At 38.4% G+C, this 144,179-nt stretch overlaps 7 protein-coding genes and 1 long non-coding RNA gene across 8 annotated transcripts; 3 read left to right on the top strand and 5 right to left on the bottom strand.

Moving 5' to 3' along the window:
- The first annotated feature begins 43,564 nt into the window (after positions 1-43,564).
- LOC125490619 lies at positions 43,565-45,717 on the top strand. The gene is made up of 3 exons (XR_007267796.1): positions 43,565-43,852; positions 44,303-44,383; positions 45,013-45,717. It is a non-coding gene; the product is annotated as an uncharacterized LOC125490619 (long non-coding RNA).
- Positions 45,718-72,773: 27,056 nt separating this feature from the next.
- LOC105393871 lies at positions 72,774-73,914 on the top strand. The gene is made up of 2 exons (XM_011565689.3): positions 72,774-73,138; positions 73,635-73,914. Exons 1-2 carry the CDS (start codon positions 73,074-73,076, stop codon positions 73,888-73,890), a joined length of 321 nt encoding a protein of 106 aa, XP_011563991.1. The 5' UTR covers positions 72,774-73,073; the 3' UTR covers positions 73,891-73,914.
- A 2,290-nt stretch (positions 73,915-76,204) lies between these two features.
- On the bottom strand, positions 76,205-83,453 carry LOC119691012. The gene is made up of 8 exons (XM_048630382.1): positions 83,359-83,453; positions 82,860-83,004; positions 82,223-82,356; positions 81,736-81,825; positions 81,481-81,566; positions 80,952-81,085; positions 80,405-80,583; positions 76,205-76,636 (listed from the first exon to the last, which is right to left on the bottom strand). The coding sequence occupies exons 1-8, from the start codon at positions 83,430-83,432 to the stop codon at positions 76,486-76,488; spliced, it is 993 nt and encodes a 330-aa protein (XP_048486339.1). The 5' UTR covers positions 83,433-83,453; the 3' UTR covers positions 76,205-76,485.
- Positions 83,454-88,399: 4,946 nt separating this feature from the next.
- Positions 88,400-91,078, top strand: LOC125490615. The gene is made up of 3 exons (XM_048630430.1): positions 88,400-88,612; positions 88,718-88,834; positions 88,927-91,078. The coding sequence occupies exons 1-3, from the start codon at positions 88,577-88,579 to the stop codon at positions 91,036-91,038; spliced, it is 2,265 nt and encodes a 754-aa protein (XP_048486387.1). The 5' UTR covers positions 88,400-88,576; the 3' UTR covers positions 91,039-91,078.
- Positions 91,079-91,968: 890 nt separating this feature from the next.
- LOC119691391 (eIF-2-alpha kinase GCN2-like) lies at positions 91,969-111,540 on the bottom strand. The gene is made up of 6 exons (XM_048630381.1): positions 111,425-111,540; positions 93,859-93,992; positions 93,271-93,450; positions 92,966-93,060; positions 92,490-92,618; positions 91,969-92,154 (listed from the first exon to the last, which is right to left on the bottom strand). The coding sequence occupies exons 1-6, from the start codon at positions 111,529-111,531 to the stop codon at positions 91,969-91,971; spliced, it is 831 nt and encodes a 276-aa protein (XP_048486338.1). The 5' UTR covers positions 111,532-111,540.
- Positions 111,541-114,637: 3,097 nt separating this feature from the next.
- LOC125490600 (eIF-2-alpha kinase GCN2-like) lies at positions 114,638-116,040 on the bottom strand. Its single transcript, XM_048630380.1, has 4 exons — positions 115,835-116,040; positions 115,365-115,517; positions 114,949-115,015; positions 114,638-114,793 (listed from the first exon to the last, which is right to left on the bottom strand). Exons 1-4 carry the CDS (start codon positions 116,038-116,040, stop codon positions 114,638-114,640), a joined length of 582 nt encoding a protein of 193 aa, XP_048486337.1.
- A 1,815-nt stretch (positions 116,041-117,855) lies between these two features.
- LOC125490599 (eIF-2-alpha kinase GCN2-like) lies at positions 117,856-119,553 on the bottom strand. The gene is made up of 3 exons (XM_048630379.1): positions 119,365-119,553; positions 118,562-118,647; positions 117,856-118,108 (listed from the first exon to the last, which is right to left on the bottom strand). The coding sequence occupies exons 1-3, from the start codon at positions 119,551-119,553 to the stop codon at positions 117,856-117,858; spliced, it is 528 nt and encodes a 175-aa protein (XP_048486336.1).
- Positions 119,554-120,073: 520 nt separating this feature from the next.
- Positions 120,074-138,337, bottom strand: LOC105395510 (eIF-2-alpha kinase GCN2). Its single transcript, XM_048630378.1, has 16 exons — positions 138,121-138,337; positions 137,613-137,779; positions 137,226-137,361; positions 136,444-136,560; positions 135,777-135,907; positions 131,473-131,618; positions 130,583-131,102; positions 130,207-130,329; positions 129,560-129,686; positions 123,739-123,864; positions 122,351-122,570; positions 121,423-121,615; positions 120,887-121,134; positions 120,505-120,645; positions 120,353-120,399; positions 120,074-120,091 (listed from the first exon to the last, which is right to left on the bottom strand). Exons 1-16 carry the CDS (start codon positions 138,172-138,174, stop codon positions 120,074-120,076), a joined length of 2,514 nt encoding a protein of 837 aa, XP_048486335.1. The 5' UTR covers positions 138,175-138,337.
- Positions 138,338-144,179: the final 5,842 nt, after the last annotated feature.

The raw sequence follows: 144,179 nt of genomic DNA, 5'->3' as shown, positions 1-144,179 counted from the left end.
TACATGGTATAATAGAACGATTTAGTATGTCTGCACTGAACTGTCTGTAGGTAAAAAATCATTCAAAATATCAGTTTCTATCCACAGTTACGGTGATGCGTAGTTATATACAATACATACCTACATATTTGTAGCAGGCTGAATAGCTAAAGAGCTCTTCTCATTAATTCGTTGTTCCGCAACGTTCCGGGTAACAAACGAGCGCCTGCTAGCGTTTTCTGAGCAATTTTGCAGTTCAAAAGATTTGCCTACTCCAACGCTTAAGGAGAATCAAAGGCACAAAGCAGCCGGGCGGGACCTTTGTGAATTTTTCTCCAGCACGCCTTAACTATTTTATAGTGCGGATGCTGTGACTTTAGATGAGGCCTAGAAGGGTTATTAATTAAATAATAGTTTTTATAATGGTAACAACATCTAATAAATCATGGTTGATTCTCATAATGATAATAGTTAACTCAATCTAATAAAATTTATGATTGATTCTTGAACCTCTCGTTGATAGACTTACTATATGCGATTTTGCTAACTTAATAACGTGCCGCTAAAAAGCCTGAATTTGCATGATTATTATGTAAAAGATGAACTTGAATTATGGTCACATAGTGGCGAATCTGATCCACTATGTTTAATCGTGTAAATAATATACGGGTGTAGGTACTTACATAAAAACTACATCAAACACGGTCATTTCCTAATATACTAACTAACTTGCGTAATAGTTCGTGTGATCTGAAACGCCGACGTCCACAGTTTCAGTGGTCTCCTCATACGAAACTGTGTTAGCGTGTCTAATGATTTCGTCGGTAGGTTTCTCCTTTGTAAAGGAAATCTGTGTATTTTGACAACTGATACCCAAGGGATAGGGTGTGCAGGGGACTCTATATTGACGAAAAACCAACGAACGGGAGTCTGGAATGTCACTATTTGGGGGAAATAGAAATTTCAAGAACCAAGCATGTAAACACCCGTTTTTCACACAGATCATACTTTGATGGTATATAATAATATATAACCAACAAAAGAGAAGCATTCACCACAGCCAACAGTTTAAAACTAAGATACAATCAGATTTCGAATTCACCCGAAATAAACAACCCGAAAATTAAATTAAAAAAAAACAAATTTACATTGGCGCAACACTTGGCTGCTAGGGTTGTACCCCATTCCCATGGGACCGAAAAGACAATAAGCTGAAAGTACTTAGGGACAAATGCAGTGATTGCCGGCACGTTAACGGACCCTTTTGTTGGCACCCCTAGCAGAAGGGTTGCGAATAGGTTATTGCCACTACCTATATAGGTAGAGATAGCACATATGTATAGGTTGACTTTGTAGTAGGAATCGGATCCATTGAACTTAAATAATGGAAGAACTTTTTGGCGTCTCCTCGGATGTTTGAGTTATAAAAATCTTCTACTATGCATCGATGATATCTATAGGTACCATATTTTTTAATCTACTTGACCAAAAATTTAAATCCCTTTAAATCAGGAGCCGTCTAGCATTCAAACAATAATATTACCTAATGGGATGGTTAACGAATTAAGTAACGATATTCTGCGAACATCGGGCATCACGGCAACTTCCTAATTCTAAACCCAGCACAAAAAGAGGTACTGGTCATAATTGGCTCACATTTCATCCCAGTTTTCACCAGTTCGAATGGCCTAGATAGGCAAATACCGGCTAAAGCTAATCCTAGTGCAAATAGCACAGTATCAGCCTACAGTTTGGTGAGTTTTACATAATTTTCCCGTTTGCATGCCTATAGAGTCGCTTGCAAATTTACCGTGTGATTTTGTAGCAAAACCTAACTGTGAGTATGATGCATTGAGATGAGTTGGTTATCTTACGAGGGTAATAATATAGCTTCAAGCCAACAACGAACGGCAGCAGAGCTGTCATATTTATACACATGTCACATTTATAATTTTTTGATGATTTGATTATTGAATAAGTTTATATAGAATTGTTGATATTTTAATGTTTGCTGCATGACATTGTATACATTATCTAGGTACCTTTATTTATTTATTTTCTTTGAATTTTAACTGACATTGATTTTTACTTTAAATTTTATAATAGAATTGTGTAATTAAATTAATTATTATCTGCATGCAAATATGAAAATTTGTACACCCTTAAGGGTAGAATATAGCTGACCTCTATTGTAACGAACATCATTGTAATTACCTATATTCAAGCAAATAAATATCTTTTATCTTTTATCTTTATACACTCATGAGATGAAAGTTTCACTAACAAAATGCGCACACCAATTTAATAACCATAGTGAGAGTATTATAACGAGGTAAAGATGTCATGGTCAACGTGTAAGCGTTATTAGTGTTTTTACGCATTTAGGTATTAATTAAATATACTGAACTCATTAAAATGTATGTATGTATGATGAATATTGGAATAATTGGTTAAGTGTTTCTATTAAACGGAAGTTCGAATCAAATTGTAAACAAGGAAGTAAACTTACTTTTAAGAACAGTAATGTTTTCATTTCTCTATTGATTTAAAATTGTTATTAATATTAGTAAATACTGAGAAGATTTTAGAATGAATAATATTTATTAAGATTTAATAATAGCGGGGTTTGACTTTATAGGAAGTAAGTCTAGTGTCGCCACCTGTAGTCAAACCCCGTTACTAAAGACTTGTCATGAGTATCATCACTCACAGAGTGAAGTAGTCAGTAGTCAGTCTATCGACAGACGTTGAAGCGTGAGGTGTTGTGATCGGTTGTGGTTTCTGTGTAACGTGTACCTATATTTAAAGTGATAAGTGAATAAAGTGCTTTAACTGTGATTGAAGTGTTATTTATCACTCCTGACTAGGGCTAGGCCTTTAGTTCAGAAGTTGGATGAACGAGAATTTAACACTAAATCTCTCGCCACGCCCAAACAAAAAACGTAAGTAAATTTTTTTTTGTGTTTTTATGAACTACTTCATTTTATTTTTGACTGTACAATATATAATTATTATAGTATGAATGTACTCAGACGCTGAAACGTGCCATATAGGCAATATTAGATTTACAATACTACTTGCATATTTTGCCTCGGATACATAATATATGTTTATAAGTATATTATTATGTAACATGATACTCTTTATTATTGAAATATTTATACTTTTCTAGATAAAATTAATTACCTACACTGATGATTACTTACAAAATAAATGTTTTGAGGAATTTAGTGATCCTAACAATGAAGTTTTATATGCACATTTTTTTTTAATTGTCGTTACTCCCACAATGAATAAATCCATTTTATTTTATTTTAAATGGTTATAACAACAATTTTTCAAGCTTTATTTTATTATTTCTTTTTTTAATACCTTTTTACAGTGCTCCAAAGTTGATAATGCGCATAGAAATCTTTGACAGATCGGTTGTTTTCGATTATGTGACACATTTTTTCGAACAAGGTGCAAAATGCAAGCGTTTTTTTTAAGGCTCTTACGATTTAATGATTCAGGTGTGAAGATCTGCATGTGCATTATTAATTTTGGACAAGTGTACTACTAGATTGAATGAGGATAATAATTAGGTTATCAATACAAACGATTCCGAGTGTTAAATGAACATTGTTATTCCAAGAATAACACACGCCTATTTTGTTTGTATTCTTCACTTTTTGTTCATAATTGCCACACATGTTGGATGTTCTGACATGGCGTTAAGTGGTAATAATATGCTTTCTTTATGACCTACACATATATTTACGTAACGCGGCATGATGGACCAACCGTTATAGTGCATTTTTATATTTACTATGATGAACTCACACTTGATGTCGAAGTTTCAGATGGAAGATGAGCATGTCCATGAGCCACCCATGCAACATGAGGCAGCTGGACCGTCCAAGCGAAGGTCACGGACGCGGAGCAGGAGCAGCGGCCGTGAACGTCGTCGACGGCGTGTCCTAAGGTCACCAAGTATACGCCGCAGCAGTGGACGAGAATGCAGCGAACGGTCAAGAAGTAAGAGCATTGTTTTGAATAATTCTTACCATACTGAGAATCGAGTATTACAGCGGCAAGATCCCAAAGACCAAAGGCATCGCGGTTTGAACGATGAGCTTGAGCGACGTTCATCCCGCAAATCGATACATCCTTCAGACGAAGAGCGTGAGCAGCGTCTGCTGGATTTACATAACCGACGTCTCCGCAATAAGGGCGGTGAGCTTGAGCGACGTTCTTATTGTCGAGACCGGAGACGTGCTGGTAGTGAAAGTGACGGTGAGCTTGAGCGACGTCCTTCCACTACTCGCAAACTATTAAGAGATGACTACGACGATGAGCCTGAGCGACGTCGTAAGCGGAGTAGCAGACGGGATAGATCACGATCAACACAGCAAAGACAACCACTTAGCGATGATAGAAAGGAAGAGACAACCCTACGAGGAAACCGGGCGACTCCATTACGAAGTTTAACTAGTCCTGTGCAAATGCATGCATCTAATGACACTCCTAGTAATATGTTTATACAATTTGTTGAGGCGCTTAAAAGTTTGAAGTCTGGTAATAATAAAATATCATCTGTCGCAAACGTTGTCCCCGAGTTTGACCCACTGACGAAAACTCAAACTATTCTGAACTGGCTAACAAAAGTAGAAGAGTGTGCTGATATATACGAATGGGATGAGCGTGAGACTATACATTATGCCCTGCCCAAACTCTCGGGAATGGCTAAATCCTGGTACCAGAGTCTCTCAACGGTGAAATACACATGGGCAGAGTGGAAGACCAAGCTGGTCGAAGCTTTTCCATGTAATGAGAACTACGCTGAACTTTTAACTGAGATGCTAAGTTTAAAAGTCAGATATGCTGACCCGCTTGAGCAATACTACTATGCCAAGTTGAATTTACTAAACAGGTGTCAGATTTCCGGCAAAAAGGCCGTAGATTGCATATTGTATGGCATCGATGATAGAGCTATTAAGTTAGGCGCTCAAGCAGCTTCGTATGACCGACCCGAACAAGTCCTCAAGTACTTAAAAACCGTAAAGGTTGGGCATGTAAAGGAGGCGGTTAACACTAACAAAAATAGGGCACAATTAAATGTGAAACCTTACACCGCTGTGAATGCCAAACCTCCCATCAAATGTTTCAACTGTGGGGTTGAAGGACATCCCAGCTTCAGATGCCCAAAACCACTGGAGAAATGTCACACTTGTCACAAGTTAGGCCACCGTACTACGTCATGCCCAAATATTACAGTGTCTAAACCTCCAGAAACTGTTAAAGGGACGAACGGTGAAAAACAAATATTGAAATTAAACTTGGTTGATGATCACGAGTTTAAAAAAGACAAGTATCACATGACAGTGACAGTTAACGATACGCCGGTCTCGTGCTACGTGGATTTGGGGAGCGAATGCACTATCATTCGTCACTCGGATGCAGAAAGGTTAAACCTTAGACTGAGTACAGATGCCTTACCTTTAATGAGAGGATTGGGTGGCCAACTGGTCAAGCCAATTGCGAAAACAATAGCAACGATTAGTGTACAAGACGTAACAGAAACTGTGGAGATAATTGTCGTGCATGACGATATATTAAAATGCTCCATACTTCTCGGTCACACCTTCACCGAACGGCCGGGTATTCTCATCTCCAAAACGCCCTCACTTCTCGTGTTTGAAAGGATTACGGAGGATATATACCAAGTTACTTCTAATGGCCCGTCAAGACATTGAAATAGGACATGGGGACATGAAACCCATACCTGTAGTTTGTGATCGCGCTTACACTGGACGGGTTTATATAGACGGATCGGTGAGGGGTAGATCTGGAAACGAGTTCTATCTTGTCCCCGGGGAGTATGATCTCGCTGACGGAAAAGGCAACTTATTAGTTCAAAATATTTCGGGATCTAACGTTCACTTCTCCAAAAATTCGCTCATCACCCGTGGACTGCCTTTAATCTATACTCGCGCAGTAAACAATCTAACCTCTGACACAAATGAGGCCCACAAGTCAGACATTATCAACCATGGTATGGATTTGAGTTCCTAACAGATATCTACGTTGAAACTGTTATTGGACGAATACAAAGATTGTTTTTCTAAAGGCCTAAATGACCTTGGGTTCACCACAGCTGGTGAAATGGAGATCAAATTGAAAGACTCTGAACCTGTAGTTTATCGTCCATACCGGATGTCACACACTGAACGCGCGTTAGTTCAAGAAATGGTGCAGGAGATGTTGGATGCTGATATTGTGAGAGAGTCCTCATCACCGTATGCTAGTCCGATAGTTTTGGTTAAAAAGAAAACCGGAGAGAAGCGCCTTTGCGTCGATTATAGAGCCTTGAATCGAAAAACCGTAAAAGAGCACTTCCCATTACCTTTAGTGGAGGATCAGCTTGACCAACTTGCAGGGCACAATTTTTTTATCACCCTGGATTTGGCTTCCGGGTATTATCAAATACCAATCTCGGAAGAGTCCAGGCCTAAGACTTCCTTCGTTACACCAGATGGGCAATTTGAATATTTAAGAATGCCCTTCGGGCTTGTCAATGCGCCTGCGGTGTTTCAAAGGACGGTAAACAAAATTTTGGCAGACGCTAAAGTGAAATTTGCAGTCGTTTATATGGATGACATTCTCATCCCAGCACATGACTTTGAGGAAGGTATTGCCCGCTTACGAGAAGTTTTAAGTTTGCTCAGGAATGGTGGGCTTACTCTCAAGCTCAGCAAGTGCCACTTCTTTTATAGCAACATAGACTTTTTGGGCTTTGAAGTGAGCGCAGATGGCATCAGACCAGGCGGTCGTAAAACAGAGGCAGTAGGTAGATTTCCCGCCCCGAAAAACCAGCACGAAGTGCGACAGTTTATTGGCCTTGCGAGTTTCTTCCGGCGGTTTGTCAAAGACTTTGCTCTCATAGCTAGGCCTTTGACCGATCTCTTGAGGAAGAATTGTGACTGGAAGTGGGGAGAAACTGAAAATAAGGCATTTGAAACTCTTAAGGGAGCCCTGATTCAGCGACCAGTTATTGCTCTGTACGACCCCCTTGCTATCACAGAATTACATACAGACGCATGCAAAAATGGTTTGGCTGGCATTCTTATGCAGAGAGACTCATCAGGTCTATTACGACCTGTCTCCTATTTCAGCAGAAAAACGACTGATGATGAAAAAAAGCTGCATTCCTTCGAATTGGAGACGTTAGCAGTGATTGCATCCCTAAACAGATTCAGAGTATATTTGGTGGGCATAAACTTTAAAATATATACAGACTGCAACGCTCTAAGGACTACTCTCACAAAACGGGATTTAGTGCCGCGTATAGCCCGTTGGTGGATACAGTTGCAAGAGTTTGACTGTTCCATCGAGTATCGACCGGGTAGTAAAATGGCTCATGCGGATGCACTCAGTCGGAACCCAGTCCAACCTGCGGTAACAGAATCACATATTCTAGATGTGCTTAATATTGAGACCGACAACTGGCTTAGTACCGCTCAAACCATAGATGATGAGGTATCATCCATTAAGTCCACACTGCTTAGTCCCGACGCGGAAAAAGCAGTGGATGTTCTTAAGAACTTCAAACTGAAGAACGGTCGTGTTTACCGCATTACAGAAGCCGGACTCCGCTGGGTTGTTCCCAAAGCCGTTCGATGGCAGGTCTTAAAACGCAATCATGATGACATTGGGCATTTTGGCTTTGATAAAACGTTAAGTCGTATCAAAGATATGTACTGGTTCCCAAAAATGCGCCGCTTTGTCAAAAAATACGTCGGAGCCTGCCTGGAATGTGCGCACCACAAGGCAGCAGGAGGACCAAAGGAGGGTTTCCTTCACCCAATCCCTAAAGTGGAAAGGCCATTCCACACTATACATGCTGACCACCTCGGGCCCTTTGTACGCAGCAAACGAGGCAATTGCTACTTACTCGTAATAGTGGATGGATTCACGAAATACGTGAATATAACAGCCGTCCGCAATACCAAAACACTGACCACAATCCGAGTGATTCGTGAACACATCAGTTATTTTTGAGCACCTTCCAGGCTAATTACAGATCGTGGCTCTTGTTTTACGAGCACCGCTTTCCAAAACTTTATAAAAGGGACGGGGATTAAACACATCCTCAATGCGGTAGCCACGCCAAGGGCAAATGGGCAAGTGGAGCGGTTTAATAGAACCATCGTGGACGCTTTGTCAACAAAAAGCCATGGCCAAGACGATAGAGCATGGGATGAACATGTACCCGAAATACAGATTGGACTGAACACCACAGTTAACAAAACAACCAAAAAGAGCCCATCCGAGCTTGTGTTTGGATATAGGTCGACAAACACCTCAGAGTCTATCATGAACGACGTTATTGATGACACAATTAACGTCGTTCCCCCAGAGAAAATAACTGAGATGAGACAAGAGGTTGGGCAACTCATTCAAACACAACAAGAAAAAGATAGGGAAAGATTTAATTCAAAGAGAAAGGAGCCAAGTCATTATAAAGAAGGAGATCTCGTTCGCGTTGAAAGAGATGTAGGGTCTAACGATGGCAAATCCAAAAAACTCATGGCCAAATACCAAGGCCCATACAGGGTGACGAAAATTCTTCCTAATGACAGGTTTGTAATAGAAGACACACCTATCACAAGGAAACGTAATCAACGATACGAAGCAATAGTATCTATCGATAAATTACGCCCCTGGCTAAATCTCACTACTGACTTAGACAGTTCTTCAGATGATGGGATTAATGGCAGTGATGTTGAAAATCTAGCCTAGTAAACAGTTGGTTATTAACAATATTGAAATTAAAATAATCCAATTACTAAAGTTTAATAGGAATCGGTAGTTTCAGTTTATATGAAAAAGAAAAATCAAATACCAATGTTAGCAGCATTTAAAAAAAATATTGTATATTGCATGTAATTGAAAATTTGAAAACATAATAATAGAAATTGCCTCTATGTCAAATTTAATTTCGTGTGAATGTTAGTAGTTAAGATAATGCAGAATTATATACTTAAACAAGTAAACTATATTAATAATATTTTTCGTCATTAGTAGCTATACCTAGTATTAAATTTATGGCATAGATTAAAATAAAATAATATAGTTAAGTCTAAATTATATTATGATTTATGATTAGTGTTGTTGATAAATAATGTTTGGGTGAATATCATTAAAATCGATAGATATGAATATATTTTGTTTGGAAATCTTTATTACTGTATAATTACATACTCATATTAGAGGTAAATTCATCCAAGCAATTGTACGAGGACGTACCAGAAAGTCAGATGGCCGAGCTGTAAGCGTTATTAGTGTTTTTACGCATTTAGGTATTAATTAAATATACTGAACTCATTAAAATGTATGTATGTATGATGAATATTGGAATAATTGGTTAAGTGTTTCTATTAAACGGAAGTTCGAATCAAATTGTAAACAAGGAAGTAAACTTACTTTTAAGAACAGTAATGTTTTCATTTCTCTATTGATTTAAAATTGTTATTAATATTAGTAAATACTGAGAAGATTTTAGAATGAATAATATTTATTAAGATTTAATAATAGCGGGGTTTGACTTTATAGGAAGTAAGTCTAGTGTCGCCACCTGTAGTCAAACCCCGTTACTAAAGACTTGTCATGAGTATCATCACTCACAGAGTGAAGTAGTCAGTAGTCAGTCTATCGACAGACGTTGAAGCGTGAGGTGTTGTGATCGGTTGTGGTTTCTGTGTAACGTGTACCTATATTTAAAGTGATAAGTGAATAAAGTGCTTTAACTGTGATTGAAGTGTTATTTATCACTCCTGACTAGGGCTAGGCCTTTAAACGCAGCAGCCATGATAAAGTTATATTTTCGTAAGATAGGATGACCCCTTCCTTATTTTTTTCCCTTTATTTCCCATGTTATGAGCGACAATCCCTACAGGGACTATGCTGTTTTGTAATCATTTTATTACGGAACTTAAATGAAAATTCTTTCAAACATTTACTGGAGCCGCGACGCAAGTGCGACTTTTCATAACATTTGAAAGGAACCACTGAAACTTATGTTCTTGTGTCACACGAAAAGGCAATTTAAGCTGTTCACAATGCCTTGTTTCTTTACAATATATTTAGGGTCAGGAATGCTACAATAATCTAATGCCCATACAAAAAAACGTAAAAGGTATGGAGAAGTAAAAAACATGAAACTTTGAAAAGTCGTAGAACCATATTATTTTTTCCTTCAGAAGCCACTTCACGGGTATGTTATCGACGTAGATAAACTTCACTATATCATGATTTGCCATAAATACGGCGCTGTGATTGGTGGAACGCGCATTTAACGAGTTTATCGACGTCGGTATCAGACCCGTGCTGCGGACGCTGTTTCGATTGATCCATAGTTACGGACATCCTATCTGTTCAAGCTACGGACATTCAGTAAAAATGATTGTTCGTAGATTCAGAGGTGATGAAGTTACGCTGACAGTCTGAGCTGAGTGATACTGAACAGCACCCAGCACACAGTCTCCAGGGCACAGCATGTAATAGCCAGATGGTCCACTCCACCGCTGGGTGTTCAACTCAGAGTTTACACTTTGTTTATTGTACAAGTGTGTTCATTGTTACGATACTCGCGCGAATGGCTCGTTTGTTTTGTTGCTGTGTAAATTATTCACTGGTGATAGTAATTGTGAAGTGGTGTAGGAAGTTGGAAGTTCTTTATTTGCTCTCATAGATTTTTTTGGGAATATATGTATAAGTAAGTACTAGCCTTTGTCTTGTAAGGGCGCTTGTAGCTCAGTCGGGTAAGCGTCCGCTACTCACGAGTCACGCCAGAGTTCGAAACCCGCCGCAGACATGGACCAATGAGTTCTTTGCAATTAAAGTAAAATGTATACCGAAAATGTGTAAGTACTGAAGGAAAACATCGTGAGGAAACTTTCATACCTTTATCTAGATTACCACATCTAAATAACTACAACATAACTACTCGTAGGTAGGGTAACGTAACGTACCTAGGGACATTTTCGACTACCCCAACTTTGAATGAAGCTATCGCAGCGTACAACTAAGATATTAATGTGAAATTTTCTTTATTCGGTAGGATATATAATCTATTATCACTAGTATTTGTGCTAAAGCTTTAGTGTGGCCAGATTTTATTAAATTAAGATAAAAGTAAAAATGCTTGTTTTGACCCAAGGTACGTTACACGTTTGTACCTTGGGACACTGTTTCCTATAGCTTTGTACTATGGAAAATACAAACTTCTAAATAACGCCTTATATCTCTGTTCTCATTGATTTACTGCATCTCTCTTCTGTCTAGTTTCACTCTGGCACTAATAAGAACATAGATATAAGGCGTTATTTAGATGTTTGCATTTTCCATAGTACAAAGCCATAGGAAACAGTGTCCCAAGGTACAAATTTAATCGTGTCCCAAGGTACAAAAAAGCAATATTTAACCAAAATTTAAATATCTTTATTTTTAATTTAGGAATCTTTCAGATAATTGCCATGTCTTTATTTTGAGCATGCCTCAATGAGATAAAGCAACAGAAAAAACTATACAAAAGCAACTTTTGACTCCAAAAAACTTCATAATATTGTCTTCACCACACACTCGATGCTGGTATGATCACGAGACTCACTAGTTATGCCAAGCGAGTAAAATACTATGCCTAGGGTAGAATTTTAATGTGTTTATTTAGCCGGTTTTTAAAATACAATCAATGTCCCGAGGTACAAGCGTCCCAAGGTACGTTACGTTACCCTACCTACCTAACTAAGTAGATTTGGTCCCACAGCTATTGAGGAATCAGGGTGGAATTACATATCTACGCTTTCAACAAGGGCACCTGAATACCCAATATACAATTAATTAATACACAACATAATATACTTAGTAACAGGAGCTATACAGGATGTAGCAAAATTTCAGTGGTATTATATATTTATTGTAGTGGTATTATGTATTATTAGTGGTATATACAGGTAAATAATTGCTGAATAAACCAAAAGCTGAGTAGAGATCGTCATTATGGACAACTTATACTATAAGTTGTAAATAAATAAAATGTTATAAATAAACCCTGCAAATTCACTCCTTCTTCTTGACTTGCTTGTATTTCCTCGCGCCTATCATTAATCTTTAAAAATAATACAACGTCTACTCATATTTTTAAAGATTTTTCAAGTACTAAAACTACCCATTGAGGACCCAGCTTTATAATTCATTATTATGCATTTTCTTTATTTACTGAGCCACTACAAACATAAAGCAATAACTAGATATCTGGATACTTCGCTTTGGATGAAAATGCAATGATAACACTCCCCGAGTCCGAGTAAAATCAATTAGGGCTGCCACTTCGCCGCGAAGCGTTTTAAATTCAGTTAACTTTAATTTAAAAACTACTCACGGCAAAACTAACTCGCATATTACACGGATTCAGGGCTGAGATGCGTTACAAAGTATGCTTTATAAAAAAAAAGCTTGTTTTAAAATTAAACAAGAAATATAAACTAAAACGCGTACTTGATGCTTATAGCAATCTCTGCCATACAAGCTATAGATCGAAGAGAGTGAGTTTAAAAATATTTTAAGGTGCAAAGATATTAATAATAATAATAATAAATCATTTATTTCAGACCATAGATCCATATGTGGTTAGTAACAATGGTACTTACAAACTAAGGCCGGGTCTCCTATTTACGACGTATGTCGCGCCCAGCGTCACGCCGTAGGCCGCGTCATGATGCTTTGCTCACTATAGAAATGTACTGATGCGGTCTCCCTCACACGCCGACGTTGGCGCGTAGACATAATGAGCATCGTGACGCGGCCTACGGCGTGACGCTGGACGCGATCTACGGCGTAAATAGGAGACCCAGGCCTAAGTTAATTAAACACGGCACGCTTAGCGTAGCTGTGAAAAACACTTGAGGATCTAAATATGGACTATAACTTCTTTACATTATACACTCGCATTCAATGAAAATGTTCCATTGACATGCCTAGCTTTGAAGTTTCAATTAGAATTGAAATTAAGTACAAAATTTAACAGTGCATCAGAATAGTACCAACTAAAAAAATACTAGTTGTTTATAAGTGGGACTTTGACATCGCTTGTGAATCTGTACAATAAAATCTTTGTCTACGCATTTTCAGTCAAACATCTCTGGGCTCAGAGTAAACGAATTATAAAGCGCTTGCTTTTTCCTAGACCTATTTAATGAACTTATCGTTTTATGGTGCTAATAGCATTTGTGTCTAAAAGCAAGGCTATAATAAACCTAATTGAAGCTTAACTCTTGACTATGCTGACAACATTAGTACAGCTGAACCGAATTTGATGAAACAATGGCTCGATTCGAATCAAAGCACCGGGGTGACCGAGTCAAACTGTGCAACTGATTCTCCGGAAAAAAATTACTATGACGGGTATCCATACGTTTGGTTTGTCGAGATTACTGTACTAAACGTGCGATATACAGGGTGTCCCAAATGGTTAAGTAGCTGGGAAGGGGAATAATAGAAGTAAGAAGAGTCGCCAGAAAGAAAATTAAAAGAAAATGGCATTCTGAAATAAACAAAAAAAAAATACGCTAAAACTTTAGAGGCTATTTTTTCACTGTACTATAAGGACACCTTTATGTAATTACTTATATAAGATATTCAATAAAGAAATGTTTATGTTATGTTTATGTTTATTATATATCTCTCAAACCCAGCATCGGGTAGTATTAAAATCAAACCCCCCGCACACAGGGTTGAAGTATAATTCGGCTGCGGTAAACACCGGAATACAGAGTTCGGTGGAGTTTCTATAATTTAAGCGACACTCGCTGAAGTTTGTCTCGCATCGACATAAGGTGCTAGTTATGGAATTGGCCCAAGTTGTGAACGACTGCCTTACTAAATAATTACAAATATAATTTAGTAAAATTAAAAATACCTATGTAGAATTCAGACTCATAGGAACACGGGGGTTAATTTTATTAAAAAACAGTAGGTACGTCAAATCAAAATCAAATCAAATAATATTTATTGCAATAAATAACATGTAACAGTAAGATGTTACGTACACAGCACATTATGGACACAATGTCATTTTACCCATGGGTGTAGCAATATAATTGTTTTTAAAATTAATTTTAATATTTACATTATTTACAATAGACCAATGATAAAAATTAATAACATTACATTTACAATTCAATTAGATAATTCAATTCAAAACAGATTTAACAATTTATAATTATATACTAATGGAATTATTTATTATTATTAGTTATGTAGGTACCTATTCACATTTAAATTGCAGAAATTCATTGAGGCTGTAGGGACTTATCAGTAATAAAAATTGTTTTACTCTATTTAAAAATTTATTGCCTTTTAACATTTTTATGTCATCTGGCAGTTTGTTAAAGACTTTGATGGCAGCCATGTTTGTGGTCATAAGATTTCGTTCTACTTTTAGGTATTTCTAAGTTATACTTATATCTTTCATTAAGTCTGCTGCTTTCACCTTCAGGTCTTAAGGGAAACTTGCCTGGGTACCGCATAATTATTTTGCACAACTCAATAACATAGAGAGCTGTTAATGTGTGAATTTTTAGATTTTATAAATGAGTCCCTACAAGATATTCTGTTTGACTCTAGATTGTCTAGAATACGCACACATCTTTTCTGTAAGATAAATATTTTGCTTACATCCGTGTAAGATGTAAGTAGATGTGTTCTTAAAAGTACAATACATTTTTGTTTCTAGGTATGGCCTATGGACGGATAGGAAGACAGAAATAGTATAAGTAACTAAATATATTTCAAACGATTAATGAAAACAATAAAATACCTAATAGTATAGAAAGGCGGACTTGTAGCCAGAAAGCAATTCGGTCAAACTTTGAAATTAAATTTAATAGTAAGGGTCTGTTTCACAATGTCTGGTTAGTGGCTACCTGACGGATAAAATACATGCTGTCACTCTCTGTTATTATTTTTTAGACAGTGACAGCATGTATTTTATCCGACAGGTAGCGACTAACCAGACATTGTGAAACAGGGGCTAAGTATAATAATATTTTACAAATCCGCTATCGGCCATACTTTGCTACCCAGCCACCCAGTGAGTCGGGTGCTAAACACATCCCCCTGTATAACGCACGCGTGCTGTTCCAAACTGCGCTAAGTTTGGGCGATGATGGCGTGGAATTAGGGTGTTCTCGCCTAGGCTAGGCGCGGAATTAGGCGGTTGGTGCAATGGTTGGATTTTGGGGACAGGATTTGAAATGGTTTTGTGTATTAGGCTGGATTTTCGTTGTTATTGAGACTGTAGTTTTAATGATTAGGGGTCTAGGATATCCTCGAAATATGTCATAGAACCAGTGCCGGTTTTAGTACTACCAGCGCCCTGGGCGAGATTTCTACGGCGCCCCCTAACCGCAATTTAAACCCATACCACAGAATAATAACTAGTACCAGGTACAGAAGTCCATCTTCGCAATGGCTTGCAAAGAAATATGACTCCATCCCATAAGCATAAGCAATAAGATCTAATTTAGATCGCGTTCCAGCCGCACACGTTTTTATTTACTTACCTACCAATTAATTTTTGAGGGAATATGCGCCTTATTTCATTGGACTACGGTGCATAATAAGTTATACTTGGTTATACGCATTGAAAAAGAAACCACCTTAGGGTTGCCTCAGCACCACAGACTACAACGTTTACTAAGCAACGGACTGACTTTGTAAAAAGAATGTCATGTTTTAAAACAAAATTAATTTGAATTTAGAATACAAAGCTATTCCAAACTTTTTTTCTATTGGAAATAACCAGTAAAAACAATAACAATTTCATAGTTAAGATATTTTGAAGTACATAAAATATGTATGAATCTAAGTACCTAAAACATTTAATTTTGTGAAAACATGTTTTTTTTTCGTTATAATTTATATTATGGATATAATTTATATTATGATACAGAACGTGTTAGTTTCGTTAAGCACTAATCCCACTCAGCGCACATTTTATAATCGATTCATTAATACATTTTGAAGGTAGTTGTGTCTGTAAATTTAATACTTTAACGAAAACAAAATTGGAATAGACTTTGTTCAACATGGAGAAAAAAAGGGTTTGTAGTTCGGATTAATTTCATTTCAAATAAGGAACGTAGAAGAAATCAATAAAATACTTAGATTAGTTTTACCTGTCAGCAACTTTTGGTAATCTAAGAAAAAAAAAAAATTGGATCACGATCCGTATTTAAGCAATTAAATACGGCACAGTATTTTTTTGCTGCTTTTTTTCTTTTTATGTCTATTTTTCTATTCATAAATTTTAATAAATACCTAAATACGACATTTTTATAAACTAGTACGAAATAGGAACAAATAGCGCGCGCGTGTATCGTCTTCCGCTTGCGGCAGCCGACTAGATTCGCCCCCTCGAGGCGCCTGCGCCGCCCACGCGCGGAGTGACACAGGCCTGCCCATACGAAAAAAGGCGAAGGATAATAACGAAATAACCATTTTTATTAAAAAAAACTAACTTGTATCGGCGAACTCTTTTATTAAGTTATCTAAGTCGATGTTTTCAGCAATTTCATTTACGATTGACAAAGTTGCCAAGTTTGTCAATCTAGATTGAGATATTGTCGATCGCAGATGGGTTTTTATCAGCTTAAGCTTAGAAAAACTCCTCTCTCCACAAGCAACCGTTACGGGAATAGTTAATAATATTCGTAAATTCAAACATTTGGATATAGTTCTTGTAAGTTGCGGTCTTTGATAAAATTGTTCTATTGTTTGTTCTATATTACTAATGTCCGGAGTACAGTCATATAATAGAATAATATTTCGATTTCTTTGCACGTGATATGATTTCTGACTTCACTTTTTCACCCATCAGCTCTATTAATTCATTTTGAATGTCTTTTCCGCAGTAGTGGTCAGAAACATCACCCTTTACAGCTAATCGCAAGTGCTCGTAGTTTGTCGTATACAGGGTTATTGGTAAGTAGACCTGATCCTTTCAGGAGGTGATAGAGGAAGGCATTTCCAGTCGATTGAACTAAATAATACATTATCCGAAACTTAACCATTTCTAAGATATTTAATATTTATGGTTTTTTTAAATGTTTTTGCCAAAATTTTATATGCTTAAAACCAAAAATTAAAAAAAACTAGCCATATTACTATATTGTTTTTGGTTGTTTTGCATTAGTAACACCTTAATAAACTTATTAATATAATCAAATGTGCATTATTCGACTTAAATTAGACAAATATAGGGTTCAATCGACTGGAAATGCCTTCCTCTATCACCTCCTGAAAGGATCAGGTCTACTCTTACCAATAACCCTGTATAGTTTGTAGGGCGCCGCTTAACGGCGCCCCTTGAAGTCCGGCGCCCCTGGGCGGTCGCCCAACCGCGCCCTACCCTAACGCCGGTACTGCATAGAACTGTATCAGCGAAAACTGATAATTGGCTTTTAGTTATACTTTTATAGTGTTTGGGAGTTTATAAATGATAACTCAATCGCGTTAGCTGTTACAGTCTTTTAATTAGCAATCAACTGACATGGCGCTTACGGATATTCATGTACCCTCTATATACAATACACTACATCCCTCCACCCTTAGTTTAAAAATATCAACATATATCAATATATTTATGCATAAATAGATCTATACTTAACTAAATCTACAACTAGGTAATTCTACATACTAGGCACTTAAAATCAAATACATGTGTACTTACATTATTACCATGTAACAACTTAAACTACATTGAATTTTAAAGTTTATAATTGGCATCCAGATTTCTAGTCGTTCTAATTGGATAACGTCTAGTATCAGGTTGGCAAGGATTTTCGCATTCATTATCTAAGCTTGAAGTCTGAACATGCGTCTCATCATGATCGGAGGCTATTCCTTGCGAGCCTGGTACCGGAGCCATGCTGGGGCCTCCTTCAGCCAACACCTGCCGTGGAGGAGAACCTACTGAAGAAGTTATACTAGTGAAGGAACTGTCAGTTAGATCTTCATCTACGTTATTAGTCGGTAACAATTGCTGATCACCCGTTTTTTTCTAAAGATACACTATCGTAACTAATATCTTCACAACTGTTGCCATTCTTAATAGACCCTCTGTACAATAATAATTGATCCACATGTTTCTTAACATCAAGTTGCTTACTGGGAATATGAACCATAAACATTCTTGAACAGATACTTTTATCTATTATGCCCTTCATCCAAGTATACTTTGTCCCATTATTATAAAAAGTCTTAACTAAAACACAATCACCCTTCTTAAAGGCTACTTTCCTCTTCCCTCCGCGCTGATCACATTGTGAGATCTGTTTAAACAAAACGTTATCATTAGCACGCGATGCCGTTGAAGGTGCGCTCAGCTGTTCAGTACAGATATCCCCACGCAACAAATCTAATCGATTACGCAATGGACGACCCATTAACAATTGCGCCGGCGAAAAACCGGTTGTACAGTGGGTAGTATTTCTATAATCAAATAGATATTTACTTAACCTGTGGTTAAAATCATTTTGAGACAAATTTTCTGCTAAAATAGATTTTATGCCCTTCTTTACTGTTTTAACACTATTTTCGGCCTGCCCGTTGGACTCAGGGTGATAAGGAGCTATTGTGATGTGTTTTATGCCATTAATAATGCAATAATTTTCGAACTGTGATGAGCAAAAATTGGTCGCATTGTCCGTTACTAATGTTTGTACCAAACCAAATCTGCTGAACATTTCCGATAATTTTAGCAAAATATTGGTAGTGTCTGTGCGAGACAACAAAAAACATTCGACCCACTTAGAGTGCGCATCTATCGCTATGAGGAACTGCTTCCCGTCGACCGCGCACATATCGAGGTGCAGGCGCTGCCACGGCCGCGCCGGGTTCGGCCACGGGGCCAGCGGCGCGCGCGGCGGCGAGGGCCGCAGTGTGTTACATATGCTACATGAACCTATCTTTTCCTCGATATGTTTATCTATATTGGGCCACCACATGCGTTCTCGCGCCTCGCTTTTAGTTTTAACAACACCCCTGTGTGAATTATGCAGCTCATTTAACAGTTGTTCACGGAAAATTTTAGGTATCACTACTTTATGCCCCCTTAATAAACAACCGTCTTCAAAACACAACTCATAACGACAATTGTAATAAGGTTTCAATTCTGCTTCCGATATTTTTCGTGGCCATCCGTTATCTAGGTATGACCGCACTTTCTGTAACTCGGGATCTTTTTCAGTTTCTAGCCTCATATCATTAAGGGAAACCGGTTTTACAGAACTCGATACAAAATTTATATACATTGTTTTATTTTGGTTACTGGCCGGCTCGAGATACGGTTCATTTTGAGTTACCCTTATAGCTCGCGATAAGAAATCCGCTACGTTATCTTCGCTTTTTATGTATTCTATCTTAAAGTTATATGCTGAAAGAAATAACGCATATCTTTGTAGTCTATTAGCGGCCATCTCAGGTACGCCCTTTTTACTACCAAAAATAGCTAATAGCGGCTTATGATCGGTCCTTAGAATGAACGGCGTCGACCTACCGTACAAATAATGGTGGAATTTTTTAATTCCGAATACAATAGCTGCCGCTTCTTTTTGTATTTGAGCGTAGTTACACTCACTGGTCGAGAGGGAGCGCGAGGCGTAGGCCACGGCGCGCTCCCCGCCGCCCGGCTGCACCTGCGCCAGCACGGCGCCCAGCCCGCGCGGGCCCGCGTCCACCGTCAGCACCGTGGGCAGCTCCGGGTTGTAGTGGGCTAGCACGCGCTCTGACGCTAGCTCCTGTTTTATCAAATCGAATGCTATATCTTGTTCCTTTCCCCAGTCCCACTTACAATCTTTTTTTAATAGATTATTCAGTGGGCTAAGTATGCTAGATGCGTTGGGCACGAAAGATCTATAATAATTTAGCATACCCAAAAATGATTTTAATTCGGTGACTTTTGTTGGTTTTTTTAAACTCAATATTGCCTCAACTTTTTTCATAGACTTATGTAGGCCATTTTTGTCAATAACAAAACCTAAATATTCTACGGATTCTTGGAATAATTCGCATTTCTCAGGTTTCACCCGCAAGCCTGCATCTTGAAGTCGTCTTAAAACTTTAGATAACCTTTCCATGTGTACCTGCCTATTAGGGCCCGTTACAAGCACATCGTCCAAGAATATGCAAGTTCCCTCAATATCTACAAGTAATTTTTCCATTATTTGTTGAAAAATGCAAGGCGCACTTGATAGACCAAACACTAATCTCGTATAACGAAACAAACCCTTATGAGTATTTATGCAAGTTAGGTTTTTAGATGCATCATCTAATTCGAGTTGTTGATATGCCCTAGAGAGATCTAATTTCGAAAATTCCTCCCCCCCGTGTAGTTTTGAAAACAGGTCTTCTATACGCGGTAATGGGTAATTATCAATAAATAACTCTTTATTCAGAGTTACCGAATAATCACCGCATATTCTAACTTTTCCGTCTGGCCGCAACACTGGGACAATCGGGGTAGCTACTTCTGAATGCTCCACTTTTTCTAAGATACCTAAGTCCACTAATCTTTTTAATTCTTCTTCTACTTTAGGTTTTAAGGCTAACGGAACGGTGCGTGGCCTAAAAAAGTTAAATTTGGCATTTTCATTCACTTTTAAATGGATCTTATACGGTTTGAAACGGCCTAATTCGTCAGTAAATACTTCCGAAAATTCATTTTTCAACTGCGATATAACCTCCATACTATCACTGTCATTTAAATTATTACAGTTAAGGTTGCAGAGATGCAAATTAAACACCGTTATAAAATCACGTCCTAATAGTGCTGGTTGTGAAATTATTGTTTTGATAACAAAGAATTTTATGCATTCCGTTCTGTCTTCAAACACTATTGGCAATGAAATAAAACCTAACGGTATAATTTTACTACCATTATAGCAATTTAAACTTAATTGACTTTTCTTTAATGGATATTTTTGCTCAAATAGCTTATGATAAATTTCAGCAGGCAAGACAGAGACGGCACTACCGCTATCTACCTCGCACTGAACCTGTTCCCCGCCTATCGACACGAGTTGTTGCATGGGTTTTCCGTTATCACATTTAATTGTAAACGAATCGGCCATAACTTCTAAAATGTCGTCAGCATCCTGAGCTAAGAAATTGTTGCGCTTTATTTTAGATTTACACATTCTACTCAAATGTCCCTTTTGATTACACTTTTTACACGGATACTCAGCGTATCGACACTCATTTTTCGTATGATTTTTGTACCCGCACACAACACACTTTCGCGATATCGGATTCGTAGCCGGCGAGGCTGCGCGCGGGCCGCCGGCGCCTCCGGGGGCGGCCGCGGCGCGCAGCGCAAACACGTCGCTCCCGGCCGCTGCCACCGCGGCGCTAGTGACGCTCGTAGACTGCAATGCCAACCGGGCACATCTTACGCTTTGCGCCAGCTCCAATGCTTTGCTGAACGTTAATGTGTCCATGCTTTCAGAGAACAATTTTTCTTTTTCCTTGGCGTTCTCCAGTCCAAGAACAAAACGATCCCGTAATGCAGTGTCCAGTTCTGTGTTGAACCCGCAAAACTGCGCTAAACTCCGAACTCGCGCCGCCCATTCCGCCAGGTCTTCTCCAGGTCGTTGCTCGGCTTTGTAAAAATTGTAACGCTCGGCAAATGAACACTTTTTTGACTGAAAATGTTGATTCAGTTTATCAACTAAAGTCAGCAAAACGATTTTATCTAATGACTCTGGGAACACTAGATCCCTCGCGACACGGTAGGTATCTTCCACCAGGGCTGTGAGTAGTATAGCACATCTTCTTTTACCAGCCTTGTCGGTGTCATCCGTAAGGTCGTTCGCCAGACAATACTGATTGAAACGGCTAATGAATATACTCCAGTCTTGAGTTCGGTGGTCAAAAGTGAGGTTATTGCCATACTGTCCAAATCCACTGTTCGCCATCACGATCACACTATTTTATTAACACTTATTTTAATGTTTTACACACGTAGGTAACGTTCTCGTCGCCAATATATAGTGTTTGGGAGTTTATAAATGATAACTCAATCGCGTTAGCTGTTACAGTCTTTTAATTAGCAATCAACTGACATGGCGCTTACGGATATTCATGTACCCTCTATATACAATACACTACAACTTTACATTGCTATCCAACTATCAATGGTGTAAGTTTTCCTCAAATATAAAATAATATAAAATAAAAGCTATATAATAGGTTTATAGTAAAAAAATATGTTAATTTAAATTTTCAATCCCGCTTCCTTTCTTGTTTTCCATATAAATAAGTATACATTTTACAAACGTCTCTACAAAGCCACCATTCATCGAAAATCCATTATTTCAGTACTACAATAATTCACGACGAGCTAATACCTCCCATATTACCTACTTCAGGAACATGTCCAGGGTCGCACAAAGGGCTATTCGTTCTGCGATCTTTCGGGAAGATCTCAGTATAAAAATGTTGGATTAATGGAGAATAGCCTTGAGGGCCAACGGGGTTACTTTACCTTAACAAGAACCTAACCAACGTTAAAAACCCCGACATTCAACACTAAGGGATAGTTTCACACTGTGTCTGGTTAGTGGCTAACTGTGGCATAAAAGTCATGTTTTCACTGTCTAAAAAAATATTACAGAAAGCGACAGCATGTCTTTTATTCCACTGACCATATATTGTGAAACAGGCCCTAAAAGTCCCAAAACATTTGAATGGATTATTCGATGATGATAAAATATAGATAAGGGTATTACCAATGACCCTCAAAAAACAAAACGGAAATCGGTTCAACCGTTCGGAAGCTACACTACCACAGACAGCTACACACACAGACACATAAAACACCCCTATTTTCCCTCAGGGGTTAAAAAGCAATTGATATTATGTAGAGTCGTGGTGATGTTAACACAGTAGCGCTCTGAAACTTTGATCGCAAGTTAAAGTGACCCCCGACGCAGGGTCATCGCGAGGATGTCGGGACGTTATAAAATAAGTCTCTTACGGTAAAATCGTAGTTGTCTGGAAAACTGTTTTGGAAATACATATAAACCTAACGGACCGACCTTAGGAACGCCATGAAAAACATACATTTTAAACGGCTGAAAAACTTATTTCATTGTCTAATGGTTGGTCGGTTCTTGAGCAACAGTTCTTTCTTTTTCAGTTACTGCAATATCATATTTTTTTCGGCAAACCCGCAAAATATATCTACAAAACCGTCAATACTTTAGTAGCTATAAGCCATAATATTGATAAAACTATCCACAGTTAGTATACCTATAAGCCATTCCGACCAACAGAATTTCAGCGACCAACCACGTACACGCTCAAACTATATCTGCTCATACTTCGTACTTTGTAATCGAACAAGTGCATCCGAAGTTAAGCATCTGATCGTAAAGTTCTGTTTTACAGTACCACCCGTTCACATTACCCTGTCCCCTCACCACTAGGGCCTACACCTCTATAGTGACCACTATAGGGTTCGTTTTTGTAGCACATACGGGTCAGGAAGAGGGTGAATGGGGAATACTCTAAAATGTTTTAAACTGCCCGGGGTCAGTCAGCGCCGGTTTATGCCTCGGGTCAAGGAAATTGCATTGTTTTTCAACGTTACGGACTTTCGGTGGGAAATTGAATTTGAAGTGGCTGGTCTTCGTAGCGGAGTGATTCTGGAACTTTGATCGCTTAAAACGTGTTTACGTAGATTTATCAGAGGTACAAAGTTGGCTCTGATAAAATGTATCCTTAGCTCGCTTATCGATTATGTAGAAAATCGAGTTATGATATACATATGATATGCATGAATACAAAACTCCATAAAAAAACTAGTGCCTAAACAAGTATTAACATTCGTCTCATGCATCTCCAATCTATTAGTTGCGGCAAACACCCGCACTGCCACAAGCCTATCCCGTGGAAAGTGACAGTTTTGCCCCTAGGGGGGAAAACACCATAATTCAGATACCCGTCAGGACATGCCTAGTTGGAAATGGTGATGTCATCGTCCTTCCAATATCGATAATATAGATTAATCAAAACAAAATCTATAAACTGTATGATATAAATAAATATATTATGGTAATAGGAGCGGTGGTAGCTCAGTCGGGTAAGCGCCTGCTTCTCACGGCAAAGATGTGGGTACGAATCAATGTATACCGTCACTCCTACGATAAAAGAAAACATCGTGAGGAAACCTGCATAATTATCTAGATTTAGCACATCTAAATATGTGAACCCACCAACCCGCAGTGGACCAGCGTGGAGGGAAATGGCCCAAGCTTAGGAAGGCAGTTTAGACCTTTTGGATATGCACTAAGTTCCCAATCGAGAAAGCCAGGTGCAGGTTCTTACACCAGCACAGATAATAAATGAATAAATTTGTGGGGACATCTCACAAAGCTACAGGCCCCAAGCTTCGGAAGCTGTAGGTGCCATCTATAGAATTTAATAACTTTCGATAACCAATCCATCGACATGATACAAACACATCACTAAATCCGCCTCAGCAGTGGGACTCACATTTAGGAGTTAGGACGAATCAGATTAGGTTAGGAGCTAGGGGTATTGCTTCTGTCTGCAACTGTCAAACGGCTATTTGTATACTATGGCGTATCGTCTTGCACGCCACGGTTGCACTGGGATGGTATTGGTACTATTTGATTGGCTTTGTCCTAATCTTAGGGTCACTTTTACCAAACGCTAAACATATTTAAAATTGTATTTAAATCAAAATTTAAATAAATTTTGTACCAACTGACAAACGTTTGACAGGTTACTAAATACGTTTAGAGTTTCGTGAAATTTCACCTTAGATTAACAATATACGAACAAGATGAAACTTCTCGTCAAATAACATCCCACATCTACCATTGAGCTCTCACTTTGAGATTAGTTCGGTTAGAAAAATTAAATTTGTGACTTTATATTTTTTCGAGTATTTGCGTGACAGACTTCACGTAACACACAATGTTGACTAGTATACTAACTAAAAAACTTTATTATTTAACTAACTGCTAATGAAACAGGTTTCCCGCATTTCCTCACTTTAAAAGCTGCCATTAAATTAGCAAAATTAACGCAACAAATAAACAGTTTTCCGTTTACTGGAGGGTTACTCTATACTGACGAAAAACGAACGAACGAGAGTTGTAATGCAATCTGCACGTTTAACGCAACGAAAAACAGGATGTTGCAAAAAGGGTATACCAAGCCGAACCAACATGTGCAGCATGTTATATCTAAGCCCGAAACTGAAATCAAAATTTCAAAATTCGTGAAAAAAATATAATTTTCCATAGAAACTTGGTCACGTGACTTTTTACTATAGAGAATGTTTTTTACTAGTACTTACCCTTTTTGCAACACCCTGTAGAGTAGTGGCTCGCGCGGCAGCGTTGCGAAACTTCGTTTTTGGTCATGTAGATTGACCCTCCTGTACACATATTCCGTTTATTGCCTGCAGCATCCAGATGTTTCACATATAAACGGAAAACACTTCCTTCAATATGGCTTTTGAAATTTTGCTCAGTTACTTACATTGTAGAGGTGTAGAGAGGAAAAGTGCATGTTGGTAAAAACGCTTTCAAATTGTTGCTAGTTGGCTTTACACTTCACGTTGAAATAAAATATGGCTTTCAGTCAGACATATTGACTAGCAAAGTGCGCTAACATAGACAGATTAACGAGTGATAAAAAACCAGTTAAGTACATCTACTTTTTCCGTTTTCGCACACATAAAAGTCAATATCAAAACACACAAAACTTGCCATGCAATTTTCGCACAAAACCCTTGTCTGGCCTGCGACATTGAGTAACAAATTCCCTTCACCCTTTACATATTTCAAAAGAAATCCTCTGCCATGTTACGGGTCACGTTTAAAACTATTTGGCTGCTGAACATGTAGATGGGGTGATAAATCTCGCAGGTTCGATTCCCGGGTGCGACATCGCGATAGTGTCCGACCCGCGTTATTCATGGCTGTGAGTCTTAGATTAAGAATATACGAACAAGGTGGAGTGTCAGTGCAAAAGAAACGTCTTGACAATTAAGACATCCCTTCTACCACTGAGCTTTTATTTTGGATGAGTTTGGTTAGAAGATTTGTTACTTTATTCATTTGTACAATGGTTGTCATCAGGTTGAACTTGAAACGGTTTGACAGTAAATAATATGATTACAGTACTTTGCATTTTTTTTTGTGTGTGACACTCTATCTTGTTGTATATTGTTAATCTCAGGTACGGTACTGCCAAGGTACGGTCAGCTTCAGAAGGCATCGTTTACTTGTCACAGTTTTTTTAGGTCATCGAAGTAGTATGCCAAGTACCAACCTACTGTGAAAGAAACCCCGTAGGTTTACTTTTGTACCTATATTTTTTTCGTCAAAATATACCTTTATACTTACCTGAAAGTTACTACTTTTATGTTTTTTTATAATATACTAGGTAGTTTAATTAGACTAAAATGAGTGTACCTTCCTAATGTACCTATTTGAAAATACTACTAACTAAAAGCAAAGTATAATAAGTAGTACATTTGAAAGTACTAATACAACGTATTGGCAACAAAGAGTAATAAAAATACATGGAAAAGTTGCAGTTTTCCACGTATCTAACAGCCACTCAAGCTTATTGCGGTCATAAATAAAAGTGAACACCTACGCGGAGTGACTGCACCATGCGACAATAATAGTTGCAACACGGAACCTAGCAGACAAATTAAAAAAGTTCTGCACGTGCCGAGTAACAAAACTTTTTTTTTATTCAAATAGGTAAATAAATAAAAATAAAGAAAGCGATAAGACTTTTATTTTTGTACATATGTGTTAGTTTTTAAGTTATGTAAGGTTATTTTATATGGTGTTTACAAATAAATATTCTATCTATCTCTCTAAATAAAATTAAAAATTAAAAACCTTAATTACAGCAAGGACTTTTTCGTTGCCAGTACCCTATACATATTATTATACTTATATGGATATTGTTAATTTAAATGAACCTTACTTCTGTGTTGTTCTAAATCAATCATAATATTAATATTATAATAATAAGTTTAGGATCCAAATTAATTATTTTAATATTCAACCGTTTCTGGGAAGATTCGCTTCTCTGTGACCTTTTAAGCGAACACTTTCTTCCTAACTGATATCATCTAAAATATTGTTTGCACATCGTATCCACTACACTGATTAAATTAACTGTAAGGAGAACAAAACATATTTACGTGAAGTTAAAAATCTACCTGACAGTGATAAATTGATAACCAATGAACTTCTACATTCTTGATGCCTAGATGACATGCACTCACGACTGTAATCCCCGAAGGGGTAGTCAGAGGAGGATCACAAGCGAGCCACCCACTTTTCGCAGCACATATTGGTACTGACGTGATAGGTTGCGAACCATATCGCCGTTTTGGAATAAGTACAATGCCTGTTAAGTTGTTAAGTATCTAGTTTTTAAATATAGGCAACGTTATCCGTTGCCTAGTAGTAGTAGTCAGGGTCACTAACCACTACGCCATTCGGTCGTCTAAAGTAAATAAAACCCTTAGTGCATTTAATAAGCTCCCATACAAACCTATTGAAAAAAAAGGAAACTCTTTATTGTTGTTACTTAGAATAGTGAATGTTATTACAGAGTTACAGACCCACAAGGTCGCTTCTTGTAAATAAAAAAAAAAACTGTAGAAGAAGAGCACCTCCTTCTTGAATGTGATCCGTTATTCTATTCTATTCTGAGAGGGGACGAAGTTCCTATACGTGGCTCTCTCTTGTACGTGGCTCTCTCTTGTACGTATAGTAGTTTGCAATAGAATCCAACAATCATGTAAACAAACCATATTGTCACGATTACTCCGTAATCACATACATTTGACGATCAATTATGAACATAGTCTGATTTCAACGAACGCACCATTGTTTTCACATTATCTTCAACACGATTTAACTTGTATTTATAAGTTAAATTTGTTAAAACATTTGCAACGTAAAAATTTCGAAGTATTTGACAAGCTGTCATCTTAGTTTTTTACTCATCGAACTCTATAAGTCATTGTAAAGTTAGTGTTGTTCGTAATCTGAAGTTATCTTTTATTTTTAATTTAATATTATTTGAATACAATAATATATTTTTTTCAAGAGCTTAATGTAAATAGCCAAAACGAAAAAAGGAAGAGGAAGAAATGAAAAAGGTAGACGGCATTTTAGACACGGCAAGCGATGACACAGTGGTTCCATTTATAATTACGGTCACCGGCGACACTTCTGATAGTGATGATGACGAAGACGAAGATTTAAATTTGTTTTACACTTTTTTTTATATATATAATCAGTTTTATTTTATAGTCTATGGCTTATATATTTAATCTAATTAGAACACTATGACATCACTATGGGCATAAACAATACGCTGTCAATGTCAGTCCACCATATTTGTTTACATGATTGTTGGATTCTATTGCATACGACTATAGCTCTCTCTGGAATGTGATCCGTTATGCAGGCTGTCCTGTGTGATCACTGATCAGATGCAACTCGCAGGCGCCGGGAAAGACACGGAAATTGTTTTAAACGCCGCTGTCGGTTGCGAAGAGCAGTTATTATCATAAAATCTAATCGAGGCCGTTGTAGGCCTACTTTCCTTATTAAGCCCCAACCAAGATTGTAAGGTTTCATAAGTTGACTTGTATTTGTCTGTCTACGAAAAAAGTTATGACACTTATGAATTTCTTAAGTACTTACTGTAGTACCTGTGCTTGGCGTTTTAATCCGACTTGTTAACACAAATCCTGAGTGTAATAACACAGAATAAATGTTATCTTAAAGATCTTTAACGAAATCATCGTGAGGAAACCTGCACATCTAGATTCTATACAGCGTAATAGAGTTAAATTTTTAAATAATACTTTTAAAAAATGGCGTGTGTAACATAATATCAGTATAGCAAAAGCGCTACTCTCTGTCCCGGAATCTAACGGATTTTTAATTTTTTTAAATTTCCGATTGCACCACCCGTTTGGCAACCCCCTGTAGACACCAATGACACAATCACCCACTCAATCCCCGTTCCCAACATCGTAAAAGTAACTTTTAATCATAATTAATAGATTTTAAAAGAAAACTTTAAAGTCTTATTTAATTAAGACGGGGAACCTGCGGATGACAAGTTTAATTTCTTCCGTGGTAGGTCATTAGTGATGGCTAGATGCTTGCTGTTGCGACCTTTATAGTTACCCCGTGGGGGTTCACTCTATGTCATATACAGGGTGTTGCAAAAAGGGTATACTAAGCCGAAACCAGCATGTTTTATCTACGCCCGAAACTGAAATCAGAATTTCAAAATTCGTGAAAAAAAAATATCCATACAAATTTAGTTGGTCACGTGACTTTTTTATTATGGAGAATGTTGAATTTTTTTTCGCGTATTTTGAAATTCTGATTTTAGATTTGGGCTTAGAAATTCCTAACATACTGCACATGTGCACATGCTGGTTTCGGCTTAGTATACCCTTTTTGCAACAACCTGTATATGACGAGAAGCTCTTGCGCGAGCCACGACTCTATGTTTTGACGTGCCGATTGCAGGACAGCTCTCGTTCGATCGTTTTTCGTCAAAGATGTAACCCTCTTGTACACTTGTCCAAAATTAATAATGCACATGCAGATCTTCACACCCGAATCATTAAATCGTAAGAGCCTTAAAACCAACACTTGCATTTTGCACCTTACTTGAAAGAAATAGGAGTCAATATCATGTGTCACATAATCGAAAACAACCGATCTGTCAAAGATTTCTATGCGCATTATCAATTTTGGAGCGCTGTACAATGTGTTGTAAAAGTGGTGTAGTACGCCCAGGAGGAAAATCAGGAGGTCATTCCATTTTTTTACTCTTTTGAATATTTGTGAATAAAAACTACCCCGGTAATCTACGTTTAACGTTAATCATCCAGTTGTAAGTAAGTTTATTGATGCTTTATTTACTTAAACAACAAAGCTTTTAAAAAAACTAACTGGGCCGAATAAGTTTACAAGAATGTTTAAACCATCAAGACTTCACAGAACGCTCAGAAAATGGCTGAAGAGCTCCTCGAGAGTGCGAAAAGGATTCATTTCTTTGGACAGTCCATACGAAAGTGCGCTACATACGACTCGGGGCTCTTGGGAAATAAGGTGGCTATTTGCTTAGAGCGCCCGCGACGTCGTCGGAATAATCTTAGACACCTCAGCATCGCCCTTTCAACTGAATGAAAGTGCCGCGGTGACCTGGAACGGGTGAATGAATGAATGAGTGAAAACGGCTCAAAGGAATATCCTTTGGTCAGAATGCGAGTGTGACTCTGAAATGTTCGCGCCTTGACTCGTAAGTGGACTTTTGTTTATGTAGTTTGTTCATTGTTTTATTCAAATTGTTAAAAATAAAACATAGCCAGTGCACAATGGCACCACCAATAATGCAATATTTTATTACATAGGTATTGATACTTAGTTGTTGCTTTGATTTAGCAGTGGCCATGGAAACATTGAGAACATTTCTACGGTAGTCTCAAAGACTTAAGAGTCACGAAACCACAAGCCTTGCTACCTAAAGGACCTTTACCTAAAAATATTATATTGAAACCCCATTTAACACTAAGTACCTAATTGCTTCAAAAACCTAAAACAACCAAAAGAGTGAAGAAAATTGCGTGAAGCCATTACGAGAATCAAATAAAATATTCCGCAAGAAAAAGTGCGGAAACGAGAGTCGAGCGAGGTAGAAAGAATAAACAAATAGCTAATTAATACACAAACTAAGATAAAATAGATATTTTCCATATCTCAGAATAAAACGTAGAGTATGGGGCAAAAGTCTGAGGTGAGGTGTAATTTTCTATGTTATGTGATGGGAAAATAAAGGGAAGACATTAAAAGGAAAAAAAGGGTGGATGATTATGGATGGTTTTTATGAGAACTCACAATTATTGAATCATGATTAAATTGTAGGTCCTATGCTTATGCTTACTGTTAATTTATTAGTAGGCCCTTTTACCTCCTCACTCACGAATTGTATTTCAAATGCTGGAACAACTGCATACTTTCTTGCACAATTTAGCAGAAACAGTCCCCAGTTCAGGTGTGTTTAATATCTTACGGTTGGCACTCCTGTATTTGCCGCGAGTTTTAATTTTAGAACGTGTCGCCACCGGAAACGGAAGGACGGTTTCTTCGTTTTATGCGTTTTAAAGTTTCGCGAGATATGAAAGTTATAATCTAGGGAATGCTGGCTGGAAGTGGCGCGTTTTATTTATGGGGGAACAAGCTTTCGCCATTTGCATGGATGAAGACGGAAATGGAAGCACATAAATAGTATTTAAATATATAATATATTGTGTACCAACAGAGACATTACGAAAGTAGGATAAGAATATGCATGTTGTTTATAATATTCGTCATAACGAAACCCATAACAGTTATACATAACCCATACTCCTGGATTACAGCTTACAAAAGGCTTTGCGTCTTACACGAATTTTGCCTCTCTGTTTAACACAAAGGGTCGAACTTCGACGATCACGATGACGCTTACAAGCACCTTACAAGCCTGTTATAAACTGACAGTTCGTTATACAAATTCGGGGGTAAGTACTTAAAAACATCAACACATTAAGCACTGGAAAAGGTAGAGTAAATATATTCCATTCAGTGATTTCAGCGTCACCGGTGGCCGGCATAAATCACTCTCTCCTCGCGCCTTGGTCAGCTTTCAGAACGTAATGTACACTTCCGTGCACGAAAACAGAGGCACCTTACATCTATCTATATATTTGTGTAGATATATCAGTTGTCCGATACCCATAACACAGGCTCTGCCTAGCTTGGGGTCGGATGGCCGTGTGTGAGATGTGCCCACATATTTATTTATTTATTATCTGCTCAGCTACGGTGTGTGCTTTCATGTCCACAGCATATAATTACTGAGTTGGTGCATTTTTGACGCTCTCAGCAGCAACCGTTTAGGTAAATTGTTATCTGTTTTCCGCAGTATTGTTGTCAGAGTAAAGAGTTTTTCATTAAGTATTTTATCAAGCTATGCTCTAACGTAATATGCATACAGTTGATGCATACTTTTTCTATGCTATGCTATACTAGCCAGTGTTAGTTTTGTGACAACGTCCACCGTCGGTTGAGCGTATCGCTCGGCCAAATTCAAGAAAACAATTAGCCCTGGCTAGAAATCAAACCCTGACCTCGTTCACTATTCAGCAAACTACCAAACTTTTGTTTATCAAATATATTTAAAAAAGTAAATGAACTGGCTTATTTATTTATAATTTAATCATTAATTTCATGATTATCTTTCACCCTGCACAAATGTTAAACAAAAAATTTTTAGGTGTCCCTAATTTCCTGTCCGCAAGTGTAGCTCGATCCATCGGAACCCGCCGACGGGGACGGTGCATTATGCAGAGTGCCTTTTAAAATGTTGAGAATATTCGTATATTTCCGCTCCAGCACTGGAAATGGACATTTGACTTGTGAGTAAGTTTTCGCAGTCGATACAGGGTTACTCTATACTGACGAAAACTACTCCGAAATTTACTCTATACTGCTCGCGCAGTAGCGCTCCGAATCTTAGTTTTTCGTCATATAAAGTGACCCTTCAGTGGACGGCACGGAAAGCGTAACCGCTTTGCAATTTAATCGATATTTTAAGTCTTCGTTTAAATTAAAAGTACTATACGTAGGCCTATGGCGTTTAAACTTGTATTGTATTGTTGTAACTAACATTTAGGTAGGTTATTTATAATCAAAGATTAAATTAGTACATTACAAATTTGGAAGATAAGCACTTGATAAGGCATCTTAATAAACTAAGGTGATGGTAAGGGTAGGGGGATGATGATAAAATGAACCTAAAAATTGCAAATACAACTAAATGCAGAGGGGAAGTCCCTTGCCTTGTTTGGAGGTGTCAGTCACACTCGTCCTTGTCGATTTTGTTACATTTGGATTCACACAGCCATCCTTAAAAAAATCATTCAGGTTTTCAATAATACTGCAACGCATTCGAGGAGGATCCTTAAATAAAAAGGGTGAAAAAAATATAGTTTTTTTATAAATAGGCTCAGTTTTACTTTATATATAAGTACATTTATTTTTCTGCGTTTATTCCAATGAATAAATTCACAATTCTTCTATCCGAACTAATTAAAAATACACGTTCTTACTTGGAAAGTGATGATGATTACGAGGCTCTGACAAAAATACCAAAACAAATGTATTCATTCTACCCTCCTTCGAGTTCTGCGCACATCTTCCAAGGTGTCAAATTGACAGCTGTCAATTTATAGGTGTGAGAAGCACTCGAAGAGAGAAGCGACAACGTACCGTCCGAAGGGGTATTAGGTAGATAGGTAGGTATGTTGAGAGTGTTGAGGTGCGCACGGTTGTAAAGTTTTGCTTGGCGCTCACTCACATTGCTCCCCATGCTAGGCTTTCAGGAAAGGTTTTTTTTTTAATTTTCTGTTTGTAATTGTTGAACTAACAACCTAATATTGTGTAAATTTGTTCTACATACCTAAGTAGTAAGTACCTACCTGTCTTTTGATTGCATTTCAACAATATTTAATTTTTATCATAACTATGAGAAATATGTTGGATGCAGAAATATGTTTTTTCTAAGTTTGTATGCCGTTTCACTAAAACGGTGACTAGGTAGGGTACGTTGGAAGCAATATTATGAAACAGTATCCAAGTAATTCTCATAGACCATGTTCCAATACTTGTACGAGTCTTAGAAAAGGTGGTTTCCCTTCTCCTGTGTAGTAGTAATGAGTAAATAACTCGCTTTCTCTTGTGAATATTCGTGGTTCGAAGTCAATCAGCAGGATTTCGTATGCCGTCGGGTCTCTGCAAAGGTATGAAATATAGATCCGTGGTTTCATTGAACCAAATGTTCTGAAATAAATACATAGTGAGCCTACAATGATTTTTTACAGAATTACCTAGGAAATAACCGGTTTTTGTTGTTGATTGTTTTAATATCAGCTGTCCAATACCCATATATTACAGGCTCTGCCTAGTTAGAAAACTAATATGGGCCTTTAGTCAATTTAGAAGTCCGCAACTAGGACTGTTTTGTTGAAAAAAAAAATCTTGGTCTTGTATCAGTTATTTAGCTGGTTTCAAAATATTACCCTTAAACAGTAGCTAACCAGTATTTGAATACAAAATGTGTAATTAATTTAATTTCAAAATCACCCAGTTTACACCCCAAAAACTCCTTACATCAAAATTGGAGCGTAGGGGGCTCATTAAAGTGAAATTACAGAAATAATTAACACTCGTACACCATTTAGAATATAATTAAGTCAAAATTACTCGATACATCTCCCTCAGGTACAATCAACGATATTTTAAATACGACTAGATGGAGTGTCGGTGCAAAAGAAACTTCTCGACCAATAAAATAAAAAGTCGCTCAGCGTGCTATGGAGAGAGCTATGCTTGGGGTTTCTCTGATGGATCGTATCAGAAATGAGGTTATCCGTCATAGGACTAAGGTTACCGACATAGCTGTCAAAATATGCAAGCTGAAGTGGCAGTGTTCTGGTCATATCTGCCGAAGAACCGATAACCGTTGGGGTAGACGAGTTCTCGAGTGGAGACCATGAACAGGCAAACGCAGCGTGGGACGCCCTCCTGCCCGCTGGACTGACGACCTTAGGCGGGTGGCGGGTAGTGGTTGAATGAGGAAGGCCGAGGACCGAGTGTTGTGGCGCTCCTTGGGAGAGGCCTATGTCCAGCAGTGGATGACAATTGCCTGATGATGATGATGAGATGGAGTGTCGGTGCAAAAGAAACTTCTCGACCAATAAAACCCCACTTCTACCAGTGAGCTCTTATTTTGAATTAGTTAGGTACAATGGTTGTCATTAGGTTGAACTTAAAACAGTTTGACTGTAAATTAAATGGGGACAGTTCTTTGCTTTGTTTTTGTATGTGACAGACCATCTTTTTCGTATATTGTTAATATTGTACCCTTAGAGTACAATATACCGAATATCTGTAGGTACCTCTAATTAACGAGTTTGGAAATTCTGTAGGTATCAAAAGAATAATGTAAAACACGAAATGTATTTTTAATGGAAAGGGTTCCCTGAAGCTCCTCATTATGAATATCTCACATAAATTTTGGAAGAGCGAAAGATTAATGAGTGATTTTGGAATCCGAAAATGTAGGTAGGTAGGTATTATTGGTTATTTAGAAACTCTGTAAGCTATCCTACTTTTTCTAAAATACGCACTGAATAGCATTTAGATTTTCATACCATGGTAACAAGCATAATATTAGCCATAGAAACTAGAAGCTACTAAATGGGGTGTCCATGTCCATGTGCATCCATAGTCTATAAGTTATAATAATATAATATATACTTATAGGTAAGTAAACGATCCTAATATTATTGTAGGTACGCAATGCAAACAATACCTAATATCCCAATATTATTGCACATAATGTACTACGAGTATATACCTACCTACAGTCCTACACCTACATTATTTAGTTAAGGCTCTCGTAGCGTGAGTCCGTTAATAAAGGCGGGTTTACACGAAGCTGTTCGTGAGGTCGGCTCACACCTGCGGTGGAGCGTTCAACTTGTGACACAGGGACAGGGGGGCGTCCCACGGGGACACGCGAGGCATTCGCGGTATGGCTGTTGCAGTTGATGCTGTTAATCAATTGACGTTATTGACGAATGCATTTCTCAGTGCTTAGCTCACATGACATAAAGAAATAGAATATTTTATTTTGGTAAACCCCCAACCGCAAAAAGAGGGTTTATAAATTATAAGTGATTTGTAAGTAATGAAAATGAAATGGGTCATGCAGTGGAATGTCGAAGTTTTTTGTAACTTCAGAAGGTCAGGTCAAACCTATACTCTTATTTTCAGCGAATAAATGTTTTGAGCCGCAGTTTCATTGAAGAATAATTACCTATAATTCAAGAATTACTCATGTAAGCAACTTAGGGTTAGTTTATTCGAGAATAAGCCACTTCATACTAGCTTACTCTCAAGTAAATATACGACTGTTTCCGATATAGCCGGATAAGCCATATTCTTTACAGGTAAAATCGGGCCTAATACGAATACAACACCTGCAACACGAGTACTTATAAAGCTGAAACTAACTGAAAGTTATTTAATTGGCAGTGCTGGCCTCTAGCGGTCGTATTAGGAGACTAAGTTTAGGATGTTATTTTATTAATTTCGTTATTGAATTTGGGAACGTGTTTGCGTTGTTCGGCTAATAGAGTTAATAACTAATAGTTGGTTATTGGTTTTGCCAAAATAGATAATTGTCTTGGGGCTAAGCATTCGATTAGGTATTATGTTTAAGTAATAATATAGCTAATGTGTATTTATGGGAAGTCGCGAGAAATATTTCAACGAAAGTAAGGGAACTTATTTATTTAAATCAAAGTTTCAAAACACGAAATAAAGAAGTACTTATGGAATATTTTGCTTATTTCATGTGATGATGATTGCTCATTCCCACTGTAAATTCCATGGTGGCTTGCTCAAAAATATCTATGAAATATTCTACGCAAGCATGTTTAGTAACAATTACTTTAATAAGTACTTAAGGGTCAAAATCAGAGAGGTGAGCATTTTAGGTTTTCAAATATCTGAGAAATTAAGTTTTATTTTGAAGAAAACTAACAAGTGGAGTCTGTTGTGGCATTTGTCATGAACATAGCCTGTGATGAGGCACGCACAAAATTATATATTTTAGAAATTATACCTGTTAATAAGAATAATGACAGGGTCAAGAGTCATTTCGGGAACACTTTTAATTATTTTTTAAATAATAATATAACGAACACGTTTAAGAATCCCCTTCAAGAAATAGTAATTAACCTTTTCCTAAATCAGAAAATATTATTATTTTGATTTTTTTCATAATAAAACCACTTATTTTTCAAATTACTCTCCATAAATTTCCAATTTGTGCAAATTTCGTTCCATAATTTCAATTTATTGTATACATTTTTGCACTACGTTATATATTAATAATATTAATACAAAGGTTTCAAGGTAATTTAATGCTGTATATGCAAGATTTAATTATAGCATTACATAATAGTGACTTATTTGCCGTTTTCGTGATGTTCCCGAAAATGATGGGAGTGTTCCCAAAATGACAACGAAGTTCCCTAAATGACGTTGACCTTCCCTAAATGAACGCAAAGCCAGGTTTTTGGTACATTTGGTGTATGAAAATAATATAATCATCATCATCATCATCTCAGCCATAGGACGTGCACTGCTGAACATAGGCCTCCCCCAATGATTTCCACCTTGTCCGATCGGAGGCGGCCCGCATCCAGTGCTTCCCCGCGGACTTGACTATATCGACCGTTCATATCGCGGGGGGCCGCCCAACAGTGCGCTTGCCAGTACGTGGTCTCCACTCGAGGACTCTTCTGCTCCACCGACCATCAGTCCTTCGAGCAATGTGTCCGGCCCACTGCCATTTCAGCTTACTGACTCGATAAGCTATGTCTGTTACTTTGGTTCATCTACGGATCTCTTCATTTCTGATTCGATCACGTAGAGACACGCCGAGCATAGCCCTTTCCATAGCTCGATGGGTGACTCCGAGCCTATTCAAGAGGCCTAATGTTAGAGACCACGTCTCGGCACCGTAGGTCATCACTGGCAACACGCACTGTTCGAAGACTGAGAGTACTTGAGGCACTGGGGAATTTCGGACGTGAAGACGCTTCGTAACTTCCCAAACGCTGCCCAGCCAAGTTGGATTCGCCGAGTGACCTCTTTCTCGAAGTTGGATCTTCCTAGTTGGACTGTTTGTCCAAGGTAGACGTAATTTTCCACCAATAATCGAGTTCCCTATAGATATTGAGGTGGGCGCTACCTGAGAATTGGCCATGACTTTCAACTTGTCCATATTCATCTTGAGGCCTACCTGTTGGGAAACGCGATTGAGGTCAGCATTTTGCTGAGGTCTTCCAACGATTCTGCCATAACCACGATATCGTCGGCAAACCGAAGGTGAGAGATGTATTCGCCGTTGATTGCCGAGTTCTTTTCAGTCTAGGAGCTTGAAGACATCTTCCATCGCATTAGTGAAGAGCTTCGGAGATACTTATAACATCTCCTTGTCTCACACCTCTCTGCTATGGAATTGCTTCCGTAGTCTGGTCCTGTACTCAAACTGACATGGTGGCGTTTCTATACAATCACTTCAACACTTCAATATACCCGTAGTCAATGTGACACGGTTGTAATTGTAAGGCGTTTAGCACCGCCCACGTCTCGATCGAATCAAAGGCCTTCTGAAAGTCCACAAACGCTAAGGTTCTATTCTATTCTCTGTGGGGTTGCAAGTATCTACACCTGGCTCTCTCGAGTGGAACCTTTGCGCATATCCCCAAGGTCTAAACTGCCTTCCTAAGCTTGGACCATTTCCCAGCACGCTGGTCCACTGCGGGTTGGTGGGTTTACATATCTAGATGTGCTAAATCTAGATATGCAGGTTTCCTCACGATGTTTTCCTTCACCGTAAGAGCGATGGTATACATTGTACTTAAGTTAAAATAACTCATTGGTACATGTCAGCACCGAGATTTAATCCCGCATCTCTTGCGTGAGAAGCGGGCGCTTACCCGAATGAGCTACCAACGCTAAGGTTTTTTCGGACGCCTTTTTTGACTTCCTTTTCTCTTCATTTTCATCGTTCTCCATCTTACTCGTACTAAATGGATACCTAAAACCAAGATTTTGCATGTTTTCGGTTTTATAAGCATTAAAGCATCATTTTGCCCAAAAAAATGCCCATTTCAGGAACGTAGGCGTCATTTCGTGAACATCTGTCATATACCAGAACGTTCCCGAAATGACCGTTCCCGAAATGATTATTCGTTAAGTATTTTCATGTCTCGCTTGACGCCGCCATGTTAAATATTGGTTTTAGAGATTATGAACAAGTGAGCAACAATATTTATAAGAATTTTGCTAAAAGTACGCAAATTTTCTAAAAACTACTTTCTAAAGAGCGTTCCCGTAGTGACAGGGAATAAAAGTACGCTTCACACATATGAAATTAAAAGGTACTTACCAACAAAATCTAGTATTTTTTTTTCGAAAGCACAACACACGCCTTTTGCTTTGAATTGTGAACTTTACACTGCTGCTCGCTAACGCCACCTGGCGTGTGTTGTTTTATTTACATCGACCGATATCCACCACGTTCACGGAATGATTTGATAAACGACGGACAGCATTTGAATAGCCAAAATATGAAGAAGTTTTACTTGTAATAATGTAATTTATACGTGTATTCTTAATTTAATTACACTAAAAGCCAATGACATAATATGACAGTTTTAAGTGGTAATTTAAAAAAAAATACTTGTCTGAACTATGAAACATGGTAGGTATAAGGACGCATTCCCGGAATGACGATTGAGACCTTTTTTGTTTAAAATCAAATAAAACTTACTATAGCGAAATAAATATGCTGAGTGTGCTGTAATTATATGCACAGAACCTTTATTTTGAAATAAGTATTTTAGTAATGTCATGTAATAAAATGAGGAAAAACTTTGTCGGAAGCATAATGCTCACCTCTCTGATTTTGACCCTTAAGCAACTATTGACTTTGGTGTCCCTTTCCACCTTATGGAACTTTAACAGTAGAAAACTAACCGTAAAATGCGAATACCTTGAAACTGTAACGTCATATATATGACATTGTTAAAGTGGACCCTGGATAGCATTATCTTTCGAATTGACGATGTAAAAGCTAAAATGGTTCTTTTTTTCCTTTTTTGTGGAACGTACGGGACCCTAGACAGTGACGAATAAAGGGAAAAATCTTTGGAACGGGAAGCGCTTAAATAAAGGTTAGGCACCTTAAGTATTTACAGCACATCTCTTTTTATTTTATTATTTTCTTTTCAAAACATGCATTTGATAAATTGTTGGATGAGGCAACTTTTTTTACTTGTAAAGCCTGAAAAATAAACTACGTATTGAAATCTATTCTTGGTCTCATAATAAAAGCTTATCATTATGCCGAGTTCATTGTCTACGGGGAATTCACAGATAATAATCTTCCACCCTGTGCATAGCACAAACAAATAAAATATTTTAAAATTTAAGATAGTTTCTCCTGAAATTCCTGTGGGTTGACTGGTAGAAAATACTTTTAGCATTAAGTCCACCCTTTGAACACTTATTTATATATTATTTGTGCAATAAAGGATTAAATATTAATAATAATAATATTTTCATTTCATTTCTTTATTAAAGAACAATCCATTGAATGGGCCATTATTTTATTTTAGGTACCATTATCGGTCCCCTACAAAGAAACATTTAAAAAAAATTAAATCATGAAATTCAGGAATAAAGCTACCGTCTGTAGCAATCAAATAAGACACCGGTCACAGAAAATATAATGAATTTATATAAAATACTTTATTTATTTACAAATTACGGTAACTCTGTTGTTGTTTTTGGTAACGCAATTGTTTTTCATACAAAAATTGACTGTCCCTCGGAGCGAATCATATGAAACAAGCACAACGTGTGTAAAAAATTATAATGGAAACAATTTTTTTGAATATTATAACGAATATGTCATTATTTAAACTTTACTTCACGGTAATAATCATGATTTTGTATGTACATATTATGGGACAATTAATATTCCTGGCCGAGTCCCCAAGCCTAAGCAAAAAATACACCTACACTAGGTTACCCTAGGAAATTCAGTCATAAATTAACTTTTTTTCACTTTCTTACACCTAAGATAATTTGAATGGCTGTGTATTTGTATCGGAGTGCAGGAAGGAGAGCGGGACGGATAAAATGACCAAGTCTTTCGGATGGGAGTCCTGGAAAGAAGAGCGTGTATTTATTGAGACGCCACTGAGTTACCGGCGACATACGGTGAGTTTTCTAGATATTTATTATTTTGTTTCATGCAATATATGTAATAATAAGTAACAATTATGAGGGCATTTTGATATCCTATGTATGTGTATTCATTTAAGTACTAACTTCAAATAGGTTATTGTTTTACAACTGCGTTACCGCTACACTTCGTTACTTTTTCAGTAACGCAGTTGTAGCTATAGTAACTCAGGGGTTTTTCTTACAGTTTTCAGATATCTGTTACTCAATTGATGGTACAAATATAACATTTGAGCATATTATATTGTTACAGTATAACATTTCAGACTCAATGGCGTAAACAGCGGCTGAAAAACAACGGTTTTATAGGCAAAAAAGAAGTGAAATATTTCTTAGTATTAAGTTGTTATATTTTCAGCGATTTTAATGTTTGTTATTAAACGAAGAGTTCTGTTAATTTTTGTTTGAGGGTTTTTTTCACATTATGATTAGTTACAATTGAAGAAAGTATAAAGATTGTGATTGAGATACCACTGTGTTACCAATTAACCACTGCGTTATCTATTTGTCCCTCGTTTCCTGAGAGTATTCACAAACATATTAGTTATTCTATATTAGAAAGAATGTTAAACTACCTAAATATAATAATTATAATTCACCTTATTTAGAGTTATTTTTAAAACTTTGAGCAAAAAATTATGATTATTTTGTCCTTTTTTCGAAAAGTATTGCATTAAAATTTATTGATTGGTAACGCAGTGGGAAACTTTATTATAGAATGAATAACAAAACTGAGAATATTTTGTAATTTAAACTAAAATATATGTTCCTAACAATAAAACATAAATTTGTATGAAAGTAACGCAGTAGTATTATTTCCTTATCGTTCCTCGATTAAACGTCAATAACTTTAAGAAATAGCAAGAAAACATCGCTGCAAATGTATTTAATGAATAATATAAATGTCAATTAACATAAATAAACATTGAAAGGTTAATTAATAATAAGTTTATTTTTGAAAAAAATATCGGTAAACGTATGCCAAATTGTACCCAAAATAAAATAATTGCCCGAATACTAAATTAACTACCTAATTAATTTTATTATAATAGCGCAAGAGTAGCATTATAAGGGTCTAATGCCACCTCCATACTTCATATTAGCACGTGAGCATTTTCACGCTGAAACCCTTACAAAATTCACGCCCAATTTAAGTCTCGAAGGGACGCAAAAACTTGAATGTTTTCAAGTCAGCTTCGACAAAGTACTTTAAAAGATTTGGAGAAAATCGTTCACACGTTATGTTTCGCGCCGATGCTACTGGATCGTGATATTTTGATGAACGGCAGAGTTGGTTACTGAAAATGGTAAGTGTTAAGTACTTTTATGTTTTATGTTACTTCATGCAAGTGTGAGCTATAATAAGTTTCTAATTTTAAGTTGAATTTAACTCTGTTAGCATGAATAAAGTTTATTACAGTGCTCCAAAATTGATAATGCGCATAGAAATCTTTGACAGATCGGTTGTTTTCGATTATGTGACACATGATATTGACTCCTATTTCTTTTAAACAAGGTGCAAAATGCAAATGTTTTTTTTAAGGCTCTTACGATTTAATGATTCTGGTGTGACGATCTGCATGTGCATTATTAATTTACGTCCCTCGAGCTATAATCCTCCAAAATTTAAACTCAATAGAAACTACTTCTGATGATGCCAAAAAATAGTCGTGAAATAGTCATAAATAGTCGTGTTTTCCAAAAAAATAGTCGTATCATACTTTCGGAGTTAGAGCTATACTTTATGGAGGATTATAGCTGGAGGTCTCCAGCTATAATCCTCCAGCCTCTGCAGAACAAACGGTAAGGCCTATCGACTTGGTTAAGGTCTCAAAAAATAGTCGTGAAATAGTCGTAATGACATGCCAAATTTCAGAAATAGTCGTCAAAAGATAGCAGAGATATAAAGGTACTTTGCTGCAGCCCTGGTGGAGGATTATAGCTGGAGGTTTTGAAAATATCGAATATCTTTGGAACTACTATGACTATCGGTTTGAATTATGTCTCAAAAAATAGTCGTGAAATAGTCGCTTCTATTTATTATAATTTTAAGCTTGATAAAAGCTGTTAAATAATGATATCAAATTCTTCATACAAATCAATGTGGACGAGAATGCCAAAGCAAGCCAGTACATAAAAATAATAGCACCGTAGCATTGAAGTACTCATATCGAATTTATCTATAAATCATTTATATCGTCATATTTTGCAACAATAGTATCTAAACAAATCTTTGGTATGACATTTTATTGCTTTTGCTCTTAGCCTTTACCTTACTGTGTACAGAGGAAACGTATGCCTATACACGCACACATTGATCTGTTATCTTGACAAACGATAGCGATGACGACTACGGCGATGTAGTACCTAGGTTAGTTATTGTCATCCCTTACTATCCCGTGATCAGACAAATATTGCTATCCTTGTCTCCTTTCTAACCGGCATGCATCACACGCATAGAACGCGTGAGCAACCGCGTCACCGGTAACATCTTGAAAAGCGATAGAAGCAAACCGGTATTTATTACGTCCCTTACTATCCCAGGATCACACAAATAGTGCTATCCTTGTTTATGTGACCGCCGCCGCGCGCCGCCGCCGGTGAAGTTGGGATTAGTTTTTTGCATGTTTTGTTTGTTCATTTGTTTACAGTTTAGTGCAAACCATGGCCACGATCGGTGTTATTGTTGTTTGTTAAAATATTGTGAGTGCTCTAAAAGCAAATGAATATTCAAGATCTTATATTCTAAAAGATATTAGTGGATGCAGATAAGAGTGTTTAGTGAGTGCTATGTTTGAATATTGCAAGTAAGTAATAAAGTAACCTTTTGAATACTCAACATCAAAGCAAGCCATCCACAGGCTACTACAATATAATTTTGTTATGCTCATCTGATTTATTAACATGATTTTTTATTGAAGTAACGTTTTACGTAGTAAGTTTTAGTCCAAAATCTTTTTTAATATCTATGCTTAATATGTATGGGGATTGTTATTCAATTAGCAATTTTACACTATGAGCGAGTAAATTGTGCATACATGCAATCAAGGCATTCATGTACATCTTAGTAGATACGAAATATGTGGGTATCATCGATTACCTGCTTATGGTAGACCTAGTTAAATGTGGATATTTACCCCTCAATAGCAAAAAAGGCGTTATTGTTTGTATTTCTGAATGAAACTAGGCAAATAAATATATGTATAAAAAATAATTTATGTGTAACCTACCTATAAACCTACCCATTATTATTTCAGGTGAAAACACAGCCCATCAATGTAATGCGCTAAAAAACTGCAATGGCTCCGAACACATGATTACCAGATAACAAATCCTGGGTAAGAATTTATCACTATTTTCATATGATATGGTGCTTATACTAGGCCTGAACAGTGTTGTGGTGCTGTGGTGGAGGCTGTTGATAAAGTTATAACAGCCAATTTACTAATCAAAACTCATTTGTACCTATCAGTTACAATCGACAAAAACGTGTTTCTGAACTCAATGTCAATACCTATGTAAGTAATTCACACCCTGTGAAATTTCATACAAGTTTCAAACGCACCGTCCGACCAAACCGGTTTTGGACAAAAGCCAAATCGTTTTCTCAGCTATCTCTTTCGCTCAAAAACAATAGAGGTCGGTTATGGGACATAAATATTGAAAAAAGCGAATACATTAATGAACAGTATTTCTACTCTACCTTTATCGCACAAAAGTTCGCAGTTACAAGTTATTGTTGCAATAAGTTACTGATAAGAAATTTTACTCTACTGTTTGCTGCCATGTGGTCTCCAAATGACAAAGCCCTTAGCGGGATTTAGCACAAATAATTACCAAACAAATAGTTTAGGTGAAATAACGTTGTTACTATCTACCTACTCGTATATCATATAAATATGTATATATATTAAAAAAACAAATATTTTTATTAATAAGACGTTAATTTGCCTTATTTTTTTTTCAGCGCAGCTTACGTGTGTGCTTCTATAACGTCGCAAGCTACAGTGGCTGTTCATAATTTCTGCAAGCTCTACACCTACAGGATTCAGTTATCTGGGCATTATAGATACCCTATACCTAAGAAGTTATTTAGGTATATTTATTAAAACCATTAAATAGAGGTGAGTGATTGAGTTAATTAGTATATATATGTTTTATGATTTTTACATCTTATTTAAAAATAGAAAAGTGTATCTGCCATTCTTGGAAAAGTTAAAATAAATAACATATAATTTAGGTAATAGGTATAGAATAGGTTATTTTTGATTATTTTTTTTCTATCAAATAAAGATGTTTAATTATACCTAAGTATCTTTATGAACAAAAAATATTACTTTGGGAAACGTGAGTTTCAACTATGATGTTTAAACTATTGCTGCTGTATCTGATCTCGTTAATTTTATTCTTAAATTGTAATTATTTGTCTCACAATATGAAACGGGGACCAAAAGCAAAAGTATCATTAGAAGCCCAAAAGGATGTGTTTGTGAAGTTTAGAGACACTTTTCGAGAAGGTTTACCTCATTTCCGCCATGAAGTGTAAAGTCAAATACAATCTGAGTTTAATTATGTAATGTCAATCAGAGCTATACAACTCAGCTTAAAAAAGAATTATACGTTCTTTTTCGGGCATGATGTGAACTTTTTCAATAGCCTTCCAGCATTCGAAAATGACTTACATTCAACATTTTATGATTCCTCAGATAGCAAGACTCATATTTTTTTAGTAGATACAATCACATGGAATGAAATCCGACCAAAAAACTATTATTATAAAAGAAATGATCGACCAAAAAATCAATACAATATTAAAAAAAGATTACCTATTAATAAATGGTCAAATTTAATACAGTTGCAGCTTTGGAAAGCATTGCGTCTGCTTTGCACTTGGTGCTTTCAAAATAACTGGGCCAGTAATGAGTATGATATTAAGTGCAATGGTTACTGTAACCAATGTCGCGCCAACATTTCCCTTTCTTCTCATTTAAAAACAGAAAATTTTATAGAAGTTAAATGTACAATAACTAACTGGAAACAAAATTACAAACATTCATCTAACGTAAAAAATCAAATCAGACCCGAGTACAGAAAAAAAATGGCTCAAAATTTACAGCAAGAATCAGCGGCTTCTATACGTTACAAAATGGCTTCCGAATTAATGTTGGAAGACGATCCTGAACCCTCAGTCTTGCCAAAATTAGAACAGTTACATCAGATTAGATACGAACATAAAAAAGCAGACCATTTTCATGAGAATCCCATCTTATCCCTGGCAGCGATGAGCGAAACACCACCATTTGACACATGTTTAAAATATATATCTGCCAAACCATTTAATACCTTTTATTGGACAGAAGACCAAATAAAATATTATAAAAAATGCCAAAAAGATTATGGTTACATTAGGGTTTCAATAGACGCAACCGGTTCAATTTTTGATAAAAACCTTCGACCAATAGTTAATGAATATACGCAGGTAGCATTTAAAAACCAAGGGCCAATATTTTTATACGTTATAATGACAGACACGACTGTTGAAAGTAGCGTACCAATTTCGCAAGCAATATCGGAAAGTCATAATATGGCTACAATTTCTCACTGGCTTCGCATGTGGTTGGCAGATAATAAACCCCCAAATGAAGTTGTCACTGACGATTCTGCGGGATTACTTGGGGCAGTGATTAAAGTTTTTTGTCGATTAAAATCTACCAACCAATATTTACAGCGTTGTTTTGAAATATTAGAATCAAAAACGACACACTTGCCAAACTGCTACGTCCGTCTCGATACTTCGCATTTTATTAAGACGCTGTATAATCAAACAATATTTAAAAATGTAGATAAGAGAGTAGCAAATTTTTATATTAATTGTTTACGAACCATAAAAAAATCTACATCATATGATGAAATTAAATCAGTAATTAACCATATATTTATCGTTGCTAATAAAAAATACCGAGGCTCGAACGTTAAAGGACAGGAAACACGTTGTGAGATGTCAATTAAAATATTAAAACAAATATTTTTAACTACCACTCCAATTTCTGACTCAACTTCTGATTCCATGCAGTTTCAATTCTCGACTAATGAAGGTGATCATCGACCTACCTTTTGGGTTAGCGAAGAATTTAATCATGATGCAGATAATCCACTGTCTGCTTATTACGAAGAGTTAGAAAGTGCTGAGAAAAAAACACAAGTTACTGATGAGGAAATATCGGACATTGAAAATTTATATTATTTGCCAAACTTGAAAGACACACTACTTAGACTTCTAAAAAAATTACCTCTATGGGGAAATGTGATGAATATTTTTTTCGGAACGAAAGATAACGCGCCTAGCAGTTCAAATGTAGAAAATTATTTTAAAGATATAAAAAAGTTGTTTTTTAAGACCAGTCTTATTAAATAACGTGTAGATGAGTTTGTAATAAAGCACCACCCCTTAATAACCGGAGCTCTTCGAATAGCCACAAGCAAGTTAAATGAGAAAGACGAAAACGTTGATCCAAGAACCGTAGACTCACAACTCACAGAAGATTTTGATAACACATTTTATAACAATTCCATATATAGAAAACAGCCATTATACATAGAAAACTGGAGGGGTTTAGTAACAGATAAAAAAAACACAAAAAAAATTAACCGTAGATTAAATTTACATATTTTAAAAAACGGCAGCCTTTCTACTTCAGGTTCATCTAAGATCACATTTACAAACACTTGTGCATTTGATTCACTTGTTCAAAGTTTATCAATAGCTTTCTTAGATCGATGGACAATAAAGAGGTACATACTTGAACTGAAAAACGACTTGTCACAATTAATTAAAAGTTTAATAACGTATAAAGATAAAAAACGCAGAGGAACTACATTGATCCGAACCAAATCTAAAATCTATAAACAAAAACCAAAAGAGATTTATTCCATTCGGTCGAAAATATTAACACATATTTATAGGACGGAAATTTCTAAAAATGAAACATCGGTTAATTGCGAATGTAACATCACTCATATTGTAGACAATTTAGGTACATACGGAATTTACAGCGCGAACCGCTACTTGAAATGTTCAAATGTTGAATGTCAAGTCAATGACAATGTAGCTAAAAGGTGTACTTACATACCACTTGACATTGACTTGATTAAGTCTAAAGGTTTCGAGGTGCTAAGCGAAGCAGCGTTAATCTATGATGAAGAAAGAACTTGTAAACTTCCAACATGTACGGGTAAAAATGCTTACCATTATGAGGTATCCAATTTCATATTTTTTGAAATTAACGATAGTGATCCTTGTAATGTTGAAGATATACCCAAAGATTTAACATTACAAGGAATCAATTATAAAATACTATCGATTATTAACTATTCGGGAGGCTCCGGAAGCATGGGACACTATACCTGCAACTGCTATCGTCAAATAAAAAATAAATGGAATTGTTTTGATGATTTGAGAAATAAAAGTAGCAACATTTCATCAAAAGTTTTGCCCCATTGCCTAGTTTACACAAAAATATAGTGACAAATAATGATAGTAGGTATCTGTAGGTAAGTTTATAGATATTTTAAGAATCTGTGCTATAAAATTCAGCCTAGTCTAGTAGTTAAGTAATAATTTGGTTAGTGATATAACTTTACTAAAAGAAAATTAAGTTAACTGAATGTGATATTATTACTTTTTATTCACATTCAAAAACCTGCCAATGAACCAGCTGTGATTATTTATTTTAAATAAAGCTAAATTTAATCATGCTAAGGAACATCATTTATATTTAAACTTGCTTATAATAATGAATGTTTATAATAGTTAAATAATAATTTAACCAAATACAGGGACCTCTAAATTGAAGACTTGGTGCCTTTAGAATAGCTAATGATTATACTTACCTAAACCTATCAATGAACAAACTGTGATTACTCTAATTATAGCTTATTATGATAAGGCTAGTAAATAGTTTATTTTTGAATAGTTAAATAACTATTTAAGTTCATACCATATTTCTTTTTCAATTGAGCTACGTCAATAATTTATTTAGCAATTAACCAACTGTGATTATTGTAAAATAAGCTAATTATTCTAACGCTAAGGAATAATAATATATATAAATTTGTATATAAAGTTGTTGGGGAAAAATATGTTTATAATAGATAAATAATAATATTACCAAATATTATCTCTGAATTATGACTTGGTGCCTTTAGAATAGCTGCCATTAAGTTTCTTTTCAATTGAGATACATGAAAATTATATTATGATAATAACCGTGATTACCTAAACCTACCAATGAACAATCTGTGATTACTTAAAATTAAGCTTATTATTATACATATAAGGCTAGAAAATAATTATGTTTTAAATAGTGAAATAAATATTCATATTTTACATTTTCATACCATGTTTCTTTTTTAATTGAACTACGTCAATATTATATTATTACTTAGAAATAAACCAACTGTGATTATTTTAAATTAAACTAAATATGTTTATAAAACTGAAATAATACTGAGATAATTGTATGAAACCGACCTAATAATTGTTTAATGAATAATTTTAGTATAAATAAAAGTACTTTCGGCCTGTGATTGTAATTAAATGAGTTATATTTCAAACACCGTATTTTATTCTTATTGCTTGAGTGCTACCCTGTACTGCTTCACACACACACATAAACAAGGATAGGACTATTTGTGTGATCTTGGGATAGTAAGGGACGTAATAAATACCGGTTTGCTATCGCTTGTCAAGATGTTACCGGTGACGCGGTTGCTCACGCGTTCTATGCGTGTGATGCATGCCGGTTAGAAAGGAGACAAGGATAGCAATATTTGTCTGATCACGGGATAGTAAGGGATGACAATAACTAACCTAGGTACTACATCGCCGTAGTCGTCATCGCTATCGTTTGTCAAGATAACAGATCAATGTGTGCGTGTATAGGCATACGTTTCCTCTGTACACAGTAAGGTAAAGGCTAAGAGCAAAAGCAATAAAATGTCATACCAAAGATTTGTTTAGATACTATTGTTGCAAAATATGACGATATAAATGATTTATAGATAAATTCGATATGAGTACTTCAATGCTACGGTGCTATTATTTTTATGTACTGGCTTGCTTTGGCATTCTCGTCCACATTGATTTGTATGAAGAATTTGATATCATTATTTAACAGCTTTTATCAAGCTTAAAATTATAATAAATAGAAGCGACTATTTCACGACTATTTTTTGAGACATAATTCAAACCGATAGTCAAAGTAGTTCCAAAGATATTCGATATTTTCAAAACCTCCAGCTATAATCCTCCACCAGGGCTGCAGCAAAGTACCTTTATATCTCTGCTATCTTTTGACGACTATTTCTGAAATTTGGCATGTCATTACGACTATTTCACGACTATTTTTTGAGACCTTAACCAAGTCGATAGGCCTTACCGTTTGTTCTACAGAGGCTGGAGGATTATAGCTGGAGACCTCCAGCTATAATCCTCCATAAAGTATAGCTCTAACTCCGAAAGTATGATACGACTATTTTTTTGGAAAACACGACTATTTATGACTATTTCACGACTATTTTTTGGCATCATCAGAAGTAGTTTCTATTGAGTTTAAATTTTGGAGGATTATAGCTGGAGGCACGTATTAATTTTGGACAAGTGTATATTATTATATAAATTCATGTTAATTGTAGTTTATAATTATGGATGTGACTACAACACTTGCCGATGCCTATTAGATCCAGATTTTAAATTATAAAAATCATATTTTTATAAAGGCTTAGCTTCTCTATATTTTCACTATTAAATGGGAAATAAATATGTGTATTCACTTTTACTTAATATTTGTACTCGGGTCTTGGGTTTCAATATGTGTATAATATGTATCTGTGTATATGTATACTATATAAGCTTTCCGATTTCTATAGGCTTTGCCAACCTTGGAGTCTGATGGCCGTGTGTGAGATGTGTCCCCACATAATAATAATGATTATTAAATCAAAATACTATGCATTATTTTATGCTTATCATAAATTCACAATATTGTAGCAAAAAGTGAACACGCGAATAAATCTGAGTAACATAAGTAGATTGCTATGGTAAGTGCAAATAATGTCAATAAGAAGATTTCATGAATGTAACTTTTCCATTCGCCTCCACTCCAATGAAAGGAATAGAAAAAGCTTTGTGGAGTTCTCGTTTTGATAAGTTGTTGGTCGGGATGAAAGCTTGAAGATGTTTTTTTGAACTTGCAACATAATAAATAATTATACATGGTGTTCGGTATTTTTTTAGTGATAGAGGAGGTCATGATACGTATTTTGCTCTATGAAACTTATGATAAAAACCCAAAAGTGTGGAAAAATTATATTGAAGGTCCATGTGCCAAACACCCTGTATAAAAACCTGTAAACGCCATTTTAACAGTTACTTGATCCGTTATCTGGCAGATAGGTACATTTGGTTCACAAGCGTCTATTATAATATGAAGGTACTTATCGCGTTTTAAATCAAATAGAAGTATTCTCAAATTGTTCTTATAACAGCCGAACAGTTCACACCCAAATTAGCTGTGCAAATTTTGTTCAGTAGTAACTATAATAATGAATGAACACAAACACCCAGCCTCACCCAATCAGAGAGAATGAGAGAATTGACAATTTAAAATTCGGCGAATCATTTTGCTCTTTTTGGAGTCTTGAATTTTTTTTATCTATTTAATTGCTATGTATTATATACATCTTATCGTAAAAAAGTCTAGTGTTACAAACTATATCGTTTTTACCACGTGCTTCACTTCGCCTTCATAAATTTGGCAGAATTTAAGTAAATAATATTATTATTTTAAAAATTGCGATAAAGAGTCACTGTGGGCGCCCTCGTCCTCATAACTTATTAGTGAACTAAAAAGTACGAATTTATACTTTAAAGTCATTACCGTGCACTAATAACCTTCAAAAAGCATATTACCTAGTTATGAATAAAAAGTTATTCGACCCATTTCAAAAGGAGCCCGAGCCCAACATTCATCTGGCATCTATTCATTCTTTATCAAAAGTCGTTTAATTTTATCGCGGAATGACGCTGCTCTGCCTGAAAAAGGTTTTGGTGTACATTTTAATGCACGTCTTAAGCGCCTCTTCTATAACAAAAGGAAACACTTTGAAGGCTGTTGCTGCTGGTTTTTTAACCCTTGCGCAAAAAAGAGGTGTGACAATTTGATATGTCTGTGTGCTTATGTAATTGTCTGCGGTAGCGTAGCACAGAAACGACTCAAACGATTTTTGTTAAAACAAATCGGGTCATAGATAATAATGTTTCCCTCAGTGTTTTTATCGATATTTTGTTGAATATCAGCGAGTTTTTAACGTTGGTTAAGTTATTGAATCTTTGAAAACTTTGTAGGATAAAAGTGTAAGTCCAGTTAAAATTCACTGTGAAATACCTACGTAAGTAGGTGTCCTAGGTTACAATTTTATATTTAAATATACCTACATTCAGCTTTATCTTCTTTCATCATCACGACCCATTACGTCCCCACTGCTGGGGCACGGGTCTCCTTCCAATGAAGGAAGGTTTTAGGCCTAGTCCACCACGCTGGCCAAGTGCGGGTTGGTGGACATCAGTTGGTATCTTCTTTACTTATATATTATTTAATAATCATGATCGAAATGCCAACATAGATGTAGCGAAGCATTCAAAACTTTCCTCTAAAGGACCCAATTTTACTGTCGACCTTTTTATCCCTCTTAGGTACCACCTATACAGCCTATTTCGTATTGTTAGGCCAGTTTACGACATGGCCCGTTTTACCTCCGCCATTTTATGGTACTTTTATGTAAACTCTTTTATGCATCCCCGATTTTATTTTCGTCTGTTAAGTGTACTGATGTGAATATTTCATTTTACATTAAACTTCAATGGACTTAAAATGTATATAAAGGTAGGTCAGGTAAGTAAATAATAATAATTATAGCCCTGAATTTTATGATGTGACACATTGATGACAATACCGGCCGTGAACTTACCGTACTTTTTTATCATTTAAAAAAACTACATAAAAGCATAAAATTTGAATTTTATTTCCAAACATTAAAATTCAAACGTTGGATTTCAATTAAGAATTGATATTTAATTGCATTGGGATAGTAAAATTGAACGGTGCAGTTACATTAATCGGTTTTCAGACGGTGATTCTCATCAATATGCAGGAATATCCGGCCCCAACATTATGCTAACTAGACTCGGTTATACGTGCACAGCCGAACCATATCCATACTAAGATCCGCCTGTACCTAATTACAGGTTAGTTGGGAGTTGATCAAAGAAGTTAACCTATGTTATTCCGTTTACCCTTATTTTTATTCCGATGACTGTACAAAAGATCCTGCCACCTTAACACTCCTTATATGATAGAGTAAAATCCTAAAAGTATTCACAAAATTTTGCATTTATTAGGATAAAAGACAAACATTTTTTGATATTCCACTCACTTAGTTTTCTCTCAATTATCGTCGAAGCTCGAGTTCGATTTGAACAAAAACATCGACGAACAATAATTATTCAGAAATATAACAATAGGGAAAAAAAACAAAGAGCATTGGGGAGCTGCAAATCTCAAAGGAAATAAATATAAATAGTTTTATCTTTGTACATTCGCCTTTGAATGCGAAGCAAAGAAGTATTTCCATATTGTTCAGCCTATCTTATCTGTATGGCGTGGCTATTTATAGAGAGCAAAGAAACCTTTGTTCTGAAAGCGAAGGAAGAATACTGAAAGAACACTTCAGCTTTGTCGCGAAGCCTTGAGAGTTGGATATAACCTCTATATTTTTAAATATATTTTATGGTGAATGAGTAATTAGACTGTAAATGAAACTGTAATCATTCTGGGCATTGATTATTCGTGCTTATAATGATTTATTTTAATGCAACAAAAAAACTTTATTTATCTTATTTAGGTAAACCTACTTGTAATTACGATTTTGCAAGAAATATAGCACACTCTCGATCAACCAAAATATTATTTATTTTATTTATGAACAGAAAGAGACTATACGACTGTTTTTCTTTTTTTTTAAGTAAGTGTAGAATCGCTGAACTGGCAACTTTTTATGCCAGGGCTGAGGCCCCTCTTCAGGTCGCTAAACCAGTTGAATAAGTAAGGTGTAAAATACAACGTAGGTAGGTAGAAAAAAATTACATCTATTGAAAGCTTTTATAAAGCTCCCGTGTAAAAGGCACTTGTTTCCAGTTATAAAATGCGGTTTTATAAGAAGTGTCACCGCCAGAGCCCCTGCTGTAGCCGAAGACAAGGGACTTTACACCTTGAGAAATAATATCTCCTACAAACTCCACTTTATAGGAAAGCTAAAATATTATAGAGGTTATAAAATTGTGGGGTAACGCTGCAGCGCCGCTGTAGCTAGTCTTACGGAGATCTTTACAAAGTAGATTCAATTATACTTAGGTCCAAAGGTTGTCTGGCAGAGATCGCTTTTAGTGATAAGACCGCCTTTTGTACCCTAATTAAGTTACATTTTGTTAATTTTATTATTCTGTTTTGGTGTACAAATAAAGTGTATTCCCTCCCATTATATTTAGGTGAAAAGTGTATGCAAATTTTGTCAGCTTAGACAGGGATTTGAATCACGCACGCCTTTGAATTTGCCTGTCAGTGGCAGGTCATAAGTCTCAGTGCAAGAACAATAGTGCCGACTGTGCAATGATAAAAAAACAAAATGGTAAAATAAACAGTCACTCAAATGAAGCCAGGGAATAAATCGCATGTTAAACTGACGAAACCTTAAACAGTGCGGTGCTTTAGTACGCATATGTTAGAAGCTAGATCGCTGCGGGATTGCTAATAAATGAATTAAACCACACTTTACTGTAGCACCAATATTAGCGCATTAAAATAGTTAATCTATGAATATTAGTCTCGCTACATTTAATAACTGCAACAAACAGTTGGAGTTAAAAGTCGAGGTTCACTTTCAAGCTCCTGCACCGGTCACCGCGCTCTGAGAAGCGTAATCTTGCGATCCAGGGGGGTCACTCTACATGACGAAAAACTAAGTTTCTAAGCGCTGCTGCGCGAACTACGACTCTATGTTGTTGTAACAAATATCGACGATGACGACAGTTCTCGTTCGTGAGTTTTCCGTCAGTATAGAGTAACCCTGCTGTGCAAGCAATTATTCTAGAATTTAATTACATTTCAGCTCGTAAATATCTCACCGTCAGAAACGTTCGGCAAACTTATTCCAGGGTAAGAAAATTGTTCGCTTAACTTGTATTTGTTGCGTTAAATCAAGTTAGATAAGTCTGGGGGATCCGTGGCGGGCTTTCGTTGAGTTTTTCAGTTATTTAGATTTGTATTGTATACTTAGCAGCAGAAAAAATATCAGTTATTTATGAATTCAATTATAGGTACACAGTGCAATAGGTTTTAAAAAATACTTAATTTTTACCATTTAAGTGTCTTACAGTATACATATAACAAAAATGAGATTAAAAAGATTACCTTATAATATAGCATTGAATATCATACCATATAATACATTTATTAATATGCTTTTAGCATTAAGTGCACCCTTTGAACACTTCAAATTCAAATTCAAATTTATTTATTTCATATAACATAACATAACAACAAAACAGAACATAAAATTAGAAATAAAATAAGTAAGTAGGTACGGTACACAAACAAAATACTTATATATGTGGTTATACAATTACAGTTTTGTTATGTCAAGTGCGTTCTTGTACAAATGATGACAATTAGTTTGATCCTCACACTAGGCGTACCCGTATCGTGAGGATCAGGTACACGAGGTAACAGTTTTGGTCGGAACACGCGCTTAAACTGAAGTTAATACTAAATTATATAATAATACATACATTTACAATTATACATGAAATGTGATGATTTATGTGTGTTAAGGAACTAGGTACTTATTAGAAACTGTGTTTGTAGTTATAATACTTTAAATTATAGATTTTCTGACTAATACGTAAAATTAAGATTTTTCTATTGGAGCCGTAAAAACAATTCTTCAGTCTGACTGTAGGTAAGGTTTAGGAGCCAGTTACTTAGTTTCTTTTTAGCATCTCTTAAAGTACAGGATTTTATATCGCAGAGCTTACTAATTTTATTGTACAAAAATGCGGAAATAAAAGGATCAAAGCGTTGTGCGAAATAAGTTTTAACCAACGGTACCGCTATTTTGAAATTTCTGCTATTCATCATGTGATGGTACTTATCTGATCGAAGTACGGTCCCATGTGTGGATACTGTGCTTTTCAGGATAAAAAGTTTACGTATGCTAAGGACGCTCGCTTCTCTGTACAGATCAGTGGTTGGATACCTATGTGGCTTCCTGAACATTGTTTTGAGGACAGCTCTCTGCGCTCTTTCAACTTGAATCATAGTTGTCTTGGCTGCGTTACCCCAACACGAAATGCAATATGTCAGCAAGGAATGGCATAATGCATAATACACCATTTTCATCACATCATTGGAAGCCGCATTACGAAGGTTACGGAAGATGTAAATGCATTTGCGAACTTGACCAGACAGTTTAGCTATGTGGTGTTTGAATGTGAGTTTACTGTCGATCATTACGCCTAAGTATCGAATGACATCACACCGGGCTATTGCAGAGCAGTCACATTCAGAGGCACTATTAGAACATGTGTGGATCTTGATGCTTGCCAATTCGGGAGCTGGTGCAGATGCGTCGGAAATGTGAAAAAAAATGAATTTGGTTTTCTTAACATTTAGTGTTAATAGGTTCCTTTGAAGCCACGATGCCACTTCAACCATTCCCGCTTCGGCTGCCAAGTGAACCTGTTCCCAGCTGTTTGCATGATAAAGCAAGACTGTATCATCAGCAACTTATTTATATATTTGTGCAATAAAGGATTAAATAAATAAATATCACTGGGAAATAGGCTGTCACTGAATTATAATTATATTATCTACTTATTAAAATAGAGTTGTGACAGAAAGTACAGCAGTTGTCGTGAATAAATACGACGGTGGTAACTAATCTTTAGCTTTAAACTTGTGCGTTCATCGCCCTCTGAAAACCAAACTTAATAGCATAACTAATAAAGAGAGGCTACTAAATCCTAACTAATATTATAAATGCGAATGTAACTGTGTCTGTCTGTCTGTCTGTCTGTCTGTCTGTCTGTTACTATTTCACGCCAAAACTACTGAACGGATTTGAATGAAATTTGGTATACATAAGGTCAAGACACTGGGAAAGAACATTGGCTACTTTTTAACCGACTTCGAAAAAAGGAGGAGGTTTTCAATTCGTCTGTATATATTTTTTATCCCGGAATTCCCACCGAGAAACTTTTTAAGGGGAAGCAAAGCGCGCGGGAACAGCTAGTTTAATATAAGTCTTTTTTATTATTGGTGTCATTTTATCTGACGATGAGAAAATGGAATATGCGATAGTCAATTTGCCTTATTAATATTAACTTTCATTTGAATATTAAATTGTGTATAAAATTTTAGTTTTTGTGATGTTCTAAAACAAAAGATGACTAAACTTCATCGATTCGCTTTTTGCAATACCGACCACGTGAATTTAACTTTATTTTTTACTTATACATTTACTTCTACATACATAATTATGCACTCACGACTGTAATCCCCGAAAGGGTAGTCAGAGGTGGCTCACAAGCGAGCCACCCACTTTTCGCAGCACATTTGTACTCACGTGATATGATGCGAACCATATCGCAATTTTTGGAATAGGTACAATGCACTTTGGATACACATCTAGAATCTAGATGTGCAGGTTTCCTCACGATGTTTTCCATCACCTACTAAATGGTTATTAACCGTTATTAAGTTTCAAAACGTATCGCAGCCTCTGGCTTACTCAACTTGGTGTTTCTTGCTAAGGGTCTACTGAACAACACACCGCCTTCCTTCCTGCAAGTTATCTTAAGCTATTGTAACATGCAGAGGAAACTTGAGGACAGGAAACTCTTTGTGCTATAACTTGGTTAGTTCCGACATTGACTTGCGAGCAAATTATGTAGATAATGCCGGCACACAAGGGGTTAACTTGTCAGTTAGAAACAGAGGTTTTAGGGGTAAAATAAAGGGGTCTTATAAGTTTTCTTCGCTTCGCTGTTTTTTCGCTGTCGGTGTTTATATAAAATATGTTATTTTCGGTTAATTCCGTATTAAAATCGGTATTTTCTATAATATCTTATACTTTGTACTAAACAGTTCCCCATAAGTATTAAAAAGTTACGAGACCAACAAAGATTTTTTCATTTTTTTTTTCGTGAATTTCCAAAAGTTTTAACGTAAATAACTGAAGTTGTTCAGAATGACTTCCTAGTCACCCCCTGTTCGGCTTAGAATACCACTCTTGCGACAGCCTGTACAAGCAAACAACTTAACACCAAACTTACTACAAACAGACAGTACTAAGACGGAAGATAGACATCGCTGAAACTTTCAGGACCAGCTGCGGAATCCGATTAGTCATAAATATTCATGCGGAACCCTAATTCGGGGCTGATTTGTGATTTACTAGCGCTACAACATATGGTTGTTGGACCCTGCTGCTGCGATGTGACGTCACCGTCAACTGTATACAGGGTGTTAATTAAAGGATATGACGGACATAAGTCAAAAAGTCACGAACTTTTAAAAAAACTCTATTGACTCTTGCGTGATATTTTTTTCGCACATGCTGTATAAATAGTTTTGCTTGAATAAAATCTTTCATCGGAATATATTGATATATTCCGATGAATCACGGTTGACCGTGCCCACACAGTGACAGTCAGTCTCTCTATTTTCAATTCTATACGGGAATTCAAGCCTTCGTGTGCACACATACTCTGTCGCCATTCAAAAATAACTAAAACAACTTTTTGTCACCAAATGGAATGAATAAATCCGCAACGGGCTTATAAATATTTATCAAAAATCCGTAACGTATCACGGCAGGTGAGAATTCAAATTTATTCGGGCACATTGACTTGCTAACTTATAGAACTGTACACGACTCTGCATACACGATGTTTATCAAATATTGAAATTAAGTTACTTTCAAATTGAAAAAATAATGTTTTTATTGTTTATACGTTGTTTTTTTACCGTTGATTCTTAACGAATTCATGTACTTTGCAGTTTTTTATATAATGTGCGTGTAATGTTACGTAAATTAGAGCTAAAACTGCTACGCTGGCTACGACGCTACGAATACTACGCTGACTGGATGCTACGGTCTTACGACGCTAGCATTCGGCTACGCTGGCTGGCTCGTAGGCAGTCGTAGCCCACCATAATATAACCATACTACCAGCTAAGTAAAGTATTCTACCCTGCGCCTGAGCTCTCTAAAGGTTTATATTTATCGTCCATTCCATATAAGACACAATATTAACCACAGCCTATAAATGCCCTATGAGTATAGGCCGCCATAGTCTAAATAATAAAAGTACCTACATAAACTACGTTTTTTCTTACGTAATGCTTTTAAAATTCGATGTACAAATTTTCGGCCATATCTACGCGTTTATAGTCCGCAGTTTATCACTCGCCGTCGACTCCGTCAGTTTTCAATTAAAAGTCTCGCGACTATGTGAATATTTATTAGCGATTGTTCTACAGGCTTTCGACTGCCACTTCCATTCCCGTCGCTTTATTTGACACTCTGTTTTATTGTTGGCGCGTTTTACTAGTTTTGGCCTACGAAGTTTAAGTAATAATGGATAATGAGAACCTACCAGCTCTATCACCAATAAACCTCCAAGTTTTTATGAGCGACGAATGTCAACTGATGATGACTGGATCGTAAAGTTATGGATAAAATCTTTGAGTATTGTCTGTACACTACATTCGCTTTTTTTTTTGCTCGTATAGGTTTCTTTGAGAATTGACTGCAAGCTATGGAACACCTGTTCTTCGTTTTAGCCGGTCGCCAAGCACACGCTAACCCTATCGAATGTGTAAACAAAGCTCCTTCCACTAAGACTGGGGGGACTACAGCTTACGAAAAACGAAGTTACTGAGAGCTGTCGTCGAGGTAGCACCATTTCAACTATATCTCGTTGCATTATACAGGTTGAAGCAAAAAGGGTATACATACATACATACATCCATCCTGACGTCCATCAGCAGGGACAAAGGGCTTTGAGAAGATTTCTCCATCTTATTCGATCTTGGGCAGCGGCTTCCCACTCCATCCCCAGAACCTTTGCCTCACTCTCCGGACAGGGCATAAATATTACATGCTGCACAACATGTAGGTTTCAGCTTAGTATATACCGTTTTTGCAAATTCTGTATATAAACATACCGATGGCATGTCAGTATGCGAATCACGAATATTGTCGCTTATAGTCGATAGTTATTTGATAGGCGGTTCACTGGAGTTTTTATGCGTTTTAGTAGTTTCTAACTTTACCGTAGGGGTGCTCATCAAGATGTCATCCAATTTGATATCGAATTACCTATCGACTAGAGTCAACAAGACTCGTGATTGGCACACAGCTCTCTTTCACTCGATTCTTATCAAGCTAGTGTGGCCCTATCAGGTCTTAAGAATTAAATGGTGCACTGCAACGTCGCAAATTGTACCGTAATTAGATAGCAGGAGAGCACACACAGCACCGAGTGCCGGCCGCGCCGCCAGATGGCACTGTTTGCTGTTTCTAAACAACGTGAATTGCCCACTTGTTTCAGTGCTCTACTTAGAAAATATGTTGTTCTTTTCTTTTTGGTACGGGAAGAACGTTGTGTCAAGATTGGGATTAAAAATTAAAACGAACGTTATTAAGGCTTACCATAGACTAATACACTAATTAGTGTATTGGCTTGCCTATGTTAAGAACCGTAGTTATTTGTTGTGAAAGAAAAGACTTATTATGATGGATCTAAACAGCCAGATGATAAACCCTTATTTTTCGATGTATAGTTCAATATTTTATACCTACGTGCTAGGTGTTCAATATTTAAATATATCCAAATGTACCTACTAATAAATTGATAAATGCGAATGCAAATGCAGTATCTCGACTACCACCACCAGATGGCGTTGCATCGCGACGTCTAGACGATTGAAGATAACAAAAACTTACGCGAAAACTGCCTGCAAGTTTTGTGAATTCTTATGAGGGACTTAATACTTTAAACCATTTCCGTATTTATTTGCATTTTAAACTTCACTTTGTGATTGCTGAAGATTATGGATGACGTTCCGGATTCTGCTATCTCAAGTTACTTGTGCGTTTCGTTCAGAAGTCTGGTTATGAAATAAAGATGCTCCTCCTTTTTGTGAAGTCGGTTAAAAAAAAATCCCAACATTATTATATATACTAAGTGAATTATTGACTGATGATAGAAACCACTGTTACTATTATTGTCGTTTATTATCCAAAAATACATACTGATTACACTTAGATGTCAGCCAAACTGTGAAAACAGTTTATTGGCAGGTAACTCTCATTTCTAATTAAGAATTTACTAGGTAACGTCGGTAAGTTAACTAGTCAAGTCTGTTTTTTAATCTCACATAGGTACTAAATTGACAGATTCTGAACGGTTCATCAACAGTGATTAAGTCAAAACAGTCGGGACAATCGACAAAAGAAAAGCAGAATTTAGGTACCTACTTGTTTCAGAATCCCACCCAAAAACTAAAAACCTGACTATTTAAACACAGTAAAAGACACGCTAAAATAAAAACATATAAATAAATGCTTTGCCTTTTCAAAGTAAGGAAATTATGCTTCCTTTTAAATGATAACATGTCGCTAGCGCTTTTACTGCGTCGTTGCCTCTCAAAGAACGGAATACTTTACAACACTAAAGAATGCTTTCCTTTTGAAGTTAATAAGCTGAAAAACCTGAAAAAAGCAAAAGTACGGCACATAATTGACTCTCGGTCTCCATGCTTGCGTTTTTTGCATACATGTGAATATTAAACTTTGAAAAAACGTGTTTCAAACATTCTGCGGTCTTTTGATCTTTAGATAAAGCGCTGGCTCGAGTTGCAGAGATCCCGATTTTTTCAACGACCGTTAAGATTGGTCTCGTGTCTAAAATATTTACCCCCTTAATAAAAAAGTTACTGGACGCTTTATCTATTGAACTGTTTTGTCCCTCTCTGACACAGCAAAAATTGTTTTTTTGACAGAGAGACAAAACAGTTCAATAACTAAAGCGTCCAGTAACTTTCTTATGAATAAGGGGGTTAGTGTGTGTCTTTTTTACGATTCCGTAACTAAATGTCAAAAACGACTTGAAAATAAATCTTTTCGAATGTCTATAAATAATACTCACTTACATCAGCTTTCCTTAATTAAATTAACGTAAGAAGCGTAATAACAAAACTTTTGTGAAACATCATCCTGTTCTGAAATCAAAATTTATTTAATAAGAATTTCGGGTGTTTTCCAGGTGTAGGTATAATTAATAATTATAATTTCATTATAAGATTTTGTATGACTGTGTATCATACCTAAATTAAAATTAAATATAACTTGTGTGCGAGTTTCTTTCGCCATTTCTTCGCCTTAGTGACCGAGCCTTGGTAACAGACTGACATTTTGATAATCAACAAATCATTATTGTATAATTTTATGTTACAATATATTATTATGAGATAGAACTAAAGCCTAATAATAAAGAATGTTACATTTTATGTTGAATAAAAATATTTAGTTATGTAAACGCCTTGATCATAAAACTACAAAAATTCGGGTAGACATTTCAAAATTATCCGTTTCTTTTTTTTCAAAGTTGAAAAGCAGAGTCCACGAGCAACAACTAGTGTTCAATACAAATTTAATCAAGGCTCCATGTCGCCACTTTATTAGTTGGAATTAATTTTATTATTTTAATTAAAACACACCTGTTGAATGTGACATGGAATTTCCCCAAGGAGCCGCCCCAATAAAGAAGGCACCATTCTACCGAAGTGTGTACTGCTGGAAATACTTGGCCTACTTGTTTATTTAATTTATTAGTTTTAATTTCTAATAGGAGTAAGATTTAGTGAGTGAGCTAGTTTAATACTTATTTACATAAACTTAAGTACCCATAATTTATGATAAGTACAGCTAAAGAAATAGATACTATAACTTGTATACCTAACGAATATTACTTATGAGTCAGGATCAATGTGTTTGAGCGGGCTGTTACCCTGATTACCTTTATTGTTGACTGTATAATTTTGTTATGATGTAAATTTAAATTTTTCGTGCATTTTAATATTGTTTAGTTCTGACGTTTTTGTGACTAGGTACCTCTTTCAGAAAATAATCGTAAGCACAGCCCTCGCATTAACACCGTCCCCTGAAATCACATTCCACCATCCGAAGCTCCTACACACATACATTTCCCGAAACCATTAACCGGACAAAAAAACCCGGTAACCGCCTAATAGACTACCGGATACACCCCAGCATTTGATCCGGGCGAATGCAGCGACGGTGGTGTGTTGTCCCGGAAAATTCCTATTTGATACCCATAAATCAGATTTCCGCTTATTAAAAGGGCCCCCTTTGAGCTGTTCACCTACGGCTGCGAGCTTGTCATGCGGGCCGGGATGAACTGGGCTGTAGGGTTGGCGCTATTTGTATTTTTATGGGGTTTGTATTAGCAAGTATAAATAATATCTAAATTGTATACTAATCTATGTATACTACAAGAAGAAAAAAGTTAAAAATATGTTTTTTCGCCATTTGTTCATAGAACACTCATGACCTCATGAGCAATGAAAAAATTCCAGTGTCATAATGAAACGGCAATGGCAGCTGGCATATTTTTAATTGCTCGTGAGTGTATTTTGAAAGTCTAATTTTATTATAAAAAAAATTACGGCGAATAAAGAATACTTGTCCTATGTTTTCTAGTGGTTTTTTTATTCGCTATTTGGTTATCATGAAACATTTCCATGTTTACTTAACGGCTGTGTAGACCCGAATTTAACATATTTTTAAAGTCTTTGACAGCCTCTCGACAGTGTCTATACCCTGTGTCTATCTGGTATTACCTATAGCTGAACATAAAAGAGTAGAGAATAATTGAGGGCGTGGCAATCTAAGAAAGTGGCCACACTATTATAGTATAGAAAACGGACAAAAGTATCACGATACTTTAGCAGAAAAAATCAAAACGAGAAATGTTTCAAATATTTACTAATTATAAAATGCCACTTTTTGGGGAGGTTTATGTTAAGAGAAGAAATTAGTAGGGGAGAGGGGGGCAGTCTTGAATGAATTTCATTAAATCAAATCAACTGTAACTTTTATTTAATTGTGTATTTCATAATGTTTTTTTGCACTGAAACACGTGTTGGTTATCCCATTATGTAATTACTATAGGAGAAAAGTGATAGTATCACACATCGATATTTTATTACAGTTTTTTCTTCCTCAGGAAAAAGTTCAAATGTGCCCCGGCAATTCTTCTAAAACTGTGTTTACCGATTTTCCTGCAACAAATTATTTAATTGGTCAGAAAAGCAGTGACTTGCAAATTATTATGTCTGGGGAATTTATACCGACTCTTACACTGAGTTGCAGAAAGGATCTTTAAGTTAATGTCGGCATTGAATGTATTGTTGCCTTGCTTTGACAGTATACGGACAGAAAGAGACAGACATAGATTTAATGTCCACATTAGCTTAAAGTCCCTTTCTGCAACTCGGCATTACATATTCTTACACATATTTTTACAATAGGTACTCTAACACGGAGAGACCGATACACAAAGACACCTACAGCTGTAAAACTTATCGATACCCTTTTTGAGTCGGGGGTTAGTAAAAAAGTATCTAGACCTGATGTTTTAACAACATTAGCATCCAGATCCTGATGTCATGTAACGTTTGACACTAGTATTTTCTAACCTCTATAAGAATAACAAATACACATTGAAAGGCATTCTATTACATCAAAATAGTACTTTTTTACAAGAAATATAAGCAATGTATGTTAATGGTTAGAAATTAAGTACCTACTCACCAGTATAAAATGCTGCTCTTTCATAAACATCGTATATATTGACTAATACTTCTCCAGCCTCATTCTCCGCCAAACATCGTAGGTAAACGCTGTAAATCAACTGTCTAGCTTCGCTGCGAATGGTTTTATTCATTTTCACTTCGTGAACAAACTCAACAATCAACAAAACTCCAAAATTAAGCAAAATTCGATTTGTTTATACAGGAACAGGGCGAGTTTGACATTCAAACCATAGAAACAGACCACAAATCACAAGTTTTTTTTTATTGCCAGGTTTAAATCTGTTTAGTTCCAAAAACATTAATCTCTACTCTTTTGTGTTCAGCTATACCCTATTTGTTTAAATAAAAAGTTTCTTAAAGGGCCCAACAGAAAGGTCCTACATAGAACCCGCTGCTCCATCCCTCTACAGAGGGTGTCGCTGTTTTCTCTTTTTAATCTTTACCCTCCTTCAGGCGTAATCTTTGGTCTGCACGACAATTTTACATCTACCGTAGCTCCACCCGAAAATAGTTCTTATTACTTTTAATTACGGACTAAACTTTACCAGATAACTGTTCGATATAATATTGCACTTATAAAGTTCCCTTTTGTGTTGCCATCGAAAGATAAAGTTCATGTAATGGCGTTATTTTAAAATGGTTACACAGTGAGGGAGCAGGGAAGTTATTTATTACTTTGATTTTTCTGATATCAGGGTGGAAAGCAATTTCAAGAGATGTAAAGTTAGAGATTGCATCGCCGTTGAAAGAAAAAGCCTCAGAATGTATTGGTAACTGAGAATAAGGTTTTTTGTGTAAAATGGTATCTAGAACGTAAATCAGAATGACGTGAGGTGAAGGTTTCATGCGTGGCTGTTTAAGTTTTCCAAAGAAGTAAGCCTGGCTGGATTGAATTAGCTTGTACCTTGGTACCTAGGTATGCATAGGTGAAGTGAATCACTGCCAGAGGCTATCGGAATAATATTATAGCGTATAGAAATATTAGTTCAATGTAAGGTAAAGTTTTTTTTTTACTTTTTACCTTTACCATACTGTAATACGCTAATTATTAGGCTATGTATCTATACTTACACGCTTTAAAACGTTTAAAAATATATTATTAAATGGCACTGTTTGTTGTCCCACCAGGGGCGTATTTAAAGATTGCGCGCCCTGGGCTCCTGTAGTTTTCCGCCCCATCAAGGAATGAAAGAAAACAAAAAGAGCAGTCAGTGTATAGTACCTATCGACCTACATATGTATAAGAACATTGTGGTGATAGATTTGCATAGATAATGATATCTTCCGAACCAAAAAAAAAAGATTTTTCTGGATAGACGAGTACATTTTAGAACGTTTAGAAATGGCGACTGAGTGAGGCAATTTTTTTTTCTTTAGATTTCCTTAAAGAATACAGAGGCGGAAAAAAATTTACTATTCCACCGGTTCAAAAAAGAACAAAGGCCGGCTTTCATACTTAAAAAATCCAGCACTGCTCGTCACCAAAATACCTCGGAGTGACCCTGGATAGATCCCTTACGAACAAAATCCACTGCCAAAACACCAAGAAGAAAGTCAGCTCCCGAAACAAACTTCTGTGACGAATTTTTTCTACCAGCTGGGACGCCTCTCCGCAAGTTCTACGAAGAAGTAACCTAGCACTCTGCTTCTCAGCCGAATTTGCCTGCCCCATATGGGCAAGATTCCCATTCCTACCAGTGATGACGTACGGTGCAGAGACGTGGACACTGACGGTAGGACTGGTCCACCGATTTAAAGTCGCTTAGCGTGCTATGGAGAGAGCTATGCTTGGGGTTTCTCTGATGGATCGTATCAGAAATTAGGTTATCCGTCAGAGGATTAAGATTACCGACATAGCTGTCAAAATATGCAAGCTGAAGTGTTAGTGGGCTGGTCATATCTGCCGAAGAACCGATAACCGTCGGGGTAGACGAGTTCTCAAGTGGAGACCACAAACAGGCAAACGCAGCGTGGGACGCCCTCCTGCCCGCTGGACTGACGACCTTAGGCGGGTAGAGCCGGTAGTGGTTGGATGAGGAAGGCCGAGGACCGAGTGTAGTGGCGCTCCTTGGGAGAGTCCAGCAGTGGATGATTATTGGCTGATGATGATATGGGCAAGGTCCGCGCATGCTAGAGAAGTAGATTTTGCTCTTAACGACACAGTTCGTATAGTAACGGGATGCCTCAAACCGACACCGCTCTACAAGGTCTATTCTCTGGCTGGGATAGCACCCCCTAGCATACGGCGAAAAGTGGTATGTTCTGTTGAGAAAGGCAAACAAGAATGCGACTCCAGACAAATGGTTGAAGCTCCAGACATACACTTTACTCACATACTGCCGCACCTTCCCGCCTTAAGAGCCGCAAAGCGTTTCTAAATAGTGAGGTGTCTTTAAACGCAAGGCTAAGCCTCTGGTAGGAAAAACAGCCCCAGGATCCTTTCCTACCTCTTGAGAAAAAACTTGCTCCCTGTATCAGTCTCCCCTGGCACATTTGGAAGACTCTAAGGACACAAGGACAATCTTTGCAAGTGGGGCTATACCGTTGGTAGGTTAGGTACCTATGCGACTGTGGTACCGCCGCCCTGACTATGGACAACGTACTCTCCTGCCCTCTGTACCCTTCCACCTGCACCCGGGAAGGCTTACTCCAGGCCAGCCAGAATGCTATAAAAGTTGCTTCGTTTTGGTCTGGAAAAATAAAAAAAATCGCATGTTCACTGACACGAAAGAAGAAGAAGTGTAGAGTACCGACCTACATAATAATATTATGTATAGGAACATTAGGAACATTGTGGTGATATTTGCATACATAATGATATCTTCCGAAGAAAAAGATTTTTCTGGATAAACGAGTACATTTTAGAACGTTTCGTCACGAAATAAACTTGTGCTGGGCGGGCGACTGACTTAGGGAAAAAAAACTTTAGATTTCCTTCAAGAAATTACCTACCAAAGCGGAAAATAATTTAGACTATTCCACCGGTTCAGAAAAGAACGAAGGCGGCTTTCATACTTTAAATCATATTTCTTAAGAGATGAAATCAACATTTGGAAAGATGGCTCAGGGCCGTTCTAGGCTTACGTCCTAAAATATTGTTCTGTACTTTTTTAATCCTCCAACCTAAAGTCCAAGGGCGGCCTTTCGGCCGCCTCCGGGCCGCCCTTCGCCGCCTGCCGCCCCGGGCTGTAGCCCTTTTAGCCCTAGGGTAAATACGCCCCTGTGTCCCACTGCACCGCGACAAAATTAAACTTGCGACAACCCTGTTTTATCTAACCTTCATTTCATTCGGATGTCACTCCCGGAATCAACAATAGCCGTAAAATTAATCATATTCGTATCGGAACATAAATGAGTTTATATTTTTCGATTGAGCGAAAATAACACTCGAAGACTCATCCAATTATGAAGATGTCAAATACATTTGTGGGGTTCGTCACGAAATTTATGTTTTGTACCTACCTAAACCGTACAACGCACAAGAATTAAACTATTTGAAACTCAGACCCATGAAAAAATATCTTTCTATACCTAACCGAACAAATAACACCTATAAAGCGTTCTAACTGGAGAAAGGGTCTAGTGACTAATGTAATACAAGACCTAGGACTAACCGTCTGTACTTCCCAAGCCTCCAAAAGCGCCACTTTGTATGTGAGAAAAAAAAAAAAAAAAAAAAAAAAACACGCACTCACGCCTTGTACTAATGTACTCCCTTGCGGGGTAGGCAAAATGTGAGAAAACGTAAACTTTTATAGTTTTCGACAAACTATGAAACCTGTACTAGGCGTACTGATTAAGAACATGGATTTAAAACCGGTCATCTTGTTTTAGGATGATTCAGTCAGATTTTTTGTCGATAGCTGAAAGCCAGGGCCGGGCGGAAATGAAAACAAATGAAATACCTAAATGAACGCACAATCTTTTGATCGACCCGTGGATGTTTAGGTATTGATTGGTGATGGAATCTGCATGTAGGTATTGATAATTAATCCTAACTAATATTATAAATGCGAAAGTAACTGTGTCTGTCTGTCTGTTACTCTTTCACGCCAAAACTACTGAATGGATTTGAATGAAATTTGGTATACATACGGTCTAGACCCTGGGAAAGAACATAGGCTACTTTTTATCCCGGAATTCCCACGGGAAAACTTTTTAAGGCGAAGCGAAGCTCGCGGGAACTGCTAGTTAATTATAAGTAGATAGTAGTTCAGTTAGGTACCTATAGTCACAAGTAGCCACATTTATCCGTAAGTAGCTACCGCATCGGAGTATGCAGTCCGTCAATATTCGGAATATCCCGGACTATACCGGGTCCGCTGTCGAGGTTTCGCATGCCGAACATTCCCCGAAGATGACTCTTACAGGCCATTCCTAACCGACTCATCGATTATTATACAGGATGTTGCAAAATTAGTATACTAAGCCGAAACCTACATGTGCAGCATGGTATATCTAAGCCTGAAACTGAAATTAGAATTTGTAAATTCGCGAAAAAAAAAAAACCATAGTAAAAAGTCACGTGACCAACAAAGTTTCTATGGAAAATTAAAAAAAATTTTCGCGAATTTTCAAATTCTGATTTCAGTTTCGGGCTTAGATATACCATGCTGCACATGTAGGTTTCGGCTTAGTACTTATACCCTTTTTGCAACACCCTGTAGAAATGAAGCATCCGTAGTCGAGTGAGTGATTGTAACCGATCATTGAAGTTAAGCATAACACGGCACGGTCATCCATTGAATGGTTGACCGATATCAAGTGGTTGTTTTAGTTGACGGCACGTTAAGCCGTGGGTCCCGGTTGCTGTTTCGGCAGCAGTCGTCAATCGTAGGTTAGGCCTAGAGGCCTTCGGGTAGCTTGAAAACATCAGAATGTCTGGTTGACCACTTACCCGACAAGCTTGCTTGTGTTGGGGTCCATTAACCCGCACTAGGCCTAAGAAGGAAGGAGACCCGTGCACTGGGGGCGTGATTGGTTGATGATGATTTATTTCAGAGAGGTTTCTGATGGCAGGTAAATAGACCAGTTTTACTGAGCAAATATAGCATTACTAAAGTCGAGAGAAAAACAACTGACCCATATGTTTTTATTGCAACGTACCAAGTATTTAACATATTGATTAAATCAGTAGTAAGTAAGACCTGATAAATGAGGATGAAATAGGTAAAGCCCTGAAGTTTGATCCCAGTTAGGGTTGCAACACTAATGTCTCCGTTGTGGAATCTCAAAAGGCATCCGTGTAGGGTTACCACGCGTCTGGCTGTTTCACGGACACTCGCTCGTAACCTAGGTAGTCTAGGTAAGAATTTATTAGCTTATCTCATATTTTTTTTTGCTGTTTATGATAACTGAAATTTTTGTTCGACTCTAGTTTCCAACCTCCCTCCCCCCTGGTGGCTAAATTAGCTGGTTTGTTAAAAAAATAAAAAAAATCCACACATGTAAAACTACATAAGTATATGACAAAAGTAAAAGGAAAACTATCTCAGGTAGGTAGATCTGTACGGAACCTTCAGTGCGCGAGAACAACTCGCATTAAACCGTTTTTTATTGCTATATACTAAAGTAATTATATTTATTAGTCCCTGTGAATCCGTATGCAAATATGGTCCTCCTAACGCGTGGTGAAGACTCGATGAGGTATTCGATAGCGCATACCCACCCTCATTTAATATTAAGTTCATTTAACTACATACAACGCAGGTATTTAGTTGCAGAATGCTTAATGGCTCTAATTTCTGTACGTCAGCTTTGATCTACTTATGTGTGGTATGTACCTACGGTACATGTGTCGTAGTGAGCTGAAGTTAGGGAGGTGTTTATAAGTACTCTAATGGGTTGGAGTTAATTATAATAATAACTAGGTATATTGTATATAGCTGTTCCCGCGCGCTTCGCTTCGCATTAAAAAGTTTTCCCGTGGGAATTCCGGGATAAAAAGTAGCCTATGTTCTTTCCCAGGGTCTAGACCATATGTATACCAAATTTCATTCAAATCCGTTCAGTAGTTTTGGCGTGAAAGAGTAACAGACAGACAGACAGACAGACAGACAGACACAGTTACTTTCGCATTTATAATATTAGTTAGGATATCTATCAAGCTAATACACTAACGGACAATGAAAAGGTTCCAGTAACAATAGCACCAAATTACCTAGTCCCAAGACTAGCCTATAATGACGCTGTTTGCAATATTGAAGTAAGTACAGGTAGTTAAAGAGAGAAGAATAGAGAGCGCTGCAAAGAGCTGACTGCCAACCTCCAATGCTGGAGAGGCACTATAAGAAGAAGATAGGTAGTTAAGTACGGTGGCCTGCGCCTAAAAGTATACAGGCGGAGTTTTTAAAATAGCGATCCCTGATGATGAAGGGACCAGGTACATCTGTTATAAATCCGGGGACGTGTTGTGTGTGATGTGTGTAGCAGTGGTGTTTATGTGGATGTGCTTGAGCAGCATGTGAGCTTGAGATCGCTATTTTAAAAACTCCGCCTGTATACTTTTAGGTGCAGGCCACCGTACATTACATTTAATAGCGCATCGGAATATATTATTAGAAACTAAAAACGTACCTACTAACTACCTAAATACTTTGATCACATTCTAAAGTTCTTTTTTAAAAATAGGCTTGTTGTGTTAAAATTTTATACGTGGAACTTTTTTTGCTCGGGCGTTACATTGGTGAAATCATCTAACGACACACTACTAACTTAAACTGTGATTAGCAGAATCAGGACATTCTCAGGTGCAGAAAGGATTAGCATGTTGGATTTTCGAAGGCCCAACCCTTAAATAGACACCATTTGACAGGTGCCAGAACTGTCAAATATGACGGGGGGTATGGAGAGACGTTGCGGCATTGAAGGGTTAACGACTTTGATTGAGATATGGCTTAGCTATCAAATTATTTCCCTTAAATATACCAAAAATATTATTATTAAGGTATATCTACTTAGGTACGTTATACCGAGACCAATAGCTTTAATTTTAATTAAGTACTTAATTAACTATTTTAAAATCTATTGTTGGCTAGCTCTGACACTATACTGTCAAAGCAAGCCAACAATAGATGTAATTACGTTTAACCGTTAGCACGTCTGGGCTCGAAACGGAATATGTCTCTGCAATGTGGAAGAAAAAAAGTTTATTTTTATCAACGAAAGCTAGAAAAAAATCACTGTAGTTAATGTATGTAGAAACTTAAAAATGTTTGGTGCAAGTCACCCTTAGTGCATTAGGTACCTATACACGGTTACTAAGTGCAGTAATGGTATGTTTTCGGTAAGATTGGTCCAATAATACGAAACTACCCCACTCACCTAGTATCCTAGAAACTTAATTGGATTATCTAAGGATAGTGCGATGTTCTAGAAATTAACTGGAGCAAACGAAGAGCGCAGTATTTATACTTCAATGAATAGGTATTTGACCGCTACTATTTAGTGTATTTTAAATCGATCAATAGGTTATTTAGGACATAAAGTACACCTACGATCATAGGTACGTACGATATCTACTTACTTTACCGGTTACGTAGGCAGATCGTAGGATTGAAAATAAGAACTTTTTCGAACATGATTCAAACCTAACGTCCGATAGATTGGTATGTATTCTTTGTATTTAAGTATTCAAAAAAACACAAAAAAAACAACAACAAATAAAATTAATGTTCATTCTTATCAGCCCGAGAGAAATCTCGCTGGCCAGTCACAGAGTCAACGCTATCGGACGAGGTCGAAGTGTTCGACCTATTTACTATTTCGCTATAGACATAATAAACCGACCTGCTTGGCTGAATGACGCGTGTGCATTGTTTTCGTGCGAAATTTAAAAAGTAAATCTTGGATTTTGATTGGTTGTTGAATTTGGCGGGAAAGTGTGTTTTATCGATGTTTGGAATGTTATAAGTTTTTGTTTTAAAACTTTGTGAAGTTTACGTCTTTGGATAAGGTGTTATCAGAAGAGTGTGGTGTGGGTGTTATCTAAGTTAAACACCTAAACCCTACGATGGATGCAGAAAGACAGCCTCTTCTATACCCTGGGACAGGGGAAACTAGGAATCGACGATACAGGTAATTAGGCAATGAAGTTTTAAGTTAGGTAGGTAGGTACTTATCCATTATTACCCAGTTTCTTTCTCACCAATGGATGAAATTAAATCGTATCTTTAGCTTCAATTTCTCCATAGTCGGTTATCTAACCGACCAGGGATGGTTCATCAATTAAACGTCTTCTCCATATAAAATTCATGACAGATGTGTCAAAAGTCAACCACTAATACCTGGTTACCAAATGGCAAGCGCTCCCGGGGACGCCCTGTCCAAACATGGCACCGAAGCGTCGAAAACGAGCTGCGAGCCGCTGGACTAAGCTGGAGCGAGGCCAAAAGTACAGCCGAAGATAGGCAGAAGGCCGAAGAAGAAGAAGGCGGACGTTAGTGGAGACCCTCTGCACCTCTGGGGTGCCATAGGACTGCAACAACAACAATACCTGGTTATGCTCTAACCGACTATGGAGAAATTGGCACTTAGTCTTCAAAATATATTAAAATCCAAACCTCTTTTCCAGAGCACTATCCTACGAAGAAGTACAATCGGCGCGTCAAGAAGTCCACTGGCGAAGGAGTCGCTGCCTCCTCCAGTTCTTATTCTGGGGAGTCATGGCCATGTGCCTGGCCACCATCATCTTCATTCTGGCCACATCGACCTGCCATGACACGGAGTCTAGGGTTGTCACTGCGGTGCCCCCGGTCCATATGACGTTTGCGCCGCTGATCACGCATGGGAAAGCCCTGAATGATATTTATGAGTCGTATGCTATGTAGGTGGATGACAGGGATAAAAATGAGGGTGCTATAAGTTTTATTTAAGATACCTATAGGTACCTTATATGATATGGGTAAGTATACTAAGTATGTGTTGGCCGGGATAGGCGGCAAAGCGGGATGGAAAGATTTCATTCCTTTTTTATGCAAGTTTTATATTTTTTAAACTTTAGAGCGCCTATCTGTTTTGTCTATTAAGATTTTTATATTACCCGTATATAGTTTGAACCCAGTATCAAATAAGAAAGTAAATAACTGTTTGTTGAGTTGCCTAATAACTTATGTATGATCTTTGTATGTAAACAATGTAGCATCGAGATGCTTGTGTCGTCTATAATTAAGTTAGCGCGGTGATAAAGACATTATCATGCATAAATAGTCGTTGACCTATTGGTCGCTAAAAGTAAAGATTTATAATATATATTTAAGTAAGTAATGAAGGTACTTACCGAGATAACTACAGCTTGGGGCAAAAAACCTGACCCCTCACTGAGTGACAATGCTATGAGACTGGTTGAAAGTAATATCAATTAACATTCAAATAAAAAATAAAGACCCTATTGTCACGTATATTTTGGTTAATTCAGAGTTTCTAAAGTAAATTCATAGTGAATTTTGGAAAAGGAAACGGGACTAGCTAAGTCCCGTTTTAAAACATAGCGGTCACTAGTACCTACATATACGCATACTTATATTGAGTCAATTCAATATGCATTTTTATGTCATCGTAATCATAGGTGACATTGTAATGACCGTTGAATGTTCTTTAGAAATAGGAATAACTAGTTTGCATAGCTTCAACTTTTTTGTGCCAAAATGTTTGGTTCCCAACTAAAGGTCAGGCAAGATTTTTGACTCTAGAATGGAAAAATCTAATAGGTGACAGTATCTGGCTTATATAGGTTTTTTTCCAGGATATAACTATTTGTTTTTTTCGTTCTAGATACTTACTAAAAAGCCGCCAGACAAGATTGGACTAAGCATGGAAAAATCCTTTAGATTAATAAATTACCTAGTTATAGTTTTTTTCTAGTGTGACCTATAGGATTTTTCCAGACTATACAAGTATGACCTATAGGATTTTTCCAGACTATGCGAGTGTGACGTGTGACCTATAGTTTTTTTTCCAGACTATAGTAGTGTGACCTATAGGTTTTTTCCAGACTACTATATGACTGGGACCTATAGGATTTTTCCAGACTCTAGAAATGTGATCTATAGGTTTTTTCAGTCACCAGCTGGGCTCACTTTTGTTTAAAGACCTTAGGTACCTACCTTCATTATTGTATCGTTGTTCTCGGGATGGGATGTGTCGGATGGCGATATCTTGTTAATTGACATACAATGATAAAGTGAAAATAGTTTACTTTTTTATGTAATTATAATATAACAATATTTACATTTCTTACAACAATAATAATCTTCGAGTTTTTATTTATTCTATGTTCTCAAAAAATATAAATTTATAGGAACGAGAGAGCTAAGTACATTTACATTGAATACATTTTTTATATTATATATGAACAAAAAGTAAATAATATTATACAATACAATGTAAGTAATATAGAATTTCTGAAATGGGTACTTACTACTTTATTTTATGGCTGCTCGTTGAAATATTTAGGTTACACATAAGTTTTAGTTCAGCTCTCATGATTCAGAGACCCGATTACATTGATACAGATTTCACTCTGCATGCTTATTTAAAATATTGTACTTACATATAAGTTAAGTTTTGGTTTTTAGGGTTCCGTAGCCAAAATGGCAAAAACGGAACCCTTATAGTTTCGTCATGTCCGTCTGTCCGTCTGTCCGTCTGTCCGTCTGTCACAGCCGATTTACTCGGAAACTATAAGTACTACAGTGATGAAATTTGATGGGAATATGTGTTGTATGAACCGCTACAAAAATATGACACTAAATAGTAAAAAAAAGAATTGGGGGTGGGGCCCCCCATACATGTAACTGAGGGATGAAATTTTTTTTTTCGATGTACATACCCGTGTGGGGTATCAATGGAAAGGTCTTTTAAAATGATATAAAGTTTTCTAAAAAACATTTTTCTTAAAGTGAACGGTTTTTGAGATATCAGCTCTCAAAGTCGTAAAAAGTATGTCCCCCCCCCTCTATTTTTATAACTACGGGGTATAAAATTCTAAAAAAAATAGAGGTGATGCATGCTAATTAACTCTTTCAACGATTTTTGGTTTAATCAAAGTATCTCTTATAGTTTTAGAGATAGGTTGATTTAACTGTAATTTTGCTGCTACGGAACCCTTTGTGCGCGAGCCCGACTCGCACTTGGCCGGTTTTTTATTTATAAATCTCACGCAAATTGTATTAAGTATAGAAATATTTAAAGGAAAAAACACCCAGTCAAAGGCTTGGCACCCGAGACAGAAGGCTATTTCAATACACTTCTGTTTTTTTATGGTACAGTTATTGAATCTCTAGTCTACCGAAGATAAGAAAGTAATTTTAGTAGATAACATTTTAACAAAACGTAACTATCCGTCATAGATAAATAAATCAAATGATACTGGCAGTAAACAACAATAGAATGAACGCACCATAGACAAATTGTAAAACACCTTGTCACACAAGCAGTCGACATACCGCATCCGGTATAGAATATAGCGCGTATAGAACCACCTCTTCCGAGGCCCGCGATTGGTTGTTCTGTGTCGACGTCATTGTGATTAGTTCTTCTACTGTTTCCTCTATGATCTTGCGGCGGCGCGGGAAGCTGGGGAAGAGGTTAGGTTGTATATTAAACGTATTTTTTTATATGAGTTAAGACATTTAGCCCCAATTTCACCATAGGCTGTTAGATTATTAACCCCCTCTGTTAAATTGTAATGTCATCAATTATACGTCATCTGCATATTAAATTATTGACAGATGTGTCAAAAGTCAACAACTAATCACTTGTTATGACGTAACAGAGCATGGTGAATCTGGGGCTTATCTAACTATTATGGTATTGGAGTTAACGTTGAATACGAAATGATTATGGCCTTAATGGTAAATGGCCATAATCATTTCGAATCCAAATTCCTTTTATGGAAAAGTAGAGACACGTAAAATAAAACGTTGTCAAATAAATATCTTATTTATCAATGAAATATCGGCTCAAATAGACTTACTCATGTTGAGATATCCCCATTATTATTATAAACTCTCTCTCTCTCTCTCTCTCAGCCTTCCGTAGTCCACTGTTGGACATAGGCCTCTCCTAGCGATCGCCACCCCAAACGGTCACCCGCCATCTGCATCCAGCGGCTTCCCGCTACCTTCCGCAGATCATCAGACCAACGGGTTGGGGGGCGACCGACACGCCGTTTGCCGACACGGGGTCTCCACTCCAGAACCTTTCTACTCCAGCGGTCGTCGGCTCTGCGGGCTACGTGGCCAGCCCATTGCCATTTCAGCGTGCTAATCCTTTTGGCTATGTCGGTAACTTTAGTTCTCCTGCGGATTTCTTCATTACGAATCCTATCACGCAGGGACACGCCTAACATAGCCCTTTCCATAGCACGCTGAGCAACTCTGAGCTTGTGGATAAGCCCTTTGGTGAAGCACCACGTCTCGGCTCCGTAAGTCATCACTGGCAACACGCACTGATTGAAAACTTTTGTTTTCAGACACTGAGGTATATTTTCAGTGAAGATGTGTCGTAATTTCCCGAACGCTGCCCATCCGAGTTGGATTCTACGAGCTACCTCTTTATCGAAGTTGGATTTACCTAATCGGATCACTTGTCCTAGGTAGGGATACTGATCAACAACTTCGATGGTGACACCTCCTACAGTTACGGGCGATGATGAAACATGTTCGTTCGACATGACCTTTGTCTTGTCCATGTTCATTTTCAGCCCAACTTGTTTAGAGGCATCATTGAGGTCTGTGAGCATTTCGCCCAACTCCTCCAGCGTTTCCGCCATAATAACTATGTCATCAGCAAATCGTAGATGAGAGATATATTCGCCATTGACGTTAATGCCCATTCTTTTCCACTCTACAAGCTTAAAAACATCTTCCAGTGCACAGGTGAACAGTTTCGGAGAAATAACATCTCCCTGTCTCACGCCCCTTTGCAACTGGATCGGTTTTGTGCTATGTTCGTGTAATCGAACTGACATTGTGGCAGCATTGTACATACATCTCAACACCTCGATATAGCGATAGTCTATATGGCACCGCTGAAGGGATTGAAGCATCGCCCAGAGCTCAATAGAATCAAAGGCTTTCTCATAGTCCACAAACGCTAGACATAAAGGTAGATTATACTCCTCGGTCTTCTGTATAACCTGCCGAAGCGTGTGTATGTGATCTATGGTACTATAGCCTTTTCGGAACCCGGCTTGTTCGGGTGGCTGGAAGTCGTCGAGTCTTTGCTCGAGACGATTCGTAATAACTCTCGAAAACAGCTTGTACACATGGCTCAGAAGTGCAATGGGTCTATAATTCTTCAATAGGGCTTTGTTGCCTTTCTTGAAGAACAAAGTCACTACACTTCTGCTCCATGCCTCCGGGCTTGTGCCTTCGAGTATGACGGAATTAAACAGCCTCCGAAGTGCTATTAAAATCGGTCTACCGCCGGCTTTCAGAAGTTCTGTCGTTATTCCATCTTCTCCCGGAGCTTTGTTGTTTTTTAGCTGTTTGAGAGCTATACTAATCTCGTCTAGACTGACGTCCGGAATATCTTCGGTATAGTGTCGGGTGAGTGGCGCTCGGCTGTCGTGAGCACCGCTGGTAATAGGGTTTTGTGTTGTGGTGTATAACTGTCCGTAGAATCTCTCAATTTCTCCCAGAATTTCGGGCACTGATGAAACGGTGTTGCCAGTGTCGGTCTTCAGTTGGGTCAACAGAGTCTGCCGAACAGATCGATCTCTAGCAAAGACTTTGGAGCCCTTGTTTTGCTCTATTGCGTCTTGAATGCGCTTGCAATTGTAGCGTCTCATATCGCAACGTCTTGCTTTGGCGATCTGTCTGTTTAGACGTCTGTATTCGACCATATCAACTGAAGACTGCAACCTCATTTCTCTCCGTTCTCTTATGAGACTCAGAGTCCCATCTGAGAGTTTTTGAGGTCCTCGGTTGGTTCGGGACGAAAAATATTTCGATCCTACCTCTCGGACAGTTTCCACAAACCTATTGTTTAAATCGTCAACTGTAACGCAATTCTCTAAACATATCAGGCGGTCGCAAAGCTCAGACTGAAAGCTTTCGGGATCCTGGATTTGAGCAGGAGTAGGACGGAGCGTGGACTTCATTAGACGGGAGCGTTCTATTTTGCAGTTTATATTCAAAGTGCCTCTTACGAGTCGGTGATCGCTGCCGGTCTTAACCCTACTGATCACTGAGACATCATTGAATATGTGCTTCTTATCCGTCAATATGAAGTCGATCTCGTTTTTAGTCTTCCCATCGGGGCTAATCCACGTCCACTTCCTTTGTGGCTTCTTCTTGTAGAAGGAGTTCATCATATAGAGGCCCTCCTTCTCCAAGAAGTCAGCCAGCATTTGCCCACGATGGTTCCTGACTCCAAATCCATGTGACCCCACTTTCGTCTCGCCGCCTTCTTGTTTTCCGAGTTTCGCGTTAAAGTCTCCCATCACCACCGTGAAATGAGTAGTGAACTTACGCAGGGCAGACGATACGTCTTCATACGCAAGTTCGACCTCATCATCGGTGTGCTTAGATGTGGGTGCGTAAACCTGTATGACCTTCATTGAGTATCGTTTAGATATTCTCAGGATGAGGTACGCAACCCGTGTCGACACACTTCCGATTTCAACGATGTTGTTGACGAGGGACTTGTTGACGATGAACCCGACACCCCCTTGGGACAGTTGGTCGCCCTCCCGGTGGTACAGCAAGTTTCCGGACTGGAGAATTTCCGTATCCTCTCCCTCTCGTCGGACTTCGGATAACCCTATAATGTCCCATTTTAACTTGCTGATTTCCTCTTCCAGCTCCTCTATCTTCACGTCTTCCCTCAGTGTCCGTGCGTTATATGTTGCCAGGTGCAAGGGTCGGTTGGGCTGGTAGCCGACTCTCTGCCGGAGATTCTTCGCACCCCCTGCCCCGCCGTTACCGTGACCGCTACCGGAGTCCGGGATAGCGGGGCTGCCGGGGACTGGGGGCCGGGGCTTTGTTTTTTCCATCATTAGGAGGTGTATTTGCCATAATCACCGCGCTTGGCAGGCGTGTTGGTGATTCTCCTTTTTTACGGCGGGAGATCGCCGCCTCTGCTAGGAGAGGAGGTCGGGTCGATTTACCGCCGCCCGACATTCGGCGTTGTCACTCGTTAGCACCACCCAGGGGGCACGTGTAGGGTAACTAGGGTTTGTACCTACGGACGTGAGCGACAAGCCCCCCATATTATAAACACCCATTAATTATTCTTACTAAAACTTTTTGCGGTAATCCTGATAGTCTCTAACTCTACCCAAGTTTAATAAAATTCTGGTAAAAGCTATAAAATAAATCAACCACAAAATCATCTCACCTGTTAATAGTACAACTAGCGGCCCCCAACAGCTCCCTAGAGTGACTAGGCAGGTCTAGATTAGCCGCTAGAGACCTGACGCAAGCCGCCTCGCAGGCCAGCGCCAGCACACACACGCGGGAGCGACTGAGCTGCGTCACGCCGAGACGGAGGAGGGATGACGTGATTTGTGTGTTTATCTGTAAGGGGAAGGGAGGTTTGATGAGTTTATAGGTAGGTAGAAATTACAAAAGTTCAAGAAGAACATTCTGTAACAAATCTCACTCGAAAGATCAAAAAGCCTTCAGAAGTCTCGTCAATGTGTGTTACGCGAAGGGAGCCAATGTAGTCTTTTAGGCATCTTTCTTATCCAAATCACTTACCTAGGATTTTAGAATGGAGATAAAGAACAGGGACGCGTAGCCTGGGACGCCCTCGGCCCTACCCAACCGAAAACCTCGGACAGGTAGGCGGTAGGGGCTGCTTGAGAAACGACGAGGACACAATGTTGTGGCGATCGTAAGGAGCATTGGACTATTATGGGCTGATGATGATGACGATGACATACCTGATTTTCACACAATCGCCTCGAGTTCCTAGTCATCTTCTCGCTAGAAGTAATGAAGGTGACAGAAATGTTTGGACTAGACTTGTCGCGGTCTCGGCTCTCGTCGCTCCAACTTATCGTTCTACCGAAGTTGCCTGGAATGGAAAATTGAAAATATTCAGACTGGTTTTAACAGCATGCGGATTTGATTACGCACGCGGGATTGCCCCGCACGCTTTCATACAAGTATTCATTGCAACGCATCCGCATGCTGTTAAAAACAGCCTCATACAGGATGGTGCAAAAGTAGAACTTATAGGTAGTTAAGTTATAGAGGTCACCACAGTAAGACCTCATATTAAACAACTTATGCATAACACGAAAATTGTTTAGAATGAGCGCTTGAGCCAAGCCATTTGGTTAACTTTTGCAATCCAGTATAATGGGTATAATTTTATCAGTGTACACGACACGACACATTGTGGGATAAACTGTGAATAGCAAAAAATTTTTGTAAAAGCCCATATATTTTTTCTTACAAAAATCTTACCTTCCGGGCTTTTCACTGAATCGGGGCCAAGTTTTTGCTTCACAAAGTCTAGCACTTCAATGTAGGGCAGCCTGTGTTCTCGTACTCTGAAAGAAGTAAACACGATAAAAAAAATCATAGTTCTTCGATGTTTGGGTTGTGTGTTATTTTTAATCCACCTGCCAATAAACTAGCGCTAGGTTCGAGGAGGCATATGTGCTTACAGTAGAGTTAAGGTCTTTGTGTTTTTTTTATATTAAAAAACTATATTCTTACCTATTATCATCCCAGCAGATAGCGCAAAAGTAATTATCTTCATCTAGCAGCACTATCGAAGCACCGCTCAACTCATGAGCTTCCGTTGCACTGAAAATAAAAGATACTGATAAATGTTTTTCCAAATTAAATCAGTACAAGTTTTCATTTACAATAGCTGGAATCACACAGATAACAATAAAAGCTGCAGGAATCGTTCGAGCTAGCTTTAGTGATCGTAACTGATCATTGAAGTTAAGCAACACATGGCTTGGTCACTGATTATATGGTACCGACTTCAAGTAGTTGCTTTCTGTACCCTCATTACCTTCTACACTCCAGGGTACAGGCAGCATGCCCGGCGGCCCACAGCTTGCTTTTGCCGACCGTATCATAATTATATTTGCACACCATGAACACATAACTTAAATTTAACTTAAATATCATAAATGCACAAATGGCGGTCTTATCGCCAAAGCCGATCTCTTCCAGACAACCGTTGCATTACCTCTTACACTCCAGGGTACAGACAGCATGCCCGGCGGCCCACAGCTCGCGGGCCAGCTGCGCTCGTCTCGCGGCGCGGTGCCCGTCGCGGCTGTTGCCGACCGTACCCCACACGCACACGCAGATTGAGGGGTTCTGGAATTAATATAAAATACTTATAGTATTATTAGAACATTGTGAAAAGATGGGATTGGGCAGAAGTGAGGACGTTGAAGAGGGTAGATGTTTGACAGGCGAGGGAAGCTGCTTATGGATTATTAACAGCTAATGTCTTGTGGTAATCGCGCTGCGAAAATGGAGATGGATCGGCCACACTATCAGAGGGGGAGCCGAGAAAATGGCAAGCATCGCTTTCGAGTGGAAACCGCAAACGCGGTCGCCCAGTGCACATAATATAGCGGCGTATAGTTAAAGGCGAGCTGCGAGCGCAAGTCCTGAGCTGGACGGAGGGCAGAGCTGTTGCTGAGGACAGGACGGCGTGGCGCACTCTTGAAAAGGCCCTCTGTACTACCAGGGTAGGTACTTTTGGACAACAACAACTATGTCTCAGTGGTGGTACGGTAGCTATCTCTGGCGCTCCTCGGGAGAGGTCTATGTCTTCCAGTGGATGATTAGCTGATGATGATAGCTGCACGTACCTGGTCGGTGCCAGCTGCCCCGGCGCGCACGGCGGCCATGCGCTGCAGCGACATGGAGCAGCCCGCGGCGCCGCTCGCCTGCCGGGTTGAAGCTGATTGTACGGAGCGGGAGACCACGCAGAACTCGTCGATTAGGACGTCGTATCTGGAAGGGAATAGATGGAGTTAGGAAAGACGTGAGTAGGGACATTACAAAAGAAATAACACACGTTCTAAAATAATAAAAGAGCATCTGCATTGAGCGCATAGCGCCTAGATAGTAGCTTAGCGTAACGTGTATCGCATTGATAAATAATTTCGACCGGTTCTTTTACTAAGCTAGGTGAAGCTGCCAGCCGCCTGCCTGCTCTGGCTCGAGCCTCAGATACCTAGTAAGTATGAAAATGGCACATGAGCTGCCATATGTCGGTAATCTACCGAACTTTGTGGCTAGCATAGGACGCTACACATTCAACGTTACATGGCCAAGATCAACACACAATCTCCCCTCCCCTCTCACCGGCCCCCCGCGGCGACGATGTCGGCGGAGCGGTGCTTGCTGCTCGCCCGCTGCGCCGCCGACACTGCGCACATCTGCCAGAACACGCCCGAGTGTTGTGTTAGTTAGCTATACTGCCATCTATCGGTAGTTTGCTGAACGAAGTGTCTAGGATGTACGTTGTACGCGAGGCACGGGGCCACTGTCACTGCGCATGCGCTCCGGCCTTATAGATACCTAGTAAGTATGAAAATGGCGAACGAACTCAAGCTTTCTCGCTCTATTTGTATGTCTGTCTGTTGCTTTATAATATGTGTGCACAGATACCTTCGATGCAATGCAACATAAAAGATGAAAATTATTCTCCGTGTTTCACTTTACTGCCATCTGCCGGTAATCTTCCGAACTTAATGGCTAGCATAATGACGCTACACACTTAATTCTACATGGTCAAAACTGATACACAATCTTATAACACAATTACATTTCAAAGCCACCTAACAATTTCCAATGGCTCCTAATTTACAAATGAGAGTGTGGCGCCGTCAGGCTTATGTCCTAAATATACGCGCTGTCACGCCATCATTACACATGAATTCCTCCATATCATTAGATTGTATGTCGGTTTTTGCTGTGTAGTAATTAAGATGGTTTATGTCACCACCCCACCCCCCCTTCCCCCCTCACCGACCCCCCGCGGCGACGATGTCGGCGGAGCGGTGCTTGCTGCTCGCCCGCTGCGCCGCCGACACTGCGCACATCTGCCAGAACACGCCCGAGTGTTGCGTCGTTTAGCTTCACTGCCATCTATAGGTTGTCTACTGAACTTAGTGGCTAGGATAGTACCTACGCCACCACAGACAATAAATGTAACCTTATCTATGTATGTATAAAACCAAGTTGGCTAGTTCAAAGCCACCTCACAATTTCTTCATCAATAGCTTTGCATATACGTAATCTACCAATGACAGTGTGGCAGTGTCCGGCTTATGTCCTAAATACCTATATGGATACAATAAATAAATAGCATAATTTCAACGAATGCAAAATTATCTCTTCCTAAGCGCGGTCACGCCATAACACATTAATTCCTACTATCAACTGTTATAAGAATGTATGTTAGTTTAGGTCATGTAGTAATTTACTTATACATAGATGGTTTATTTCCCGCCTCCCCCCTCCCCCCCTCACCTGCCCCCCGCGGCGACGATGTCGGCGGAGCGGTGCTTGCTGCTCGCCCGCTGCGCCGCCGACACTGCGCACATCTGCCAGAACACGCCCGAGTGTTGCGTCGTTTAGCTTCACTGCCATCTATCGGTAGTCTGCTGAACTTTTTGGGCTAGGATAGTACGCCACCACAGACTATGTAACCTAATCTATGTATAAAACAAGTTTGCTAGTTCAAAGCCACCTAGCAACATTCAATGGCTTCTAATCCACAAATAAGAGTGTGGCAGTGATGTAAATAAATATCATAATGTCGACGAATGCATAATATATTTATCGCTTCCTAAGCGCCGCGTCGTCACGCCATAACACACCACCCGTTATAAGAGTGTATGTAGGTTCAAGCCATGAAGTAATTTAGCTGGTTTACTTCACCCCCCCTTCCCCCCCTCACCGGCCCCCCGCGGCGACGATGTCGGCGGAGCGGTGCTTGCTGCACGCCCGCTGCGCCGCCGACACTGCGCACATCTGCCAGAACACGCCCGAGTGTTGACTTATTTAGCTTCACTGCCATCTGTCGGTAGTCTGTGGAACTTAGTGGCTAGGATAGTACGCCATTACTGACACCGAGTTTATGCTTACGAAAACTTCAGAATACAACCAAGTTTGCTAGTTCAAAGCCACCTCATAATATTCAATGGCTTCTAATCTACCAATGACAGTCTGGCAGTGTCCGGCTTATATCCTAAATGTATAGGGCAAAACACCCAGTAACTGACCATGTGCCAGTAACTGACCACCTTCCTCTTCAAGTCCAATAAATAAGAAATATAGCCAAGCAGGGCCATCTAGTGAACATCCAGTCTATTTTGTGGTTCATTGAGAGCATTACTGATACAAAAGATTTTGCCAGCCGCCAACAGATGGATAGTGAGCGATCGAAAAAGTTTAGTTGGCGCGCGAACCGAGTAAATTGCAGTTGTGACTAACGTATTTGTTAAGGTAAGTAAATTTTTTGATCGTAAAGAAGAATGGCGAAACCTGACCCGCTTTGCATAAGTTAGCAGCCACTAACCAAACCTATTTTAAGTTATTGATAAAAATGTCTATTATCAGGGAAAAATATTTAAAAAAATCTAAACCATGGGGTTCTTGAGATATTAGGGTTAAAAAGTAAATTAATTAAATATATTTTTTTCGTTAAATAAGATTTTGATGAATGGTACAAGCACAAATAAGTTTTATAATCTAAATCATGGGATTCCCAATACATAGCGCATCACAAAATGTATTACATGATTTTATTTATGCAAATAATATCATAATTATTTTTGCACATTTCACACTCAGAAACCTATTTTTATAAAGAGACCAATTTCAAAAATTATTTCATTCTATTCAAGTTCCCGTTATCCCGAAGTATTATAAAATACTTTTTATCCAGGAATTCCCACGGCAACACTTTTAAAATCAATTTTTAGCTCGAGGGTAACATCTAGTACAGTAGAAAGACTTGATCTTTCATCACCTATATCTTCGTTCTCCCATGCCTCATAATAATAAAATTAATACCAGTATATGCTGTAGTCACGGACTACACATCAGTGTATGTTTCATCAATGGCCGCTCTGGGTCATGGCGCCATAGAGAAATGGCCATTCTCCTTTTACCATTAAAAAAATTTAAATCAATGAAAGAAAAAATTATACCATATAGATTTAATTATAAAGATTACGTTTTTGATAATATTCAGCTTGTTATTTCCCGTTTGATTGTTTTTAAAGGGGTTGACAGTTACTGGACGACAAAACAGCGATTTTCCAATAACTGACCACCTATGTCGGTTATTGGGATTTTTGGTTGAAGCTGAATTTAGGCAAAATAAGAACGTAATATTAAAGCTCATATGTGCCATTTTCTTGTGTCAAAATATGAGCATTCTATCTTCACTCCTTCCATTTACTGACATAGGTGGTCAGTTATTGGGTAAATTGGTGGTCAGTTACTGGTATTATTATATATGACATATTTTTACAGCTTTCAGCGAGATGAAGAAGCGCCAATATAGCAAAAAAAAGTATAGAAAAGGCAATTCCACTTGTCTGAGACAAACTAGGATCAACAAGACATTCCAAAATAATTCAGGGTGACATTGACATACGAGCACCTTTTAAAATATAGGGAATTCAAACACAAAGTCCAAGTTTGTTCCAGATTCGGTATTAGCTGATGAAGAAGATAAAAACGCTAGTGGAGCATACTATCATCCTAGGATAATGTGGATTCTCCAGGATAAAGACAGATGTCACCATTTTTCCTTAAATATAATCCTTGGAGCAGTCCCTTCAAGAATGCAAGACCAGGAGACAAATGGCTTTCACCATCTCATTCTATGAAAAGATACTCAAATGCTATCTTCAGGACAGCTGAAGGCGTACCTTATCAATGCCAGCGCTTGTGAACCAGATGAAATTGGTTCCCCGAGCTCAAAAGCACTTGGCGAACAAGACCTCAATGACGCTATTAATGATTCAACCTGAATATACGTTACCGACGAAATGCGCCTCCACATTTGTCCAAAGACAAGCAAAACCACTTCAGCAAAATAGGAAAAAGAAAGCATCACTACAATGCCCTCACTCAAGGACCCTCAGCCCGTGCACCAACACGCCCTTCATTGGCATTATGAATGGCCCACGGATTTCAAACAGAACGGTAAAATTGGCACACTAGAAATGGGGCATTCTTCTATAAGTTGTTACCACGACCAACACCCCAGCCATTTGGAACCGATACCACAACTATCCGGAATCCACTGGCAACGCTATACCATCATTGGCGGACACATTAGTCCAGCAGTGGAAAATGCAGAAAGTACAGTGACGCCTCTTCAACGAGGCAAAGATTCCCTGTCACCCTTGCAGAAATGACTACTTGACTTTGGCCAAATACTTACCTACGAAAGCACGTTTCAACAGCATCATAAATATTTCAGTTGAATCCTCAACAAAGTCATTGAAATCCCGTTCGTCAAGGCATCCATCCATCTTTGTATCCTGAAAAACTAACCCCCAATATCTGATTCGGTCATAATTACAATGGCTAGCCTCAATGACTCTTTTAGCCGCACTGAAAGTCTGTGGGTGGGGTTTCAGCAATAATGAAAACCATCTGTTTCTGGTTCTACATCCCTGGAAGGACCGGCGGGAAAAGGGCCTACTTTTCCAGCGGGGAATTTATGTTTTCCCAGGCCGACAATACAATCTGCCACGATTCCTCCTCCTCATCAGTTGATACCGAATATGGAAAAGACCCGCTTTAGCGCTTGGATTCGCTACTTTATATTTAAGAAAATGCTCGTTTCTGGCACCATGAATGCTTCATGGGCCTGTCCCACTGATCCTGGCTTGTTCTGGACAAACAAAATCGCCCTTTCTATGACTTATCTGAAGGTTGAAGGTACATTGGGGCCTCTTAATCTCCCTGAAAGCTGTAAATTTAAAATGCGTGTTCACTATGAGCATGTGTGCTTATTCCTTTGCTTTTAGTATTTAACAAAAATGCATAAACTTGTGTATTTAATAGATAAATGGTTGATTATTAGGATAAAATATCATTAAAATTCTGTACACCAGAGGAAAAGTGTGTTAAGTCCATTTTTTTTTTAAATGACTTAAATGCAGTTCCTTGTCCACAATATTTTCGTTCACCAAATGGTAAAACATGTTATGTCCTATGTAATACCACAAAAAATATCTTGAATATTATAATGTACTAAGTCCCTGTCTAGGCCGGGGCATATCCAATTAAGTCATACTTAAAACATTATGCCACAATGTATTCTATTTTTTCAGACGATTTTTGTATTAAGTCCCACTTAATACAGTTTTCTTCTAAGTATTTTTTTGAAATGGCAACATCACAATGAGAAATTGCGCGCTTTTCTATCAATCAGTGTCAAATGTCAATGTCAAGTCCATGTCATTTCGGCGGTCCGGTCATAAATTCGCGCGTCGATTATTAGTTCGTTTAAGAAGATTTAATGTACAATTTGTTAAAATAACATGTGAAAATGAATACATTTATGCGTGGAAAGAAGTTGGTTGATGTAAGTATGCTCAGACGTAAAGAAATACGAAATAAAACAGTGTACTGTGAAGATTTGTGATGGGTTGATATAGGTACCTAATAGTTGATTTTCATCTTATTTCAGCTTGCTTTATCTAACAATGTTTCAAGCAATGGCCGAAGAGGAGCCTTGGAAAACGTTATACCTACCGGTGACCCGTTGAGCTTGTCAGATACTGTCATAAATATGGAGGTTAAGCAGGTGAGATTCTGTTCTGTTTATGTTAGTAATTGCATGGTAATGTTTATCGTGTCAGATGAGTATCATATAATTTATACAATTGATCTTTTCAGGTTGATCCAGCAAATAACTATTTGCAGACATCACCAAATTCTAGCCCCAGTATTTTGGCTGAACAAAATGTAACTTTGACTGATCAGTATTTTGCATCTACTGATACTGTAGAAGTGACACGAAGTGAACCAAACTGCTGTGATGATTCTAGTGATGGTTCTCGTAGTTATTATTCGGACTCTGACAAAGATCCAATCTTTGTAGTGCCCGAGTCAGAAGAAGATTCAAGTGAAGAAGAAAACTACAATTTATCTGACTCGGAAAATAATAATACAACACCTGTGACACCGAAAAAGTCTCGGAAACGAAAGAGAAATGAAGCTGAATGGAAGTGTAATCAGCGCAAGATTAAACGATGTGCAGGAAAAACTTATATTTCCAAAAATAATAAAGAAGTACCAGCCAAAACCTTAAAATCTCCATGTTTGCTAAAATGCAAAAAAAAATGTTCTCTAAAAATATCTGTAGAGAAGAGGAAAGAAATTTTAGAAAATTTCTATAGAGAAGACTTTGACAATAATATGAAAAGGCTTTTTGTTGCCAATAGAGTGCGGAAGGTTGATTTACAAAGAAGACGTCCCCGTACTGGGGCAAGAAGAAACAGACGTAACTTCACTTTGCAATACACATTTCATGTTGAAGACAAGGAGATTCCTGTGTGTAAAACTTTTTTTTTAAATACGCTATGTATTTCACAAAGTTTTGTAGATGTTGCTCTGATGAAAAAGGTAGAGGGAGGTGGTGTGAGCAGTGACCAAAGAGGTAAACATACTCCTAGCAATAAGCTTGATGACTGTGTACGAAACACTATAAGAAAACATATTGAATCATTCCCTTCTATTGAAAGTCACTATAGCAGAGAACGCACTAACCGTAAATATCTTGGAAATGATTTAAATATTAAAAAGATGTACTCATTATATTTAGAATACTGCAAGCAACTAAAAATTCCTAAAGAAAATGTTGCAAAAGACTGGCTGTATTATGATATATTTAACAAGGAATATAATCTTTCATTTAAGCAACCAGCGAATGATACGTGTGACACATGTGATGAATTTAAGATATCAATTCAACAAAGTGTCTCCTCTGAAAGGGACCTTATTCAAATTGATTATGATAGACACTTGATAGAAAGCCAGCGAAGGTATGATCTAAAATCAGCTGATAAACTATTGTCAAGACAAGATAAGACTAAAAAGGTTGTAATGATAGATTTACAAAAATGCCTACCCACACCATATCTAACCAACTCCCAGATATTTTACTTAAGAAAATTATGGACTCTGAACCTAACCATTTTTGATGCTTCAACTAAAGAGACATATTGTATAATGTGGGATGAGACTACTGGTGCCAGAGGTGGTTGTGAAATTGCATCCTGTTTATATAAGTGGGCTAGAGAAAACTTACTAACTAATGATAAGATAGAAGAACTTACAATATGGTCAGACAACTGTGGAGGCCAAAATAGAAACTACATAATGATTTCATTCTATTTTTGGTTACTCAAACAATGCCCCACTTTAAAAATTATAAACCACAAGTTTCTTCTGAAGGGACACACACATATGGAGGTGGACGTCCAACACTCGGTCATAGAGAGAGCTAAGAAAAAGATAAACAACACTAATAAAGGTATAATGATACCATGGGATTGGCAACAATTTATAAGAAATTGTTCATCACCTAATAATCCCATTGAAGTTTACAATATGGAATTAGAAGACTTTTTAAATTTTAAAACACTTTTCTCGGGTAATGCAGCTCCCCTTGTTATCAGAAAGAAAAATTGCAGCAATGATAACATACTTATCTCTGAAATGGTACACATTCAAGTAAGAGCTACAGATATAGGTACCCTATTTTATAAAACAGATTTCAGTGAAGCTGATTTTAATAGAGCTGAATTCACAAGACACACCAGACGCGGCATTAACTGGCCAGAAGAGATACCGGTATGCAACAGCACTGTCAGGAGAATTTCCACTGCTAAGTTTAAGGACTTACAAGTGGCTTTAAAGTGGGTACCAAGTTGTTTCCATTCTTTTTATAAAAACATACCGCATGGATCTGAAATTGAAGAGTATCCTGAAGAAAATGTGGATTAGTTTGTAAGTTTTCTTTTTAAATAAAAATGTGCTAAAAATATATTTCTAATTTTATTTTAGAACAGTAATATTTAGGTGAATACAATTTTTACTATAGGTTAAGTCCATTGCTTTTAGTAGGTTTGTATAAAAAATTAGGGTAAAGGTGTGTTAAGTCCTCCCCTGCCTCATGTAGCTATTTTATCGAAATTAGCTTAATATATTTAATTTCACCCTTTAATACCACTATAAAAACAGTTTCAATAAATTTAATAAGTTTGAAGAATTTTAAATAAAATAAAATAATTCATATTTTTTTTCTTTATTCTACTCTCCTGTAAGAACAATGCTGAGTGACTTAATATACTTTCTTCCTGGGGTACAGATTTATGCATTAAGCTGATTTATTAATTGAATTCACTTTTCAGTTAAGAAACCTTGAGCAATAGTGATGTGTCACACATTAAAAGAGACCAGAGGATCGGTACTATTACATGAAGTAATCAAATAAATAAATAATAATAAGATTTAATGATAATTAAATTTTTAAACCATTTTAAATTGGTGGTCAGTTACTGGCATCGAGTGTGGTCAGTTACTAGATTTTAGTGGTCAGTTACTGGGAAAATCACTACTTTTTGTTTGCAAAAATATATAAAAATATGTGTAACTTCTATGTGTTTGCTATTTACTCAGGAATGTAGCTCTGTTATTCTAGTTTTTAAAACAAAAATCGGATTTAATAAGCGATAAGAATTGAGCCCGCTACAGACAAATTACTGGAACAACTCCCTTAAGGTGGTCAGTTACTGGGTGTTTTGCCCTAATTATAAATAAATAAATAGCCTAATATCGACGAATGCATATATTTATATTTTCCTAACTTAAGGGCTGTCGCGCCATAACACATTAATTCCTTCCAACATCCGTTTTTGCAGTAACATAGGATGCTTATCTATTTTGTTGACTGTACAATGACACCCCCTTCCCCTCTGACCTGCCCCCCGCGGCGACGATGTCGGCGGAGCGGTGCTTGCTGCACGCCCGCTGCGCCGCCGACACTGCGCACATCTGCCAGAACACGCCCGAGTGTTGCGTCGCGTTGTACGCGAGGCACGGCGCCACTGTCACTGCGCACTGGAAGGAATTATTTGAATATTTTTTAAAATTATTGTATGCTTCTTACATATTTTGCTTGCGTAAACATAAATGTGCATGTAACCGAAGTATTCGGAGTCGGAAGCAACTGAATTCGCATGATTATACTATTACATAGTTTAGTACACTAGAAAACTTAGTTCAGTACACTAGGAACCACGTAAGTTGACCACAATACACACAACAACAATTCTAGATCCTGATAAAGGCGGAATATTTCAGAGTCACGAAAGCCATTTATGCGTCAGATATAGCTGTCATGGTCACATAATGCGTGCCCATAATTAAGTTTAAGGTTCGAAATCGCGTCTCACCTCCAGTCCCAAAGCCTTCGCGTTGTCAGCGACTGACTCCAGATCCTCTACGGCTCGCGCCAACGCTTTGCTCCACTCCGCTTTCTTAGCTAATGGGGCTACTAGCTCACGGACTTCGCTTACTGGCACCTGAAATAATTAAAATTGCTTTAGCACATTATAACACACAACGAATCTTTTTTTTCTGGTGATCTTTTATGTTTGAGTCATTACAAACGTGTGAATCATCTTATCAGATATCTCGTAGGCACTAATGAGAGGCCTGATAAAATGGTTGGCTCGTTGGTAATGCCTAAACTATAGTACCAACGGTGCATTGCAGCGCTAAGTATCGCCGTATCACTACAACGGTGAAGTCAAAATACACAGACAGAATAAATAAATATATATTTTTGCAAAATCATGACTTCCGCATTTGGTTGTGGTTGTGCCTAAATTTAACATATTTCTTTAATATAATATAATACATAGTTTACCTCAGCCTCCATCATCCGCAGTAGATTGGCGATATCTCTGTTGGTGATACAGAGCGACGTCAAGTGAGTTTGTAGTTGTAGATTCGTTATGCGACCTGAAATTAAAACATAATTATTATACATAAATACAAAATTCAAAAGTAAAATAAGTCGCTATACAACATACAACTCGTCATAGTGAAGTATCAACAGTCGTCCACATTTCAGCAAATATGCCTGACCCACTACCTCTTCAACTAGCACATTTTAACCTATATCAGTAAAAATATCAAACACTGACACCCTACAAAACCAAACACACTCACCCAGCCTAACATCAACAAGTATAGGGTAAAGGTCCCGATGCCGGTCCGTGGACACTCCGCAACAGAGCAGCAGGGTCTTCAGCATCTCCGTGTGGTTCAGCGTGACAGAAACCTTCAGGTTCACTGCTGATGCCGCCTTGTTGGCTACTAGTAGGAGCTCGGCGTCTGACCAGAGGGTTCCTGGAATTGGAAGGAATTTGTTTAGATAAAGGTGTTTTTTGGTCGCGCGCCTTATGTATGAGTGAAAATACTTAAAGGCCGGTTCCCATTAGTGCTCTGTGTTGCACCGCGCACCGTCCCTGTATAGTTTTCCATATTATTTTTTTTACATGCTACATTTATTACGCGCCATGACGCAGCGCAACGCAGCAATGGGGCCTTATCCTTATACAACGACGTATCAACTGTAATGTATGTAATGTTCGTAGTCTTCACTAGTTACACCATATAGATATGAAACCTTACCGCAGACATCCTGTACGCCCAATATGCGTGACTGACACGTTTTTCGATGGATGCATAAATTAATGAAGCTTTTGATAGAGCTAAACATTTTTTTTACTGATTTTGTGGTAATATCATTTATACCAGTTCTGGGTGTCACGATGTCGAAGGCGCACTCGGCGATCTCCCTCGGGTGGAAGCCGTCCACGTGCTTCTCTCTGAACACCAGGCCCACGGTGTAGCGACGCAGCGACTTGGCTTCTGTGTAGGCTACGTGCCTGAAAAGTTTAAAATATAATAGGGAATTGTGTTATTGCATGAATAGTGGAGGGGATTAGCCACTACGTTTAGACGAATATATGAAAGTTATTGATCAAATACGACCCAGCCAGTGCTTACTACACGGCATCTTTATCTACTTAGATAATACTTTCTTCTCGCGAATTGCACACAAGAGTTTGATGGTTGGGCCGGGTAGATAAAGAGGCGGTATAGCGAAGAGGGTCAACATTTTCAAATTACGATACTGACATCATATGCTCGAAACAGGTACTCATTGATCACTATTACTTATGGATCTTATGGTATAGAAAATGGGAATTGTGTTATCAAAACTGTTAAGATTATGTAATTTTAATCGTTATTTTCTGTAATATTATTGAGCCCGTGCGATATTTGACGTATAAAATTATTATTTTAAGGGTAGCATACGTACCTGTGACTTGGATATTATTTTGAGCAAGGGCAACCCTAGCTGTCAGATTTCGAACGGGCGCCAACGGATGCACGTGTCGAGATTATAAATAAAATTATTTAAACCCTAAAAAGTGTTTAACTTGTGAAATTAAAAGTTCAGAAGTGAGATCTGATATCCCACTAGTGGATGTGAAATAAATATAATTGTGGTAAGCCAAATAACTGAAGAAAATCGGTGAGTACTGCATGTTGTTTTTAAATAGAAGTTTTAACGATCCATAGTGTTTTAAATTGTTCATGAATCGTTGTCTGCCCCTGTGGGAATAGGGCACGATTGTATATGCATTGGGTGTGGGTCGTTACGTGATTTTTACGAAACGTAATGTAACCGGTGACGTCTAAACCGTCACTAGTTTTATAATGCGCTTTTTAAATCTGTAAATATCTCGGCAATCGTTAAGTGTTTTGGGGAGTTGTTTAGGGGGAGTTGTTTTAAGTATGTTTTTGTATGAAGGCAGAGGTATATTTTTGTGAAAAATAAAATTCCGTTATTTAAATTAGTGTAAAACTGTAAATAATGAAACGTAATGTAACCGGTGACGTCTAAACCGTCACTAGTTTTATAACGCGCTATTTAAATCTGTAAATATCTCGGCAATCGTTAAGTGTTTTGGGGAGTTGTTTAGGGGGAGTTGTTTTAAGTATGTTTTTGTATGAGAGCAGAGGTATATTTTTGTGAAAAATAAAATTCTGTTATTTAAATTAATGTAATAAACTGTAAATAATGATGACCAGAAGGAGTAATGTTGCAATTTGGAACTATTTCCTGACACGCTTCTATTTAGTCTACAAATGTTTTTGGTGTTTACAATAATCACTAGTTTACGAAAATCATTAGTTTGTCATACATCTAGAAACTGGTTATCCCGTTAGATGTCCCGTAGCCAGTTATTGTAAATAGTGACGTGAAATAACGCACCTACCTATAGTTTGAAACCATTGTTAACTATTAAATTGTAATGTAATGTTTACAAGGTAGGATGTCTATTAATGAGAAAAACGATCACATTTATTCTATATGTAATACCTAATACTACGATTATTGACGATGTATATGTGGGCGTTTTCTGTATTTGCTCAGAATAATAACTTTATTAATTTCTAAACGTAAATTACTATACTAGTTATGTTCCGAATTTTCTGAACGCATCCTAACCTATGACACTCTATCTAGACTATGGTTCAATAGTTCATTTGTAGTCAAGTTCAAAACTAACTTCCTGTAAAATACTGAATTGATTTATACTTTGAAATGTATTAGATTCTCGAATTTATGTTAAAGTAGCATTATAATTATTGCCATTCAATTAGAAGCCATAATATTTTAAGATAGTGTTGTAATTAAAATATTCAGAAACTATTAATTAATTTGACCTGTCAAGGCGAAGACTTATTGTATGAAAATATTAAAATATATGGGTTTCTTATAAAATATATAGGTATTAATTCACTTGTAAAATCATAAAATGAATATTCCCATAAATTGCATTGTTAATAAGTTAAGTTAGAATAATTCAGTATTTAATTGACCTCTGGCTATAAAAGGCCGAGGCGGCCATTAGGATGCTCTCTTTTACCGAAGATCTTGTGCTGTGTGAATAATATATTGAATCTGAAACTGATCCCAACTGGTCTTTCATCTCGACACCCACCATCCCAAGAGAGATATCTCCGACAGCAGCGGTGGGATCGACTCAACATCTCGATCACGCAACCATTCGGGTGGGAAAACAGAGCTTCAGCCAATATGGAGCCGGCGGCGGCGGACGCCGTAGACCCAGGCGGGCGAATCAGTTCCCGAACACGGCAAAGAATGGCGGTGACGACGAGAAGACGCCGCTCATCTACAGACTCCTACGATGATCCACGTGGACCAGCGACTACAGGGCGTGGACCGGCAGCTACAAGGCGTGGACCGGCGGCTGCAGGGCGTGGACCGGCGGCTGCAGGGCGTGGACCGGCGGCTGCAGGGCATGGACCGGCGGCTGCAGGGCGTGAACCTGCGGCTACAGTACGAAGATCGGCGGCTGCAGGACGAAGGGCGACGACTGCAACGACCGAACCTCCGGCTGCAGCAAATCATGAACCGGCGCGGGCGGCGGCGGCGGTGGAGCGACCGACGCCGGAGACAGATCGGCCGGCATCGGCGGCGGCGGCGGCGGGACGCGATGCAGACCTACTCGACGGGCTGAAGGCGGACGACACGACGTTCACAATGAATCAGGTTATGAATTTACTTAATTCAGTAACAAAACAAGCAGCCTCTAGCGCAGTCACGGCTGCTCTAGCCGGCGACGCCGCACCATCAAGGTCACGCTCTGACTTTTACTTACCACCGTTCGATCCCGACGTCCGATCGCATGATATTAGGGACTGGTGTGCTAATGTCGATGAAACTATAGCCTACTTTAGGATCCCACCCCATGAAGCTAGAATGAAAGCTATTTTACAATTGAGAGGTAGGGCTAAAACATGGATAGACACGTGGTCTCTCCATTCCACGACGTGGGATAAAATGAAAACCGAACTCATTCAATGCTTTGGCAGGGAATTCCGGTACGCTGACGATGTCTCCAAGTGGCGGGCGTACACCTCGGACCAAGCGACCACTTACGCGGAGTACGCTACGACCGCGTGGACGCTGTTCAAGAGGGTGCGACCAGAGGCTGCCGATGAAGAGGTCATTGAAGCTCTGATTACAGGTATTTCCCAGGATTATGTTCGCTCTGACCTTCTGAGAAATACCCCTAAGTCATTATCTGAGTTAGTGTCTGTTATGAGAACCTTTAGGAAACGTAAATTAGATGGTGGTAATGTCCCTAAATTTGATAGTAAGAAACCACGTGGTGCTGAACCAAACTCTATTAGGCACGACTTGCATGTAAAATGTTATAACTGTGATAAAACGGGGCATAAAGCGCGACACTGTAAGGAATTACCTGCGTCACGAACTAATCTAAAACCTAACCTATCTCAGTCCCCGCCATTTCCAATGCGGTCCACCCCAAAAGTAACTTATTCGGCGGATAATAATAATAACAAAGTTCATGAATGTAACTATTGTCACCGCAAAGGCCATATCGAGAAAAACTGTTTCCGGCGTCAAACAGACGAGAGAAACAGGTCCCTAGCTAAATCGATAAACGTGTGTTCTAATAATTCTCGAAGCAAAATACCTGTTGAAATTGATGGTAAAGTTCATTTTTGTTTGTTTGACACAGGCGCAGATTGCTCATTAATTAAAGAAAGTTTGTCTAAGACCATACGTGGTAAACGGAAACCCGTATGTGTTACCTTTTCTGGAATAGGCGGTTGTCCAGTTTACTGTGACACGAGCATTACAACGATAGTAAAAATTGATAATGTTGATATTGAGCTCGAATTTTACGTAGTCAAAAACTATCAAATGCAATTTGATATCATAATAGGGTTCGATTTACTTAAAATACCCGGTCTAACTGTCACCATGTCCAATAACAACATTTCTATAAAACATTCCGAGAATTTTCTTGTAAATCAATGTACTGAATATGATTTTAGCACGGATTTAGATACCGACTAGGGCGTGCAAAACCGGAAGGTTTTCAAAACCGGTTTTGAATTTTCGGTTTTCAGCCTCAAAACCGGGTAACCGGTTTTTCACCGGTTTTGATATTACTTAAATATTTTTTGTCATACAGTACTAATTAAACAAGGAACCCATATTCTTAGATAGAGATATCCACAAAACATACGAATAAATATTTTTTTATGATATACTTACCTATTTTTAATCAACCATATGACAAATTAATAATTTAGTGAACAGGAAAAAAAGTTAAATAAGAATTATCATAGTACTTACTGTTATCACATCTAAAAAAAAGTGTGTGGCACCTTAATGGTGTTTTTATATCGTTCTGTTATCATCAATAATTGTATATTTTAAACATACAGGCAGATTTTGAAAAAAAAAACATTTATCGTCTGATTCTTACGACCACTCTATAGTAGCAGTAAGATGATGAATGTTTTTTTGATGTATTACAGATTTTTTCATATCAACGCAACGAAAGAAAGCCTAACTCATTGATGGACACGACTGCATTTGATTTGACGTCCTCAACACTTCATGAAAAAAGTCCATAACGTCGAATGCAGTCCCCGCACTTGGCCAAATTATATTTTCAACAACGGTCAATGCAGTCCTGTTTTACCTAGAGTTTGTATGAAGACCACCTTGTTGTGCTTTATTGGGCCAGATTTCAACGTTATAATTATGTGCACCCAGAGTACCTTTTTTCACACAGCAATAAGTTTTCATACAGCAAAAAATGTGAACTCACACGCACACATCGGTCACTGACGTCGTGTTTGCTTTACTGCGCCTAAGCAGAGTGCCGGCATGTGCACCAGAAAATCGTCACTCAATTTCCATACAATATTTTAGTGCTTTTTTTTGAGTTTCACCATTAATCTAGTGTCTATCAGTGTGCCAACCGATATACAAATTCTTTTATTTTTAGAGTTTATGGGTTCAACTTCTAATGTATGTAAAAAAGTATATAAAAATACGATCAAAATCGGTGAAAACCCGGTTTTCGGTTTCCGGTTTTGAACTCTCAAAACCGGTTATGAAAAACCGTGATATATTGTCCGGTTAACCGGTTTTCCGGTTAACCGGTTAACCGGTTTTGCACGCCCTAATACCGACTTGTCTAATAAGTATGAGTTAGAAAGATTAGTAGGTATTTTAAAAGAATACAGTGATAACTTTGCAGTTGGTAATAAAGTTTCAGAGGTAAAAACGGGTGAATTAAAGATTCGCCTTAAAAACCCGGACAAAATCGTTCAGCGCCGGCCATACCGCTTATCTCCGTTTGAAAGAGAGAAAGTAAAGGATATTATAATTGATCTAAAAAATAATGGCATCATTCAGGACAGTTCATCACCATTTTGTAGTCCCATTTTGTTGGTTAAAAAACCAGACGGGTCAGATCGACTTTGTATCGATTATAGGGAGTTAAATTCAAACACACTACGAGACCACTTTCCGCTTCCGCTTATAGCAGATCAAATTGATAAATTGGGTAAAGCTTTGTATTTCTCCTGTGTAGATATGGTAGCAGGTTTTTATGGGGTGAGGGTCGCTGAAGACTCAATAGAGAAAACCGCGTTCGTTACGCCCGATGGGCAGTACGAATTTTTGCGCATGCCCTTCGGACTATGTAATGCACCGTCCGTCTATCAACGGGCGATAAATAAAGCTCTAGGTGATTATAAAGATACTATAGCCCTCTGTTATGTTGATGATTGTATTATTTTATCTCGTACAATCGAAGAAGGCCTACAGAACCTTAAACTAGTATTGGACAGGTTAACTAAAGCGGGATTTTCTCTAAATATTTCAAAATGTTCATTTCTCAAAACAAAAATAGAATATTTAGGAAATGTCATAGAAAACGGGACTGTTAAACCGAGTCCAAAGAAAGTACAAGCATTATCAAACTCTCCGATACCAAGAAACGTAAAGGAAATTCGTCAATTCAATGGATTAGCTGGCTACTTTAGAAAATACGTACCTAACTTTTCAAAAATTATGGCCCCCTTATACGAGCTTACTAAGTCTAATGCTAAATGGGAATGGACAGAGCGCCACGAACTAACTAGGCAGGACGTAATAAGTCACCTAACATCATCTCCCCTCTTGACCATCTTTGATCCTGACTTACCGACTGAGCTACACACAGACGCAAGTGCCATAGGATTTGGGGCTGTACTGATTCAACGGCAAAATGGTAACCCCTTAGTTGTAGCTTATTTTAGCATGCGAACCACAGAATGTGAAAGTAAATATCACTCATACGAACTAGAGACACTCGCTGTCGTTAAGGCAATCAAACATTTCCGCCACTTCTTATATGGCAGACACTTCAAAGTAGTCACAGACTGTAACTCCCTTAAAGCAGCAAGGAATAAGAAAGAGTTAACTCCTAGAGTTCATCGTTGGTGGGCATTCTTACAAAACTTTGAGTTTGATATAGAATACCGAAAAGGCGCCCGATTAACACACGCAGATTATTTCAGCCGCAACCCTACTTTAGTGGAAAGCGCCCCTACACATAATAAAATATGTTACCCCTTGTACGCCACCTACCCATTAACTCTAGATGTTAACTCTGTAACCCTCGATCACAACTGGCTCCTCATCGAACAAAAACGCGACCCTAAGATAAAAGAAATTGTAGGAAAATTATTATCGGACGCCCTCCCTTCCTCTATAGCCGACACTTATGTCATCACACCTGATAAGTTACTGAGAAGAAAAGTTCAAATTGATAAGGAGACTAAAAAGTTAATAATAGTACCAAATTCTTATAGATGGAGCCTTATCAATCACTATCATGACAACTTACAGCATTTTAGCTGGGAAAAGGTAGTAGCTAAAATACGTGAACAGTACTGGTTTCCGAATATGTCTCTATTTGTTCGATTGTTTGTAGAAAACTGTGTCAGCTGTAGGGTTAGGAAAGGTGTTTCAGGTGCTAGACAAATCGAACTGCACCCCATAGATAAAGTCCCCATACCGTTTCATACAGTTCATGGAGACATTACAGGCCGTATGAACGGAAACCGTAATCAAATGGAATACGCATTTGTTTTCATAGATGCATTCTCTAAGTATGTTCACTTAATTTATACAAATGACCGAACAACTGAAACCGCTATAAAATGTATTAAAGAAGTTATCACAATTTTTGGGACCCCCACTCGTTTCATAACTGACCAAGACAAAAGCATGACTTCTGCAGAATTCAAGTTATTTTGTGTCAATCACGGTATTCAGCATCACGTGGTAGCTAAAGGGGCGAGCAGGGCTAATGGCCAAGTAGAACGCTTAATGAAAGTTATAAAAGATAACATGTCAGTTGTAGAACTCGAAAAACCCTGGTACTCTGCTATACAGGAGCTACAGTTAGCCATTAATTGCACAGTTTCTAAAAGTACAGGTAAAACACCTCTTGAAATTTTGTTAGGAAAAAAATGCTCCCCTCCAGGCTTAAAACTAATACAGATTGATGATGATGAGATCACTGAAAACCTAGAATCACTGCGAAAAATGTGTAAAGATAGGATGGACGAGCGGTCTTCTCAGGATAAAACCCGTTTTGATAAAGGAAAAGCCAGAGTTAAACCTTTCCGAGTAGGTGATTTTGTACTATTAAGACGCCATGAGCGTCACACAACTAAACTCGGTCCTAAGTTCGAGGGTCCTATGGAAGTGACTGAGGTGTTACCTAATGACAGATATAAATTAAAACACGTAAATCTTCGTGGTTGTTCTGAAAAGATAGCTAGCCATGACTTTCTTAGACCAGCTCCATTGGCTCAGTCTGATCCATTTAATATAAATGACTCAGAGGAAGAGGAACAGTCCGTGTGGGCGGACACGAATGATGGGGAAATGCCTGCTAATCAGAGTGCATCCACCTCTGGTAGCATTCTGAACAATGGTCCATAGATGTCTGTCCGACTTTAATTGTGTGTTTTATTTTTGATACTAATATAAAATAGGTATAAAATGTTTCAAACCATCTATAATTTTAGAATCAAATTAATATGCCACTAGGCCAACAATCAGCTGCATAAAATAGTAATGAACGTCTTAGTTTTAATTTACTCATGTACCAATGTTTTAGTACTACATTACATTGTTTTATTTATGAAGTTAAAAGTTTAAAGTTTTTGTTTCTCATATAAAATCATAGATGGCGCTGTAGTTTCTTCTCTAGATCTCGGTATGGTTGTGTTTTAGCTAAATGAGAGAATATTTCTTACAAACTTTTTAAGAAAAACATAAATGTCTTCCGCTGATCATTCATTGATTAGAGAGGTTACCTTTAGTAAATGATAATTAACTGGCAATTCATTTATCTAATTATAAAGTCAGCTACTGTACCTAGGCCTGGCTAGAAGCTTGTATAAGCTGATGCCATCGTGTAGGTCCGGCTAGAAGCTTGTATAAGCTGATGCCGTCGTGTCGGGCTAGAAGCTTGTATAAGCTGATGCCATCGTGTAGGTCCGGCTAGAAGCTTGTATAAGCTGATGCCGTCGTGTCGGGCTAGAAGCTTGTATAAGCTGATGCCATCGTGTAGGTTCGGCTAGAAGCTTGTATAAGCTGATGCCATCATGTTGGGCTAGAAGCTTGTATAAGCTGATGCCATCGTGTAGATCTGGCTAGAAGTTTGTATAAACTAATGCCTAGGCAAGAATCCTGTATTACCTATACCGAGTCGTCAGTGTTTCCCGGTTTGAAAAGGTTCTGTTCTGATCTCATATTATATGTAATGTCATGCATTGTGTGATGTATTTTTATGTGTAAGCTAACTCCCTATGTGTTTTAAGCTAGATACCTACCTACTAAGATAGTTATAGACAAATTGATAATAAAAACTATTGTTTCCTTTTGTAAACTGTGTAACTAACGTTCCTAAGGTAGCTAATAATATGTTCCCAATACTAGGATAGCTATTATTCAATAAATAAATAAAAAGTTGACTGTGTTGTCTAATATTAATGATAGTTATTATGTTCTAGTTTTATTAAGATAAGATTGTAAGCAAGTTGTAAAATTTTATGCGTTGCCTACCCAGTTGTTGATTAGTTGATTGTTGTTAATTTTGTGTTTCTAATAAAACTTCATCGAATTATTATAATGTTTAATATTTGAAATGTAATTAAGTAAAAGAGGGCGCAGAGAGCGCGCCGAATCAGAATGGCCGTGTGGGCGTTTTCTGTATTTGCTCAGAATAATAACTTTATTAATTTCTAAACGTAAATTACTATACTAGTTATGTTCCGAATTTTCTGAACGCATCCTAACCTATGACACTCTATCTAGACTATGGTTCAATAGTTCATTTGTAGTCAAGTTCAAAACTAACTTCCTGTAAAATACTGAATTGATTTATACTTTGAAATGTATTAGATTCTCGAATTTATGTTAAAGTAGCATTATAATTATTGCCATTCAATTAGAAGCCATAATATTTTAAGATAGTGTTGTAATTAAAATATTCAGAAACTATTAATTGATTTGACCTGTCAAGGCGAAGACTTATTGTATGAAAATATTAAAATATATGGGTTTCTTATAAAATATATAGGTATTAATTCACTTGTAAAATCATAAAATGAATATTCCCATAAATTGCATTGTTAATAAGTTAAGTTAGAATAATTCAGTATTTAATTGACCTCTGGCTATAAAAGGCCGAGGCGGCCATTAGGATGCTCTCTTTTACCGAAGATCTTGTGCTGTGTGAATAATATATTGAATCTGAAACTGATCCCAACTGGTCTTTCATCTCGACACCCACCATCCCAAGAGAGATATCTCCGACATATACCTACTTACTGCAAAGGTATCTAAAGGAATGTTATGGTCTCTGTAAGACGAGCCTCGTCGTCGGGGACAGACACGCTGCGCGGGATCATTACAATTTTATCTGGTTACCTTACCTACATCCTACACTACAGTCTCAACATGATATTATTATGCCAGCTGCAAGAAAATTACAATAATTTCACATGACCTTTGCCTTACTGTTTTGTCTGTTCTATATAGTTTTCAGTTTTACGATTTTACCCCTTTAAGAAACGTATACGTGTCCTATAATGATTTACCCATACTGAAATAATAATAATTTTTATTATTATGTTTATTATGTATAAAATCTTAAATTATAATTTACATCAATTGACACGAAGCCTAGAATGTTTAATTATGTTGGTCTGGCAGTTGACATTAATGAGCAGGTAGTAGAATTATTTCTTAGTGCAAAACAGACGTGAATCAACCCATAATGCAAGTATCTAACGTTATTTATATATTAATATGGTGATAAATATTTCAGAAAACAGTTCATTCCTTTCTTTCCCCATTATCCTTATAGGAATTGCGAAATGGAAAGTGATAAGTCAGAGATCGGAACTCCTCCATTAAGTCGTAGTAGATGCAATACACGTGACCGACGCGATAACACTAGAAGTAGGTCTCGTACTCCACCGCGACTTCGCGACGTTGGCAGGCGTAAGTCGCGTCGAAAACGCTCATCAACGCCGCGGCGCAATAAAAGTGGAACTTCAGATAGGCGGTCAAGGAGTAAGTCTCGTAGGCGTGGATCGTACAGGTGTTCTCGTCGCCGAGATGATAGTAGATACCGTTCAGCTAGTCGGTCCCGCCGAGATCCTATGAGTAGGTCGAGGTCTCCGCTGCATACAAATCGAAGGTATCGCAGTATAAATTCATCATCGGACTCGACAGATAGTAGTGGCAGGTATCACGTACATAACAAACGCGGACACAGGAAGACGCGTAAACGTCCATACAGGCCTAGTTCTTCGGACAGTAATTCATCTCCTGTTATGACCCACAAAAGTCGGCGCGTGAGTAGTAGGAAGAAACATCGTTCCTCTTCAAAGCCAGCCACCGAAAATACATTGGTAGAAAAACTTGTCACTGCTTTAAATGAACGTAATAACACCGCGTCTCCTGGAGCTGGATTGCAAGCCGCACAAAATGTTATACCAGATTTTGACCCGCAAGCTAAAACACAAACTATGAAAGACTGGTTATCAAAAATCAACGAGTCCGCGCATGTTTATGGTTGGAGCGAAAGGCAAACTATATATTGTGCGTTACCGCGATTGAAGGGCTTAGCTAAACAATGGTACGACGGCTTAACTAGCGTTAAATTCACATGGGCTGAGCTGCAGGAACAGTTGCTAGAAGAATTCTCGATTGAAGAGAATTACGGTGACATGCTGTTTGAGATGTTGACTAGGAAAACTCGGCGTAACGAAACGCTCGAGCAATATTATTATGACAAAATGCTGCTTATAAATAGATGCGAATTACGAGGCAAAAAGGCAGTACATTGTCTTACAAACGGAATCGTCGACCCTAATATTAAAATGAACGTTCAGGGTGCGAATTTGCAAGAACCAGCAGGTGTGTTAAAATATTTCCGAAATATAACGAGTAAAAATACCGACATACCTAGACGGGTTTTCTCAACCAACCGCGATACTGAGTCTCAAAACTTTTCTCGTAGGCCAAACGATTTTAATGCAAAGAAGACAGTGACCAGCATAACCTGTTACAATTGCGGTGAAACAGGCCATGTGGTCAGTAAGTGTCCGAAGGAGGTTGTCAAATGTAAAACCTGCCGTCGATTTGGGCATTTAGATAAAGACTGCAAAGGGATAAAGAATTCAGATAGAAACCAATCAAAGTCAAGTAATCATACAAAAAATATTTTGAATATTACGACTTCGGAGCGTGGTAACGACAAATATTTTAAGGAAGTGATCATCAACGATCAACCCATGAGAGCGTTTATCGACTTGGGTAGTCAGTGCACGCTCCTGAGAGCAGACTATAGCTTAAAATTGAAATTACCCACTGATAACAATAATCTTCCTACTCTTATGGGTTTCGGTAGTGGAACGGTAATTCCGAGTGGGCGTGTGAAAATTCACGTAGCTTTAGATGGCATTAATGAGGACATCGAGGCATACTTAGTGGAGCCTGGAATTCTCCCTGCTGATATCCTCATTGGGCAATCGCTAACAGAGCTGCCACAAATACGGATCCACAAAACGGATGATAGATTATTATTTTACAAGGATGTAGTAACCGGGCATAAAAAGTTATCTCTTTCCAATCCAAATGACGAGTTGATTTCCGACAGCAGACCTGTGATAGTGAATCTGTCATCCAAAGTCACTGGTCATATATATGTAGATACAGAGGTTTGCATGCGGGAAGGTAAGGAGTATATGATACTTCCAGGTGTATATTCTGTGAAGGAAGGTGTTGGGTACATATTAGTGATGAATCTGGGTACCCAATCATTTAATCTACCTCGCGGTACCTTGATGGCAAGGGTATCATTGATTTCAACCGTACCCTCGTCACCATTACCGCCCTCTGCGGTGTTTCAGGAGTCAGCACGCTTGACAGTAAACTTGATATCACAGGAAGCTGAACCTACGGCAAATGCTATCCTACTTGATCAAATTAATGTTGATGACGATTTAGACTCAAAGACAAAAGAAAAATTGTGTGAGGTTTTAAATAGCAAGCGCGATTGTTTTGCATTTACTCTCGAAGAATTGGGAAAGACTTCCCTCACTCAAATGCATATTGAGTTGAAGGACGACATTCCCGTTACATATAGGCCCTACAGACTTTCTATACCTGAACGTGCCAAAGTAAATGACATCGTGGATAATCTGCTAACAAATGGAATTATACGGGAGTCCCAATCTGAATATGCCAGCCCAATAATTTTGGTAGCGAAGAAAAATGGCGAAAAGAGATTGTGTGTAGACTATCGGGCTCTTAACCGTAAAACAGTTAAGGAGAAATTTCCTATGCCACTCGTCGATGATCAGATCGATAGTCTGTCAGAACAGGTCTACTTTACGACCCTTGACCTTACTTCGGGCTATCACCAAGTTCCGGTGGCAGAGGAATCGAAGCATGTCACTGCTTTCGTAACGCCCGATGGGCATTTTGAATACAACCGAATGCCCTTCGGTCTTACTAACGCACCGGCAGTGTTTCAAAGACTGGTTCTGACATTACTTCGACGACAACCAATTCCCGGAGTGCTAGCCTATATGGATGACATAATCATTCCTTCAAAGACTATCGATGAAGGGATGGAGAAACTGATAGCTGTCCTTAACCTTTTGAAGGAGGCTAATTTGACATTAAATCTGTCGAAATGTCACTTTTTTAAGAGTAGAATCGACTATCTCGGATTTGAAATCTCCAGCGACGGAGTGAAGCCCGGACTAAAGAAAACTGAAGCAGTAGCTGCATTCAAGACTCCGCAAAATGTCCACGAAGTGAGACAATTTGTGGGACTTGCAAGTTTCTTCAGGCGATTTGTCCCGGGCTTTGCCTCCATAGCCAGGCCTTTGACTTCTCTCACTAAAAATAACGTTGCATGGAGTTGGGGCGAAGAACAGTCTTGTGCATTCTCCCGGTTAAAAGAAATACTTGTCACCCGCCCAGTATTGGCGATTTATAACCACAAGTACGAAACGGAGTTGCACACTGACGCGAGTTCGGTTGGGCTTGGCGGTATATTATTGCAGAGACCTAACAAGGAGTCTCCTTTTCGAGCAGTTGCTTATTTTAGTAGGCAGACGACGGCTGAAGAACAACATTACCATTCTTACGAATTGGAAACATTAGCCGTCGTCGCCTCTCTAAGCCGGTTTCGGGTTTATCTTCTTGGTCTGGACTTTAAGGTCGTTACAGACTGTAACGCCTTGCGAACAACGCTGACTAAGAGAGATCTTATACCGAGAATTGCTCGTTGGTGGCTCCTGGTCCAGGAATTCACCTTCACGATTGAATATCGACCTGGGGCTCAGTTAGCGCACGCCGATGCCCTTAGCCGCAACCCAGTTCAGGAAAATCGAGAAAATATTGAAATAGTCATGCAAGTAGGTGAAGTACACTGGTTACAATCGGTACAACTGAGTGACCCGAGGCTATGTCATATTAAAGCGGTATTAGATACTAAATGTCAAGAAGCAAAGGATATACAACAAAACTATACGTTAAAAGATGGTAAAATCTATAGAAAAGTAGATGGAGAGTTACGGTGGGCGGTGCCAAGAGATGCAAGGTGGAAAATAATGCAACAATGTCATGATCAGGCAGGACACTTCTCTTATGTCAAGACACTCGAAAAGGTGAAAAGGGATTACTAGTTCCCAAGGATGACGCAATTTATCAAGAAATATGTGCGAGCTTGTATACCCTGCGCTCATGCCAAGGGTCCCGGTGGTAAGAGAGAGGGGTTGCTCCACCCCATCCCTAAACCAAACGTGCCATTCCAGTGTCTTCACATAGACCACCTAGGTCCTTTTGTGAAAAGTAAGCGTGGAAACATTTATATTCTTGGGATAATTGATAGCTTCACAAAATTTGTTATTCTGAAGGCTGTCAAGAATACCAAGAGTAAAACGTCAATTAGCGCCCTGAAAGATGTTTTTGCGTTATTTGGTACCCCACGAAATCTGATATCGGATCGGGGAACAAGTTTTACCTCAGCTGAGTTCAAATCATTCATGGAGACAGCAGAGGTAAAGCACACACTGAATGCCGTGGCCACACCCCGGGCGAACGGGCAAATAGAAAGATACAACCGCTCAATTCTTTCATCATTAACAGCTCTATGCCACGGGGACGATGATCGCGATTGGGATGAGAAGCTCAGTCAGGTTCAATGGAGTCTGAATAATACGATAAATCAGGGTACGGGGAAGACTCCTGCCGAAGTAGTATTTGGTAAATCTACAGTAAATATGTCTGAGGGACACTTACATGAAACTAATGAAAATCATGACGTACCAATTGAGAGTATAGAGCGTATTCGTGAAGAGGAAGTAGAAAACATAAATTCTCAACAAGAGAAAATGAAATCAAGATATGATAGCAAAAGGTGCAAGGCTAAAATATATAAGGTCGGTGATTTGGTTATGGTTCAGAAAAGCTCCAGGACACCCGGTGAAAGTAACAAACTAACTCCTTCGTATAGTGGCCCATATCGCGTTACAGCTGCGTTCGATCACGATCGTTACGAGGTTAGTAGCGTTGAAGGTTACTCCAAAAAGAAATATAAAAATGTATTTTCAGTTGACAAAATGAAACCGTGGGTGAGATTTGTAGAATCAGAATCAGAAAGCGATTATGTTGATAGTGAGTAAATGAAACGATATGTTCTTGATGCTAGGTGTGTAACGTTGATCATTCTTGTTGATTGCTATTCCATTTGATATCACTATTCCATTAAGCAATTATTAACCTTAAACCTTTGATCCATTTCCCCTTTGAACTGCAACGATCCGGAGGAGGCCATAGTACCAGCGTCGTACTCGTGGTACCCGGAGGTGCGTGTGGCCAAGAGGGGGCACAAGATCGAGACCGAAGCAGGCAGTACTTGCAAGCGGTGTCCTATTCGCTTAACGATACTCTGGAGTGAGGCCGAAACACCTAGTGCGTGTAAGCGGTGCCCAGGCTCGTTAATATAATCTGGAGTGAGGCCGAAACACCTAGTGCGTGTAAGCGGTGCCCAGGCTTATTAATATAATCTGGAGTGAGGCCGAAACACCTAGTGCGTGTAAGCGGTGCCCAGACTTGTTAAGGATGATCTGGAGTGAGGCCGAAACACCTAGTGCGTGTAAGCGGTGCCCAGACTCATTAATTCATCGTAGGAGTGAGGTTGTAGCACGCTGTGTGCAAGCAGTGCCCTGTCAGTCCGATAAGCCTGAAGAAGCTCATCCTGGTGAAGAACCGTAGTGAACCTGCAGATGGTGACAGTTAGAATGGTTGTTGATCGAATGGGGACATTCGCGATGATGAGGATGGCCGAAAGGTATACATTTATAAGGATAAAAAGTAAGATTGATCTAAAATTGTATTCTATTCTAGTTTTATTTTATAATTAATTTGTTGTTTTTGGTATAACTACATAAGTATACAATACAGTAAGATTGATCTAAAATTGTCTTCCGTTCTAGGTTTAATTTTTTTAAATTATATAATTTGTCTTAACCTGTGTACTAAGGAAATCTAGAGCTTACTTGTTTTTTTTTGTTGTTTTATTGTAATTTGAGTTTTATTACTTTATTCCTTTGTTTCGTAATTATGTCTACCATTACAATGCACGATCACGACATGTTAGGTATGAGATGAGATATTTTGATCGTGTGTGTGTGTAAAGTTTACGAGTTGATGTTGGAAAATGTACTTATAGTAATTGATTTATATTTTCATAAGGGATAAGGATACGGTACGGTACGGTCTTATTAATTAATGAAAGATGGGTCTGAAATATTTGATGTTATGTTGTACGTCACCTGTCAGAGACTAAGACATATACATCCATTGGACTCAGTTTGTAGGATATCGCGTGTTAAGCGGGTACCGTATCTTCCTCCATTTATAGTGTTATTTTATAGTGTTATTGTTTATTTATGTAATTCTGGTGAAATTCCTTCTGTGTCTGGCCCAGACACATGTTCAGGATGGCCGACTGTTAAGATTATGTAATTTTAATCGTTATTTTCTGTAATATTATTGAGCCCGTGCGATATTTGACGTATAAAATTATTATTTTAAGGGTAGCATACGTACCTGTGACTTGGATATTATTTTGAGCAAGGGCAACCCTAGCTGTCAGATTTCGAACGGGCGCCAACGGATGCACGTGTCGAGATTATAAATAAAATTATTTAAACCCTAAAAAGTGTTTAACTTGTGAAATTAAAAAAACGAAAGCCATTGATTGGATGGGCTTCAACAATAGCGTCTACCCTGCTATATAAAACATCCAAAATTACCTAGCAAAAGGCAGCCTCAGATCGTGGGGCAGATGGCAGACAGTACCGAACGCCGTCATCACCTTCACGGCGTTGGGGCACTGGTCCCACGCGCGCGCTCGGGGCATGAGGAGCGGGGGGGAGAACGAGGTACCACCTGCGTCTCTCTCGACAGATATCGGCTCTTCGGCAGATACGGTGCAGCCGACTACCATGGGTTATCCTACTTCCTACTTTAATATTATAAAGGCGAATGTTTGTGATTGTGTGTGTGGGTTTGTTTGTTACGCCTTCACGTCAAAACGGCTGAACCGACTTTAATGTTATTTGGTATACAGATGGTCTAGACCCTGAGAAAGAACATAGGATACTTTTAATCGCGGAATTCCCACGGGAAAACTTTTTAAGGCGAAGCGAAGCTCGCGGGAACAGCTAATGGGTTATACTTCAAGTCCAGTCAATTGATAATGACAAATCAAAATGGCTACCATGCGCATAGTAAAAATTACGAGGCTTATAAGTGTGGTTAGATCCCTACTTCATATTAAATATCAATCAAAATTACCTGGCAAAAGGCAGCCTCAGATCGTGGGGCAGATGGCAGACAGTACCGAACGCCGTCATCACCTTCACGGCGTTGGGGCACTGGTCCCACGCGCGCGCGCGGGGCATGAGGAGCGGGGGGGACTCTGTACCACCTGTGTCTTTCTACAGATATCGGCTCTTCGGCAGATACGGTGCAGCCGACTGCCGTGGGTTATACTTACATAAGTCCAGAAAAAATATAATGCGCTAAATCAAAATGGCTCCCATGCGCATAATGAAATTGCGGAGCTTATAAAAGTGGGTAGGTAGATACCTGCTTCGTAATATATAGCAAACAAAATTACCTTGCTTAATGCCTTAATGGTACTGAATTTTTAAAGTGGGTCATCAAAATGCAGTTAGCTGACACCCTGGATTAACACATAGACTTTTTATCGCGGAATCCCCACGGGAACAGCTACATATAAATCAAAATTACCTGGCAAAAGGCAGCCTCAGATCGTGTGGTAGATGACAGACAGTACGGAACGCCGTCATCACCTTCACGGCGTTGGGGCACTGGTCCCACGCGCGCGCGCGGGGCATGAGGAGCGGGGGGAGAACGAGGTACCACCTGCGTCTTTCTCGACAGATATCGGCTCTTCGGCAGATACGGTGCAGCCGACTGCCATGGGTTATCCTACTTTCTACTAATATTATAAAGGCGAAAGTATGTGTGTATGTTAGTTACGTCTTCACATCAAAACGGCTGAACCGACTTTAATGAAATCTGGTATGGAGTTAGCTGACACCCTGGATTAACACATCCTACTTTTTATCGCGAAATCCCCACGGGAAAACTTGTTAAGGCGAAGCGGAGCTCGTGGGAACAGCTAGTAATACATATAAATCTAAATTACCTGGCAAAAGGCAGCCTCAGATCATGGGGCAGATGGCAGACAGTACCAAATGCCGTCATCACCTTCACGGCGTTGGGGCACTGGTCCCACGCCCGCGCGGGGCATGAGGAGCGGGGGGGGTGCCACCTGTGTCTCTCTCGACAGACACCGGCTAAATAATAATGCGCCAAATCAAAATTGCTACCAGAGCCCCGATCACCAGTGTTGTCGACATAAGTCGATACGAATTCGATAGGCAAGTCACTGAAATCTGTGCAGCGAGCATAGGATTCGATACTATTTTCGAATCTACACGAAAGGTCACTTTTACCAAACGCTAAACGTATTCAAGTAAAATTTTAAATACATTTTGTACTGACAGACGTATGACAGGCTACTAAATACGTTTAGCGTTTGGTGAAATTCCACCTAACATATGGAAAAAACAAATGTCACTTTTGGAACTAACTTTGCCTTACATTTTGACAGTGACAGTTGACGATACGCAAAGTTAACGGAGGTTCGAAACTTGTGCTAGCGACTCTGTATGCGTTTTATTACCGACAGGGGCGTTGATCTTGGTGTCATAAAAATCCCTGTCGAATTACGCTAGGAACTTGAGTTTACAGAACTTGTGATAGGCCTACGGGCGCTTATAATAATGGATGCCCCGCTTTATAATAAATGGCAATCAAAGTTACCTGGCAAAAGGCAGCCTCAAATCGTGGGGCAGATGACAGACAGTACCAAATGCCGTCATCACCTTCACGGCGTTGGGGCACTGGTCCCACGCGCGCGCGCGGGGCATGAGGAGCGGGGGGGAGAACGAGGTACCACCTGTGTCTTTCTCGACAGATGTAGGCTCTTGGTAGATACGGTGAAGCCAACTTCCATAGGTTATACCATATTGCAGCAAATTGATAATGCACCAAAACAAAATGGCTACCGGGCGCGTAATAAAATTGCAGTGGCTTATTAAAGTGGGTAGATCCCTGATTCTTTCATAATATATAGGCTGTTGCAAAAAGGGTATACTAAGCCGAAAGCTACAATGTTTTTTTTTCGCGAATTTTGGAATTCAGATTTCAGTTTCGGCCTTAGATATACCATGCTGCACTTGTAGCTTTCGGCTTAGTATACCCTTTTTGCAACAGCCTATATATTATGAAAGAATCAGGGATCTACCCACTTTAATAAGCCACTGCAATTTTATTACGCGCCCGGTAGCCATTTTGTTTTGGTGGTAAATGGCAATCAAAGTTACCTGGCAAAAGGCAGCCTCAAGTCATGTGACAGATGACAGACAGCACCGAATGCCGTCATCACCTTCACGGCGTTGGGGCACTGGGCCCACGCCCGCGCGCGGGGCATGAGGAGCGGGGGGGAGAACTGTACCACCTGTGTCTTTGTCGACAGATATTGGCTCTTCGGTAGATACGATGCAGCCGACTGACATCCTAATCCTTATCCTAACCTAACCAATCTTATAAATGCGAAAGTAACTGTGTCTGTCTATCTGTCTTTCTTTCACGCCAAAACTACTGAACGGGTTTGAATGAAATTTGGTATACAGATGGTCTAGACCCTGAGAAAGAACATAGGATACTTTTAATCGCGGAATTCCCACGGGAAAACTTTTTAAGGCGAAGCGAAGCTCGCGGGAATAGCTAGTGGGTTATACTTCAAGTCCAGCTAATTTATTATGCACCAAATCAAAATGGCTACCTGGCGCATAATAAAATTGCGGGGCTAATAAAAGTGGGTAGATCCCTGCTTCATAATATATAGCAATCAAAATTACTTTGCTTAATGCCTTAATGGTACTGAATTTTTAAAGTGGGTCATCAATATAGGACCCGTAACCTGTGGAACTTAAAAAAATATGTCTATCGTCAATATATCCACAAAAAATACCTGGCAAAAGGCAGCCTCAGATCGTGGGGCAGATGACAGACAGTACCGAACGCCGTCATCACCTTCACGGCGTTGGGGCACTGGTCCCACGCGCGCGCGCGGGGCATGAGGAGCGGGGGGGAGAACGAGGTACCACCTGTGTCTTTCTCGACAGATATCGGCTCTTCGGCAGATACGGTGCAGCCGACTGCCAGGGGTTATGCACTTTCTACTAATATTACAAAGGCGAAAGTTTGTATTGATATATGTGTAATATATGTATGTATGTTACGTCTTCACGTCAAAACGGCTGAACCGATTTTTATTAAATTTGGTATGGAGTTAGCTGACACCCTGGATTAACCGACAGGCTACTTTTTATCGCGAAATCCCCACGGAAAAACTTTTTAAGACGAAGCGAAGCTCGTGGGTATAGCTAGTATAATACATATAAATCAAAATTACCTAGCAAAAGGCAGCCTCAGATCGTGGGGCAGATGACAAACAGTACCGAATGCCGTCATCACCTTCACGGCGTTGGGGCACTGGTCCCACGCCCGCGCGCGGGGCATGAGGAGCGGGGGGGAGAACTCCGTGGCGCCGTGGCTTTTGAACACCTGAAGAGAGAAGTGGGGTAAAAGTTTATTAAACTGTTTGTAGATGTCGCTAGTTGTTTGTGCAACTGATTGACTGAGGCTGAAAAAGAAGTAAGGCATAGATGGCGCTAGTTAAAAGAAGTGTTTTTTTATGATTTATGTTTAAGTGTTCTTACCTGTATAACAGTGTCCTTTATTTGATTCAACGCCAAGTCAGGTCGGGTTCTCAAACCGGTGTGGTATCTGTAAAATATTAAACAAACAATAAGCATTACTTAATAGAAAGGCCAAGGATAGAGCGTTGTGTCTTCTTATGAGAGGGATCTTATATAGGTATGTGGCTTTGTCTGCGCTAAGGACAGTAGCTCTTTTACAGTATGTATTCCTATATATGCTCAGGGCATTATGTGGTTGTGGTTTTCAATTGCGCAATATGCTTTAATTATGCAGTATTACTTTAAATATTGCGCGTATATACTCAATTTTATTTATATTAACAACGTTATTAATATGCGCGCATTATTACTATTTATATTTCACGAATTTTCAGTATGAAACTATAACACTTTTGCAACAGCCTGTATATACATACGTATAGTCGACAGAGGGCGGCATGGTCTGCTGCAAGCACTCAGTGATCAGCCGCGTGTACGGGCGCGACCCGCGAGCGGACAGCGCGTGCGACAGTAGCGGGGACAGTGCTTCAGACGAGGCAGTCACTAAGGACTCTATATGTATACCCTTGCTTCATTTACTTGTGGATTCTTATACGTTATTATCGGGGACGGTACCTCAAATATGAGAGTAACTAAGGACAGTAGCTCTATTGCTCTATCCGTACCTATCTATTATAGCGTTGTGTTGTGTCTCTATATTTATTATAGATAATCGTTGCATTATATTATTGTATCGTTGCTATAAGCGTTGTGGATTTTGATAGCACTATACGTCTGTCTCAGAAATTCGACGTATCGCTTTAAATATCGCTCAGTCATGCTACATTTTAGTGGCAGAAATGCTATATCATATATTGCTTATTATACTACACCTATAGATACATACGTATAGTCGACAGAGGGCGGCATGGTCTGCTGTAAGCACTCAGTGATCAGCCGCGTGTACGGGCGCGACCCGCGAGCGGACAGTGCGTGCGACAGTAGCGGGGACAGCGCTTCAGACGAGACAGTTGCTAAGGACAGTAGCTCTATTGCTGTCTCTATATTTATTATAGCGTTGTTTCGTTGAATAATAGCGTTGTATAGTTGCATTATAGCATTGTATCGTTGCGTTATAGCGTTGTATCGTTGCGTTATAGCGTTTTGTCGTTGCATTATAGCGTTGCATCGTTGCATTATAGCTCTATTGCTGTCTCGATATCTATAATACCCTTGTATTTATGTCATCATTGTCGATTTTATAGCGCTTACTTTATGTAACAGAAAGGCAGTGCCTCGGACGCGAAAGTAACTAAGGACAGTAGCTATTACACTGCCGGGCAATGAAACAGTTCCACCCACAAAATGCCGATAAACACCTTAATATCTCCTAAGATATAGAACCTAGCTTCATGAATTAAAAAGTTTAATAAAATATAGTTTATTATGCAAACATTTTTAAATGCAAACTCTTTTTAATAGTGTTCTTTTCGAAGCCATGGATAAAAAAAGATAAGAAGGAAAATTTACGAGTTTGAAAATTTAGGAAAACATTTGTTTCGTTTTTAGTTTAGCTTTTTATTTCATTCTTTTTTTTTTCGTTGTGAAAGAATTATAAAATGGTATAGTCTTACGGCTCTCGTACCCATAGATCACGCCTGTATCAAGCGAGGATTGTGCGAGTATCATCACCATGGTGGAAATGGGAACCAGCCAAAGAAATGCACCCAGTATAATGGGTGTGACTCATACTACTGTACGACGAGTGATCCAAAGGTTTTGGGAGACTGGATTAAACCTGAGAAGACCAGGTACTGGCAAGCCAAGCTGCACAACAGTCCGAAAAAATCGATTCATTGCGGAAAACATGTTAAGAAATCGACATCAGACGGGAGTAGCCGTTCAAGAACAACTTCTACAAGTTCTAAGGGAGCCCATAAGCGAGTGGACAGTCAGGAGACGTCTTGCCGAAAGAAGATTAAAGCTTTACAGGCCAGCAATTGGCCCAAAACTGGAACGGTATCATAAAGTTGCCCGATCGCGATACGCCCGTGATCATACAGAATGGGGTGAGGACGAATGGGGCACAGTGATGTTCCCAGATGAGTCACAATTTATGCTGTACCATCATGATGGAAGGAAAAAAGTATACCGACACCAGTAGAACATTTTACACAAGTATATTTTGAAGAAAAAGTGGCACACGGCGGAGGCATGTTTCACGCGTGGGCAGAGGGTCGAACAGCGTTAGTTCCAATCGAGAACGGGAACCTAACTGCTGTGAGATACATCAATGAGGTCCTCAATGAACATGCTGGTCCGTTTTTGGCCAAAATGGGCGAGAATGCAATGTTCATGCACGATAGTGCACGGACGCACACTGCTCAAGTTGTAAATGAGTATATCTTCATGACGTAGAAATCCACAAAATGGAGTGGCCAGCAAGGAGCCCCGATTTGAATCCCATTTAGCATGCTTGGGACGAGCTTGACAGACCTGTGAGAGACCGAGATCCACCTCCAATTACACTTCGTGGATTGAAAGACGCGCTCATCAAAGAATGGGAGAACATTCCTCAGCATATGCTGAAGAATCTGGTATTCAGCATGCCCAATCGCGTAGAAGCTGTATTGAGAGCACATGGAGGAAACACCAAGTACTGAGTTATCAAAATACCATGTTTACACCTGATAAACGCAAAATTAGAGATTTTGTTTTATTTGCCAAATGCCCCATTTTATTTAAACATTTAATTTAAATTTTTATTACAATATTCAAGTTTTTACATGGGAATATTCTGATGCGCAATTAAATATTCTCCAATATTGCAGAAGGCGTCATTAAGCTAGCATTTTCCGTTTAGGAGTAATTTGGTGTTATATCAGTGGAACTATTTCATTGCCCGGCAGTGTATTACTGTCCCTATTCCTATATATGCGATATATTGCTTATTATACTACACCTATAGACTATAGATACATACGTGTAGTCGACAGAGGGCGGCATGGTCTGCTGCAAGCACTCAGTGATCAGCCGCGTGTACGGGCGCGACCCGCGAGCGGACAGCGCGTGCGACAGTAGCGGGGACAGTGCTTCAGACGCGACAGTGCGCGGGACAGTGTCCGAGGACAGTAGCTCGGCGCAGGTGGGCCGGAGCGACGGGTCGTGGTTTAGGAGCCATCTGTAAGAGTTGAACACGAACTTATTATACTTATTATATAGATAGATAGATAGATAAAAACTTTATTTGACATAGACAGCAATACTGATAAAATTAACCACACAAATCACATTGATACATAATTTTTTTGCTGTCTTCGTCAAAAAGGTGTCCACTCAGCTAATGCAGTGCCCTCCAACTAGGTCAAGGACACTGCGCTGGTATTTCAGTGAAAACCTTTGTGTTGACGCACTACGTGTATTAGTTTTATTACAGAAAAGCCATGTGATGAAAAAGTAGTCCTCGTAATCTAATGCCCGATTTTTTACCACCCATCTACATATAAAATGATGCTCATCCAAATAAAAATTAAGCTGCCAGCCGATAAATTTAATGAGAACGGGGTTCAATAACATGGGTGAAGCAGTAGCATAAATATTTTATAATTTTATATATATCACACATAGTTTTTACCGTATAACAGTAAGTGCCTTTGGATCGATGGCTCTTTCAACGCGTTCAGACATCAATATTTCTCGCGTCCGCAACTCCGTCAAAACCTGTAAAGAAAGTACAATATTATTTTCATATGCTAACGATATGTTGCTTCACCTCAAGAGTGTGGGACACCCTCCTTGGACCAGCGTGGTCGGAAATGGTCCAAGCTTAGGAAGGCAGTTTAGTTAGACCCTGGGGATTTGCACAAAGATTCCATTCCACAGAGAATAGAATAGAATAATCTTACCATCATCCGCTCCATGCCGGTGTCCAGCGGCGCGTGGCACATCTCAAACAGGATGATCCCCAGCGAGTAGAGGTCCACCTTCTGGTTGTAGATCACTTTGTTGCCCGCTTGAAGTAACTCGGGCGCTACTTACAGAGCGGTGGTAGCTCAGTCGGCTTCTCACGCCAGAGATACGGGTTCGAATCCCGGCGCTCTGACATGTATTGGTTCAGGTTGTGTGGCTACTTACTACCACATATTCTATACCTTACCACAACCAGGGAAGCTGCCCACCAGGCCACACCAACAGGGATGCGCCAACACCCTCGTATCTCCATAGTGGTGACCCCGACGTGATAGTGGTGACCGAGTACAATGTATAACATCGCTCTTACGGTCAAGAAAAAACATCATGAGGAAACATGCATATCTTGAATTAGCACATCTAGATATGTGAGCCCACCAACCCTCATTGGCAAGCTTAGGAAGGCAGTTTAGACCTAGGGGATATGCACAAAGGTTCTATTCGATATAGAATAGAATAGAATCTCACCATCATCCGCTCCATGCCGGTGTCCAGCGGCGCGTGGCACATCTCGAACAGGATGATCCCCAGCGAGTAGAGGTCCACCTTCTGGTTGTAGATCACTTTGTTGCCGGCTTGAAGCAGCTCGGGCGCCACGTACAGAGCTGTGCCGATCTGTGAAGAGTTGGAAAGAAGTTTCGTAATTGACTTATGCATTACTAGCTTACATTACTACCCTTTGAAATTATTGAGTTTCATTATGTATGTGAGATCGAGAAATAAGTAAATGAGGAGCCGTTCCGATCTGTGCATAGTTGGAAGAAGTTTCATCATGTATGTGAGATCGATATGAGAGTTGACAGACCGGACCATAGACTGTAATATTATACAGGGAAATAGACGCGGGTCTCTCCGCCATATTTTAGGATCACAGTAAAGCGCCATCTGTCCAGCGATGTTTTCATTAGCTTAAAAATTGGTAACTAGATGGCGTGCATATTTATTAAAGTACATTATTACTCCTTGCCAGAGGAAGTACGACAGTCACCATCAATGGCAACTTTTAAAAAAAATGTTAGACATCACTATTTTGAATCATTAGGTTGGCAGGTAAAATAGATATATAGGTATATATATATTTATATTTATGTAGTATTATTTATATAAGTATGATGTAATTTTTTTTTTTAAGTTATATATTTATATATAAGTTATATGTTATATTATTATGTTTATTTTATGTTGTAATCATGCACTGTTAATTTAAGGTTAGATTTAAACCATAGGCTAATTTCTGTTTGATAATTATTAATTGTACCTACTCAAATTAGTTAAAGGATCTAATGTCATTTATCTTTCACCCAGTCGTAGGTTGGCTGGAAGAAATTGCTTTTTGGCAATAAGCCCGCCTTTGTATACGTCTTGTGTTTTGATTTGTAACTGTTCTCTTTTATGTTTGCATGTGTATGTGTACAATAAAGTGTATATAAATAAATAAATAAATTATCCTGAATACCTGCCCAGTGAGGGAGCCCCCAAATTCCTCTTGTGGCTTTTCTTTATCTGAAAACAAAACAAAATACTATTAGTAAATACTACGAATTTATTTCACCTGAGAAACTGAATGCATTCATGAAATTACATCTACATCTAATTAGCATAACTTACCTTCAACAACAGGGAGAGAAGTGAAGGCTTTGGTTGCCAAGCCAAAGTCGCCTATTTTGACATGGTCGTTAGAGTCCAAGAATATATTCACTGGCTTCAGATCTCTGTGTATCATACCTTTCTGGTGGACGTGTGCTAGACCTGAAATATATTTAGATATTTATTTATTTCAACTGGGACGCCAGCAGCTTAAACAAAAGTTATGAATACATTAATTTATCTTTAAAAACGACAAAAAGTTTAAACCAGATTAATGAGATGTTTGAAAGTGTCATCTGTAAAACCATTAATACTAATATTAGTAATAACGAATGTTAAAGCACAAACCGACCTTAATCTTCCGCAACCAATGTCTTGATAATAAACAAAAACCAACACGCACCTTCAACAATCTCCCGAAACAGCTTCCAAACTCTATAATTCTCCATAAACAGACCGTTGTCTATGGCATGTCTCAGAGTATTCTTTTCACAGAACTCCATCTGTATGTACAAGACTTGTTGTATATGCTCTGTGGGCGGGCGCGGGTCGGAAGGTAATTCTTCTGAGGGTAACGTCTGTGATTGGTTGTCTGTGTCCACTTCGAATTCTATTGAGCTGCTTGTTTCGTCTAGGTTCGTTGTTACTGGCCTGTTGGGGTAGTAAGGTAGCTATTTAAAAGATGGTCAGCTTGTTTAGTAGATTTGCACTTATTCAAACTCACAAACCGACAATGTTTGGATTAATGAATATAGTTAGTTCGACAAAAGGCTGTAGAGACATTTTTATGACTTTGTTGGACAAAAAACTATTCTAAATTCCTACAAAGGTTTCCTATACCAAGGTACAGAATCTTCATCAACACTCTAGTCAAGAAATAAAAACAGACAAGACCTAAGAATAATAACACCAAACTCAAACAACATATAAAATACTCACAGCCGCTTAAACCAGCCTTCATCTTCATCATCATCGTCGTCATCATCATCATCTTCCTCTGAATCAGACTCTGCATCAGTCTTGGTGATAGGAGCTTCTGATATCGACCACTCTAGCTTGACCCCCGGCGCTAACTTAGCTAGATCCGCTTCTATGCTGTTGGGACCGGGCTTCTTGGGTTGGTTCTTTTGTTCTGAAAACAAATTATAGTTTTATAAGTTGACCATCAGATCATAAACTAATAACATAGTGGTGAGAGCGCACTTTTGAGATTTTAGTTCGAATTCCAGCTAGGAGCTAGGACAGATCCTCCTTAGCTACTGGCTACTAACTGCACAAAAAAGTGACTTCAAAAATTAAAAAAAAAAACGACACTGTCTGTGTAAAGTGACACTGACATTAAATATCCCATTACCAGCGGACAATAAATACACTTCTGATAATATTACATTTGTAAAATTCTAAAGTTTCGAAGATATGACGGAACAAATGAACCCACAAACCTACATACTATTCTATTCTATTCTATTCTCTGTGGGGGTGTCAGTACCTGCACCTGGCTCTCTCGAGTGGAACCTTTGTGCATATCCCCAAGGTCTAAACTGCCTTCCTAAGCTTGGACCATTTCCCACCACGCTGGTCCACTGCGGGTTGGTGGGTTCACATATCTAGATGTGCTAAATCTAGATATGCAGGTTTCCTCACGATGTTTTCCTTCACCGTAAGAGCGATGGTATACATTGTACTTAAATTCAGAAAAGAACTCATTGGTACATGTCAGCGCCTGGATTCGAACCCGCATCTCTGGCGTGAGAAGCGGGCGCTTACCCGACTGAGCTACCACCGCTCTGGTAGCTCAGTCGGGAAACCTACATACATCTCAAACACTTTTAGCTTCACCGTAATCGGCCAAAAAAGCAAATTTTACCTTTAACAACACTAGGATCTGTGCTAACAGTCTCCGTAGTGTCATCTAGCACAGCCGACATAGTTTCTATCCACGCGTTGTAGTAGCGAACGACGTTCTCGTGGTTAAGACGGGATAATAACTTCACTTCTCTGGTTATCTTCTTGTTCAACTGAACGTTTTCCGGGTTAAGTTTGATGCGCTTTATCGCGTAGAATCCGCCGTCTAGCTTGTTTTTTACCTGTTGACATGGTTTAAATAATTAGGTATTTATTGTTTTAGGTATAGCTTTGAATTCAACATAGGTACCTACGTAGAATTATTTTGACAAAATAGGCTTCAAATATTAACCTAAGCTAGAACTGGAGACAAGAATCACTGGAAGATTAGTGAATTGTTCGGGAAATACACTTATATTATAAGTAAGATAAAAAAATATTTATATTGGCAGTACTATGATAAATATTTTGCATCTTAGTTTATGTTTAGACTTAAGATAGCTTTTCTGGGTTCCCCTCATCTCGCCTAATCTTTATTGCCCTAAACTCGTTTCGCATAACTCGTAAGGTCTAAACTTTTTTGGTAGAATCATCACTTCGCCAAGACTTGTGTGGCATAAGACTCGTTTCGTCTAAAACTCTTTTGGCACAAACTTGAAACACCTAAGTCTCGTTTGCTCAAATTGTTCGTATTGGTATAATCTTGTTTCTCCTTATAAATACATAAATACTAAGTAGGTAGGTATATTAAGTATGTTGAAAATGTGCAAATTGTGGTATTTTTCTCCTACATCCCGAAATCACGATATTGAATGATCAAAATATCGAAAGTGAATGACTATTATAATGATTACAAACGCCATTAAACCCCATGGGATCGAAACCTAAAGATAGGTGCGACGACGAGCAAAGCGAGGAGGAGCGTGTTAGGTGCACATTATCGTCAAAAGCAAAGCTGAGCGCAGCGAAGCGGAGCGGAGCGTTTCCTACATAGCGGCCACAATACAATAAGGCACCAGTTTGCGCTATGTAGGGAGACGCTCCATCAAAGTTAAAGCCAAAGTTATATTATTACTTTGTATAAAATATGCCATAGCATTATTAGGCTATTCAAGATTTGGCCATACCATTATTAGGCTAAACAAGATTATGCGAAATAACATTTTACTAAAAGAGATTTATGCCATACGATTTTCGGCGTAACAAGACTTTGACCAAACCTTACTACTCAATATGAGATTAGGCAAATAAATCTTAGGCCAAAAAAGGTAGAACCAGCTTTTCTATATAGGTACAGTATAAGGCATATAAATCTGACCCCTCTCAGAAGAATTGTTACTTTGAGAGGGGGGTCAGGTTTATCTGCACATGACCGTACATATCACAAGAATCACAATAATTAGGACTTACTTTCAAGACATCACCAAAAGCACCTTTCCCTAGCCACTTGAGCACCTCGAACTCCGCACTAAGCCTTGAATGTCCACTAGACGGCAGGCTCTGGACGAACGACTGCACTAGGAGTTTGTCTTCATCCTGGAAATTAGAGGGAAAATATTTATGTTGGAACAAATTGTACGGTAATTAAACGTTGCTCTAAAAATCTGTAAGCTGAAGTGGCAGAGGGCTGCTTATATATCTTTGCATGAACTGAAAACAGTCACATATTGAATTCGTTCATACTTAACAAGGTAAACCATCTTTGGTATGTCTTTTGAATCAAAATATTATAAAACAAATAAACAGCTAAAATAAATGGTTTGATCGTGAAATTTAATAATTTTTGCTAGTAAATATTTCATTGATTTTTATGTTTTATTTTAAATAGCTGTTCCCGCGCGCTTCGCTTCGCCTTAAAAAGTTTTCCCGCGGGAATTCCGGGATAAAAAGTAGCCTATGTTCTTTCCCAGGGTCTACACCGTATGTATACCAAATTTCATTCAAATCCGTTCAGTATTTTTGGCGTGAAAGAGTAACAGACAGACAGACAGACAGACAGACAGACAGACAGACACAGTTACTTTCGCATTTATAATATTAGTTAGGATAATTTCGAATACAAAGACACACTACCTTGTTTACTTTTTGTGCCGAGTATGAATGAATGCAGTATACATATACCTATATCGTGACCTTTAATGGAGTGGGCACCACGTACAGACAAATAAATGTACACTTAACATTTTGTAGGTAACCAACCCTTTCGTTCGCAGTGACAACCGTGTACAACATAGTAAACAAAAAAATATATTACAAAAAATATTTAAATTTATCACGTACAAATGAATTCATATGAAAGCATAAACAAAACGCAATTAGTAAAAAAAAATAAGCAGGCAAAAGTGCATGTCTTCTTTCTCTTTTTAGCAAGATGGCGTCACGGTTAAGAATCATGCGCGGATCAAAGGTAAATAATTCAAAATTTTGTACTAAAACTTAAAGTTTTTGGGTGTTGCGATTCCGTATTTTATTAGGATACTAGCTGTTGCCCGCGAGCTTCGCTTCGCCTTAAAATTATTTTGCCGTGGACTACTCCCGAACTACCTACCCAATAACATGCCATGGTGGTATTAAATTAGATGAAAGTTGACAAATAAGTACGAAGATACTTGACTAAAAATGATTTTCATGACTTCATTGAGCAAAGACTTGTATAGCAATGGCAGAATAGTAATTTATAAATGTTTAATTTCAAGCATCTAACTTATGCAGTTTTGTTTTTTTTCATACTACTTATTTTTTTTCACTTTAACTCCCATTTTTCAAAACAAAACCATTACTTTACTAAGGTGTGCAGACATGTTAGATTGAAAACATCTAGGTATCTTGCAATATCCTATTGTAACTAAGCTTTACGGCTGTTTTAACAGCATGCAGATTTCATCACGCACGTGGGATAGCACGCCATTTTCCCGCATCTCGTGTGCATATTCCACGCGTCACAATGAATACTTGTATGAACGCGTGCGGGGAAATCCCGCGTGCGTGATCAAATCCGCATGCTGTTAAAAACAGCCTAAGTTAATGCCGAATTTCAACCGCTAACTCCGGTTTTTGTGGGAAAATACGGTACCTAAGCTACGTCCCTTCCTAATTTCAAGTGCCTACGCTACGTTTAGCCTGTGCGTGTCAGTCATGGGAATTCCGTATAGAAAATCTCTGCATATTTTCCTAAAACACCTACGTAATAAGTTTCATGGTTTTATCTTCAAAAATGACGCATAAGAACCAAATGACAATTAATTAAACGTATTGAAAAGTACAGTCGTTTATTGGGTTGTTTTCGAGGACCTTAAAAACTTTCTGCAAATACATACAAACTATAAGTACATTAGCTAAAATCAAACCATACCGCGATCTATATCCGATCCGACAACGCCATCTAGGAGCGGACATAGCTACTATATAAATTAAACTTCTAAAACTCAACACCCATAAAACTTTCAACCCCTATATTACACCCCCACACTGGGTTTTTTTTATATGCTAATTATTTTTTTTTTGTGATTATGTAGTGCCTAAATACAAAATATAATGTTTTTATCTTCAAAAATGACGAACTTCATACAAAATATGAACACCTATTTCATCCACTCACAGATCGAAGTTTCAAAAACGCTAGAACAAAATGTTTAATTATTGCTCATCAAGTGCTTAAATATAAAGTTTATTTAAAAAAAGATCTACCCCGGCCGGGAATCGAACCCGGGACCTTCGGCATAGCAGTCAGGGTCACTAACCACTACGCCAGTCAGCCGTAGTATTTTTATCTTTTAAAATTAAGTATTCGCATACAACTTTTAACCCCCCCTTTTAACCCCTTACAACCTCCGTTTCGCAATAAAAAGTAGCCTATGTTCTTTCTCAGGGTCTAGACCATATGTATACCAAATTTCATTCAAATCCGTTCAGTAGTTTTGGCGTGAAAGAGTAACAGACAGACAGACAGACAGACAGTTCCGGATATAACCAACAGATGGCACTAAAAGCGCAATACAGAGAGCTTGTATGGAACCGAGGCGAATTAATATGAAGATCCTACATCGCGGTATTAAAGTTTTTCAGTTGTCTGAAATAAATACAAAACCTAATATGTTAAATCTATTCTATAGTAGGAGAGTCAGACAGTGACTTTCGCATTTATAATATTAGTTAGGATAATAGGTGTATTGAATCATCATCAAATTATTTAATTTTATCCATAAATTATAAATTTACGAAGTTGTAAATTGACATGTTGTTTGTGACCAACACTGCGAAGTAACCTAAAAAGTAGTCTGGTTATTAAATGTTGTCCTCATACAACACTGCGATGCTTGTAGTAAAGTACTTGGTATTTTTATGTTGTTACTATACAACACTGCTCACGACAACTACCTTTACTAACAAATAACTTTCGCTGGATTGTGGCACAAGCTTTTGCACTAACTGCATATTATTTAAACTATGAATGTATGTTTTAGGGTTCCTTCGAAAAAAATAATTATCAGGTTGTTATTTATTGTTTGCGCATGTTTATTTTTTGCTTTGGGTGGCTTTTGGAATGTGTTTTGGTATTTTTTGCTTCAGATTAAGCCACAATGGCAACGGACTCGTGCTATTATGGCACTGGTTCCTCCTGAAAATGCACCTTCATCAGACAGCAGCAGTTCCTCAGAAGATGAAGTAATTATACAGGATCCTAACCCAAGTAATTTGGATGATGATGACGTTACCTACTGCAGTTCAGAGCCAAGGTCTTATCCCTCCTCTCTAAATGACCTAGACATTAGTGACAGCGATAGAAACCCCACAACACATAACGCGTTTCTATCAGATGAAGAGACTATTCCATTGTCACCTGTCATCACTGAAATGTTTCCTACTGGTCGCCCGCAACAACAACTTCCATTCTTAAATTCGGTGTCATCTGTCTTGTCTCCGCAAACTCACCGGTCGAGAGAACCACAGCTACCACTCGGTCAAAGAGAAAAGCAAACATTGCACCAAGGATTGTGACCAAAAAACGAAAGAAGTATGTTAGAAAACCACTAAAATTCAAATTCAAAAATGCCAAGTTTGATCACGCAGCTAAAGTAGAATCTCCGCAACTTCAGCATTCTTCCAACGGAACCCTCAAATCTCCTCTTAGTTACTTTCAGCAGCTCTTTTCAGAGGATATAGTTGAACTAATCATAAGCCAAACGAACTTATACTCTGTTCAAAAGAAAGAAGGTGCCAAAAATATTAACGTCACGAATGATGATATAACCGATTTTCTGGCCATAACTATTATGATGGGGGTTATTCAAATGCCAGCCTACAGGGATTATTGGAGCAGTTCTTTAAGATGCCCCCAAATTGCTGATGTCATGACTTTGAAGAGATACGAAAAAATACGGCAATTTCTCCATTTTGTGGACAACACTGATACGAATGATGACCGGTACTTCAAAGTGCGACCTGTGCTAGAAAAAGTTCGTCGCAATTGCTTGCTCCTCGAAGAAGAAGGCCGCTATAGCGTAGATGAAATGATGGTTCCCTACAAAGGAACAAGAGCTGGTAGCAACCGTCAATATTTACCAAAGAAGCCAAAGAAGTGGGGATTTAAGATCTTTGTTCGTGCAGGAGTTTCTGGATTGATATACGATTTTATCCCATACGGCGGTGAAGATACTTTCAGAAACTGTTCATTCACTGAATACGAAGATAGCCTGGGCCTTGGAGCTAAAGTAGTGATTGCTCTTTGCAAAACTATACTCGGAAAACCAGCGACAGTCTATTTTGACAACTTTTTCACATCGCTCGAGCTCATCCACCATCTGCGTAATGAGTATGGCATTTTTAGCCTAGGAACGATTAAAAGTAATACACTGAGAGGATGTCAAGAAATGCTAATCCCAGACAAAGAGTTTACCAAGAAAGCCAGGGGTTCAAGCCAACAAGTTGTCTGTAACGACCAGAAGGTGGTTGTGGTCAAATGGCTTGATAATAAAGTAGTCACTCTAGCAAGCTCTTTTGTTGACTCACACCCCAAAGAAAAAATCAAGCGATACTCAAAACAAGAAAAAAAAAAGATAGACGTTGAGTGTCCCCAAATTGTGAAGCAATATAATGCTCATATGGGAGGCGTTGATTTAGCTGATATGTTAGTATCACTGTATCGCTCAAACTTTAAAACCAAAAGATGGTATATGGCCTTATTTGCCCAGGCACTTGACATTTGTGTTAACAATGCCTGGCTGCTTTATAAAAGACATAGTCAAGATGACAAAAAAACACTGACTTTGAAAAAATTTCGAGTAGAGCTGGTAGCAGAGCTGCTTCAAAAAAATCGCATTCGGCAAACGGCTGAAACGAATGAAATTCAGGTGGCATTAAAGATAAAAGCTCCAGTTGCTCCAAGACCACCTGATTCAGTCAGATATGACAATTTAGGACACCTACCAACATTTGTAGCGCAAGGAAGGTGTAAATATTGCAAAAAAGGCTACACTAGTGCTTTTTGTCAGAAATGCAACCTACGGTTATGTTTATTAGAAAAAAGAAATTGCTTTTATCATTACCACGCTAATCAATAAGTCTTATTTAATTTAAAGTGTTATTTTGTTATTTGTCTTTAAATAAAGTCTGATCCAACAAGTATAATTTGTCATTTTACTTCATTACTAGCTGGCCCGACGAACTTCATAGTACTTCATACCGCCTCTTACCCTACCGTACCCTACCCTACCCTATACCAACCCTACCTAACCTTCCTACCCTACCTAACCCTACCTACCCTACCCTACCTACCCACCCTAAACTACACTACTCTACCCTACCATACCCTATCCTAGCCTACCCTACCCTACACTACCCTTCTTACATTTTAAACCTTCCCTGGACTTCCACGAATATTTTAAGACCAAATTTAGTCAAACTGGTTCAGTCGTTCTCAAGTTTTAAGCAGACTAACGAATATCAATTCATTTATATTCATATAGTTTATAACTCTATGCACGCCGCAATGTTGGTGGCAAACAACATACATAGAAACATGATCTTATTAGAAAGCTTCGCAATGTTGTATGTCACCAACATATGTTTTTTTTATAAATAATAATGAATTATTTTTTTGGCATTTTTCTAGCATAATTTATACCTAGATAATACCATTAAAACCGATGAAATATTAAAAAAATGATTTTTTTCTCCTGCGAACTAAAGGGTTAAACTTACACAAACCTGAGAGGGACAAAAAATAGTGTACCTCAGAGCCGCTATACCCGTCGTCGTGCTGCTTGCCGCTGGGCTGCGGCGCCGGCGCATCTTTCAAGAACCCGTGGTTTAGTAACTGTTCTGCCGACCACTGGAGTTGCTCGTCTTCTGTTAGACATCTGGGGATATATCATCAACATCATCAACAAAAACCAACTGCAGTAATGATATACAGAGAGTTGCAGCAATTCGTTTTATGCACATAACATGAAATAATGCAAAACAAATTGTAAAATTGCAGGAGGGATGAAGGGAAACAAAGCGTAGAACGTTTATAAACTGTATGTGCAATGTCTGACGGTGTAAAAATAGTTGAAGGTGGTTCAGCTACTAAGGGTGAGGCCAGACGAGCGTAATTTTGTGAGTTGTGAGTCGCGTATTCTGATGCGCGGGGACGACGGGGCAGGAAAATGACTCTCTCCCTTCGACTCGACGCGACTCACAACTTACAAAATTACGTTCGTTTGGCCTCACCCTAAAACGGATTTTACTTCACTTTTATTGCAGTGCAGATTGTCACTTAAGCTGCTCTACAAATTTAGCCATTATAAGACCAGTCTAAACTTATCGCCCTACCAAACCGGTGAAACAAAAGTGTTACACAAATTTCTAAGTAGCGGACCGTATCGCCGCACCCACCTGGAGAAGAAGTCCCGGGCCGCCACGGGCAGCTGCGACGGTACCTCGTGTGAGGGCTCGTGACTCGATACAATGGATAGAAGCAGCTGCGCCGCGCTGAATATGTCTTGGGTTTTGGTTTGTCTGGAACGAAATGGTTTCATTAATTTAAAGTATTGCTGGTTAATTGCTTTAATTACTGGTTCCGCATCCAGCATTTGGTAAGTACACGACTTTAGGTAAGAACAAAATAGCATGCAGCAATCTGCCATGTAGAATTTGTGAAAAGCTCACCTAAGAGCAGTGAAGTTATAGCAATTTAAACAGGAATTTAAATAAATTAAAAATAATCAGAAGCATATGTTAAGATATGGAATAAGTATTGTAACCAACTCACCTATCACAAAAACTCTCTCCTTCTAATATCTCGGCCAATCTAACATCCAAGCCAGCGCCAACCAACTTGACAGCTCCGGAATCGTTCAGAAAAACGTTCTCACTCCGCACATCCCTATGCAATACGCCAACACTATGTAGCTCACTCAACGCACTTAACACCCCAATACCGACATGGCGTAATAACCTCACAGCCTCAAAACCATCATTATCACCAAACGTCTTCAACTTTGTCCGTAAGTCTTTTAAAGACGTTCCAAGCACAAAATCACGGAAAATATAAACGCACTGAACTGAAGTTCGCTTCACAACCTCTTGTTGGATTTCCATAGCTATGTACGGGATTAAAGGTGGGTGTTTTATTCGAGACATTGCCTTTAAGTCCTGCTCAATAAGGTTCATTTGTCGGTTGCGGGTTTGGAAATCTGTGGCTGGGTTTAGAGCCCATTTGCGTGTGACGACAAAGTCGCCGGTGTCTGCGTCTATTGCTAGGTACGTTGTAGCACCGTTTGTTGAGTGACCTGAAAGATTAGAATTTATAGTTTGACTCAGAAGGAGAGTATAAAATTAAAGCAATAAAAGAACGGCCGTCTTTCAAAGCCACTGCAGTATATAGGGCCTAATTATGTTATTCAGCATAAATAAAACCATTGCGGATCTGTTGCACAATAATGACATACAGAGACAACAGATGGAAAAGCTCGTGTAGTCACCAGTCACATAGCTATTAAAGCATGACTGCTTGATTATGAACACAAATGAATATAATTAATATAATGTAATAATGAATGTCTCTAATTTATCCTTACACATATTACACTCGTCTATATCACCAAAGGCTTTCCTGAGGTACTGGTAAATACAAAAATAACCCGTATTTTTTTCTCTTACCCAAGCACTTCCCCACATGAATTTTCTTGTTGTTCTTCTGCATGACTCTCAGTATCTGTATTCCCTTGGTGCTGCACGTGCAAGCGATGTTGGCTGTGCGGTTCTTTGGGGCCTTCTTAGCTGGAGACATTGCGTTGTCGGCGTAACTGGAAACAACAAAATGCACAATATGGGTCAGCCTACACTGAAAGGAAACTGATGCGCAGGGCAGTTTTTACCCTACTGCCGAAGGAGGAGGGTAATGTTTTTCGATTGTATGTTTGTATGTATGTTTGTCTGTTTCTTTGTTCCCTCCTGTAGCCTAAACGGCTTGATAGATTTTGATGTATGAGGTATCGTTAGACGCGTATTGATTGCGCGATGGTTATAGGCTATGTGACGTTATATTAAAATGTATAAAGCGCCCTCTAGAGGACATAAAGTGATCATCGAAAAAATATTATTTTTCCAACTATGCCGTGTGGGGTATCAAATGAAAGGGCTTGATTAGCACATTACAAAAATATGATACACAACACCAAAATTATTGAAATAAAAAGCTAATAAACTGTCCAAGCCATCCAACTATGGAACGCTCTCCCTTTATATGTATATAAGGCAAGCGCCATCTCCTGCGTCTTTTAAACGCATGATCAAAAGTCATTATCTTGAAGAACAAGTTGAGTCTTAGTTAAATTATTTTTATTTTAGTTATTTAAATTGTCAGAGCTAATATATATTTATAATATATATTATTTTATATAATTATTGTTATATATTTATTTATGTATTTATAATTATATATATATGTATTTTATGTGTTCAATAATTTTGTTTGTTTTTAGTTGTTAATTTCGTAATTAAGTACACCTAAGTGCCCTTTTCCAATGTTTAACTTTTTACCTATAACGGTTGTCTGGAAGAGATCGCTCTTAGCGATAAGACCGCCATTTGTGCATGTATGTTAATTAAGTTAAATTTAAGTTATGTTTCATGGTGTGCAAATAAAGATTATTATTATTATTATTATTAAACTAAAACTCTTCTACTATAGCTCGACAACTTCGTGCGCGACCCTCCTTGCGGGGTGACAGACGCGGAGGGGACGAGGTACCTAAGACGACAGCGGGTAACGGGTGAGGTAGCGGGGAAGGACAACGCGTGCACTGCACGTCATTAATACGGCAGTCTCGGCCGAGCAGTCGAGGCGGCCACATGTGTTGTAAAATCTGTCATAATCTGAGTTCGACGCACATGAGACCACTGATCCTGAGACCATTAGTCTTAGGATGAGTGTTGAGGCCAGAACCGCCACAAACCTTGGAATATTTACCTTATGAATTTTTATAATCATATTATTATTATTATTATCTATGATTCGTCAATAAAATAACGTCAAAAACCACAAATCGTATATTTTCGCAAATAGATTAAATCGCATTATAAAACTATGTCGGAGTTCAAGAAGATTTTGAATTTACCTTGCTTTATAATTAGGTTTACTAAATTCATTCGATTAATCGAAACGTCAAATTGTCACTTGAAATGTTGGCAGTTTAGGTGGAATATGTGGACGGTGCATATTAAAAAATAAAAAGATAAGGTGGGTAGTCGGTTGAGCAGGGGGGGACTGTCATTCTGATTTGAATTATTGAACGGGTCGGTTGTGCACCTTCCGCAGGGATCACCACGTTTCGCTGCAACAACCAGGCTTGCTGCTCCAGTTTACTCGGGAGCTAGACTGTCTGGGGGATATGTACAAAGGTTCCACTCGAGAGAGCCACTTACAGGTGCTCGCCCCCCTCTCTGAATAGAATAGAATAATCCAACTGCATCAAGTGCATCCTCGTGTATTTTGTAAGATTGATCTGTAATTCCGAATAAATCGAGTGTGTACTACCTATCTGTGCCTTTATTTCTGGGGTGTGATGATTAATGGCGATACCAACGACCTAGCTGATCGAATCATGGACCAACCACCTTTAGCTCGTGCCCACTCCCCGACAACTATATAATCTTCGGGGGTTTCCTGTAGAACCGTGTGCCGAATCTTGGTTTGGCCAGGCCTGTGTCACTCCGCGCGTGGGCGGCGCAGGCGCCAGCCTGGCGCCTGCCGCGTCGAGTGGGCAAATCTAGTCGGCTGCCGCAAGCGGAAGACGATACACGCGCGCGCTATTTGTTCCTATTTCGTACTAGTTTATAAATGTCGTATTTAGGTATTTATTAAAATTTATGAATAGAAAAATGGACATAAAAAGAAAAAAAGCAGCAAAAAAATACTGTGCCGTATTTAATTGCTTAAATACGGATCGTGATCCAAATTTAATTTTTTTTAGATTACCAAAAGATGCTGACAGGTAAAACTAATCTAAGTATTTTATTGATTTCTTCTACGTTCCTTATTTGAAATGAAATTAATACGAACTACAAACCCTTTTTTTCCCCATGTTGAACAAAGTCTATTCCAATTTTTTTTTTAAAGTATTAAATTTACAGACACAACTACCTTCAAAATGTATTAATGAATCGATTATAAAATGTGAGCTGAGTGGGATTCGTGCTCAACTAAACTAAAACAGAACATCATGATCAATTTCATCTCAATATTTTCACACATTATGAAGAAAAAAAACATTTTTTGCCTGAAGTAAATGTTTTACGTAGATATAGGTACCTATCTACCTCTTTCTTTTACTTTTACTTCAAATAATAGATCTATGAATAGGTCTTTAACTATGAAATTGCCGTAGCTTCAACTAGTCATTTCCAATAGAAAATAAGTTTGGAATAGCTTTGTATTCTAAATTCAAATTATTTTGTTTTAATATCATGACATTCTTTTTACAAACTCAGTCCGTTGCTTAGTAAACGTTGTAGTCTGTGGTGCTGAGGCAACCCTAAGGTGGCTTCTTTTTCAATGCGTATAACCACGTATAACTTATTATGCACCGTAGTCCAGTGAAATAAGGCGCATATTCCCTCAAAAATAAATTGGTAGGTAAGTAAATAAAAACGTGTGCGGCTGGAGCGCGATCTAAATTAGATCTTATTGCTTATGGGATGGAGTCATATTTCTTTGATAGCCATTGCGAAGATGGACTTCTGTACCTGGTACTAGTTATTATTCTGTGGTTTGGCCGAGGTTTGGTAGAATGCAAAATCTGCTTACTCCCGAGTAACTGGTAGTTTACTTGTGAGTGAAAAGTTACTCGAGCTTGGTCGAATACACCCTAAATAATGAAACTAGTTTTAAGAACCTTTTTATTGATCAACATAATTTACTCTTACTTTACGTCACAAATAGTGACACGTTATCGCGAGATTTATCCGGGCATACTTTTCTCCGTGTGTACTCGTCTTCTAAAATGTCGTGCTACCTCGCCCCCGCAACTTCTTTCACCCCGCAAGGAGGGTCGCGCACGAAGTTGTCAAGCTATAACATACAATTTCATAAAATAAAAACAAATAAAAAGTTACAAATAAAAAAAATATAATAATAAACAAACAAAAAACCCGACTGCACGCTAAAAAGATGAAAACAGGCCCCAATGTTAATGGAAAGTATCGCAGGCGGGGACCAACTTGACCGAGGTACACCTATCTAAGTCACATTCAGCTAAATGGTGATCCCTCTGCTGGTCCCCGCCTGCGATACTTTCCATTAACATTGGGGCTTGTTTTAAATTTTTTTGCGTGCTGTCGGGTTTTTTGTTTGTTTATAATTATAACCATTGCAGGGCCAGCAGATTTTAAATAATTAATAGGGCTAGCTACACTAAGTTTTTACACCTTCATGCAATACAATACAGTTTTAATGAATTGTTTTGAAAAGCAAATATTACCACATTGTGATGTTAAAACGAAAAGTTAATCAAACTGAGCAAAGAACTGAATTTGTAAAATTTGCAATATGTAATCATCAATCAATCGGTAGAGTCAAATACTAGAGCTAGGCTAGTGTTGTTACCGAGGCGAAAGTATAATAGATAAGTAGCTGACTGCCCAAGGTGCAAAGGTATACATAAAAGGTACAGTTGATAGATCACTCTACGAGGCTCCTGCCATGCACCCTAGATAATAATTATATACGGCAATGTCGCCAGCGTGCTGGGAACCCTCCCACAGGGACCAGGCTTAGAAGGTCTGTTTTACATATAGTTTTAGTTATGTACATAGGTTTAGTTTGTATAATATATAGGTAGTTTAGTTTGTAACATTCTTTATTATTAGGCTTAAGTTACTATCTCATAATAATATATTATTTTGTTGTGTGTTTTTCAATAAAGTTATAAAAAAAATAATAATAATAATAATTATATACTAACTAGATGAGTTCCGGCGCGTCCCCCTGTCCCTCTGCCTCGGGCTGACTGACACTGGTCCGGTGCAGCCGCTGCCGCCCCGCTCCCTTGAGAATCTCCTGCCGTTTCTGGATCTCATCCTTCATCTTTTGACGCTGTAAGTAAGAAGAGCTTTTGTGAAGGAAAGCGTGTCTGGAATTCGTGAGCGAAAATATATCAGAGTGTGGTGTGAATGAGGGAGCGGTGGTAGCTCAGTCGGATAAGCGCCCGCTTCTCACGCCAGAGATGCGGGTTCGAATCCCGGCGCTGACATGTACCAATGAGTTCTTTTAACTTAAGTACAATGTATACCATCACTCTTACGGTGAAGGAAAACATCGTGAGGAAACCTGCATATTTATATCTAGCACATCTAGATATATGAACCCACCAACCCGCAGTGGACCAGCGTGGTGGAAAATGGTCTAAGCTTAGGAAGGCAGTTTAGACCTTGGGTACATGCACAAAGGTTCCACTTGAGAGAGCCAGGTGCAGGTACTTACACTTTACTTAACTAGAATAGGATAGGGTAAAATGGCGTGACATGGTGCACAAAAATTACCGTGAATAAGCTGAAAAGGCTAGGGAGAAGAACATTATTTTTGTTTTGTGGTAACTAACTTATTAAGTAATTATAATAAACTAAGATTACCTCCTCATTCTCTTTAACCTGCTGATCATGAAGTTTGAGTCTCTCCATTTCGTTGCGGCGCTCCAACATCTCGTCGTAAAATGACAATGTTGGCTTGTTGAAGGCATGGAGGAAATTCTGAAACCATCATTATGTAATTTTTAATGTAAAAAAAACATAATAATGAATGAAATTCCATACATACATAACGAAATTTAGATTAGACAGCATGTTTTTTATCCCACAGGTAGCCATTTTCCAGACTCCAGACATTGTGAAACAGGCCCTTAGTGTTTTTTACTGACAGTGATAAAATTAGATTAACTTTGCAGAGTTAACTGTTGGCGCATTTCATTCATAAAATACTAGAGAAGAGTCATTAAAACTACGAACTACAAGATCAAAACGTTATTGAGTACAGCTTAAGGGGCCGTCCATTAATCACGTGAGGCTCAAAGGGGGGGGGGGAGGGGGTACTGAAAACCTCACGAAACATCACGAGGGGGAGGGGGGGTTCTCGTTAGACATCACGTGTATTAATTTTTTGTCAAAAATTAGGTATTTCTGAACCGATATTTTGGACGGCGCCTAAATTTTAACGATTTGTAGCATGACCTATATTTTTTCTAGTCAAAAATTGCCTTTACATAGCCTTCCAAAAAAATACACGTGATCTAGGGAGGGGAGGGGGGGGTTGGTCCCAAACCTCTCCAAATATCACCAGGGGGGAGGGGGGGGTCAAAAAATGAGAAAAACGACCTCACGTGATTAATGGACGGCCCCTAATGTAATTTTTGACTAACCTGCACATGTTGAGCTAACTCAAATATCATGACTTCCCCACAAGACTTTGTGGCTAATTCTTCCAACTCAGTCAACAATTTGGCACCATTTTCATTAGACAAGCCCTGGATTTTATGCAGGGACAGAGATGGAGGCCTGAAATTAAAAAGTTAACATAATTTGAATGAAGTAATAGTACAATAATAGTGTTGAGGTAAAAAGTAAATATGCTCGATGCTATAAAGCGCTTTCTACAATATTGTTTAATTTGGCCCAATTTTAATTAAAAATGTAGGACTATTTTCTCCTATGGCTTTCAAAGCATTCTCTGAATGCCAGTGTGACATGATAAGGTACTAGCCAGCACCATTTGTAATAGATAGTGTAATATGAAAGAATAAACTTACTTATTAGGGTAGTTTTCACAGCACTTAATATGCAGAGTGACGGAGCAGTGGCTGCCGGCGACACTGGAGCTGTGCAGCGGGTGCAGAGTCAGCATGAGGTCGAGCGGCCGCCACACCTTCCACGCTATAGCCTGGCGGTTGTCCACCAAGTCGTCACAGAAAATTGCCTGAAAATATGCAGTTATATTTTCTTAATTGTTTAAATAGCATAATTTTCTATTTAAATTTTGAAATAATATGAAATTTATTTTACTTTGTCTGAAGCATAATCTCACGTGTACTGTATGTATTTTACTAATTTTAAAGATATCTAAATCATTTGAAAAACTTAGTTGCCGAAATATGTATGATTAATAATAAATACTGAATGTCTGAAAACTGAATTCTACTAGGGATTATTTCGCATGCAATGATTTTATTACAATAAGCTGTAACTGTGAGAAGATACGCAGTTCAATAGGTATTTGCCGAATAAGCAAAATTACAAGTGATAAACAAATAGGTTTACCTTTAAGGCCTCAATTTCATTATCCTGCCGCTCTTGAAGGGTTTCTTCACTCATTTTAGCAATAACCTTATTAAGCTAGCTTTTATAATAAGCGTCTATCATAACAATATGTATTAATTTGGTTTTTACACTCACTCAATGAAAAATAAACAAAAACAATAACTTTTTATTCTAACCTAAAAATCCTAACATTCCCGCGGTTTGACATTTGGCTAGTGATGGGAACATCATAGACTGAATGTGAATATTCTGTGTGTCATAAATTTATCAACGATTAGTTAGAGGCCCGTTCATTTTCTTAATAAAGTTGCTACCCTTTTGAAAATGTAGATGGCGCTGTATTTTATCAGCTAAACAAAAATAATGTACCTATAGACTTGTAGAGAGGAGACCTCGAATAGTACCTATGTCTCTATGGGGAGGTCTATTTCCTATAACTCATACCTACAAGCACCTGACTGCTGATGTCGATAACATTAGTTTTTTTCCGAGACATCTGAGTAATTTTCAAAACGACCTCAATTCTTAAAAGCTACTTTAAGTACCTACTATTTTATACATAAGTAGGTATATTAAAACATTTATTTACTATTAGTATTACTATATTACAGCTCTGCGAGCCAAAAGATGTAATATTTACGAACGAATAAAGATCCATTTACAATGACACGATTGAAGTGCGTCCTCGAATGGGTCCGTGTGAGTGACAGTTTTATAGTGCCGCCGTCAATGGATAGATGGCGTTGATATACGTTAATTGCACACCCAGCGCCTCTGCAGCTCTTTCCCTGGCTTTTGTTTTCTGAGTTTTACTGTCGGAAGGCGGTGATTTGTTCTGTCCGTCAATGTTGATTGCTTTGTGAGAAATGTGTCTTTTTCTTTGCAATGGATGAATGCATGCAACTGGTATTTAGGTGGCTAAATTGATTGTTATAAACCTGCTGAGGTTTTAGTAGTTAATGGTAGGGCTCTTAAAGACATAACTGTTACTATTAAAATATCAAAACTTACATACATCCCAATAAAAGTGCCTTCCGAATTAGCCTCAATATAGGTACTATATAAGTAGGTACTTATATATTATAGGGTGCCTTTTATTTATTTATTTAAGTCTTTATTCTATAAATATTATTATTTGTTATAACCGTAAATAGACCTTATTTAGGTAGGTACTTACGAAAAACCCTAAAAACCAACTCAATATCCCTAACCGACCCTGCAGTACAAAAGAAGTTCGTAGACAAAGAGTTTGGATGTGCGAGGTGAGAGCCGACCATAGAGTTTATAGACGAACGATGTGTGGCGAAGATTTATCACAATGTCGCAGCGGAAAGTACTGGCCACTTTGACTCGATGATAAATTACTTTCAGCAACAGAGAAAAGGTGAACTATTCGAAATTTAAATAAGGTATCTTTCTTTAGTGCGGTCTAAAAGGATCGAAGTAGGGGTGGTAGTTTGCGAGGAGTGGGTCCTCACGTTTGAATAAGCGGTAAAAGATATGGCCACGCGAGGGCCATACTATACAGTAGTAAACATTTTACCTTTGCAAAGTAATTAATTCTGATGACTCTCTCGTAGCTCGCCACGGACAATACCTTGCTCCCGGTTTCTCCAATCATGATTTAATTTTCTGCTCTTATCGTTTACGCATTCCAAAACCAAAGCCAGTGGTTCTCCTTCAACGTAACTTCTCTAAGCTAGATGCTGAGAGGCTTAGATCCGATGCAACACAAATACAGTGGAGTGACATGCAGGACTTGCCAGATGTTGATGACAAAGTTGCGTTTCTTTGCAGCAATATCATAAAGCTGTTTGACACTCATGCTCCAGTACGTCCAGTAAAACTTAAGCATCGACCAACGCCTTGGATTACTGACACTATCCGGAAGTTCATGGTTAGGAGGGACAGAGCATTTCGTAGGTACAAAATATCACGCACTGAGGAAAATTGGTCTGCTTGTAAGGCAGCAAGAAATCGGTGTAACCAGATGTGTAGGAACGCCAAACGCCAATATATCACAGAGCAACTTGAATTATCTTCACCTGCAGGAATTTGGAAATTCCTCAGGTCTCTTGGCGTGGGTAAGCCTCCTAATCAAGATGATAAAATTCCTTTCGATCTTAACTCCCTCAACAAACACTTCACATCCTCCTCTACCCTCGACTCTTTAACTAAAAATCTGACTCTAAATTTAATTCAGAATTTACCCACGTCAGATATAGACTCCTTTAATTTCACACCAGCATCAGCGGAGGAGATTAGGAAAATTATTCTGTCCCTTAAATCGAAGGCGGTAGGCCACGATAATATAGGACGTATTATGGTGACCAATCTTCTCGACATCCTTCTCCCTGCCATCACCCATATCATCAACCATTCCCTTACCTCTGGACATTTCCCTGATCTCTGGCGTAAAGCCTATGTCATTACTCTTCCTAAAATATCAAATCCCTCATCTCTCAACCATTACCGTCCCATCTCCATATTACCCTTCCTGTCCAAGGTCCTGGAGTCGATTGTTCACCGACAGCTTACCGCGTTCCTGTGTAATGGTGGTCTTCTTAACCCATACCAGTCTGGTTTTCGGGCTGGGCACAGCACTACGACTGCCTTGCTGAAAGTCACTGAGGACATAAGGTGTGGTATGGAGAACAAAATGATTACCGTGCTTGTCCTCATTGATTTTAGCAATGCGTTTAACGCTGTTGACCATGACCTACTATTAGCCGTTTTGGAAAAATTCAAGATCTCCCTCCCTGCTGTCAGCTGGTTTTCTTCCTATCTTCGGGGTCGTCAGCAGGCGATCCGAAGCTGCTCAGTATTATCTGAATGGTCCGAGTTGTCTGCTGGCGTTCCTCAGGGCGGTATCTTGTCTCCTTTACTTTTCTCTATGTTTATTCATTTAGTCTCCTCTAATCTTCTCTGTTCCTACCATCTGTATGCTGATGATCTGCAACTTTACAGTCAGGGCCATCCTGATGACCTGGCTCTGACCATCAATCAACTTAATGAAGACCTAACACGTATCCTTGAGTGGTCAAAAAGCTTTGGTATCATGGTAAACCCTACGAAATGTCAAGCGATCATCGTCGGCAGCTCTCAATTAATGTCCAACCATGACCTAACTTCGGTGCCATTGGTGTTCGATGGATGCAGTATTCCTTTTTCATCCACGGTCAAAGATCTTGGATTGATCATTGACGATCATTTGAGTTGGGTACCACAGATTGACAATGTGTCGCGTCGGATCTATGCCTCTATGCACTCTCTTATTCGACTTAAAAACTTTCTACCTTTCAAGACAAAACTTTCTCTGGCAACCTCTCTTCTCTTGCCCATTCTTGACTATGCTGACGTGTGTTATTTGGATGTGACTGAGGCATTGCTTAATAAACTTGAACGCTTGCAGAACACCTGTATACGTTTTATTTTCGGTCTCCGAAAATATGATCACGTGTCCAGTTATCGTTCTAAGTTAAAGTGGCTTCCTATTCGAGATAGGAGGAATGTACGTATTCTATGCCTTCTTTTTTCAGTCCTCTTTGAACCTAATTCCCCTTCTTACCTTAAATCTATGTTCAACTTTCTATCAGATACCCATAGCAGACACCTCCGCTCCTCCCATAATCTTTTGTTGTCCTTACCACTACATCATTCAGGCTTCATGCATAATTCCTTCTCCGTTTCAGCTGTCCGACTGTGGAATGATCTCCCTGAGTCTATCAGGAAGGCTCCCAGCCGAGCAGTATTTAAATCACTGGTTCGGGCTCATTATCTCAGCAGGATAGGATAGAAGATATTTCACATTTTCATGCACCTCAGTCGTTGTGTGTTTATATAATTATATAAGTATGTATATATGTATAAAATATTTATATATTGTATTTATTTTCAGATAGGCTTAGTTATATATTATCTATTAGTATAAATTTGTTGTAATTTATTTAGTTAAGTAGTTTTCATTTTTTGGCAAAATCGTGTTAACTTTTTTTTTTTTTGCACTACCATACAATTTGCTCTTGTACCTCCTGCAGGTTGACTGGTAGAAAATGCTTTTAGCATTAAGTCCACCTGATTGTACATAATTACATATGTATATTGTGCAATAAAAGAATAAATAAATAAAAATAAATAAAAATATACTAACCGAAGTGTGGTCCCCATTTTTTCTTAGCCGTAGTCGGGAAAAAACTGTACTAAAGAAAGAAAGAAAGAAGAAAGAAAAAGATTTTATTTGGTGCTGCACAAATACACCGAAAAATACAAAAAAACATACCTATACAACAAAACATCAGATACAATTTGAATATAAAATTAATAAAACCAAAAACAAAAAAAAATGACATAAAAATAAAAACTAAACTAAATTCCTAAAAATAAAAACTACTGAGCATAATAAGCTTATCATAATAGACCATCTACCTATTAATATTAACTATGTTGACAAAACAGCAAAAACTACACTATTTCAGCACCGCGAGCACAGGATTCAAAGCCTCTGTTTACCGTTTCAAATGTCACTGTCAAAATGTATAAGGCAAATTTATTAGTTCCAAAAGTAGCATTTGTTTTTCCATATGTTTGTGTAGATTCGATACTATTTTCGAAACTACACTAAGGGCCTGTTTCACAATGTCTGGTTAGTGACTACCTGTCGGATAAAATACATGCTGTCACTGTCAAAAAAGTAATAACAGACAGTGACAGCATGTATTTTATCTCACAGGTAGCCACTAACCAGACATTGTGAAACAGGGTCTAAGGGTCACTTTTACCAAACGCTAAACGTATATAAATAGTATTTAAATCAAATTTTAAGTACATTTTGTACTAACTGAGAGACGTATGTCAGGCTACTAAATACGTTTAGCGTTTGGTCATATTCCACCCAACATGGAAACAACAAATGAAACTTTTGGAACTAACGAATTTGCCTTACATTTTGACAGTGACAGTTGACGATACGCAACGTAAACGGAGGTTTCGAATCTTATAATCGCTGCACACTGCTACGATGCTACGCGGTGCTACGAAGCTACGACGCTACGGTGCTACGACGCCACTATGCTAATACTTGGTAGCACCAGCACCACCTTTTGTGGTAAGAGCCTATGACTGTAAAATTAATTGAAACGACTAACACTATAGCGTTCTTGCAAAACTGTGTACTTAGCCCTGGACATAGAGGTACTTAAGGCTCTATTTTACGCAGAAATAGCGCCGCCAGTGAATAAAAAAATCATACCTTCCGTTTGGAAGTTTGGCTGTGATAAGTAGTTAGCTCTGCTCATATACATATTATTATATTATTAAGCTTATAAGTATTGTATACCAACTAGTTTTAAGTCTTTTTTTTTAAAGATGTCTCAGGAGTTTCTTGCCTCCGTTCTTCTCCTAAGACAGAAAGGGGGGCTCCCTTATCCGAACGGAGAGTAGTTTGTAAAAATTGACGTTCATTAAAAGATTTTATATTTATACGAAGAATAAAAACATTTGACTTTGACTTTGAAAGCGTTTTTCCAAAAACTGCCAGCCATCCCCCACGTCATGCTATAGTTCCAATTTTTAGAACCTACCTCCTAACCTAATCCCTTGATCTGAATCCTATATCGGTTTGTTTACGTTAAAAAGAGAGATTTTACTAGGTACTCATGATAAAAATATACTATACTCGTATACGCAGACCAAACTCATAAAAAATATTGTTTCGAACCTTCGCTGTCCCACTATGCTTAGTCATCCTAATAGTAGTAGCTACGGTTATTTCCTTTTGTTATATTTTGTATCTAGTTATATTTTGTTTTATTTAGGTTTTTTTTCTGATGGTCAATACCTACTTCTTAACTACAAAAAACTCATTGACATAGTTACAGTTTACAGCGAGAAATTGTATATTTACCTTTTCCAAGAAAATCTATACCTTGCGTCATCATCATCATCATCATCTTCACCCTATTATATAGCAGTCCACGACTGGACATAGGCCTCTAACAAAGCACGCCACTGGATGCGATCTATAGCTTTCCGCATCAATTCATAACCTTAACCTTTCACAA

Source organism: Plutella xylostella, chromosome 25 (assembly GCF_932276165.1).
Source record: "Plutella xylostella chromosome 25, ilPluXylo3.1, whole genome shotgun sequence".
Lineage (NCBI taxonomy): Eukaryota > Metazoa > Arthropoda > Insecta > Lepidoptera > Plutellidae > Plutella > Plutella xylostella.
This window is presented reverse-complemented; position numbering and strand designations above follow the sequence as displayed.

Excerpts from the sequence above, each read along its gene's own strand:
- LOC125490615 (XM_048630430.1), top strand. The coding sequence starts at position 88,577 with ATGAATACATTTATGCGTGGAAAGAAGTTGGTTGAT. Across the intron at positions 88,613-88,717 it reads GTGGAAAGAAGTTGGTTGAT|CTTGCTTTATCTAACAATGT; the intron begins GTAAGTATGCTC and ends ATCTTATTTCAG. Across the intron at positions 88,835-88,926 it reads TAAATATGGAGGTTAAGCAG|GTTGATCCAGCAAATAACTA; the intron begins GTGAGATTCTGT and ends TGATCTTTTCAG.
- LOC105395510 (XM_048630378.1), bottom strand. The coding sequence starts at position 138,174 with ATGAGTGAAGAAACCCTTCAAGAGCGGCAGGATAATGAAATTGAGGCC. Across the intron at positions 137,780-138,120 it reads ATGAAATTGAGGCCTTAAAG|GCAATTTTCTGTGACGACTT; the intron begins GTAAACCTATTT and ends GCATATTTTCAG. Across the intron at positions 137,362-137,612 it reads TGTGAAAACTACCCTAATAA|GCCTCCATCTCTGTCCCTGC; the intron begins GTAAGTTTATTC and ends TTTTAATTTCAG.
- LOC119691012 (XM_048630382.1), bottom strand. The coding sequence starts at position 83,432 with ATGTGCGCAGTGTCGGCGGCGCAGCGGGCGAGCAGCAAGCACCGCTCC. Across the intron at positions 83,005-83,358 it reads ATCGTCGCCGCGGGGGGCCG|ATACGACGTCCTAATCGACG; the intron begins GTGAGAGGGGAG and ends ATTCCCTTCCAG. Across the intron at positions 82,357-82,859 it reads GGGCAGCTGGCACCGACCAG|AACCCCTCAATCTGCGTGTG; the intron begins GTACGTGCAGCT and ends TATTAATTCCAG.
- LOC125490599 (XM_048630379.1), bottom strand. The coding sequence starts at position 119,553 with ATGCATAAGTCAATTACGAAACTTCTTTCCAACTCTTCACAGATCGGC. Across the intron at positions 118,648-119,364 it reads CCGGCATGGAGCGGATGATG|GTTTTGACGGAGTTGCGGAC; the intron begins GTGAGATTCTAT and ends CTTTCTTTACAG. Across the intron at positions 118,109-118,561 it reads AAGGCACTTACTGTTATACG|ATGGCTCCTAAACCACGACC; the intron begins GTAAAAACTATG and ends CAACTCTTACAG.
- LOC105393871 (XM_011565689.3), top strand. The coding sequence starts at position 73,074 with ATGGATGCAGAAAGACAGCCTCTTCTATACCCTGGGACAGGGGAAACT. Across the intron at positions 73,139-73,634 it reads ACTAGGAATCGACGATACAG|AGCACTATCCTACGAAGAAG; the intron begins GTAATTAGGCAA and ends CCTCTTTTCCAG.
- LOC119691391 (XM_048630381.1), bottom strand. The coding sequence starts at position 111,531 with ATGCCCCGCGCGCGCGCGTGGGACCAGTGCCCCAACGCCGTGAAGGTG. Across the intron at positions 93,993-111,424 it reads CTGAGGCTGCCTTTTGCCAG|GCACGTAGCCTACACAGAAG; the intron begins GTAATTTTGATT and ends TAAACTTTTCAG. Across the intron at positions 93,061-93,270 it reads ACTTGTTGATGTTAGGCTGG|GTCGCATAACGAATCTACAA; the intron begins GTGAGTGTGTTT and ends TTTTAATTTCAG.
- LOC125490600 (XM_048630380.1), bottom strand. The coding sequence starts at position 116,040 with ATGCAACTATACAACGCTATTATTCAACGAAACAACGCTATAATAAAT. Across the intron at positions 115,016-115,364 it reads CCGCCCTCTGTCGACTATAC|ATACCACACCGGTTTGAGAA; the intron begins GTATGTATATAC and ends AATATTTTACAG. Across the intron at positions 114,794-114,948 it reads TAAAGGACACTGTTATACAG|GTGTTCAAAAGCCACGGCGC; the intron begins GTAAGAACACTT and ends TTCTCTCTTCAG.